The sequence below is a fragment of the Lathyrus oleraceus genome, chromosome 4 (genome assembly GCF_024323335.1).
Source record: "Lathyrus oleraceus cultivar Zhongwan6 chromosome 4, CAAS_Psat_ZW6_1.0, whole genome shotgun sequence".
Lineage (NCBI taxonomy): Eukaryota > Viridiplantae > Streptophyta > Magnoliopsida > Fabales > Fabaceae > Lathyrus > Lathyrus oleraceus.
Window position 1 is genome coordinate 485,460,678 of NC_066582.1, and position 144,179 is coordinate 485,604,856.

At 33.5% G+C, this 144,179-nt stretch overlaps 7 protein-coding genes across 8 annotated transcripts; 4 read left to right on the forward strand and 3 right to left on the reverse strand.

Moving 5' to 3' along the window:
- The first annotated feature begins 11,452 nt into the window (after positions 1-11,452).
- Positions 11,453-19,785, forward strand: LOC127076458 (probable LRR receptor-like serine/threonine-protein kinase At1g05700). The gene is made up of 13 exons (XM_051018120.1): positions 11,453-11,566; positions 11,655-12,198; positions 12,285-12,757; positions 13,053-13,194; positions 13,285-13,356; positions 17,512-17,583; positions 17,670-17,750; positions 17,895-18,049; positions 18,130-18,347; positions 18,436-18,559; positions 18,679-18,741; positions 18,827-19,016; positions 19,152-19,785. Exons 1-13 carry the CDS (start codon positions 11,470-11,472, stop codon positions 19,555-19,557), a joined length of 2,637 nt encoding a protein of 878 aa, XP_050874077.1. The 5' UTR covers positions 11,453-11,469; the 3' UTR covers positions 19,558-19,785.
- Positions 19,786-27,235: 7,450 nt separating this feature from the next.
- Positions 27,236-29,564, forward strand: LOC127076460 (GDSL esterase/lipase APG). The gene is made up of 5 exons (XM_051018123.1): positions 27,236-27,539; positions 28,206-28,336; positions 28,488-28,721; positions 28,814-29,069; positions 29,152-29,564. The coding sequence occupies exons 1-5, from the start codon at positions 27,290-27,292 to the stop codon at positions 29,346-29,348; spliced, it is 1,068 nt and encodes a 355-aa protein (XP_050874080.1). The 5' UTR covers positions 27,236-27,289; the 3' UTR covers positions 29,349-29,564.
- Positions 29,565-30,837: 1,273 nt separating this feature from the next.
- On the reverse strand, positions 30,838-34,135 carry LOC127076459 (protein CHUP1, chloroplastic). Of its 2 annotated transcripts, none has more exons than XM_051018122.1 (5): positions 34,055-34,135; positions 33,463-33,733; positions 33,183-33,268; positions 32,353-33,051; positions 30,838-31,792 (listed from the first exon to the last, which is right to left on the reverse strand). In XM_051018122.1, exons 2-5 carry the CDS (start codon positions 33,644-33,646, stop codon positions 30,974-30,976), a joined length of 1,788 nt encoding a protein of 595 aa, XP_050874079.1. In that variant the 5' UTR covers positions 33,647-33,733; positions 34,055-34,135; the 3' UTR covers positions 30,838-30,973. The 2 variants fall into 2 exon arrangements, with proteins under 2 accessions (XP_050874079.1, XP_050874078.1); XM_051018121.1 differs by lacking the exon at positions 34,055-34,135 and adding an exon at positions 33,923-34,054.
- A 23,593-nt stretch (positions 34,136-57,728) lies between these two features.
- Positions 57,729-63,968, forward strand: LOC127076461 (uncharacterized). Its single transcript, XM_051018124.1, has 15 exons — positions 57,729-58,305; positions 58,751-58,806; positions 59,152-59,210; positions 59,327-59,398; positions 59,541-59,621; positions 59,771-59,878; positions 60,157-60,219; positions 60,500-60,580; positions 61,778-61,843; positions 61,932-62,087; positions 62,449-62,526; positions 62,732-62,770; positions 63,026-63,108; positions 63,333-63,405; positions 63,514-63,968. The coding sequence occupies exons 1-15, from the start codon at positions 57,803-57,805 to the stop codon at positions 63,697-63,699; spliced, it is 1,704 nt and encodes a 567-aa protein (XP_050874081.1). The 5' UTR covers positions 57,729-57,802; the 3' UTR covers positions 63,700-63,968.
- An 8,379-nt stretch (positions 63,969-72,347) lies between these two features.
- LOC127076463 (mitochondrial-processing peptidase subunit alpha) lies at positions 72,348-76,618 on the forward strand. Its single transcript, XM_051018125.1, has 13 exons — positions 72,348-72,537; positions 73,006-73,245; positions 73,330-73,626; positions 74,348-74,515; positions 74,654-74,821; positions 74,937-75,017; positions 75,135-75,201; positions 75,280-75,377; positions 75,462-75,534; positions 75,617-75,687; positions 75,801-75,850; positions 75,967-76,079; positions 76,178-76,618. Exons 1-13 carry the CDS (start codon positions 72,496-72,498, stop codon positions 76,228-76,230), a joined length of 1,521 nt encoding a protein of 506 aa, XP_050874082.1. The 5' UTR covers positions 72,348-72,495; the 3' UTR covers positions 76,231-76,618.
- Positions 76,619-101,723: 25,105 nt separating this feature from the next.
- Positions 101,724-103,358, reverse strand: LOC127138124 (uncharacterized). Its single transcript, XM_051064523.1, has 5 exons — positions 103,244-103,358; positions 103,043-103,129; positions 102,865-102,930; positions 101,862-102,448; positions 101,724-101,777 (listed from the first exon to the last, which is right to left on the reverse strand). Exons 1-5 carry the CDS (start codon positions 103,356-103,358, stop codon positions 101,724-101,726), a joined length of 909 nt encoding a protein of 302 aa, XP_050920480.1.
- Positions 103,359-137,591: 34,233 nt separating this feature from the next.
- Positions 137,592-138,747, reverse strand: LOC127076464 (stem 28 kDa glycoprotein). The gene is made up of 3 exons (XM_051018126.1): positions 138,296-138,747; positions 138,006-138,215; positions 137,592-137,933 (listed from the first exon to the last, which is right to left on the reverse strand). Exons 1-3 carry the CDS (start codon positions 138,691-138,693, stop codon positions 137,753-137,755), a joined length of 789 nt encoding a protein of 262 aa, XP_050874083.1. The 5' UTR covers positions 138,694-138,747; the 3' UTR covers positions 137,592-137,752.
- Positions 138,748-144,179: the final 5,432 nt, after the last annotated feature.

A 144,179-nucleotide genomic window follows, 5' to 3' on the forward strand; every position in this document is an offset into this window, starting at 1 on the left:
ATTTTCTCCACTTAAGAATTGTTTGTTTGTGCTCGAAGTTAAACCAATAAAAATCTTTGGTTTGAGATTTATGTGATCAAGTCTTCTGTTTAGGTTTGAGATTAGCTTGTGGTAAAATATCATAGGTTATTGGTTAGACTATTATAAAACCAAGACTAGGTTAAGTCTAAACCCAGTATTAAAAGCTTGTTATGGTTCGAGATCAACCTCGTGGTAAAATCTCACAGGTTATTGGTTAGTCTAGTATAAAACCAAGGTTTAGGCTCGAGAGCTCATCCGAGTGTTAAAAGGTCTCAAAGTTTGTTTGAATCTTAAAGAGTAATCGCTCTAATATTCTTGTGGAAAGGAGACTAACCATTTTGATCCCCCGTATGGAAGGCAGACTCACCGCTTATCTCTCGTGTTTGATGTTTAGTTCGAAGTTAGCTATAAAATTCATTTTTCCTTATATAAGGGGGGGTTCAAGAGTTTAACCTAATAAAAGCTCTAAAGTTTATTAGATACTCTCAAGATCAATTCTTGGGAAGAAGAATATATCTTTTTCTTTGTTTGACCAATCCTCTATAACTTCTTGTGTCTTCTCTTTTCCCTTAACTCTTTAATTTCTGCACTTTAGATTTTGCAATTTTATTTCTCTGCTACTTAATCTTAACCATGTTTCAAAAATATTTTCAAACTATGATTTTATCTATACATAATCAAACAAAATATTTTGAAAAAAAAACTCACAAGTGGATAATGGAGCCAAGATGTATCAAACATTTACATGACTTCTTGCTTAAAATTTTGTCGATAAAATAAGCAAATACATATGTAATAACAAGTCACATGGGTGATTGAATTATCTGATTATGATATAACTTTTGTGGAAAGAAATAAAATTAAATCCCAAGCTATTGATCTTTCTTGTGGAGTTAAGCTCAGCTCTAAAGGAAGAAGATCCTTACACATAGATATTGTATGTGGATGGATCTTCCAATTAGAAGGAAATAAGAGTAGTGTTTGAGGAACTATGCAGCATCTTGATCAAGTTGTCTATACAATTAGAATTCAAAACTAACAACAACTAGAGAGAATATAAGGCCTTAATGTTGGAATGAGTTTAGCAAAAGAAATGGGGGTCATAAACCTTTGTGCTCAGAATGACTCTCAATTGGTCAAGAAACCTAGTGTTAGGTGAGTATTTGACCAAAGAAGTACATTTTTAAGATATTTAGAGAAGGACTAAGACATGGCCAAATGTTTCAAACAATTTGAAATGATCTATATTCCAAGAGAGGAAAAATCTAGGGCAGACTTTCTCTCAAAGCTGGCCAACACCGAAAGACAAGTCATAACAAGACGGTGAATAAATATACATTGTTGGCTCCTAGCACAATAATTGAAACCATACTTTTCATGGAGATAAGACAGACATAAGAGTGGAGGTCACCCATAATCAAATATTTGAAAAATGAGAAATTACTCAAGGATGAATCATAGGCAAATGGTTGAGAAGATTGCCAACCAAATACATTATAATGGTGGACGATATATATAAAGTTGGAAGATCTACGTGTATGCTAAGATGCTTGGCTGAAGATGAGGTTGATTCGGTCATGCTAGAGGTGTATAAATGTGTGTGTGGTAGCACATAAAGGAAGAGCATTAGAAAATAAACTATTGCAAGCAAGTTACAATTGACCAAACATGTTGAAGGATAAAAACTCATATGTCGGAAAGTACGATAAAGGCCAATTTTTATCAAGCTTACATCATGCCTCATATGAGATATTGCAATCAATCACCTCACCTTGACCATTTTTTCAATAAGGGGTTTATATCTTTAATCTTTTTCCTTTTTCTTCCACGTGACTAATATTTTCAATTGTAGGAGTAGATTACTTCACAATATGGATAAAGGTTGGGACAATACCCTTGATTGTATTAGAAATGGTTAAGCATTTTTATTGGAGACAGATGATAAGTAGGTTTGGGGATCAAGATATATTGTCTCTAATAAAGGACTCAATTCACCGGCTCAATAGGATTAGAGTTCTATTAGCACCTTGGTATACTTATAGAGTTCATCTCATTAGAAGACTCGTTGGCTAACGAACATGTTGGGTCTATTAACAAGGTCATCCTACAGATGACCAAGAGGAAGTTAGATGAACCAATGGGTCTTTGGATAGAACAGTTACATGAGGTATTCGATTTTAAGCCATCCAGTTTTTCAATACTTATATTTGTCATATTCTTGCCACATATGTTAACGTGAACATTAAGGATTCCTTCAAGAATCATAGGTGTTATGGTCGTACCAAACAACTCAACATTCAAATACAAATGAGACTCTCTTAAATATGGTGTATGGAGTTAATGTTATGCTTCCCATTGAAATCAAGACATCAATATGGATGAGATAACATTTCAATGACGAATAAAACAAGAAAGGACTTGATTGTGCAACTGGTCTTGTTGATGAATTCATAAAAATAACCCATATTCAAGAATTCACTACAAAGAAACAGGCAGCAAGTCATTACAAAACTCGAGTAGTTCCCAAAGATTTAAGGGAGGGAAACTTAGTACTAAAGCAGATAGAGAGACCCACTAAGCTTAACAAGTTGCTTCCTAGTTGGGGGGAGAATACTCAATATGCCAAAAACGATCACGAGGAGTTTACAAGTTGGAGAGCTTAAGTGGTGAGGAAGTTTCCAAATGTTGCAACGTTGTGAAGTTAAGACATTATTATAGTTTAAAAATGTGATAGGGTTATAAAGTGCCATCACAAAGTAACACGTCAAAAAATACATTAATAAAACGTATATGCTCCCTTAGGGGTTTGTGCCCTTCGGGCTCACCATGTTCCCTATGTGGTTTGCACCTTTTGAGGTCACAATATGCTTTATGGTGTCACCGTGACCCTTAGGGGTTTACGCCCTTCAGGTTCACCATGTTTCCTATGCAGTTTGCACCTTTTAAGGTCACAATATGCTCTCTGGTGTTTGTGTCCTTCGGGTTCACCATGTCCCCTCTAGGGTTCTCCCATCTAGATTCACCATGTGCCCTTCGGGGTTCGCATCCTCTGGGATCACCATGTGCCATTTGGAGTGTGATATTTCCAAATTTAAATTTATGTATTTTTCCAATGAAGAATGTTCATATTAAAATATTTGATGAAGTCAATTATTTCAAAAGACATAACAAAATACTTAAAATTTTAGAGCTAGGAAATAAAATACAAAAAACTTGTAACAAAAAGAAGTACACGTAAAATTTCAGCATTTAGAGCAAATTCGCCTGGCTGAAAGTATACATCTGAATTTGTCACCACCACCAAGTCAGGGTTGTCTACATACAGATTGGTTCAAAAAAGGGAGGGAAATATCCTTATCTCCTTTTTCAGTATCATTGACCACTTCAGTTTCATCCTCAGGATCCATCTCATCCAACAGTTGATAATTTACAATTGTTTTAAAATAACCTAACTCTCCCAAATATAGGTTTGGATATACAAAACTAACTTTTTGTTTAGCCTTCTCAAAGCATTGGTCAGCGATATAAGGGAATCCATGCAAGTTTCCTCCATCTCAATTTTAAACTTTTGCACATAGAGTTTTCATTGTTGATCACCGTCTTCAAACCATTGAGTCTAGTCTCAACCTGAGTAATATTTTCACTTTGGTTTCGAAAGGTGTCCTCCAAGAGTTTTTTATCCTCCAACAATTTATTTTATCTATTTACATGCTTCTTCCATAACGGTTCGGGCATCTTTTTAACCCTTCTCAAAAGTTTTCAATCTCTCATTAGCAAAGACAAGAAATGCATTATCCATGTAATTTTTCTCTTTTATCTTCTTCATGTCAGATTTTAAATGTCTCCCTTTGTTTTGAGAAGCTTGTGACTTCAAACACCTCTCTTTCCATTGCATCACTTCTCATTAAATATATCCCTATTAGTTGGATGATTTTCTAGAGACATGTATTATTTTCATTTCTGACATCACTAGACACATTCAGCTAGTCATAGAGAAAACCATCCCACTAAAGTAGTTTTCCCAAAAATGGAACTCAAAGGAACCTCTTTATGAAGAACCATTACTTCCACAACCTTGGAATGGTCCCTTTTATGATTTAAGGGAATAGAAAGTCTCTAAAGTAGTGCAAAATATTACAAGATCCACCTTCTGCTTCTTGGGCAGGGAAGATAACTTCACATCAAGATTAGTTAGGGGTTGTTGAATGATTAGAGGAATATCCTGAACGATTTTCCATTCGACTACCGTCTTCCTTTTCTTAAAAGAGGTGACTTAAATTAAAAAATAGAGTTAAAAAAGGCATCACTTACCCAAAAAAAAAACCATGAGTGAAGGAAATTCTCCCTCATACCTCAACAAATGCTTTACACTTACATGTCATAATTGCTCTAAGTAGTAAACCTGCATCTTTCTCGATCTCGCTAAGTGTTATGAAAAACTGATAAAATAATTCAAAGCAATTGGTAGAATTATCAGAGTTCAAACACATCAAGAAATTTTATGTGTGAGGACCAAGTCAACATTTGACCAAATCAAACATTGACCGTTGACCGATTATTGATTTTTTAATTAAAAGTCAACCCTACCAGAAAATGTATTTTTCCTCTCTTCATCATTTGAGATTTTAAGACATACTTCAATAATCTCCACCTTGACTTAAAATTGTGATGATGTAAAACCCATCAATCACCTTGATATTCTCTACCATGTTGAATCATTATTCAACAACCTGGATTAAGTTCAAGCCGCCCTATAACCTTGAACTTACACTTGCTTCCAACCACTTTTTCATGTTTCTGTAGTCTAACAAGACCACAACCATGGTTCTTCAATAATCTTTGACTTTTATTGCTTTCAAATGCCTCTCTAAAGGTCCATATTTCTGAGTTTTACAACCCTTCATTCATATTCAAAGCAAAACACTCAAGGCCAACACAATCCTCCCTCTGAGATGATATAATCTCTTTCCTTACCTTATCACGGGTCAATTGATGATTAAAGGCTTCTGTAATCATTTCCTCACTACTCACTATTACAAATGATACATGTCATATCCGATGAGAAATGGATTCACCTCGGTTACAATACCGAGGCAAAGAAGGGTGACATGAAAAGTGGGAACTTTACCCCTCGATGTTTATAAAGCCGAGGTTTAAATACAAAAGATCAAGAGTTCGATCCTTAGCAACAACATATTTTTATTTTCAAAACTAACTAGTGTGCGCAATATATCTCTCGGTTTTATTAAATAATTGAGATAATAAGATATGTTTGTACGTGGATTTTTTACTTCAACGGAGGGGCTTAATCAATTTTAATGCTACATAAATATGTTTTGATTCTTATTTTACTGGAAGGCCTGTATCATTTTGTACAGATGCATAAACTATTAAATTGTTACAGAATACCAAATTAACACATAATACCAAATCAAAAACAAATAACAAAGTTAGTATTCCTTTTTATACATAATTATAAATTTACACGGTGGAAAAACCAAATCTACAAATTTAAATTGTTGTCATCAACACATGAAAATATCAAAACCTTTATATGTACAAATTCAGCTTATAACAAAATAAAAACTATTGTTGTTGAATTTCATGACAAGATGATAAGAAGACATCAACCCAAATTGATCTGATATCATCTATCTCTTCTTATGAGAATGGTGTATTATCGTTAAACTCCTATAATTAGAACAAAGTTTAAATTATAGTAAGCTAACAACAACAATATTAACTTAAGAAATATACATAAATTACATGTATATGGATTAAGCTAATACCTTACGCTTGCTCCATCTATTTGTAATGTCTTCGGTGACAATATCATGCATATGTTTGATAACATAGTATCCATAAAAATAGTTGTCAGATTGTCTTCTCGACTACAAATAATATTCATAGAGTTAATATGTAATACACAAAAATAAAAAAATATCAAAAATCACAAAGAATACTTACTTTTGGGGTAAGGATCCTTGGTCTTTTACAAATTAAATTATACTTCATTGCATTGTATACCTCCATCGTTCTATGTACATATGTCAGCAAAAATTAACCACGCATAAAAACTATTCAAAACTAAAGGTCAAATTTGAATAAAAACTAATACCACTTACCCACATATAGCGTTTAACATAACTTCATTAAGGAGATTGTTCATAGAGCAAAGCATAACTATAGTATTTTTCCTCGGGCATATAATAATTAGTTGTCAATGATTACTGCATAAACTTTCAGAATAATTAATAATATGTGTACAATTTATTTATAAATGAAAACATAAATTAATATATACTTACGCATGAAAAACGAGGTCAAATAACATTCTTTGTTCTTTTCTATCAACGTGTCTTGTAAGTAAACTTTGATATTGTTTGCCACCATACCACCATGAAGGCTAATGGAATTTGGATTTATGATAAAATACTTTCTTAAACCTCTTTCAAACACATATCATGCAAGTACCTGCAAGAGTCAAATATTTATTGTTAAAGTACGAGAACACATGAATATAAATAGAAACGATCAACGTGAAAATTATACTTACGAGCACTACAATTGTAATATGTTAACATCTATCCATTCATCCCCCTTTAAAAAATACTTAATAGTAGACTTAAGAAGTATGTAATATTGATCTGGAACATGACTTAATTGAATATTCTCGCAGATATCTGGAAGACTCTCTACTATCATTTTTAATCTTTGAGTTTTATCTACTTATTATGGTGTGGTTTCAATATTGTCCTGGTAGGCATATCAACTTTCTTTTTTGCTTGTACCATCCATTACTTTCTCTTGAATGTCCAACTGGTCTGAATTCGTTTGGTTGAGTAAACCCAATGAACTCATTCTGTGCATCATAAAAACAACATAAATATAATACGAAAATCAAAACGCATACAATAATAACAACAACATACAACACAATTTTTTTAACTTATACTTATACCTCAAGCACATCACGGATACATTTCACGAATAACCTCCCATACTCCTCATCATTCGCATTCTTTTGCTCCATCTCAACCAACCTCTCTCGCTCCTCTTGCTCCTTCTGGACCTGCTCCCGCACCTTCTGCAACAACCTCTCTTCCACCTCCTGCAACATCCTATCCCGCTCCTTTTCCTGCAGCTTCCAAAGTTCCTCCTGATTCCACTTCTCTCTTTCATCCACCAACATATCAGTAACTATCTCTTCAATCTCTTCCTTACTATGTACTATTATAGTTGATTGAGAACATCCAGAAAAATCTTGAAGTCAATGCCTCTTCCAAGACCACAAACACGCCTAGGATGCTCCTCGGTTCTAATCACTTCAACCAAGATGTCATGACGATCTTCTGGAACGAAAAGGTCGGCTTTGGATTGTTCGACCAATAAATCCTAAACACATATAAAATTTCATCTTTACCAAGTTGATTTAACCAAAATAAATAATATTGTTGAAAAAAATCTACTTACAATCTTTTCAGCCATTTTACGTGTAGCCTCTGATGTGAACTCACCGTCTTTTCTTTAACGTGCCCTCTTCTATTTCTCATGGCGTAATGGTGGAGATGGAGTGTGATCAAGGATTATAGAATCACCCATCTCTTGTGCCCTTTGTTTTCTTTTTTCTTAAATCACCGTCTTTTCAAGTTTGTCATATCCTCCACGAGACAATCTATGTGGATAGACATTTCTAGATCTATAAACTTTCCTTTTTTGCTCTTAGCCAAGAATTCGGGAGTGGTAAGGGACTTTACAAATTTCTCCAAACAATCCTAATTAATAAATGAATACATTGTGTATGGAGACTTTTCTATACTTTTAGCTGTTAGATGAGTGATACAATCATAGGTGAGTTGTGTTTTAAAGCCTTTCCAACGCTCACCAGCATATGTAAGCACCTTCTTTTTCACCTTACTATCATATGGACTAACATCAAACACCTCCTATGTTTACACAATATAGTTTTTATTAGTATTAAATAAAAAATTAAATGATCATACATACTTGTAAAAAAATCATAAAACTCGATATAAATACCGTAATATCAGTCCATAAGCTATCTTTTAAATCATTATCAACATCGTGTCAATTATCCAACAAAATACTCACTTTACTTCTACCTTTTAATGCAACGTAACCCGTAAAATCCTCAGCATGTTTACCATAAGCCTTGTCAGTTACAACATCAACTCCAATCAGGTAGCAAATACCTTTTTTGTGGGATTTTTTTACCTTGGTATACATCGTGGCACCTCTAGTTTTTATTTTATGTTTTGTATTTGTAGAGGTAGTTGTATGAGTCGTGGAGGTTTCATTCAGCGAGACACCAACATCTTTCGGGTGAGTCGTTGATGTTGTATGGGAGTTATTTGTCGTATTGGCTATTTCAGTGATACTAACAATAATGCAAGTGAAAAACTAATGAAGTTAGGCCATGACTGGTGAGATATAAACAAAATGAAAAAATTATGATCAAGAGAAACCATTTTAGTGATACTAAACCATTTCAATGATACTAAAGCATTTCGGTGATATGAACTAAAACCATTTCAGTGATATAAACAAAAATGTGATAAATAAGTACCTCAAACGTGATTATGAAGATTCAGTTAAGGTTGGAAATAGAGATGATGTTCGTGTTTTGATGAGAGAGACGGTGAAAATCGCCAAAAGTTGGAAGAGTTTTGATGAGAGAGTGACGATGAAAATCGCCTAGGATTTCTGCGCGAAGAATGATGATGAAGTTAGAGTGTTGTTAAACGAAAAAGTTAGAGACTAGTTATTTGAAGTATTTCATGCAAAACAATCTCATGTCGTTTTTTTAGAGAAAATCGGCGTGTATTAATTAATTAAAAATAAAATAAAAAGTAAAAGTGATATAGCGTCATATTCTGGGAACTCAATTAAAAGATCTTTCACATCGGTTTTAAAAAAAATGAGATATATGAGTTCATAAAATAAAAAATAAAAGAAGCTTTTGAAAAAAAATAATTAATTAATATTTACACAATATATTACCTGGTACATGTAACCGAGGTTAATAAAAATATAAAAAATAAAAAATTAACAATGAAAAAAAGAGTAGCTGAAAATGCCTCAAGTAAGAAATACTAAAAAAATCATAGAAAATAAAAATAACATAAAAGTCAGTACCTGGGATTTTAAGCGATGTATATATATATATATATATATATATATATATATATATATATATATATATATATATATATATATATATATATATATATATATATATATATATATATATATATATATATATATATATATATATATATATATATATATATATATTACCGCGGTGTTTAAGTAAAACTGAGAGAAAATGTTTTTAGTAAAATAAAACATAGTGCTCTCAGGATATATTCCCTCGATTTTTGAATGTTCGAGTTGAAAGTTTCGTCATAAAAATATCTTATTTGTAGTAGTGACTACTAGTACCCATAATAGGAAAATCCACCTCAAACCATGTTTTCTCTGTTATAGTTTCTAAAAGCTTCATCCCTAATTCTTTACTCTTGTTCTTTTTACAAAACCCATTGATAGTATTACATCTATGATTGATGAACTTTGATCCTCCAAGTTAAGAAAAATATGGCCGACATGGTGTTGCATTTAATTTAAGGCTTTAAATACTAAAGATTAAAACCCTAGTCGTATAGGTCGTAAGTTCCAAAGGTCATAATCATTATGCTAGTTTAAAAATGAAGATATGAAGTTCATAAAGAGTATGAGAAGGATTGAAACCAATTAGAAGAAAAGGCAAAACATTTGTCCCCTATATATCTCGTGTTTGGGGGACTATGTGTCGATATGTCTATAATGACCTTTGTATGTCTGGTTTCCTTATAAATCAAAGCACTTCGCAATATACGCACTGTACTTGGAAAATGTGTATTGTTGTGCCTATAGAAACCTATGTATGATTGGTTTCCTTATATGTCAAAGAATTGTGTCCCTACATGCCTCGTGCTTGGGGGACTTTGTACCGATATGGGCCTATACAAACCTTTGCACTCTCAACACTAAACCCATAGAAGAAATATAGGAAAATAGTCGAGAGAACCACAAGAGCTCTCTTTTTGGAATAGGTGGAAATCTCTCCCGGTCTCGTGATCAGCTTAAGTTAGGGGTCAGATGCCAATTAAGCATCAAGGAGTCATACCCATAAATAAGCTCACACAATCTCGTGGTCAATTTAAGTTAACGGCGAGATGCATGCTCAATATCATATGCAGTCGTACATAATCATTTGGTATATATATATATAGGCAACAATATTAATAACCTTTTGTGGCGTTAAGTTTAGACAAGAAAACGTCCATTAATGGTCGTTATGCATAGAAGAGGGAGGCACTAGCATTAACTAACATAAATATTGTAACAACCATAATCGCCAAAGGAAAAGGGGAAGTTGAGGTATAACAAGGCTAGGCATGGCAATATAACTCGTACTCGCTGGTACCCACCCGAACCCGTCTCGAAGTTGACAGGAAAAACCCGCTTTGACTGGGTTTGGGTTTGGGTTTTCCCCGATTATAAAATATTGGAACGGGTCGGATAATGAGGATACTAGTACCCACCCCGAACCCGCCCCGTTTATTTCATTATGTACATTATTATTTATTTTTGATAATTTAGAATATTAAATATGTGGTCAATATTTTGATATTTTAATTTTAATTTATTATTTAAAATATTTGAAATGTATGTATGAAATTTTTTTAGATTGTTTTATTTTATTATTTGTAATGTAATTTTATTTTGGAAAAAATAAATATTTCTATTATAAAAATTGATTTCATTAAATGAATGGTGGCGAGGCGGGGATACCCGAACCAAACCCGAACCCGTTTGGGACGGGTTTGGATTTTGATTCTCCATCCCCGTTTGGGTTTGGGACTGGAAGCGGTGATTGTTTGGGGATTCGGGTTTGGGTTTGGGGAGGTAAAAACTGTCCCCGCCCCGCCCCATTGTCATGCGTAAACAAGGCATAGGTGTAGAAAACTGGAGCTTTGTTAACTATATATATATATATATATATATATATTATATATATATATATATATATATATATATATATATATATATATATATATATATATATATATATATCTATATATATATATATATATATATATATATATATAATATGGGATTAGCTATCTCTTTAATAAATTATTCCAAGAATTTAATTCAAATTATTTTTTTTTAGAGTAGGACATGTTATGAACTCCTACACATGTTGATAATATTGCTTGGAAACCTAAAGACAATAAAAGCGACCATATACATTCATTCATATATCATTATAAAATAGATAATATACTACAAGATGACACCATTAAAATTGACAGCGGAAGACGACTCTCTTGCAGTATAAATAAATCTCTATATAGCACTCATCATTCATTAGTTGTATGCCTAATGAAGCAAACAATGGTGGGAATGTTGATGCATTTTCTTTCACTACTCCTTGGTGTCCTTCCTATTTTGGTTTTGATACAAGCTCAGGATCAATCAGGTTTATTTTCTTCATCACATATCTCTTACTACTAGTCACTATTATAGTTAAAGTTATCGTAATTTATTCATTTATATATATATCTCAGGATTCATAAGCATAGACTGTGGTCTACCTGAACATTCGAGCTATGCTTCGACAAGCACAGGCATAAATTACATTTCAGATGCTAAATTCATAGATACAGGTGTAACTAAAATAATACCACCCCCTCTAGGCAACACTATTCTACAGCAACTACAATATGTGAGAAGTTTTCCTAGTGGAGTGAGAAATTGTTACAGAATAAATGTAACAAATGGTACTAAGTATTTAATCAGAGCTTCTTTTTATTATGGAAACTATGATAATCTAAATGAGCCACCAGAATTTGATATTCATTTTGGACCTAATGCGTGGGATACAGTGAAGTTCATCAACTTATCACGCATCACATCCAGTGAGATCATTTACACTCCATCACTAGATTACATACAACCATGTCTTGTTAACACAGGCAAAGGAACTCCTTTCATTTCAGTTATAGAATTGAGAACTTTGAACAATAAAGCTTATGTCATATATTCCCCTAAATCAGTACTATCAGTCCTTTTTCGATATGATATGGCTTCCATCACAAATTTAGAATACAGGTAAGATTTTATATAACTTATCTGACATGGCTTCACAGATACGAACAAATAACTCAGTTTTTTTTGGTCATGGGTACAACGGACAGATACAAGGATGATGTTTATGACCGGGTCTGGTTTCCTTTTAAATGGGATGCGATGAAAAAACTAAGCACCGATGAGGATGTTTTAAATTCGGATAGTTTTGAGCCACCATCAATTGTTATGAGCACTGCCGTTACACCATTTAATGCCAGTGCCCCAATACAATTGTTTTGGGATTCAGATGATGTAAATGACCAATACTACTTCTACATGTACTTTAATGAGGTTGAGAAGCTGGCTGAAAATGAAACTAGAGAATTCAATATCATGATGAATGGAGAACTTATGTATGGACCTGAGATACCTCCATACCGATCAGTTGATCCCATAATTAGTACATCAGCTTTGACTGGAGCCAAAAGGTATACATTTTCCCTTGAGAAGACAGAAAATTCAACCCTTCCACCCATCCTCAATGCCATGGAGTTTTATAAACTAATAGACTTCTCACTATCAGAAACTCAACAGGATGATGGTATGTTTGTTCTGCACTAAAAATATATTTATTAATATACTCATGATTATCTTACATATTTTTTCTATAATAAATATAAACCATTTCATTCTTTTAAAGAATAAATTTGTAAAACAATAGAATTAGTCAACAAAATTTAATATATCAACCTTGTTCAATTTCATGTGATTTATTTAACACTGACTTATATTTAAAGACAAAAATAATATTTGATTTTTAGTGTAATTTGTGTTGTAAACTTTGTGCAAATTGGCTTGAAATCTCTTTAAATATTATTTTGAATACCTTGCACTAGTTGATGCTATCACAAACATCAAGAAGACTTATGGGGTGACTAGAAATTGGGAAGGAGATCCATGTGGTCCTGTGAAGTATATGTGGGAAGGTCTAAACTGCACTATGAATGATGGCCTTGACCCTCCAAGAATCACATCTTTGTAAGTTTGCAATCCCTTAAATAAAATATATGCATAAATAATTCAAAAACATTAATTGTCCTCTGAAATTATATTTGAAATTGTGATTAGGAATTTGTCTTCAAGTGGATTGACAGGGCAGATAGCATCTTCTATATCAAAGCTCACCATGTTGCAGTATTTGTGAGTTCTTAATCTCATTTGATTAAATAAACTACTAACTGCATAGTATTTGTGGATGAATTCTTTTAGAATTGAAGGAAGACTTCAAATTTAAGTTATAAGGTAATGCTAACTTGTGCCCCAAGGGCATAAGTTAAGAGATAAATATAGAAACAAATTCTTGGAAATTGTGTATTGAATTTGTTAAAAATTTATAATTAATAATTTTATTTATTTTTTCAAAACAAATTTTCTATACCGGTCAAAATTGAAAATTTGGTTTGATTTGATTTGGTTTGAAAATTTGTTTGGTTATTAGAAAGTATCAGAAAGTATTGAATTTAGTTTGATTTGATTTGGTCTGATTCAATTTTGTACCGGATATGAGTACAGACCAAAGGAAGATACTTTCTGATAGAAGAACCAAACAAGATTGAATCACACCGGTCAAAATTGAATCAAATCAAATCAAATCAAACTAAATGAGACCAATCCAAACCAAATTAAACATAACCAAACCAATAAGATATCCATAATACAACAGAAGAAACTAAAGGATATACATGACCAAAATCAGAATCAACACTAAGAGAATACATTGAAATCGTATACAATCCAATCTCCATCTTTGAGCATACACAGTAAGAGACGATATGCCGATATAAATTAATGATTAAACAAACATATATTTTCCTTGGATAACACCAATCATCAAAATAAAATAGTTCAAGGACAAGTGACAAATAGTTCAAGGAAGATCAAAACATTAATCTTCAGACTTGACGAACTATGTGGTTATTTCTCTGGACAGTATCTTGTCTCTAACATAGTGACAGTCTATTTCTATGTGTTTGGTCCGTTCATGAAAAATTGGATTGGATGCAATGTGAAGTGTCGCTTGATTGCCGCATATGAGTTGTGTGGCTTGAAGGTCTCCCAACCCAAGCTCTGAGAGAAAATTATTAAGCCATGCATGTTCCTTTGAGGTTGTTGTCATAACATATTCAGCTTCAACACTGGATAGTGCAAACGTGTTTTGTTTCTTGCTCCTTCATGAGATCATATTTCCTTAAATAAAAACACAATATCCAAAAGTGGATCTCATATCTGACGGTGATCAGGCCTAGTCTGCATCTGAGTAACAAGTGATTTTAGCATCACCATTTTCTTCATATAATAGCCCTCTTCCTAGTCCATTCTTTATATATATGAGAATCCGATTAACTGCGTCCCAATGACTATCACAAGGAGCATTCAGAATTTGGCTCACAATGCCCACTGCAAATGTAATATCTGATTTGGTGACAGTAAGATAATTGAGTCTACCCACTAGACGTCTATATCTTCTCGGGTCTTTCAATAGCTCTCCCTGACCCTGAAGAAGCTTGGAGGACAAAACGGTGTTGCTGAACGGGAACTTATTCACCAATCATCATATGCTCATACACCACAACAAAACGGTGTTGCTGAACGGAAGAATCGTCATTTAGTTAAAACCACACATACTCTTTTATTTCATCACTGTGTACCTTATCATTTTTGGGTGATGATCTCCTCACATCCTGTCACCTTACAATCAAATGGTTTTATAAGTCCTTCGATTATCTTAAAGGACTTATGATATCGACGTCTTGAAGGACTTATGAAGCCATTCGGTTGGTAAGGTGACAGGGTATGAGGAGAGCATCACCCAAAAATGAGAAGGTATACATTGTGATGAAGTAAAAGAGTATGTGTGGTTTTAAGTAAATGACGATTCTTCCGTTCAGCGACACCGTTTTGTTGTGGTGTATGAGCATATGATGATTGGTGAATAATTTCTAGTGGTGTTAAAAAAAGATTGAAACGGGGATAACATATATTCACGAGCATTATCAGTGCACAAAATTTTAATGGAAGTGTCAAACTGATTTTTAATTTTAGCATAAAACTCTTGGAATATATGAAAAACATTTGAACAATCTTTTATTAGAAACAACCAAGTATATCATGAGAAATCATCGACGAAAGTTACAAAGTAATAATATCATAAAGTTGAATTGACATGACTATGACCCCAAATATAATAATGAACTAAAGCAAAAGGTGATGCAACACTTTTATGTACGCGTTGACAATAAGTGTTACGAGTATGTTTGCCGAATTGACACGATTGACACTCAAATGATGAAAGCTTAGAAAAAATAGGAACTAAAATATGCATTTTATTAAGGCTAAGGTGACTCAAATGTTAATGTGTAAGGTCTTGATAAGCAATAGAAGCACATGCCGCCTGTGGAGATAGATGATATAATCCTCCAAACTCAGTCTCTGCTTCAATCTTCCGTCTTATACGTCGATCATGGACATAAACATAATTATTATTAAAAAGGACCGAACCATAAAGAGTACGAGTGAGCTTGTTAACAAATATTAAATTAAAAGGACAATAAATAATATAAAGGACAAAGTCTAAAGAAAAGTTTGGAAGTGGGTGTGCCGGACCAATGCCTTGAACTTTGATTTTAGAGTCATCTGCCACAGTGATAGAAGGCAAAAAATTAGAATAAGGCAATTGAGATAAAAGATATTTATTATCAAATATGATCAGAGGCACCAAAGTCAATGATTCAATGATCAAGAGAGGATGTAGAGACAAAGGCTACAAGATTATCAGACTGAGCAACAGTGGCAAATGATGATGGTTGATGGGCTACTTTAACTTGAATGAACTCATTATAATCAACGGTAAGAATAATATTGTCTTTGATGATAGTTGGTTGAGTAAATTCAGCAACTCGTGGTTATCGTTGTTTTTCTCTTGTCTTTATACGACATCCAACTTCAATAGTTGCAGCTAATATTATGGTATTGACCACCGCATCCTCCGGTTCATCCATCACGACCATGATAATGGGAAGCAGGAGTAAATGATTAAGTGGGAGATGAAGTAGGAACTGGTATAAAAGCATGAGGTGTACCCAAGCGCAACAGTTGTTCACTAACGGCTTCAGAGTTAGGAACAGTGGATCCTGCTAAAATTTGGTTACGAACGAAATCAAGTTCTAGCGGTAGTCCGACAAGTGTCATGATCATGAAAAACTATTGTGTTGTTCAACATGAGTTATTGCATCTTTTTTAAAAGGCATTAGGATTGTGAAATTTTCCTTCAACGCATCAAGCTTACTCATATATGCTTGGATATCCATATTCTCCAATTTCAAAGAGTTGAGTTAGAGGATGACACTTTAAAGATAATGGACATCGTTTGAGAAGACTTTCTTAGCCTTTTTCCAAACCTCATAGTAAGTAGTAAAGGCTTGGTATTTTGCTTGGAGATTAGTTGTTATGCAAAAACCATAACATGGTGCATAGAAAAGCATCAGTGTGTTTCTACTTATCGCATTTGGTGGCGAGAATATTATTTGATTGTGTGGTTAGACGATCTTCATATGCTTGACCATGAAACCATATTTTGACAGCACCGGTCCATATATTGTAGTTGGATGTCCTGGTTAGTTTCTCACACGGAATAAATGAAACCTTAGTAAACGTGATAGAATCGATGTCTTTCATAAAAGTTGATGGCTTGAAATAAAAAGTGAGAATATATCTAGAGGGCATGATGGCTTGAAATAATATGAATAACAAAGTAAAGAATAAGAAATAGGACATGATTTTAATAATGTGAATAACAAAGAAGAGACGAAGGAAGAGGACAATGTAAATATTATAGTTTATAAAAATAGTGGTTACAAAGTGAAAATATAATCAAAATAAATTCACTAAACTACATTTATTCCAATTATAAAAGAAAAGTTACATAACATATTATCTAACACCACCAAAGAGCAGGTAGCATGTTTTTTAGGATATATATACACACACGTCTTTTAACTTTAAAAAAAGACTAACTATGTAATATACAACTTTTTGTCACCCATTTTTCATCTTCTTTGCCAAATCCAGAAAAACCAAAAAACAATATCAAACCAGAATAAAAAAATCCACTGTCTTCATCACTTTCCATCTCCCAATAAAATCAGAAAAACTATCTTCGGTTCAGCTTTGTGATAATAAAAACAAAAAACCAGAAAAAATTAAAATAAAATCTCAATCAATAGATATTCTCTAACTAACTTAAATTTATAAAGTATCTATTTAAATTGAATTGCATGTTCTATCGTTTCCTTTCAGGGATTTATCCAATAATAGCTTAAATGGTTCCTTACCTTATTTCTTGGTGGAACTAAGGTCACTAAAAGTACTGTAAGTCTCATGAAAATTAATTTCATTGATTATTATTTTAAAATAAAAAACAATTGTGTCATATTTACTTTGTCACGTGTTTGCAGAAATGTGAGATATAACAATTTTACAGGATTAATTCCAAGTGAACTCCTTGAAAGATCAAAAACAGGTTCTTTGTCACTAAGGTATATATGTCACATACTCCAAACTATATTAATTCACATTATATTTAAGAAAGGCACATATTTGCAATAAATATTTTCTCTATAATAGTTATATTCAATAATAGCATGTTTTTATCTAACACATTTTACTTTTACTTCTTTCAGTGTAGATGGTGATAGTAATAGTGATAGTGATAGTATTCCCCCAACAAAATCAGGCAAAAACAAGAATTTGTCTGTACCGCTTACTGCATCATTTTCGGCATTAGGTGTAATCCTTTTGATTTTGCTTGGATTTTGGATATTCAGAAGACATAAAGGTATTTCTTGGAGGTCTTTTTTATTCTATAAATGGTGTAGTAATAATACATTTCTAAACTTTTTTCCACATCCCAAGTAGTTACGTCTTCAAATTCTAAGAAAGAAGATTCAAAGAATTCAAAACAACAAGTATTCAGCTATGGAGACATTATAAATATTACTGAAAACTTCAAAACTATTATTGGAGAAGGAGGATTTGGAAAAGTGTACATTGGCATTCTACAAGATCAAACTCATGTCGCTGTTAAAATGCTTTCAAGATCATCGATACAAGGTTATAAGGAATTTCAATCCGAGGTTAGAAATTATGTTCAAGTTTAAAATAACCGTATCAAGTTTTGATTTTAGTTAGGTTACATTGATTGAGATAAAATTTTCAATGCAGGCACAACTTCTAACGATTGTTCATCATAAAAATTTGGTCTCTCTCATTGGATATTGTGATGAAGGTGATATGAAAGCATTGATTTATGAGTACATGGCCAATGGAAATCTACAACACTTGTTAGGTAATTTGTATTATATCAGCAATATCTTAAAGGCTAACAAGTGAAGAATATTTTTTCCTACATGCCTTCGTTTTAAAGGATTGCTTAAAGTTTCAAGACAAATGTTTATTTGATTTCAGGGGGAAATTCAAATATCTTAAAATGGAATGATAGACTTAACATTGCAATTGATGCGGCATACGGTAGCGTGCTATTTATAACAACGTCTTTCTTTTTTGTGTTATATATATAGCTTTAAACTGTATTTAATTGGTGATGGTTATTTAGGAATTGATTATATGCATAATGGAATTAAACCCCCTATTGTGCATAGAGATTTGAAGCCTTCCAACATATTATTGGATGATAAAATGCATGCCAAGATTGCAGATTTTGGTCTAAGTAGAGTTTTTTTTAATGACATTGATTCACATATATCAACGCGTCCGGCTGGTACATTTGGTTATCTTGATCCTGAGTAAGTATCTACGTGAAAATTAAATTAGAATAACCATATTCAACCATTTATTTAATCCAAGAATAGATTGAAAAGAATGAAAAAAATATAAGTTTAAGGATCAGTCATGCAATTTATTTGTTTGTGTTTTAATAGATGTCAGAGAACGGGAAACATAAGTAAACGAAATGATGTGTATAGCTTTGGGATAATTTTATTTGTGTTGATTACGGGTCGTCAAGCGATAGAAAGAGTCGCTGGAAAAAGCATTCACATACTTGAATGGGTTACTCATATAATCGATAGAGGAGATATTAAAAATATCGTTGATCCAAGATTGGAGGGGAAATTCAACATGAATTCGGCATGGAAAGTGGTAGAGATTGCAATGTCATGCATTTTGGAAGCTGCAAATGAAAGGCCAGACATAAGCCAAATATTGGCAGGGCTAAATGAATGTTTATCTATGGAAATGGTTCAAATAAATAAAGGAAGAGAAAGAGGTATAGTTGAATTTCCTTCTGTAAATATGGGACTTCAATCTTCTCCTTTAGCTAGGTAACCACTCTATGATGATGTGTTTATTCTATATTCAGTGTGAGTTTGGATTTTCTAGTATGATAGTTTTTATTTTGAAAGTTTGATAAGAGAGAACAAAGAGGTTGTTTACCAACTACTATTGTGTGACTGATGCTTAATTAAAAGCAATATTTTCCTCCTAATATATAAGGAAGAATAATGTGTATGAAACATAAATAAATTGTTAGTTTCTTACATTTATTTTACTAAATTATGTGTCCGATTCAAAATATTCTGAAGTCAGATTGATATTCGTTTATATCATGAACCAAAGCTTTTTGTTCTATCATGCAATTGTGTTTATTAATTAGTTTCTCAATTCTTTGTTTTCTATCATCAATGGCGTCAAGAACTAATCCAATCTAACATGTTCACCATAGATAGATTCAGTGTTTTATGTTCATCTAAATGTTGGTCCGAATTCAGTAACTATCACACAAAAATTAAATGTCAATAAGTATGTAGCTTGGAGCAGTTCCATGCGGAGAGCACTTGGACCGCAGAACAATCAACCTATCATTGAAGGATTCATGCAAATTCTAAAGTTTGAAGATCTCCATTGAGAAACATGGGAAAGATATAATCATTTGAAACACTTTTGGTTCATTAATTTTGTTTCTGACTCAATTTCTCAAACTATAATTTTTCATAAAAATTCAATTGATGTGTGGGACGATCTTAAAGAGATATTTTCTAAAATTAATCATGTTTGTGTTGCAACACTTAGATTCCTTAGATTCCAACTCAATAGTCTTAAACAAAGATCTAAAATAATTCTTGAGTACTTCATTAAAATTATTACTCTTTCGGATTAAGTAAATGCATATAGACCAATTACATCTTGTATTTGTCTTCACTCTTGCAGATGTGAAGCAATGGGATCTACAAGAAATTATATTCTTAAGGATGAAATAATTCAGTTTCTAACTAGTTTGAATGAGTCATTTTCTGTTCTAAAGACACAAGCTCTGTTGATGGAAGCCTTACCATCAATCAATAAGGTATATTATCTAGTGGATCAAGATTAAAGAAACAATACTCCTACGAATCCAATATTTTATGTGGTTTAGGGCTTTTTTACGGTGGTGAGAAATCATGTTCAATGGCATTTGTGGTGATGGAAAAGTAAGCTCACGTGAGGTGAGAAACTTTGTAGCTTTTGGAGTATATCGTGTATGTTATCATTTGTCCTTCTCAACCCTAGGGTTGGGGTTTTTATAGAGGCTCGTGATGCTGGAGTTATGGTTTTTTAGGAATGATAATCGCCCACTTAGTCATAGTAGTATACTATTGAATCCCTACTTCTTAGGGAGACATAGATTAACCTATTGACCCTGAACTCTCTCTAACCGAGACGCGTCTTTTTCCATGTTTCCCATGACGGAGAGAGTAGGGAGAAGTTAAGGCGAGGTTGCCCACAAATGTGGGCTATATAAGGGTGTCTTCCTTAATGGAGGTATAATTCTCCCCGATCTTAACAGGTCTTTACAAATATATCATTGTACAGTCCCTCAAGTACAAGAGCTTTAATAAAGGGTAAAATGATTTAATTGTTTATTGTCTCTCATGGGTGGTAACATGTTGAGCATGTATGATGACATTATAAATCCTTCAAACGTGATAACACACTGAGCATATCTGATGAGACTCTAAGTCCTTGAAACGAAGTATTGAGTCTCTCGGGTAAGACTTCGGTCAAGACCCTCAGGAAAGACTTTTAAGTTAAATCTCTTGGGGCAGAATTTGGTCAAGTCCCTTAGGAAATACCTTTGGCTGAACCTTGTCTGGGGAGATTCTAAGTCCCTCAGGCGAGGTGTTTAGATGAGTTTGTTCGATAGGAATCTCAATACCTCAAGCGAGATAACACATTGAGCGTGTCTGATGAAACTCTTAGTCCCTTATACGAAATACCACATTGAGCTTATATAATGAGAATCTAAGTCCCTCATGCGAGACATTGAGTCTCTTAGGAAATACTTTTAAATTAAGTGTCTCGGGCCAGACTTTGGTCAAGTCCCTTAGGCGAGACCTTAGGTTGAACCTTGTTTGAGGAGATTTTAAGTCCTTCGTGTGTGATAACACATTAAGTATGTCTGGTTAGACTCTAAGTCCCTCAGGAGAGGCGTTGAGTCTCTCGGGAAAGACTTCGGTCGAGACCCTCAGGCAAGACATCGATCGTTAAGTCTCTCATGTAAGACTTTGGTCAAGTCCCTTAGGAAAAAGTTTATTGGTTACGTTTTATATAACCATTAAAACTCTAAGTCCTTATGCAAGATAATACATTGAGTAAGAGTGTAATCGGTTCGGTTTGTACTGGGTTTTGGTCACAAAAATGTTTGAAACGATGATATCTCTATCGGTTTTGTTTGGTTCGGTTTTTAGTGTTTTTCAAAAATGGAACATAACCAAACTAATCAGTTTGGTTTGTTTTGGTTAGGTTTGATTCAAGTGCTTGGTTTACAATGCTTTTTTCAATCATTATATCCATCTGTGTATTCTCCTCTATCATATTTTTCGGTGTATTTTCTACTATTATTTTTTCTAATAACATATTTCGTATAATTTATTTCATGCTCTAATTTTCAAACAACTTACAAGTTGTAGTTAATCCATATATACCAGTAACAAATAAAATACAATAACAACAACAAAGGGTTGCAATACACGGAATTAAAATGTTTCACACATCAAAATCATTTGCAACAAGACTAGAAAGAATTTCATTGAAGAATAAGAGGCAAAAAAAGGTTTAAATAAATTAATAAAAAGGTGAAGATTAACCAAGAGAACTTGAAACAAAAAGAAGACGACTGTAACATATCACATCGACGGTTGTGAGAGAATCAAGTTTGATGAGAACAAGTTTTCTTGACTTAAGGTTTCTACTTTTTATGTTTGAACTTTGATTGTTAGCTGCATGTTTTTCTGAAAGAAAGTGTAAACATAAATAGAAAAGGGTTGGGCCGGTGCAAAATTTGGACTAAAGAAAAGATTAAGTAGCTAATTGTATTCATCAATTCGGTTCATCGGTTTGGTGGTTCCTAAAAACTAAAATTGAGAACCGAACAAAACCATATCGGTTTGGTTCGGTTTTTGAACTGAACCAACAAAAATCATTTTTTTCTGTTTTTTTGTTTGGATTGTTGGTTTAATCGTTTTTTATGATCCGCTTACACCCCTAACATTGAGTCTGTCTAATGAGACTTTAAGTCCCTTAGGCGAGGCATTAAGTCTCTCGGGAAATACTTTGGTCGAGACCCTTAAGCAAGATTTTTAAGTTAGGCCTCTTGGGCCATAATTTGGTCAAGTCCCTTAGGCAAGACCTTAGGATGAACCTTGTCTGAGGAGGTGAAGCTAAGGTAAGCTACTCTCTGGCTCTCTATCTTATCACATGACTTAAGAAAGAGTAACTCCCTTACTCACTCACATTCTTGGTAATGATCTAGTTTCATGGTCATGTAAAAAGAAAGCTTGTATTGCTCTTAGTATTCCATAAGCAAAATACATTACAGTTGGAAGTTTTTGTGCTCATATATTATGGTTAAAGAAACAACTATATGATTATTACTTGAATCTAGGATGCATTCCCTTAAAATGTGATAACACAAGTGCTATCAATTTGACAAAAAAATCCAATCATGCATTCTCAAACTAAATACGTAGAAATCCGACATCATTTCCTAACGAATAGTCGTTTACAAAAGAGTCATAAACAACAAGATCCATAAACACATATCATTTTCAATACAGAGATGTTATATGTTTAAAGCTCTCATTTCTTCTTCAAAGATCCAAATCATTTTCTTTTACTTCTTCATCAGAGATTTGGTACGTCAAACATCATCATTCATATTGTTGTTGTTGTTGAGTTGTTGAGATCTGAAGCCCTAGAGGTTTTCTCTTGTTGTTTTTGCTATTTAAACAAATTTATTGATATTGTTATTCTTGTTATTGAGACTCGTTGTTGTGACTCTAAATCCCGGAGGCTTACTCTTGTTGTTGTTGTTATTGTTGCTAATTAAACACATTCATGTTATAGGTTTATTGATGTTGGTTTTGTTGATGTTGTTGTTCTTGTTGTTGAGACCTTAAATCCTATAGGTTGTTTATTGATGTTTTTGTTCTTGATGTTATTGAAATTTTTTTTGTTGTTAAATGTAAGTTGTTATTTTTTAGTTTAATTAATTAAATTTATATGTTGTAGTTTAGTTTTTGTTATTGTGTTTGAGATTGAGATTGATATTGATATCGAGATTATGTTTTTTGTGATTTTTTGTGCAACTCTCATCTTGTTTCGTCGAGTTGAGTTTATTATATCTAATGTCGATTGTTTTTTTCCCTAACCCCTCTTTAAACATATAACCTTTTAAATTGATTTTGGAAATAATCATATGAAAATTTATGTTGTATTAGAAACATATCTTACACTAATTAATATTTTTCTAACATTCTGCAACTCATCGTTTATCTCATACTCTTTTATGGTTAAAATATTTTCAATACTTCTAATTTTTGTTCAACTTTCTTCCATATTTGTTCATTTTTCAAATCATCAAATTTTATGCTTTCAAGAATGAATTAGTAGAAAAGTAAGTGTTGAATAAAAAACTTGAAATATTAAAGAGATTTTAACCATGAAAGAACGTGAGATGGGTGATGAGTTATAAGATGCTTCGATATCATTAATCAATATAAATTATTCTTCAAATATAACAAAATTGTTCATATAATTACTTTCCTAACCAATTTTGAAAAGTTATATGTTCATTATATGGTTTAGTGAAATAAGCAATTCACATTAGATTTAATAAACTCAAAATTGTTTTATCCATCAGTTTTATATGAGAAAATCGAAGTGAAAAGTGGTATACCTATATGTGAAATGTCAAAACCGATTGGATATGTATTTTCGTCATTTCAGAATTCCAAAAAGGTCTCCACGGGGATCGAATTCATGACCTTTACGCAATACCCTTCGATTAGTGTGCACTTTTCATAACGCTCTTCATTATCTCGCCTATAAAATCGAGATAAAATCTCTTTTTCAACCGAGGTAAAAGGAGTTTTTTGTTGTAGTGTAAATACTTGTCTTATGTGATTTTGACTACTTTATTTAGTAAATTGGAGGAAAATGGGATTGAGCTAAAAAAGATTTGTTGAAAATGAAGAAGGAGATAAGAAAATAAAAGTCTTGCAATCAAGTTTGAAGAAACCAATGAATCAGAAAGTGATGAAGATCTGAATTTCTTAGCCTGCAAGTTCAAAAATTTCATAAGGCATGAAAAGCAATCTCAAAATTTCCAATATAAAAATGAAGAAAGATCATATTTGTGCCTACATGCTTTCAATGCGGAAAGAAATGTCGCATAAAACCAAATTGAACTCAAAACCAAAAGATATAGAAGACCTCAAATAGAATCAAAATAGAATTACATAGCATGAGACGAAACGATACGAAATCCTCTGAAGATACCGACATATATCTCATGACTAATCACGAAGAAGACAAGATAAATGAACTTCTCAATTTATAAATTTTGAAATCTTCCTCATCCATAAAAGTTTAAACTGTGAGTCAAGTAAATTAAAAAATTTCATATCTAAAACAATTACATTCTTTCTCAAAAATAGAAAATGAAATATTAATTTTAGAAAATACACCATCTTAGAAATAAACAATCTATTTTAATTCAAAATTTTCTTCAAAATTTTCTTTCTACTTCTTCTAATACTTTTGATACATCTATAGAGTGTGTAAAGTGTGAAATTTAAATAAATAAAAAACAAAATGGAAAATAAATAATATTGTGTTATTAATTTAGAAATGAAATCAAATAAAATTTATTTCTAATTATTTTTATATTAAAAATTCCAGCTAATTTTTACTTTCGCGAATGTGTGATAAAAAATTTACTCCATCCATCACAAAATAATTGTCATGGTTTATCATTTCATATCGATTAAAAAATATAAAAGATGAAGGAGGGAGAATAGTATTTTTACCAAAGTATTGATATATATGAATTATCATAAATATATAGTAAAAAAATAATAAATTAAAAATATTAATTATAAAATGAAGATAAATATTAGAATTGTATTGAGAATTAAAATATGACATTTATTTTAAGACAAATAATTTTATAAAATGCGACTCAATTTAACTGCTCAAAGACATTCAATACTATAACTCAATCTTCAACACTTAATATCTTTCCCGAATATTACTTTCAATTATTCATTACATTTATCCAAGTTAAATTAATTTTTTTTTTTTCACAGTTGTCTAGAGCTGTCAAATTACAATTGATTTAATTATAAAATTATTTGATTGAAATTAAAATTTTCTTGAAACATGCATTTCAGACTTAAAGAAGATTACTCATTTATCAAAATAAAACCAAAATTCAAACTTTAATATGAAAATCCATAAATCTCAAATATAAATGGTCCGTTTGTTTTGGCTTTTTTTTTAAATGATTTTTATAGTATTACATATTTTTGTGTAAAAATAATTTACAAAAAACTTTTTCATAAAAGTTTCAAATAAAAATTCTGTTTGAATAGTTATTTTAGGTATTTCATCGTTTCATTGAAACTTCTTTTTGGATATCAAATTTTCAAAAAATCACTTAATTTTAAAGCTATTTTAAATAGTTTTTCATAAAAATCATTTTTAGGATATAATTTTTTTAAAAAATTGTGATTTTAACTATGTTTTGATCTTCAATAATGTATATTTATGTTATAGAATTTATGTTATAGAATGAATAATTCAATCTTTTAATTTATAAAAAACAAATTTAAAAAAATTTATAATATTTTAAAAAATATTTTTATAGAATCCATTTTCAAAAATACAAACAAAAAATATTTTTTTAAAGCTAAAACAAACTGGCCCAAAACCATCCATTCAAAAATTTGATGTAAGCATTCGACACATCTATATCAAAATCAGATATGTCTAAATTTTAATACATTTTTATATTTAAAATAGAAAATTCCAAACTTAAAATTTAGACATTTATATCATCAATCAAACTATAACAAAATATGTCGAATGCGTGAATCCGGCAAATTTTGAACACTATCTCCTTATCTTAACTAATTCCATCTCGCAAACATGAACTAGTACGTTACAGGACTTTTCTCTGCAACAACCGCAATAACTCATGCACATGCTCCTCCATCGCTACTCACTAGTACTCATATAACAATCCAATTGCTAACACCTATATGCCACCCCTCCACACACATTTTCAACCACCTATCTTCACCATAATAAATGAAAGAAAAAGTCATAACCTACACTACTATTACATGAGGATAATTCACTAACTAATATACAAACCTTTTTTGAATTCGTTTAAGACAAGAGTTTGTTGTGTCACTGTTATGTACATTTTTTCATACTGATGCGACTTTGTCGCAAGGTGTTAGTTCGGTGATAAGAATATAACATGCAATATCAACTATCGTAGTTTAAATTTTCTCGAGAACAGTTGTAAAATGAGTACTGATGATAATAATGTCATTTAAAGGAGACAACTACCAAAAAAATTTAGGAGTGTTACAAGCGTATGTAACCACTCAGCACGTTCTCATTTAATGGCATGCCTAACTTGAGTAACTTCTACCATCCTTCTTCAATACGGTACCATTTTCGGTTTCCATATATAAACAGAAGAAAGTTTTGAGTCTCCAAAAGCAGAAAAATGGTGAAAATGAATACCAAAGAAACACTTGTTTTACTCTTTGCATCTTTCTTGTTCCTATCTTGTGGCTATGCACAAGATACTATTGTACCAGCTATCATCACATTTGGTGATTCTGCTGTGGATGTAGGGAATAATGACTACCTTCCTACTATTTATAAGGCTAACTATCCTCCTTATGGGAGAGATTTTGTTAACAAACAGGCTACTGGAAGGTTTTGTAATGGCAAATTAGCTACTGATATTACAGGTAACTTTTGCATCAAACTTAGATTATGTGTAGTTTTAGGTTTTGTTTTGTGCTTTATGTTTTCTAGGGTAAGTTCTGCTGAAAATAGTTTTCTGCTAATGTTTTTCCGACTGTTCCATGTTTGTTGGAAATGCTATGTTTCCGAGGGATTTAGCCGTTTCTGAGGGCTTTTATCCCTCGGAAACCAGCTTGTTTTTGTACAGATGAAATCTCAATGTTAGATTAATCTAACGGTTAATAGATCGATACTTGCACCTGTTAGATTAATCTAATGATTGAGATTGTTTGAAGGGATGGAAAAGCTCAATCTTGCAGAACTGTATTATAGATTTTCTTATATGAAACTAATGGATTCTAAACTGTCGGATAAATCTAAAGGCTTGAGACCTAAGATTTCATAATTGAGTCTCGCTGGTGCTAACAACTCTTGTGTTCAGTCAATCCATACAAAAGCTTTGTCTTTAGATTTCAATATATTACTAATTCGGGATTGATCTCCCGAATTAGTTAGTCCTAGGAACGGATAACAAATTTCTAAAAAAATAATCTAAAGACTAAGATTTGGTTGGAGGAGTTTATGATTATTTATTTCGAAAACTTGGATTGAAGTGTTGCACGTGTACTCATGCATTTAAGTTTCATTGATGTTTGAGTGTTTTTTTGCAGCTGAAACACTTGGTTTTAAGAATTTTGCACCTGCATATCTCAGTCCACAGGCATCAGGAAATAACCTCCTTACTGGTGTAAACTTTGCTTCAGCTGCATCTGGTTATGACGAAAAGGCTGCTACCTTGAATGTAAGTTTATAATAGTATCATCTATTATCGGTACAAGTTAAAAAAACTCAAAAGTATTAAAAAATAGAGGGAGTATATGCTTGAACTTATTTCTGTTTAGAATAAAGATGTTTTGTTTTGAACTTGTTTCTTCTTTTCTTCCTATTGGCAGCATGCACTTACATTATCCCAACAGTTAAGTTATTTCAAGGAATATCAAGGCAAGTTGGCACAGGTTGCTGGCAGCAGAAAAGCTGCATCAATTATCAAAGGTTCATTGTACTTATTGAGTGCTGGAAGCAGTGATTTTGTGCAAAATTATTATGTTAATCCTTGGATCAACAAAGCAATCACTGTTGATCAGTATTCTTCTTACCTACTAGACTCATTCAACACCTTCATTAAGGTACCTTATCATATAAGTGCTTATCACTCGTAATTTGGACTTAGATTTTCCGGTTAATAGACCTTAATAGTGGTTTTTTTGTTGGCATGCAGGGCTTGTATGGATTAGGGGCAAGGAAAATTGGAGTGACTTCACTTCCACCATTGGGGTGCCTACCAGCTGCAAGGACTTTATTTGGTCACCATGAGAACGGTTGTGTCTCAAGAATCAACACTGACGCACAAGGATTTAACAAGAAAATTAACTCAGCTGCATCAAATCTTCAAAAGCAACTTCCTGGTCTTAAGGTTGTGATTTTTGATATTTACAAGCCTCTCTATGACCTTGTTCAGAGCCCTTCAAATTTCGGTACGCAACACTTTTCACCAAAACACATTCAACATATAGAATCTTCAAATTTCTCTAACCTTTCTTATGATGTTCTATATAGGTTTCGCTGAGGCGGGGAGAGGATGCTGTGGTACAGGAACGATCGAATTAACATCACTATTGTGCAATACAAAATCACCAGGAACTTGTTCTAATGCAACTCAGTATGTGTTCTGGGACAGTGTTCATCCTTCAGAAGCTGCTAATCAAGTTTTGGCCGATTCTTTACTCGTACAAGGCATATCTCTCATCACATAAGGAAGGACTCGTGACATGATTGTTCATCTAAGCTAAATATTATTGTGTACAACAAGTACAACTACACACTTCTATTAAAGTCATTCAAAAGTTTCCTGTTTTTCAGGATTATGCTACAAGAATCTCTATTCTATGTATCTTATATGTTGCGAATTTCAGATTAAGTTGTTTGTAAAACATATTATAATACACAAGTTTCTGCTTATTATTTATAAATGCATTGTAACATCTTTCGTATATTGAACAACAAATACCTCTGGGACTGCACAGCCGAATTTCTATTCTCCCTCCCGCAATATTTGTCCCATATTGTGGCAAACCACGTACCTGCCATGTCAGTAACATAACCGAATGTGTGAAAATAGGTTACTTTGTTCGCATAATGTAACTTAAATGACCTACATGGGACTAAAATAAACCATGAACTTATCGAATACAATTATATAACTTAAAGACCACGTGATGCATTCTGCATCTGATTAAGTATTACAAAACTCAGAACCGAATTATATTGACGAATGCTTACAACTGATTTCAATACATCCTTATTTATTACACGCTGCTATATGGTATATCAGAATTGCCCACTGCATACATAGAACAATGAGTTTTGTAATACTTAATATCCGTTTAAGTATTACTAAACTCATTATTCTACGTTGCTAGATATTAAGTTAAAATGAACTATATGATGCCGATCTTCTACGTGTATCATGTTTCGGAGTTTCGCTAGTACTAGAATCTTTCAAAGCTTCCGCATATTTGATCAAATTAGATTTCACTGTACTAAAAGATTCTGAGAAAGAGTGACTGGTAATTTTCAACTCTCCTGAACCACTTTTCCTTGGACAGAAACTCTTCGACCGTTCAACAAATGAGTTTCTCCTAGTCTCGTCCTTCAAGCTCGACGTTCGTTCTAAATAAATAGAATTTTGAGACGTACCATTAAGAGATTTGTACTCAGTGTTACGGCTACATCCTATAGATCTCGTAGTTTAAGTTTTTTTCCAAGAATAGTTGTAAGATAATAATGTCACTTAAAGGAGACGTACCATTAAACTTTGCTTCAGTCAGATCTGGTTATGATGAAAAGGCTACTAAATTGAATGTAACTTCACGATTTTGTCAACTCGTCAAAGGATTCATAAATTTGACTAGTAAGAGTCTAGATTCTATAGTTTTAAAAGAATCGTTATTCTATGTATCTTATGTCGCAAATTTCAGATTAAACTGTTTGTAGAACATATTATAATACACAAGTGTCTGCTTATTATTTATGAATGCATCGTAATATCTTTCGTATATTCAGCGACAAATACCTCTGGAATTGCACATCCTATTTCTCTTCTCCACCGCGTAATATTTGTACCAGATTATCGCAAACCATGTACCTGCCACGTCAGTAACATAACAGAATGTGTGAAAACAGGTCATTATGTTCACGTAATGTAACTTAAGAACCACGTGATGCATTTTGCATCCGATTAAGTATTACAAAACTCAGAACTTAATTTTATTGATGAATGCTTACAACTGATTTCAATACATCCTTATTTATTATACACTGCAATATTCGTAGTGGATAAAGATAGTATACTCATTGTTCTATGTTGCTAGATATTAAGTTAAAATGAACTATATGATGCTGATCTTCTACATATTTCATGTTTCGGAGTTTCGCTAGTACTAGAATCTTTTAAAGCTTCAGCATATTTGATCAAATTAGATCTCACTGTGCTATAAGATTCTGAGAAAGAGTCACTGGTAATTTTCAAATCTCCCGAACCGCTTTTCCTTGGATAGAAACTCTTTGATCTTTCAACAGATGAATTTCTCCTAGTCTCTTCCTTCAAACTCAATGTTTGTTCTAAATCCATAGAATTTCGAGACGTCCCGATAAGAGATTCGTACTCGCTCTTAAGACCATCAGCTCCAATATCAAGGCCACATCCTAACGATCTAGATTTTTCTAAAGACGTACTTCTACTACTGAGATTGCTGCTACTATCCTTTCCTCTCATTAGCTTCATAAGTTTTCCAAAGATCTTCGACTTGTTTGTGGCGTTGCTGACTCGTGGATTGAATGAATTATCGTGAGAAGAAAACTCTTCATACTCACTGTAAGAAGCTTGTGAAGAGGACCATTGATCAGAATCCAAATCAGAAATGCTAACTCTTCCTTCGGCATTTGCATATTCGAGTATAAGCTGTTTAGCTTTCTTCTCAGAAGCTGGACTTAAGCTTTTACTTAAGTCCCTTGCAACTGTTTTACCAGGTGGAGGTTGATAGTTTCTTAATTCATGTCTTAAGCAAGCATTTAGCCACCTTAAATAAACTAATTCTTCAACATCGGTGCATCTATCAGCTTTTAGTTGCACAACTTCTTTCGTTAATCCCTCGTTCTCTCGCCTCAGACGGTCGCTTTCTTCCCTTAGAGCATCTGCCTGCATCCAGGAAAAGAAGATGAAAAGTGATTAGACTGATTTCTTGCAGGTTCAAATTCACTTTTGGGAGACTCAAAAGTGATTCTGAAGACTTAAAATTGAGTGGTATATTTGGATATTACTGATTCGAATCTATTTACTTCGCGTTTTATTTTTCACTTTTGGGATACTCGGAAGTGATTCTGAAGACTTAAAATTGATTTTGATATATTTGAAGATTATAGATTAGGCCTGTGTTTTGATACAATTCTACACTGCTTCTCCCGATGCAAGTTTTCGTGGTTTATTAGAAGCTACAAACTGTAGTTTCGCATTTCACGTGCGTTTGAATGATCACCCGCCGCAAAAACAAAACGTGCTATAGAATTAATTTTGCATCTACAATTGATTTTAACTTTAAGCTAAGATTTGTAACGTTTTACTTCAAACATGAATTTTTCACTCAAATTTATCGTTCAACTCACTTTCTTGGGAGTGTATCCAAACATAAATCATTTCATCTTAAGCTCATATTTAACTAGAAACAATTTTCTTCACTGTAAAACCAAACACAAACTTACTTCTGGATCTTCAAGAACGGAATTCGCAAGGATTTGAGTAGACTCCAATCTTTGAGCTAAGTCAGAATTTTCCTTCTGCAATCTCAAACAAGATTTCCTCCACTTTTCTGCCTCAACCTCAAGACCATTTAGCTTTTCCAGCTTCATTTGAATTTCTTGATCATTCGCAACAGCTTTGGATTCAAGCTCCTGCAACTTTGTAACTTTTTGTTTAAGATTTACGATATGCTCCTTATTCTGTTCAGCTTCATTCCTAATTTTCTTCTTCAAAAATTTCAGTTTTGTTTTTGAAGCCTCGAGTTCAGCAAGCAGTTTCGCATGACCTGCAACCTGTAGCTCTAATCTCTTATTCTCGGACTGTAACGTCTCGACTTTTAGATTAAACATTTTCGACTCCATGTTACTTAATTTCAATCGGTTTTGAAGCTCCATTACTGCTGTTTCTTGCTCCCTTAGACCGCAGTAATCAAGAAGTTGAACCTCGAGAGTTCTCTCCCTCTCTTGAAGCATTATGATATTGTTCCTCAGTTTTCTGATTTCTTGCTCATAAGCATCTTTCTCGTTACTTGAATGTGCCGACGCAGAAGAATCGTTGAGTTCGGGGACGAGAAACTCGTCTTTCTCTCCATTATGTTTAGTTCTTGGAGAGACACCAGTTGAAGAACTTCTACATACAACCTTGTTGATGCATTTTTCTTCCTGTTAAATAAAATAACCAATAAATACTATAACTATATAAGCTGTTTTAAGCTTATTTCTTAAGCCCTTCAAGATAGCTTATACAAAATCAGTCAGAATTCAGAAAGATACTTTTTTCTCAAGTAACTTACTGCATCGAAATTGCTTCCTTCTGAATGAATATTGCAAGAACTCGACGATGCTCTAATACCTCCTAAACTAACTTCACTCCTATGACCTGAGAAAAACATCATACATACAAAATATCACGCAAGATTCATTCAAATTTGGCTCAACCGAGCTTATCTAGCAGCATAAATAATTACGAAACCATTTGGAAGAACTTATAAAAACAGCTTATGATAACGTTCATAAGTTGTTTTCAGCTTATTTTCATAAACTCTCCAAGATAACTTACGAAAAGAAACAAACCTGAAGGGTGGTGGTCTTTGGGGGAAGACTTGATCCGTCTAGTTCTAAAATTCGAATAGATAAAACCCGCAAAGGTAAGAGCAAAAGCCAAACCACATTTAAGTAGAATAGGCTTCATACTTTTCTCCTCTCTCACCAAAATCAAACTAAAAAACTTTCTAAATATACTTTTCTCCATTATCATACTCCGAAATCGCAATCAAAATCTTTTCATTAGCATCATCTTCCATCATCTCTACAACAAAACACAAGACCAATTTCTAGTCCATACCTATAAACACATCACAACAAATCCCTAAAGTTCATCAGAAACCATTAAACCTACATACATGCACCATGTTAGATCATATCACACAAGACAACATAAATCAGGTATTCTCTGCACCCAACGTCAGAAAACTATGAAGAATCAAACAAATCAAATTATGCATAATCAAAAAATGATAAAGAAGTAAAATACCTTAAAATCCAACACAGATTAACATATGCAAAAAATGAAGCAAATTAAAAAAAATCACTCTATTTCATGATGATGAAGATAAAAAAAAATAATACTTTCTCAAAAAGATATATATATAATATGAAACTTTACATTTATAGGGACATGATCAAATAAATGTTCATTGTACCGTAATTTCAAAGAACTGAAAAGGACCATTGTGTTATGGTGTTGTTTTTGGCAACGGTTTCAATGAGCGTTTATGAATGTCGCTTTCATGGAACAAAATGAACAATTGTGTTTAAACGCAACTTAAGAGATTAAAAAACGTAATTATGTGGTTAACAACAAATTAAAATCTGTTAATAATATTTTGTGTTAGGTAAATGGTGAGATTATGATGTTGAAAATGGATCATGTTAAAAGGAAAACATATCAAAGGTGAAATTGAGAAGGAAGAAAACTAAAAATGGGTAAGTTACAAAAAGTAATAACAGGAAAGAAGATTTTAGTTTATGTAAATAATTTGTAAAATTGGACATAGCCTGCAATTCTTATTTATTCATCTTAGGTGTTGATTCAAAATAAATAGTATATGTTAGGTGTTTAAATATGGAGCTAAATTAAGTTAGTAATTTTTTTTAATCAAAACAAAGATTTAACTATTTTTGAATAATATCCATACAATTTTTATTAGATTGATTTTACATCCTTGTTCTTATAATGAAATAGCTTGTTGGACTCATTTACGAGGTTTTAATTTGTCTTCGATGTATTTGAAAATTTTAGCTGTAGTTATAGTTATATTTATATTCTTATATTTGGTTTAAAATCTTGTTTTTAATCAATTTATCATTTTATTTTTTACCATTCATTTGAGATTTTTGAAATTATACTCTTTCAAATTTGTATCGGAACACTTTAAAAAAAGACTTCTGATATGTATTTTTTCTTTAATGGAACATTTTGTTAAAGATATTTGGTTTATTGTAAAACGTGTTCTGGAACATTGTCTAGAAGAATTCATGTTGAGTGTAAAAAATGTATCTTTCTAAAACACTTAACAAATGTGTTTCAGTTAACACTCTCATATATACCGGAACTTTTTCTTAAAGATTTCTGATTTGTTAATTTTGTGTACCAGAACTCTTTTATGAAGACTTTCGGTTTGTGATGTTAATTTATTTATTTTTGACAATTTTTTATTGTGTAGGTATGAAATTTTTTCTCCAAATATGTGTAGATACTTCTGATACTTTTTCAACTACTCCAAGATTTGGTACACAAGAAGAGGTGACAAGGTGGATTAAAGAGGTTGAAATACGAAATAAAGTAATTGTTATTATCACTCGTTCAGAAACTGAAACTGACAAGAGAGGGAGAAGTAACAAATTAATATTTGGTTGTGATAGATAGAGATCTTGCTTTGATGAAAGCAACTAAAGTTGTGTTTCCTGTGTCGATTAATTTGCTATATAGATTTCACATTAACAAAAATGTTGGTGCAAAATGCAAGTAACATGTGGTGAATGACATGCAAAAAACGATCGACACATTATGGGTGGAAGTTGTTTGGACTAGTGATGAGGTTGAGTATGATCAATGGTTGCAACAACTTGAGCAGACATGTGTTGATTTTAGTGGGTTTATTTATTATGTGAAAGAGACATGGTTGACTCCACATACACAGAGATTTGTTGGAGCATGGATTAATCGCGTTCTACATTTGGTAACACGACGACTAATCGATATGTTTTTTTAATAGTTTTTACTATGTATTTTTTTAATATGTATTATTTTTAGGTTTGAATATGCTCATTGGAAGTTAAAGTAGATGTTGGGGAACAGTATATGTGACATGGTCAAATATTGGGAAGCTATGAATAACAACTTGAGGTTAAAATTGGACAACATTAGATCTTCTTTTCAAAAAGGTTTTTATGAAGTTGAGCATGTGCATATAAGTTCATTTTATGGTAATTTGTGTGGTTCAGTGTCTCGAGCTGCTTTGAGACGTATTGTTGAAGAGTTATTGAGAGTTGATTATATTGGAACTAACTGGCAAATATGTGGTTGTACTCTTAGAATATCCTATAGGTTAACTTGTGCTTGTGAGTTAGGAAGATACACACTTGGTGGTATACCGATACCAATAGATGTTGTTCATGTTCATTGGAGGAAACTAAGTATGGAAGTTTAGTTGGAGGTAGATGTAGATGATGGATCAGAGGTGGATATGAGTTGTACAATAGATGAATTATGGAAACGGTTTAGTTTATTAGATGTTGTTGGAAAAAGGGCAATAAAAAGTAGGGTTTGTGAACTTGCCTACCCCATAGTGACTTCATTGTGTCCATCATGTGAGAAATTAAAAACCAAATGAGGAGTGAAGAAGAAAGGGAAAAAACTAGTAGGATGTGATGTTTATCTCATGAGTATATTGATTCAGCATCTCAATCTTCACATAGGCAATATCAATCATCACAGACTTCGAAGAAGTTGAAATTATCAAAGAAGCATCCACAATCAAATAAGCATTTCACTCTTCAATTTCCTAATCATATTAGATTATATATTGAAGATGTAGTTAATGTTGTATCAAATGGTAATTATGGAGTAATTGCATCATTGCATGGATATGATGAGGATGGTAAGTCAATGGTTCGCCGAGACTTGGAGTTGGAAATAATAGACAAGGAAAGATTAAGTTTGTATGATAGGTTATTTTGTAATCGATTAGCAGAAGTAAGAGAATCTTTGATGATAGAATCATTTGGTCTGTAGTCACCACATAAATGGTTGACTCTACCAGATATGGGTTACTTGATAGCGAATCGTTATAATGTTGTACTTGTCTGTTTAGGAAATTTGTGCATGACTTTCTTTCCTATGACAAGTTCACATTCACCAAATGTCTTCATTTATTGCATTGGTTTTGTAAACCAAAATCATTGGGTTCAGGTACTTAGTTTATTTTATTTAATATATAACTTACTTTACTTAGATTTCTTTATTAAATATATGACTTAATGTTTTAATTATTTTTATAATCAGGTAAACATGAAATAGGGATTTTCGTTACTGTCGCGCCGCGAAAAATACAGAGTCACCACCGGATTTTATTTATTCTAAAGGAAAGGGAAAATAGTGATAAAACCCCAAATGAAGAATGAACTCGCAACCAAGAGCGGATTCGGAAGTCGGTTATGCAAGGGGAAGGTATTAGCACCCCTCACATCCATGGTATTCCATGGGAACCACTTGCTTGTATCAATGTGTATGGATGTTGTTTATCTGTATGTTGCTTGCTATCGAGAATGACATGGGGAGAGAATAAGTTTTAAATTAGTGTGTTCGCCAAAGATTTGGGCCCTTGTGCCTACGTATCCTCATACGTGCAATGAGGAAGTCAAAGCTCTGTAGTTCGACTCACAAATGGAATATTTGTTTGGTTGTTTTTACCGAATAGTATTGGCGTTCGCGTGCTACTATTCACTTTCTTGTATACTTTATCATGGGAGCGGGAAGTATTTACTTGTTTCTAGTAAAGTGGATGCGTTTGGATCACACTCTAGTAGTTAAACATTACTTGCTCACACATGGAGACTTAAGCGTTGTTCACGGTAGAACGGAAGTAACACGTCATTTTTTAAAGGGTTTTGAAGAGTGCACTAAGGCAAAAGATGATTTGATGTGTTGGGGTTGATTTTATGTACGGAGACAAGCATCAAACCCTTGACTAGATACAGTCAACAGTCCAAAAACTCGAGAGTTAAGAGGACAATATTATCCTAACCACTCTTTTTCATCCAAAAAAAGAGATTTTAATTGTGAAAAGAGTTTGGCAAGTCTAATCATTGGAACTTATAGGGAGACAAGTATCTGACCCTTGACTAAGTACGACCAACAATCAGAATACTTGGGAGTCGAGAGGACAATGGAGTCCTAACTACCCTTTTTCTCCCCTATAGCACCTAGATCTAACTTGTTTGAATCATTAGATATTTTAAGGGGGAAGTCAAGTGTTGGGTCCTTAAGCTAGGTACGGTCGACAACCCAAGTACTTGAATGTTGTGTACAAGCATGTACATCCCCATTTTTGCATTCCAATTTGTTATGAAAATGATTTTGAAAAATACATTTGGCGTTGGATCAAGTGTTTGGATTTATTATGAAAGAGTGTCTGAAGAATGAAGGTGAGATATAGCTTGAGATTGAGAAGAGAATGGAGAAGAGATGATAGAATGAGATTGAGAAGTGAATGGAGAAGAGATGATAGGATCATGGATCATGGAATGGATGGGAAATACTTGATGTTTGATCAAGTAGTTGGGTTGCATTGGTGTGAGTTTTATTCGTAAAACAACTTGACGTTGGATCAAGTACCTTTTGTTTCTTTTGAAATGTTTTATTTATCGTTTTATTTTTATCTTTTTAATTGGCATGCATGATGAACTAATAATAAAAAAAATAAACCTAAGATATTACATGTTCATGGGGTGGAGGGACATATGACCCATAGTAGGGGGATGGATCCATACAATGTAACATAAATGGAAATGAAAATGAATTATACAAATTACAAACCATATATCATGCCTAAAACATACAAGTGGCATGGTACTTCAATCAATACAAGACTAAGATAGGTATGAGTTGGTTAGAAGCATGGTTAGCTAGAGGTATGCTTGAATCTCAATGCACATGTGGAAACACAAAGCAACAAACGAGGTTAGCATGAGATCAAGTCAAATGAATGAGAATGATGCAACAAATGTAAGCATATTCAATGGTTTAAATCAATTCAAATGGAAATGGATTAATCAATGACAAGTAATCAAAGATCTATCATGTGATCACACAAAGCATTCATCATCTAAATTGAAATGGGATTTTCAATTTATCAATATGATCACAAACCAAATGAATCAATTAAGAGTCAATTAAAAAATGAATATTACCTCTAAAGATGAAAATCTACCTAAACATGAATTAGGATCCAACTAACATGGAAAATTCACAATCCAAATTACAACTTGAAACATAATTAATATGATCGTGGAAATCATCATACAAAAGTCAAATTGAGTGGAAAATTAACCTAATGTCTAATCATGGTAAAATCAAACATTAACCATATTAATCCAAACAAAATCCACAAAACGAAATAACCAAACTCTAAAGGCTAAAATTCTAATCATGGCAAGGTTAACCAAATGAATTAATTCTGAAAAATTAAGAGAAAAAAAACCTAATTAACAATATTTGATTAAAACATAATCTCTAACTAACCACCTAATTAAATCTAATTAACTAATCAATCAAAGAAAAGAATTAATCCTAATATCTAAAATCTAAAATCAAAGAAAAATATACCTAAATCTAACAAGATTAAACTAATCAGCATCAAGATTTATCAATGAAATTAAATGAAATCAAAATAAATTAAGAACCTAATCATGGATTAAGGAAGAATTAAGAAGAAAAAAAATAATGGGCCAGCACCTGGGAGTGGCATGGATTGGATGGGGTGAAACACGCTAGGTCCCAAAAAAATCTACCTGAGATTTTGTTACTGTTTTAATATGCATTGCTAGTAATGTGAATAAGCTATTATAATGAATGCTTGGGAATGCTATGTTGATATGTGAATTGTGAAGTGAATGCATGATGAATCTTGACTGTTAATGTTTAGCATGAGTTGGCTATGGTTGCTAGTTATGTATGGTCATTGATGAATGCTTGGTTGTTAATGGTAATGCTTGAAGTATGTTTGCGTTGTTGTTTGTATGTCTAATATGTCTTGCAATGTTATGTCATTTCTAAGATGTGATTTTGGAGTTATGGGCCATTGAATTGGAGCTATGAAGCTTGAACCGTTTTGGAATTATTTTGAGCTGACTCGGGTTTGCTATGGGCTTATTGGATTTGTTTCGATGCTTTGGATATGGCATGGTGATCTTGGACATGAGATATGCTTGATGGAATGCTTTGTAATTGGTTTAGTTTTGGAATGTATTGAATGTTGAAATGTATTGTAATGTAATGTAATTGCTAGTTAAATAAATGTATGAAAGTGTTGAATTTGAATGGAAAATGTTACATATTTGGAAATTGAATGAAATTTGGAAATTAGCATTGGAATTGCATATGGAATGTAGGATTATTTATGGTTGTATTAAAAATGAATTTGGAAATTGAATCTTGAATCAAGGTTTTACAAATGAATGTGGACCACGATGCCCCTGAATCAAATGACTTATGCCATGTTATGAATCAAACCAGATGAACACTAATCAAATAAAAAGTCAAGAACATGTGAAGTTTTGAATGAACCCTAATCAATGAATCAGGATCATGAATCTTTATCAAGAAAATGAGTCATCCATAATGGGCCAAATGAATCAGATGAAATGGCACTAGGTAAGACATGATCTTGGAATGGGCATGAGGATGACCAGATGAAAAAGCAAGGCATGTATTTGGGCTCAAACCAATGGACAAAAGCACAAGATGAAAGGAATTAACACCAAGAAATCGACATAAATGGTCATGAACAAAGGAATGTTGGGTGAAGCTTGACCAAGCAAGTGCGTCAAGCACAATGGATGAGAATCAGATGAAGTTAGGGTTAGGAGGCCACACAAAGGGCATGAGACTTAATTAGGGTTTGTGGAAACTAGGGGTGGCAAACGGGCATGCTCGCCCCGTTTAGCCCCGCCCCGCAAAAGTCCGCAAAAAAACGGGGCGGGGCGGGGCGGTCATAGTTGAGGATGTGGGCCTAAAACTTAGACCCGCCCCGCAAAAAAGTGAGGGCGGGGCGGGGAAAGCCCGCGGGCACTGCACTCTTTAAGCCTAAAAATACAAAAATTTATGTAAATACACGTGCCCGCAAAAGCCCGCGAAAAAAACGGGGCGGGGCGGGGCGGACACATTTGAGGGTGAGGGCCTAAATCCTTGGCCCGGTCCGCCAAAAATGACGGGTAAAACGGGCATGGCCCGCGGGCCGGGCCCGTTTTGCCACCCCTAGTGGAAACCATGATCAAATGAGGACCCCAAATTAGGGTTTTGCTTCATCAAGAAGTCACAAATGAATCACCAATGATGGGCACATACACAAGCGTCAAAAGATACCCTCAGATTAGTGTTTGATTGTTGAGCCACCTTTGGTTGCAGAGAAACCTTAGCTTCCACTAAGTGCAAGCACAAAGCTTGGAATCCATGATACTTGTCCTCTTGTATTGGATCATGGCTATGCAGATGAAATGAATGATCACAAGGATATGCATATGATTAGGGTTAGTGGCCTAGAAGAACTTTGTGAAAGGTAGGGTGAATTTTGGGGTATGACAGTGGCCCCTATTTAATCTTCTCAAACCTGGATGTATGGATAGTAACAGCTTCCGGACATTCAAGGTAGGATGGAATTAAATACTAAAATATCGAAAAATTATTCCACCAAGAATAAATGAAATGTGAAGATATGTCACCAAGAAATTATTCACTGAGATATAGGATGAACAAACTAGCTTTTGTGCATGGCAGCTGATGGAGATTTAAAGGTTATTTGTGAAAATGAGTAATTATGGGAAGGTTAGATATGCATGACGTATGCAAGCTGTTAATGCAAAATGATTGAACTTTTTTTTTCAACAAGCTCTCTGTCTTTTATTAACAGACTTTTTCTTTTTCTTTTTCTTTTTCAAAACTCTCTGGAAAGCACTGAGAAAAAAAAAATCGTTGGGGAGAAAGTGTGGAAGATATGTGAAAAATGGTTTGCCAAGTGGAACATAGACTTTGAGGTGATAGCTGGGGAAAAAAGGTGTGGACTGACCCATCGGGCACTGGATTCTCATAGGGGATTTATATTTTATTTATTTATTTATAACTGGAAAGAAAAAGGGGAAGGAGGCCAAACACAAATTAGCTTTGTTGAGGGATGGGTTCCGAAGTTAACCTTATCGAAGAGAGAAGAAAATGATAAAGGGCAGGGCTCCGAAGTTAACCTTATCGGAAAGAGAGGGAAATGATCTCAAAGTTAACCTTATCGGGAAGAGAAGAGATGACGAACTCACTGAGGATAGGGCTCTGAAGTTAACCTTATCGGAAAGAGAAGAAAATGGTCTCAAAGTTAACCTCATCGAGAAGATAAGAGATGGATATCTCACTGAGAATGGGGCTCCAAAGTTAACCTTATCGGAAAGAGAAGAAAAGGGTCCCGACGTTAACCTTATCGGGAAGAGAAGAGATGGAAAAGGGTCTCGAAGTTAACCTTATCGGGAAGAGAAAAGACGAAAAAAGGGGTTTTGAAGTTAAACTTATCAGAGAAGAAACGAAAAAGGGTCCCGAAGTTAACCTTATCTGAAAAAGAAGAGATGGAAAGGGATCTCGAAGCTAATCTTATTGAGAAGAGAAAAGACGAAAAAGGGGTTCCGAAGTTAACCTTATCAGAAAGAGAAAAGGAAAAGGGTCCCGAAGTTAACCTTCTCGGAAAGAGAAGAGATGGAAAAAAATCATGAAGTCAATCTCATCGACTTAAGATACAATTATGCTATGAAAAGATATGGAAAAAATGAAGTCATGACTTTATCGAATCAACAACCGATCTAATTTTTAACACATTGCTTATAATATTTAAAATTAACTTATATTCATCATCAATTCACTATATTATTATTTTTTATATCACTTAACCAAAAGTTTCTCATTAAACTAACGTTGCCACTCTTGCCACCTCTTGCACAAACATACCAGAATTTCCATTCAAGTCAGGCCGGCAGCCAAAGTGACAATACACGAATATGTTAGGGACACGATAGCAGAAGTAATGTCAATGAACCAATGGACACAAATCATAATGTCTATAAGAGTTAGATGAATGTATTAAATGTAGCATTAAAGTGCCTTTCTTTTCTCTTTTGTAAAGATGACGAAGCTTTCATTGCTCCACTCGTTTTGCTTTTACTTTCTAGGTAAATCCAACTTCAACTCTACCTAATCAATCAATATCGAATTAATAAGTATTAATAGAGATTTTTTTTTTAAATAATTGATTTTTTTTTAAATAATCAATTTTTTTAAATCATAACATAATAAAATTTTCAATTTATTTATCAAATTATTTTAAGAGAATATTTTTTTATCACTAGTTAGTTTATTAGTCATTCACTCTAAAGTTATTTGCTATAATTTGATTTAAGTTTTAGTTTATTTTTAGTCTTTCTATTTAATATATTGTTTTAATCATGAAAACTCATTCTTTTCTCTTTCTGATAACTGAAAACTCATTCTTTTCTCTTTCTGATAACTGAAAACTCATTCTTTTCTTTTTCTGATAACTGAAAACTCATTCTTTGGTTGTTTAAAAAAAGGAAAATGCTATTATTTATGAACAATTTTTTAACGAAAGCCAAGAATAGTTTCCATTGCTTATTTAACTCACTACCTCACATAAATTTCTTTTTTTAACAAATTCAACTTAAAATTTATTAATTTTTATTATAAAAATAACACGTATGTGTTCTTGTGTTTCGTTGGCATGTGCTTTGTAATATATAGCAATGTCTCATTATTTTGTTCCCCTTATTCAACAATTTATAAAATATTTCTACTGTCATTTAATATTACTGATTTGGCCACCTCATTTATTATATCTTTATATTCTAACTTTAAAAATACTTAAATGGCATGTTGACTGAGTGTTTATTTGTCTTATTTTTTTAAGATCAGTTAAGTTGGCGCGACTTTTTTCAACTATTCTAAATTTAACATATTATTTTATTTAAATTTTTAATTCATATAAATATTAAAAGAATTAATAGATAAAATAAAATTATGATCTTAGACAAAACTTTAGACACGGAATATAGGAGAATATGACATATGATTCTTTTTAAGCAAGAGATATATAAACATCAAGAAATATGCATACATCTCAACTATATCAACATTTCTGAAAACCATCATTTTAATTCACACACTTAAAATACTATTAAAAAAGAAAAAAAGAAAGAAAAAAAAAAATATATATTATATATATATATATATATATATATATATATATATATTATATATATATATATATATATATATATATATATATATAAACAAAAGTACCGTAGTTCAATTGTTGAAGTCCTGTGTCATATCCACCACTGATCTACAGTTTAAATTTTGTTAAGACCATAATTTTACATAATCTATTAACTATTTTAGGTTTAATATTTTAAATAATGAAAAAATGAAAAAAAAATAAAATATGAACTTTAAAATAATTTTTAAAAAATAAATAAGTACCTAGTCAGTACGCTATGTAGGCGTTTTAGGTGACTGAGATTTCTAGAAAGTCTAAAACACTAACCTTTTGTGTTTTAAAGTTAGAATTTTAACTTTTTGTATACGGAGTAAAACACTCGTAGGAGACAATTGTTAATAGCTATTAACCTTATTTTTATTAATAATTAATTTATTAATCATTCATTATAAATTTATTTTTGGTCTTTCAATTTAGTTATTTTTGTAATGTTTTGGTCCTTGATTTTAAAACTCAATATTTCATTCTCTTTATTTAACAATTTATGAGACTCTTTTAGTCTAATTTAATTTCACTAATGTGGCAATCTTGCTTATGATATGACACATAAAGTGGTATATATGAGTTTGTTCTGGTATAATTTTATGGGGACTAAAAAAATGCTGATCCACAAGAAAGTAAGACAAGTCACGCATGTTGGTGATGGTCGAGCGCCCTAAAAACCAAAGGATTGTCCAAAGGGTTAAGAGGTCGCTCAAACGCACAATTCAGGTCGCTCGGACTAACTCCAATACCCATTTGTTACAAAAATGTGGGTGACGACGTGTCCAAATCATAACTGACTAAAGAGGTCAGTCAACAAAGAAATCATGTTCCCACAACTTAACGGATAATGATTCTTTCACTACTCTCATGATTCTGATCATGGAATGAGGGAGACGACATATTGACTTTCTAGCCCAGGTCCAATGGATCTTCTAAAAATATATCAATTCCATTATTGAGGGAGGACATTCACTTATTCCACACAAAATATGTACACAAAGTCTTTTGTAACCCTAAGAAAACATGCTCTCACCCTCATTATACTTTTAACAATTACAATTGGCACTCACAATGGGCCCTACTAAAACTCACATGAGCCTCAAGTTAAATCCACTACTACGAATAACACATTTCACTATGAATGAGAAAGATATATAATCATGATTGATGAACATAAATTAGCGTGTGGTTATAAGTGGTCTAGTGGCTATGGTAAAAATACAATAGCGCGTAATATACCACAACAGTTATTTAAACCAACCATAGTAAAAGGTTGATGTCAGGGGTTTGATATCCAACACCTGAATTTTTGCATATTTTAATATATTTCACCACGTTTATAGAGTCTAACCGTAGTGAAAGACTTAGCGCATAACTTTTCACCATAGTTCTTGATTCCAGTTGCGGTGATATGCTTACCCGAGTTTATTATAACTTATGTAGAATGTTTATTATACTAACTACTCACTAAACATATAAGTTTTCAATCTGATTTAAAAATCAATAATATGACAAATTAAGTTAAATTAGACAATAACTTACATTATCATTATTCTACGAGCTTTCTGCAACTCATTATCCACATTTTGATCGTTAACAGTTAGAACTTATTTCAATGCTTATAGTTCTTTAACTACCATTTCATTCGCCTCTAGTTAATTTTGCAAAATATTATTTAATTTGGAGACAAAATTAGAGTTGGTGAAGGGGTAGTGGAAAAATTAGAAACATTGAACCAAGTTTTAACCGTCAAATAGCAAGATGCGTATAATGGACTGCAAAAAACTTGTAAAATAATGATAAGTATAAGTTGTTTTTTAATTTAACTTAATTTCTCGTATTATATTTTCTAATTCAATTCGAAAGGTTATATATTATGTAAGGGGTTGGAAAAATACTCAAACCACATACGATATAATAAAATCATCTTATATGACATGTTGAACGAACAATGTGATAAGTGCAATGTCCAAGTAATAACATTATCAATATCATAAACAATAACATACATTAAACAACATACAACTTTTATAAAAAAAAACATAGAACTTTTATCAATAACAACATACAAAATAACTCAACAAAAACAAAATCATCAACAACATAGATCTTTTATCAACAACAACATACTTTAAGCATCATACAACATAACTCAACAAAAACAAAATCATCAACAACATAGATCTTTTATCAACAACAACATACTTTAAACAGCATACAACATATCTCAACAAAAACAAAATCATTAACACCATGCAACTTTTATCAACAACAACATACTTTAAACAACATACAACATAGCTCAACAAAAATAAAATCATCAACAACATAGAAAATTTATCAACAATAACGTACTTTAAACAACATACAACATAGTTCAACAAAAACAAAATCACTAATAACATAGAAATTTTATCAACAAAAATATACTTTAAACAACATACAATATAGCTCAACAAAAACAAAATCATCAACAACATAAAACTTTTATCAACAATAACATACTTTAAACAACATATAACATAGCTCAACAAAAATAAAATCATTAACAACATAGAAATTTTATCAACAACGACATACTTTAAACAACATACAACATAGCTCAACAAAAACAAAATCATCAACAACATAGAACTTTTATCAACAACAACATACAACATAGCTCAACAAAAATAAAATCATCAACAACATACAACTTTTATCAACAACAAAATACTATAAATAATATACAACATAGCTCAACAAAAACAAAATCATCAACATATAACTTTTATCATCAACAAAATACCCTAAACAAAATAGAACTTTTATCATCAATAACTTAACTTAAACAACTTACAACTTTTATCAACAAAAACGTGAATAGAAAGTGAAAGGTGAAAATGTCCACGTACCTGAAATTTGAAGAGGAAGTGAAAGAAACATGTTTTGTTTAACACCTTTCCTTGGTACGCAACCGTTCATGGAGTAAGGTGTGAGATAATGTTAGGGTTTGATAAGAGAGATATGACTATCTGGCTTGAAAGAGCAAAATTTTGCTTAAATATAAGTTATATTTTTCACCGCAGTTGAATAAAATGACAGTCATTAAATGTAAATACATTTCACAATGGTTGCTACTACAGACCGTGGTGAAAGGTATTTTAAATTTAATATAAATATTAAGATTATAAGTGACACACCTATTTTGTAAGAAAAAAAGAAAAACTACTAGTGTTGGGATTCGAAACCCGTAACACTTAACATATCACTACGGTTGTTATTACAGACCATAGTCAAATATATTTTAATGAATAAAAATTTAAAGGCACCTAATTATGAGCTATTACTTAGGTAGGTATAATATTTGAGATAATAGCATGTTACGTTAGATGCTTTTTGTAGTAGTGATCCATGCAAAACTATCATTGATGGTGACAACGTTGCATGTCTATTATCCGTGAATATGATGGTGGAGAAGACGAAGATTGAGGACCTTGTGCTATCATGGTGGAAACCAAACATGACATAGTCCTCTTTGAATATTTAAGCGGCACATTATTTGGTTCATATTCATTGATTCTTCTAGTAACAAAGAAGGAAAAATAGAATTGTATTTAAGAGTAAGGGTTCTGAAAACGACGATGATAAATGCCAAAAATATGCAAAATACATATCTGTTTATTGACTTATTTTAAAAGCAAACAATGAAAAAAAATTCAATTTATCAAGAAAATATGATAAAACATCTGTATGAACTTTTCAACTATGAATTTATTAAGAACATACAAAATGAATCAATAAACACCAAAATGCATCATTAAATCAACTAAGATGGCACAAGACTAGCTAAGCCAAAAATGAGTAGAAAATATGGCTTAAGCCAGAAACAGGCACAAAGTGTGCAGAGGGAGAAATTCATGAGGATTTAGGGCTAAGCGAGAAACAAGCACAAAGTTCTTCAGCGATAAATCCTTATGTATTTTGCATCTAGCGAGCACAGACAACCAAGAAGACTTAAAGGCTAAATTACTTAAAGGTGAGATTAGGGTTTGCGCGATAGATGAGGATGGCAGTGCATTCAACGAGCTAAGGTGACCAAAGTGCACTTGGATGGCTGACATTTCTTAACATATAATAAAGTAGACACGCTAAGCGATGGGCCAGTGCGCCCAACGAGCTAAGGCGACCAAAATCTACTTGGATGAGCCGGTATTACTTAACTTAGAAGAAATTTGGCTCGTTGGTCGAAGAAACGGTGCGCCCTGTGAAGGTCATGATCTAAACTATAAATAGGGATCTCTATTTCATTGCAAAAATAGGTTTTGGTGGAGTGATATAGTATAGAATTTGAGTAGGTTCACCTGCGTATTCAACATAAGAATAAGAGATGAATCTTGAAGGCGGGAGCGCTACTTAAGTGGCATGGCAGATAAAGTGTCAAGCTCAACTTCACGGAATCATCGGTACAACTACGATGAGTAAGTGAAATCTATTTGTTGGGGGATAAATACAAGCATTATAATCATGTATTAAATAGGTCATGATGCTTTATGTAAGTCTATTCAAGCTTTAATATTGATGACTATTTAATCTTAATGCCTATTTTAGATTTTCTACATAAAACTTATTTTCATGGTGTGAATTGACATTCGAAAGGTGTTTGTCTCGACTATATCCAAAATTATCATCTTTTAGATATTAATGCCTAAACATATGATTAGACTCAATATCCACACATATTGTATTAGGATCGGTATGAAGTCTTGTTGCTTTATAACTATTGGAACTTAATGCTTTGTGTTGTTTAAAAGACCGAGATATCAACTATTAGGTAATGCACTAATCTCATGACGTTGAGACCGATAAAAGATGCGAATGAGAAAACCACATGATGATATTAAAAGAATTCAGTCTTGAGTGAAGTGAATATAATGTTTTTCTTTATGAATCAAAATAGAATTCAGTCTTGAGAAGCGGGAGGAAAACATTATCGAATATTCGTGAGAAGTCGCCTTATGGCAGAGAATTGTTATCCATATACACTAGTACCGTCGTTGACATTTTTCAACGGGGCACCTCCTACGAAAATTTTGGTACTTACTTTGGGGTTTTTCTTTAAGAGAAACACGTATTTGTGAGAGACACACCACATACTCACCCAAGATCTTAAGGTGATAGGTGTGTGGGTTATCTCAGTTATAAATGCTTAACTCTCCATATTCCTAATCAATGTGGTACTCCCACATACTCCTCACACTTATTATTCTAACATTCCCCTAATGGCGGGGAAGCGGAAAAGCGACAAAGTGAACAATGTCAAACATTTGAGAGAAGTCGTCGCACAACGACAAAGCGGCAAAGAGAACAATGCTTTGCTTAGGCGAAACATATAGGATTTAGCCGACAAACGCATCTGCAATAAAAGGGCAGGCGATTTTAGTGATGACCTGATGAAACTGCAGGTTTTTAAAACACTCTTATCCACCGTAACTTCGATTTCACTAGAATGTGGTAAGATGTAACTCTTCTCTCGGTAACTAAATTTTGAATTTTCTATCATCTTACCCTATTTTAAACTACAATACACGGTTTGATTCTTTGATAAAATAATTGAATGTTGCATACATATCCTTTATTTTTCTGCGGGTATCGTCTTGAACAAACTTTAAGTAATGAAATATTTGCATGCATTAGGATTCCAAAATTATGAACATGGACTTACAGTATGACTAGTATGTTTGCATGCATTAATATCTATTGACATGGATAAAGGATACTAAATAGATTGTTCACCTGAATTTTGAGGTTCATTTGCATAGTTGCCATTTGTAATGGAGAATCATTTACATTTTAGAGTAGTTCATGTTTAAAGTGATTAGTTGAATGAGGTATGCTCTTAGAGTATCCAAATGTATTAACATCGATTTGCAAATGATTCTTCCTATTTGAAGCCAAAGAAAGCTTGGTATGCTTGAAGCTGACGACACATTTGTCAATGTATTGGTATTCATGCTTCAATTTTTAGGCCTGCTCTTGGTAGATTCAGAATTTTTTAATATTACTCTTAAATTGTTGTTACTGTCATAATACTAATACCTAAAAGGGTTAAATTAGGGATATAATAGAAAAATAAACCAGGTTTTGAATGTTTTTTTTACCAATATTGTTTACTGTTTTTTATTGTGACTATAAATATGTCTTATTGGTAGCATAATCACAATGTAGAAGTCCCAAGTAATACTTGGAAGGAATTCAAAGTTTTAGTATTTGGAAATTTAGGAATATGTTGAAAATCTTTTTTTCAATGATATTCTTAGCTTTGTAAAGTTTGAACTCTAACTCTTTAAATCAATTTATGCATTAGATTAGTGTGACTGAAAGTGAGTTAACCTTTTAAATTGCTTTCTCGATCCATTATGATTGTATAGTTTGCCCAACAATCGGTCATTGTAAAAAAAACTATTTGCGACGTAATTTTCACAACACAAATATAAAAATCACGTCTCAAACCTAAATTAACATTGTAGTTATTAACAAGACTTTTTCTCACGTGAAAATCATGTCATTAATTTGTGGCATGATATTCATGTCGCTACATATAAAATTAATTGTGACATGTTCCCATGTGAAAAACATATCGCTAATATGTGACATGAAATTCACGTATGCACGATCATAGTAGGCCAGGTTGCCACATAAAATTCACGTATACACGATCATAGTAGACCAGATTACCACTAATATTATATATATATATATATATATATATATATAATATATATATATATATATTATATATATATATATATATATATATATATATATGAAAATATTAAAAAATAAATTATAAATTATGTTTTGAAAATATATTATGTTTTTAATACATATTATATTTTTGTATTGTGTTTTAATTATAAAAAAATTATAAAAATAATATTTTGTTTTCAAATTGTATGTTTTTATATATTTTGTTTTTAAATATATAAATTATATATATTCTGCTTTTAACTATACAAATAATAAAAAATAATATATATATTGTTTAACTATATAAATAAAAACTATTATTTCCAGACTTTAACTATAAAAATAATAAAAAAATAATATATATTCTACTTTTAACTATATAAATAATATATCTATGTTTTCGGATTTTAAATATATATAAAAATTAATATAAACAAATAGTATATATTATTTATTCTGATTTTAAATTGTATATATATAAATAAATATTTTTGAATTTTTAAAAATAAAGAATTATTAGATCTATTATAGTATATATTATTTATTTTGATTTTAAATATATATAAAAAATAATACATATCTTTTAGTGAAGAAATAAAAAAAAAATAGAGAAGCTTTAATCAATCAATAAAGCTTAAGTCTTGATCAATTTTTTGAGTCTTTGTCAACAAATAAATGAAAAATCAAATAATAGAAAAACATAAAAGTAGAGTTTAACCTAAACAAAATTAAAAAATAATACATTTGAGTGAAATTTATATAAGATTAAGTTTTGCAACAAATGGTGGAATGAAGGAAAATGAGAATGAAGACACTGATTTTTAATGGAGGAAAATGGTGGAGAAGAGAAAAAAGTAAGAGGAAGAAGAAAATGGGGAGGAAAAGGAGTGTAAGGAAGAGATGAGAGGATTGGGAAAATAGGGAGAAGAAATGACATCGGAAACATGTGTGGGGAAGCGTTGAAGCCTAATAAATAGAGCTTATTGCGTCATGAAACTCACGTCACTAATTTTTTAATCATTAGGGATTGTGACATGAATTTCATGTGGCTATTAGTGACGTAGAAACTATGAGACTACCTTACAAATGTCACTCAAATGCATTCTACCGGATAAATTTTCCCACTCAATTTTTTTTTAAATTTGAATAGCAACGTGATATTTACGTCACGACGAATTTTTTGAAAATTTCAAAATTTCCCCATGTGAAAAGCTGACGTTTATGATTTTATTATTTTAAATAGTTAGTGGCGTATTTTTCACATCGCAACGCTGCTTTTTAACCACGTGGATTTCACGTCACTAAATCACGTCGCTCGAGAGCATTTTTCTATAGTGGGTGACATATTTTATCTAAGTCAAAGAAAGATCAAAGAATGGTGTCCAAACTCTTATGTTATGAGAATTATAACACCTACCTTGGTAAGCCTCAATAATATCTACCTTGTTACATGTAAATGCTCTAGTCAGAATCATCTCGCTCTCATAGTTTATTATCTTCTTTGGAAATGGTTTTCCTTAGTCGAGTTAGGTATATTGAGTTTAGTTATATATTATACAATTTTGATATAGCACTCACAGTATGCATTATGGTTATGTAAACTTCGAATTTGAACCTTTAGCGCATACCATTGATGGTGACTGTTGTAGTACTTTGCATCCACTCCTAACATTGAACGCCCTTTATATTGGATCTATTTCAAATTTTTCTAATAGTTAGTTCTCCAATAATTCAATAACCCATGTTGGATTTGGTTAGTGTTGAATGATGTTATATTTTGGATTTGAAGGTTAGTTTGATGGCATGGGAGATGCTTGATAAGCATGAGCTGGTTATAGTCTTCATTTATGATTTCTAAAGATTGTTGAATAAAGTGAAACTAATGTCAAGGTGTTGATAGTCTAACCAAATTGCAAGTCCTTATTCTTCTTGCTTTGCCAACATATGAGGGGTGCAAAATATATCTCATGCGTCCAAAGCAAACACATCCTAATTTTAAATTATCCTGTCAAGGGAACAAGTGTCCATAACATTTTTCATTGTTTTAGATTATGTTGATTCCACTATGCTAGCAATTTGAGGCATCTTATGGTGCACCCACCATGTTGCAAGCACATGTCCCATTAATTTCCAATACCCTTGGTGGAACTCTTTTTGCTCACATGTTATGGTGCACCCCACCAATTTGAGGCATCCTATGTTGCACCCCACCATTTTGCTAATTATAATTTGTGTTGCCAGTGTTCTAAAGGAAACACACATTATGCATTTGATTTTATTCTTTTCTTCAATGAAAAATATTTTGAAAATGACAACAAGTATGAGCAAGAAGGAATACTCTATGATCTTAAGGGTTGTCGAGTTGATTGAAGTCGTCACTATAAAATTGGTGATATTCAATACCTCCCTAAAGTGGCGAGATACGCCACACAACATTATGCATACAGGCTAATCTTTGAAGCATAGATTTATCAAGCGAGATCGCCAACAAAATTGGGAGGATGGACAGATAGACAGATGTAAGTTTATGCTCTAATTAAATTTTTTTATTGAATAAGGTGAGTTAATGTCTTTGTCATTTGTAATTTCTTTAAGAACTCTGTAAACTCGCTCTGAATAATGTGCTAGCACATTGTTCCCCTACATGGATATGGGTTCTAAATGAGGAGCTTCTCTCTTTTTAAGTTGTATAGATTTTGCAGGATGCACGTTAAAGGTTAGAGGAACCCTTATGCTATTGAAGATGTTCGACTTTCACAGGAAGATCCTTGTCTCCCTCTGTGTAATACAATGTTGGACTTTCATTGAAAGATCTTTGACATCCTATAGAGTAATACAATATTATACTTCCACTGAAAGGTCCTTTTCCGCCCTACGTGGTAATACATCATTGGACCTTCACTGAAAGATCCTTGTCGCCTTGATATGCTACTTATTTGACGTAAAACAAGGAATCATTTCCATTTTGGTAGGTGATCTCACATAAGCCCTAAATAACAGAAAAATCACAACACTAAGAAATTCATATACAAATCTCTAAAAGGCACTAACACATTCATTAAAGAAAACCCCTTAAGGGTGTGGTTACAAACCGACCTTTTATAAACCTTGTATGGGGGAATCAACTCAAGCTCTCTCCTAAGGGATTTAACTTTAAATATTGCCTGAGAAACTCAACTTTAAGTGTATTCTAAAGGACTCAACTTTAAGTCTTGCCTAATGGACTCAACTTTAAGTCTCGCCTAAGAAACTCAACTTTAAGTCTCACCTGAGGGACTCAAATTAAAGTCTCGTCTAAGGGACTCAACTTAAAATCTTTTCTGAAAGACTAAACTTTAAGTCTCTCTTAAGGGACTCGTATTAAGCTATGCTTGAGAGGCTCACTCCAAGCTAGGCTTGAGGGACACACTGCAAACCCTCATCTGAAAAATCCATTTGGGTTAGATCCAGACAAAGGACTCTCAAGGCTATGAGCGCTCTAATTAATCACTTTTTAGGGGACCTAAGAAAGGTTGATCCATTAGAAAGTAAGACAAGTTAAGTGCATCAGTAATGGGTGAGCCCCCCAAGAACCAAAGGGTCGTCCGAAATGCTCATGCAAGTCACCCGAACAAACTCTAATACTTAACTATTACAAATGTAGGAGATGACATGTCCAAACAATAACTGACTAAATAGTTTAGTAAACAAAGTAACGTCTCCACGCAAATTAAGGGAGAATGAGTCTTCTACTTGTTATCCTGGAATATCTATTTGGAAAAGAGTCAGTTGAATGTTGCATTGAGAAAAAGTTAAGTGTTAGCATTAATTGACACAAGTCGACCTTAACGAATATGTCAACTGGAACGTTTCGACTTACATCTTGAACTATGGTTTGTAAGAATCTCAAGAGTAGATATTCAAACATGGTTTGGAAGAATCTAAAAAGTGGATCTTGAAACATGGTTTGGAGGAGTCTCAAGAATAAATCTAATTGATCTCTCGACACCGTGTCAAAGTTGAAGCGTTCGACTGACTGCAAAGACTTAGAATATTTTGGAAACCAAATACTTAACATGGGTCTTAGCGCTTCCAGCAATCACCTTTGATGAGCAGGCGATTACTAGTCGCTAAGAGGAGTTGCGAACGTGGGGTAATGGTTATCAACAGTTTGCAAGTACTGACAATGTGGCAGTGCATCAGAAGACCAAGTTGCATGTTCTTGAAGATGTGTCTATTTTATAGGAATAGACTGCCAGAGACGGTTATCTTTAGTTTAGTATATATAGCATATTCATATGTTGTAATTAAGGTCTCAAAGTTCATATACTTTTTCTATAGAACTAGAATATCCAAGTCAAAGTGCAAAACAGTTTGTGAGTAACGTGTGAGCATGCGTCCCTTTTCTTTAGTCTCTTTATGTTTCCTGAATCGAAACATTTTACTATTTTTGTCATCTATTGTGTTTATATTAATGCCATTAATTGAAATTATCTTTTACTTCAATTCAAGCTTTTTCGTCGTTAGAGTTTGTCTTTATTCTGTCTACATACAACCATTCATAGTCACTTCACATACGTATTTTTTTGTACACATGTTTGCACAAAATTACTTCTGATATTTTTTGAGTTAATCTCACAGACTATTTAAACTCATGACTGTTTGCTAAAAACACCTACGAACAAATTGGCACGCCCAGTAGGACATTTTATGCAAAAAAAATCTTTTCTTTTATAAGAAATTATTGTATTATTTATTCATCTTTGTTTCACATGAAATATTCTCAATGTCCAGAGTCATATGCGTCTGAGAAATGGTATGGCTTTAGCAAAAATGGTTAATCCAAAAAATACATCTCGTGTTCGAAATTATGCTCTAGACCTTTAACCAACAACCACTTTGACGATTGGTACAACATGGACATCAAACTTTGTCGGACTCACATACCTAATCTTAACTCTAATAGCGACTTGGACATCAATACCAGGAGTAATGGTTTCTTTACCGTTAGTAACAAGCATCTCAACTAAACCCATGCCTACTTTGATTGTTGCAAGGGACCATAACCCCCCTTATGTCCAAAGTTTTACCATACCCTTAGTTATTAGGGATTACTCGTATGACATGCTAACTGCCATGATGGCAGGGTTACAAAGTCACACTTCGACGTTTGATAATGATAATGTCACCCTTAAATCCATAATTGGCAGGGTTACAAAGTCATGCTCCTGTCGTGCATCACTGGATTCCTCGCCAACTTAATTCTTGAATTATTGTCACAAAAGATGACAGTACTCTCAATGCCCATGTAGCCAATCTTCTTTAGCATCCGTTGCATCCATATTGCTTGACAACTACTTCCCGCAACTGCAACGAATTCAACTTCGGTTGTGCTTAGTGTTATGATTGGTTGCTTTCGAGAAGACCAAGTCACAGCTGCTCCACTTAGCATAAAAACATAACCTGAGGTGCTTCTTCTATCTTCCACTGATCCGGCATAATCCCTGTCAGTAAAACCAATCAACTCATGACTTCCTCCCCTTCTGTAAAGAATGCCAAACGTTGTTGTACCTTGCAAGTAACGTAGAATTCTCTTGACTGCCGAATGATGAACTTTTGTAGGCCTTGACATATACCTGCTTAATAAGCTTACTGCATACATTATATCCAGTCTCGTAGCGATCAAGTACATCATGCTCCCAATCAGCTGCTTGAAGAATGAACCATCCATCTCAATACCATTTTCATCTTTGGAGATTTTATATCCTGGAACCATTGGATTTTCAACGGAATTGCTATGCTCCATTCCAAAACGCCTCAACACTTCCATCACGTACTTCGCCTGACTGATGAATATACCACCATCAAACTGAACTACCTCAATACCAAGAAAATACTTCATCTTACCCAAATCCGTCATATCAAATTCCTTCATCATAGACTCTTTGAATTCAACCATCATATTCTCATAATCTCCGGTATAAATTAAATCATCAACATACAAGCTAATGATTAAATGTTTACCTTGTTTGTTGACTTTGGTAAACAAAGTTTGCTCGCTGTCCTCCTTCCCCAAACCTTCCTTTCTAAAATATGATTCAATCCGGCTGAACTATGCTCGTGGTGCCTGCTTGAGTCCGTACAGAGCTTTGTTGAGCTTGTACACCTTATGTTCCTCATTCTTTATTTCATAACCTCTCGGTTGCTCCACGTACACATTCTCAGTTAACTTCCCGTGAAGGAAAGTTGATTTCATGTCCAGCTGAAACACACACCATCTTCTTTGTGCTGCAAGTGCTAAAATCATTCGAACTGTGTCCATGCGAGCTACAGAAGCATATACTTCTTCATAATCAACTCCATATTTCTGAGGATACCCTTTTGCGACCAAGCGAGCCTTGTGTTTATCCACTTCTCCGAGTTCATTCAATTTTGTTTTGTACACCCATTTGACTCCTATCCTTTTAGCTCATTTAGGCAGCTCAATAAGATCATATGTTTCATTCTTCCCAATTGATCTCATTTCGGCATCCATGGTTGTTCTCCATTTCTCTTCCTTTAATGCTTCGTCAAACGAAATTGGATCAGAATGAACAACACTAGCAAACAAGGCTAAGTGAGTTTGTACCTCTTCCCCTTCATCTGAAAGACCATCACCAGAGACAAAATCATTCAAATATGCTGGTGCTCTTCTAACTTGAGGGGGAGTGTTGAGAATATATCAAATGTGAGTAATGTGGATAATAGTCTCACATTGATCGGTAATATGGAGACTTGAGTATTTATAAGTGAGAGAACCCACTCACCTATCACCTTAAGGTTTTGGATGAATATGTGACGTGTCTCTCACAAATGTATTGCTCTAGAAAAGGAAGTCCCACAAAGTTTAATGCTCCATAGTGAAAAACTCTCACAAATATTAAAATTAAACTAAAAATATATTTTGAGAGATTTTGATGGTATCTCCTCCATTTTCTTCCTAAAATTTGAAATTTAATTACTAGAAATTTTCATAAATAACTGATGCATTTGCCTATACCTATTCAATATAAGTTCCAATTTGTAAAACCCTTGAGTTATGTGTTCATAGTCATTCATGCAAACACTAACTACAAATGCTCTCGTTTTCACTCTCTCGTTTCCCTTCATCACCAACTACAAATCCAACTCTTTGCTTTAACCCACCCCAACACCCCAACACTAATCACCGATTCAATTTCCAACAGAGCGCTTCTTCTAGTTCTAGGGACAATGATAAAGCTGAAGATTTTCCAAGACAAAATGCTAATAGTAGAGTAAACCCAATTGAGGGCAGTGATGAAAGAGTTCTATTTGGAAGAAAGAAGAAAAAGGGTAAGGAGAAAGTTTACTGGGTTTGTAGTGATTGTGGGTACACTACTGGACAATGGTGGGGTGTGTGTCGATCATGCAGTGTTTCTGGTACTATGAAAGAGTTTCATGAAGCGAAAACTAGTGAGAGTAATGGTAAGGTTAGTGGGTTTTCGGTTATGGAGGATGGTTTGGGGTCTTGGCTTCCACAGCAGAATGGTGAGCTGCGTCCTTTGAGATTGTCTGAGGTTAATAGAGGACTTGATCATCTGCATTGGAGAATTCCTTTGTAAGTGGTCTTTGTTATATATTTCTGCCATGTCTTTTTCTAGCCTTGTTTGGTAGTTTAACTGAATGGTTGCTTAGAATTGCTTACTAATATTGAAGTTTTGTTGAGTGTGACTTGGTTTCACGCTTGGAGCACACAAAATTGATTTTGACACGTTTGGTTGCTCTTGAGTAGAATTGATTATGCTTTTCAGAATTGATTCTACTTGAAGTTAGAATTTGTAGCTTTTGAGTTTAGACGTGATATCTACACTGAGATTTACTGTTCAACTCATTTTTGCAAGCATTTATCCAAACTTAAATCATTTTATCTTCAACTCACTTTTAGTCGGAATCAACTTTACAGAATCAATTTACTCAAAATGAATTGTCCTCCCCTCTGAACTAAACACACGCTGAGTTTGGTGCCTTTCTATTTATGCTGTGTACTTTTTGCTTCAACTCAGGTCTGGTCTTTTTGGAAATGAAGTTTCTAGAGTGCTTGGTGGTGGCCTTGTACCAGGTTTAATCCAGTTTCTTATCTATATTAATATGCCAGAAACCATTTACTTTGAGGTTGTTTTTGCTTTTTGTTTGTATATGATTGATTTCACAACTCAAGTTTATCAGATGCATGATGCAGTTAGGTGTCTTAGTCTAACAACATTTCATGTTTGATTTTTATATTATTTCTAGTGCTCCTATATATTATTTCTGGTGCTTCTAGTTTAGCCCAATTTTTCCCATGATCCTACATATAAATGCTTCCATCTACTAATTATCATGTCTTAATTCAAGTTCACTAAAAGCCTTACGACAAAGTGTATCGAGTATCAATGGCAACTTAATTTATAATTTGGGTTTGAAGGCTCATTGACTTTAGTTGGCGGGGATCCTGGTGTTGGGAAGAGTACTCTGTTGTTGCAGGTATGAAATATTTTTTATTGTAAAACTGGATAAAAGTTACACGATTAACTTTCTCTTGTGGACTTGGTCAACTACCCATTCATACTTGCTTTAATTTTATACATATGAATTGGAAGATTGCTGCATTAATTGCGGAAGGGCAAAGAGATGGTGAAGCATCTCCAGTTGTGTATGTCTCTGGCGAAGAGGTTTGCTTTTATTGAGTTGGTTTTCATATATGATATTGAGTTGCTTTTATTTGATTTATACTTATTATTTAGGCCTATTATTTTATATGTTTTCATGTAGCTTTCATTTATGTCAATTTTTTTTATCTCTTTCATGTGACAGAGCATTGAGCAAATTGGTAACAGAGCTGACCGCCTAACAATTGGATCAGATATTTATTTATATTCAAGTAATGATATTGAGGTTCTGGCATTTTCCTACGTTATTACTTCATTTACATGAATTTCATTGATTTATACTACCAAGAAGTTGGGTTGACTTAAATTCTTGATTGGCTTGAATAGACAATCTTAATGAAGTCTAAATAGTTGCAGTTTTTTTTATGGTATCAGGACATATTGAAGAAAGTTCATCATCTCTCTCCTCGGGCACTAGTTGTTGATTCTGTACAAACTGTTTATTTGAAAGGAATAATGGGGAGTCCTGGAGGGATTATGCAGGTGGGAGGGAATCTATCATGCTCAGTTTCCATATTGATTTGCACCATCCTAATAATGATCATAGCCATTACAAAAAGTCCTTGGTCTTTATTTAATTTGTTATTTTAGTCACTATCTTATGTCACAACTTCGCGTTCATATTTTAAGCCATGAATTAGTTAGGTTTTGTTGCCTCCTCTACCTAATCTATAAAAAATGCCTATGCTTTACCTTTTTTTTTTTATGGTGAAAAGAACTGTTGGTTTCATGGTTTATGACATGTAATAGGTGTGAAACAGGTGAAGGAGTGCACTTCGGCTTTACTGCGATTTGCAAAGACAACAAACATACCGGTTCTATTGGTGAGCAATAATATGTCTATCAATTTTGTGAATATACCTTTTTTAAAACCATAATTAATGAGTTGTAGCAGTGGATCACAACAACTATTTTACCTTCACTGTTATTGTAAACCTTTCTATTCTCTATATGGGCTTTATACAGCACCGCCCATGTGTATTATTTAATACATTATTGGTGTTACCTGTATGCATTTGATTTATGGACAATTTATGTACATTTTTGTTAAAATGGCTTTTCACATTCTTGACCATAATTTGTTTTTTTCCTTCTTTATTTCAGATTGGACATGTGACAAAATCTGGAGACATAGCAGGACCACGTGTCTTGGAGCATATAGTTGATGTTGTTTTGTATATGGAAGTTCGTACCTTCTTACATCTTTCTTTCTAGTTGGTAAAGCTGATTTGTGCTTATCGTTGCATTTTCTACCATCTACTATTTAGCATGTTTTTTGGTATCCTTTACCCCTTTTATATATAATACAAGTGCTCTTACATCAAGCGCATTTCTGAATGTACGTAGGTTCTATATCTTGAATGCATTATAGCATGGCATAGCACAACATACAATTGAGTGTTTGCTAGAGGAAAGGAAATATTACCGATTTCTGGAAGAAAATAGATGTCCTTGTGGCATTTGGTGGATTAGGTGTTGTAAATCCTACTTGCTGTCACGAAGCTTAATAGTATTCCTAGTATTGCCCAAAAGTTATTTTCATAGTAAACCTTGTTTATTCTTCATGCTTTTGCATGCATTTGGAGAATGAGAACAAAACGTCAAAAAACACCGTAAAGAAATGTTCTATAATAACTCAGCCTTATCCCACTAAGTGGGGTTAGGTACATTGATCAAACTACTCCATAATGTTCTATAAAAATACATGCTTCTATTTCTATCCAACTCAGTAGTCTTGAGATTTTTCTTAATAGTTTCTCTTATAGTTTTTCTAGGTCTTTCTCTACATCTAGTGGTTTGATACCCTCCATCTGAACTACTCTCGTTACTACACAATCCGCATGTCTTCTCTCTACGTTACATGCCCAAACCACTTGAGCCTAGTTTCCACCATTTTTTCTTCCATAGCCAATAGGTGCACCTCAACTCTCTCTCTAATGTTTTCATTTCTAATCCTATCTTGTCTAGTCTTTACCACATCCAACATAATACCCTCATCTCTGCCACACTTAATTTATTTTCGTGTTGGTTCTTCACAACCCAATATTCAGTCGTGTACAATATTGCCAGTCTTACACCTGTCCGATAAAAACTGGAACGACAATGACATTAAATTACATGAGTGCTCAATTCTTCTTAGTGATCAAAACAAGTATTAAAGAGATCGTTTTTCACTATAACTTCATTTATTATATTAAACTATTTGGTTTGATTTCACGACATGATTCTCCCCATCCCATTTTAAAAATCAGTGTTACCATTTCCTTTTAAATTTAAATCTGGAAGTTTTGTTTGTAACTCCTTGCATTTATTTCTCACTTATAGCTGCCTTTTTGAAATCACCACATTTTCTCTCTGCTGATTCTTCACATTAATGCTCAGGGCGAGAAGTACACTTCTCATCGTATGCTTAGAGCTGTGAAAAATCGTTTTGGATCCACCGATGAGGTATGCCACAATAATCATACCTTGTGTCTACTATTGTGATCTAGGGAAATTTAATGTTTGATATGTATTTTTTTCCTCATGCATCCAGCTTGGAGTTTTTGAGATGTCACATTCAGGACTTGAGGCTGTTTCAAATGCCAGCGAAATGTTTCTTAGTGAGCAAGACCTAGATTCAGATATTTTAGCTGGATTAGCTGTAGCTGTAATAATGGATGGGTCCAGAACATTTCTTATTGAAATTCAGGTGATTTTTCTTCTGTACTTTTATTGAATTTGAATATTTTTCTTTTGCTTCAATTATCATCTCAGTTAGTACTGTTTGAACTTATATTGGGTTGGATCTCTAATCTCAGTACGACATGAGTATATATCTATGTTGGAAATCTCCAACTACACTTTCACTGTTGCCATCTTTTCAGTGTCCTGCAGTCGTTTCACTTTTCTTTTTAAGTTCTTCAATTATCAAATAAAGAAATGCAACTATGCTTCAGTCTTGCAGCCGTTTTACTTTCTTAAAAAATTTGTATTAATTTTACTTGCTAACAAGGAGATAAGAGACTCTTGAACTGAACAATTGTCTATATTTTTGGGACTGTATGTGGTAGGCGCTTTGTCTTTCTGGTTCGACAGGATCGAGGCAATTTAATGGTATCCAAGCAAATAGAGCTGATATGATCATATCTGTGAGTTATTATCAAAGATTTTCATTAATATTCTTATCCATGCTCTAATACCATATGCTCATATTTTTATAGTTTCTTCTTAATGGAAAAATGAAAAGGGATCTTAAGTGGGTGTAAAACTTTTTTATTGAAAAAATACTTCATCACATTGAAATGAAACATGTGAAGTTGTTACTTGATCATCTTTCTGTCCCTTGAACTGTAGGTTCTTATCAAGCAAGCAGGACTCCGTCTCCAAGAACATGTAATACGATTATAAATTCTTTTTATCCTTTTTAGTTTGTTGCTTTAGACTCTCTACTTAAAGTTTGTGACTGAATTAACTTCATCTGAATTAACTTGTCAATTTAAAACACTATTCTTCTAACGCATCAACTTATTGTTTAAATAGTCATGATGTCTATTGCATGTTCGGTGCTCATAATGTAACCAGCAAATTTTTGTTCATGCTGATATTTATACTGATTGTATTCTATTTTCTTGTGCCTTTGTTGAACAGGCTGTGTTTTTAAATGTTGTTAGTGGATTGACACTGAGCGAGACTGCAGGAGATCTTGCAATAGCAGCTGCAATTTGCAGCAGGTTTGTGTTAAAAGTGTTTTTCAATTGATGTAAAATATTGCTGATCTGACTTGATCAATTTCTTGCGATGATTGGGAAGAGGGTGGAAGTAGGTTAGACCGTTAGCATTTTCTAAAATCTCAAATCCGAAGTCTAGCCTTTTATCTGACAAAGACTTGTTTAGGTATGGTTTGTCCTTTTTAAAAGTCCGATATGATCATATTGTCTTTCCCCCTTTTTTCTAGTTGCCTGGAGCTCCCTATTCCAAATGACATTGCATTCATTGGTGAAATAGGTCTTGGTGGTGAGCTTCGCATGGTGAGGATATTCTACATAATGTCAATGTTTCTACTATGATATTCATAGTTTAGCTTACTATTTTTTTTGTTTAGTATTAATGTTGCATTGTTATTGATGATGATACAGGTTACTAGAATGGAAAAAAGGGTACACACAGTGGCGAAATTGGGTTACAGAATGTGTATAGTACCAAAGGCAGCTGAAAAGGTTTTGGGAAGTGAAGGTTTAGAAAATATCAAAGTTGTTGGTTGCAGGAATCTCAAAGATGTTATCAACACTATATTTCCCAATCTCATGAGAAGAAACAACTGAATTGTCACACTGGGTGTGTATAATGTGATCCCTATATATATAGGTTAGTTGCTACTAGGAAGCTTGTAATTCAAATCAGCTGAAATATTTGATTCAAATCACATACACTTAAATTTATCTGTTTTATCTGTTCTGCTTGATTCGAATCATGGATTGTGAGTGATTTGAATCACACACAAGAAATCTGAATTTTTCAAGTGTTTCAAAATAGTTTGAGATTTCAGTTACCACATGACTTAGAATTGATATCACCTATGGTTCTTCTTTCACTAACTCACGCATTTGACTTAAACCATCACGATCAAAACTCAAATATAACAATTGATTTATGCATGTTAAAACGAATCATTTCAAAGACTTGATTCAGAGAGGATGTGCAATTATAAAAGAGACTCAATAAACGAAAGTAAATGCAAATGAAAACGATAAGACCAACAATAAAACCACTGGATTGGGATACTCTCCTCGAATGTATTACGAACATGCAACTATATATTTTATAACATAAATTCAAAGACAAAAATTTGTATTCAAAGTTGGTCGGTAATAAAGGGGTTTGTCCGGACATTGAAGATATGACACTTTTTTATGTACAATTACATTGACCAAATTGTACATGTTAAAGGTGGGTAACTGCGCTTATCACACTATTTTAACTTTGTTGGGCAAGGGAGAGGAGAATCATACACTTGTTCGTAAACATCTTATCAAAGAGTTGAAGACCCATAAGAAAAGTTACAAAAGGTTATACAGGAAAAAAGAACAATACGATGCAATTCACGTTGCTCTGATTCCTTGTGTTAACGATCTAACACTGGAGGAAAAATGAATGCGTTTCCCTAAAATTGGTCATCTTATAGCAAGTTCATATAATAGAGTGTGTATCAATATGACAAATTACGGTTTCTTAGAAACATTTTTCCACTTCAAAGTGGTCTAACACAAAATCTAGTCTGACCCATTATGTGTATTGAGTGACTTTTAGAATCACAATATTTTGTTCAAATTTATTTGAAACTGGGATGTTCTATATCACAAACATCCTCTTAGTGAACGTCTCATTCCATAGAAGAAACTAAAACCTAACATAATAATTTTTTGGATATGATATAAGAGTTTATCAAGTTGAGCGATATTGAAAGATAATCAAATCAAGAAAAATCAAATGCAAAACCACCCATAGATATAGATTTAGATGGTGACATCTTTTTTTGATGCATTTTAGTTTTTATCTTACAATGAATTTAGGTGGTGACATATTTTTTGAATGTAACGTTAGTTTGTTATTTTCATGTAAATTTTAATGTATATTTGACATTAGAAAACTTTACCCCGTACCCCTATAATTGTACCCACACCCCTACATTTAATTTTTTTTGACCAAAATACCCTCATATAAATAGGGTATATTTTTCATTTCTAAATTTTTTTACCATTTTCGTCTGAAGACTTCCGGAAATCAAAATTTTCACTTTTTGACATTGTAAACCGGAACACTCAGAGTAAGTCTTCCGGTTCACGTAATGTATACCGGAACACATGTCTAAAGAGTTCCGGTTTATTGCCTTTTGGGAGCACTGAACCGGATGTCTTTTAGAAAGTCTTCCGGTTTGGTTTGTTGTATACCGGAAGTCTTTCTTAAAGACTTCCGGTTTGGATGGTCTAAATCGGAACTCTTTTAAAAAGTGTTCCGGTAGTCATCCTTTTTTTTTAATTCACCGGAACTCTTCTTTAAAGTGTTCCGGTGCGTATTTTTTTTTTTTTTATAATTTTTAATAATTTTTTTAAAATGCCAAAAAGGATAGAATGAGAATTTTTAAAAAATTGTAGGGGTATGAGGCTAACTGTAGGGGTACAAGGTAAAATTTTCTTGACATTACTTGTATAAATATTGGAATTGATGTTTTGATGTGTTTGCATGTCATAAAAAAAGTTATGTCTTTTGGTTAAAACAAGTTTGTAAGGATGAATTTCGATTTCAATATCCAGACAAATCCCTTATGTATTCTTAAAAAAAGGGTGCATCTGAATTTAAATATCTGGGACAAATCCTTATTGTGTTCTTTTATACATAATAGGGTGAATTTCGATTTCAACATCCAGAAAAACCTCTTATGTATTCTTAAAAAAAAGGGTGCATCCGAATTTAAATATCTAGACAAATCCCTAGTGTGTTGTTTCATACATAATAGGGTGAATCCGACTATAAATCTCCGGACAAACCCTTGTCTGTACATGATAAAAAAAAAAGGGTTCAAATCGAATTTCAATTTCCAAACACACCCTTGTCTATCAGTGAGAAAAAGGGGTTGAATTCAGATTTTAGTCTCTAGGCTAACTATAACACCCTAAACCCCGTACATAATTTATCGCTTAAATTAAATATAAAATAAAACCACGTAAGGTGTTACACCTTCATAACACACATGACCTGCTCTGTAACATGGATTTCAACAGTAAATTTCAATACAGACATTTGTAATAAGGATGTTTACACGACATCCCACTTATCTGAATCATACCTGGGATGTTTACACGACATTCATCTCATCTGATCGGTATTACATATTCACATAATAAGACATTCATAACTTATCATCGCATGCTCACTTCCATTTTAAAGTATCATCGCAGCGGAATTATCATCACAATTATGGAAGATAAAACAAGTAATAACATCTAGTCTCAGCTTCAATTGTAATAACAAAATAAGAGAGTTGTAATCAATCAACTCAACATCTTAAGAATTCTCAACAAAAATTAGTCTTATGACTTCAACATAATCAAACATAAGGAATAAAATAAGCGTTTAACCCAACCCGATGTTACATGATCAAAGCAAGGTACCACTAGTAAAATCGACAAAATAAAGAAGTAATCCAAGAGTTACCTTTCACTTGCTCAGCAATACTACTCTTGAGTATCTGCACGATGCACATGTAAAGGCAACATTTAAACAGAAGGGGTGAGAATTCATTTCAATAATAACGATATAGAATGAAGAATATAGTACAACATCTACACAATCATGCACAACAATATATCACATTCTTACATCCAAATAATAATCAACATCATACACGACAACATCTCAATTGTCATCAACATCATATAAAACCGCATCTCAATTATCATTAACATCATATACAACAACATCTCATCCAACAACACATCAATAACAACCAATACAAATGCAACACTTATGCAATATACTCAACACCGACTCGACATGCACATGGTACCAAATATGAACACTCAAGTTCATCTCACTCCATGATCTCCACCATAGGATCGATTCCCTCTTGGAATCGGAGCACACCAAAATCGCTACCATCACCATAGGTAACGCTTCACTAATCCCCCATAATAGGAATTAGCTACTCGCACCCGATCCATAACAATGAGGTCGAGGCTCACCAAAACTCGTTATCATCAACATAGATAATGATTCACTAATCCCTCATAATAAGAATTAGCTACTCACACCCGATCCATCACCATAGAATCGAGGCTCACCAAAATTGGATCGAAGCCCGTACACAAGATGCATGACTCTCAAATAACATGCATTAACACAACAAGGTTCACCTAAAGGATCCCCACACATACATCTCATCATTTATTCATCACATCATTCATCATGCAACAACCAATTCATATTTCCACATGATTAATATCAACAAAAAAACAACAACTCGTCAACATTTTAACATCATCGACATAACAACATAATCATCACACCACGATATTACAACAATGCAACGGTTCATCAACCAAACGTATAAACCAATATATTTATTAACATACTAGGCATGTTAATATTATTAAAACATATCAACAATCACTACTATGTTATAGGTCTGAGTGTTATCTTATTAACACTTCAAACGACATCAAAATCGGACTTACGGAATAAAAGTTATGACCAAAATCGTCGTGATATGTCAACAATTTATTAACCGAACGTATGAATAAAAGTTCACCAATACAATAGGCATAAGAATAATACTCAAACAATTCACTTATCACCATCACATTATATCTCTTAGAGTCATCTTTCTAATACTTCAAGAACGTGCACGAAGGCGTTACTAAAAAGTTGTTGTTTTCTAAAATTTCCAACACAATTTTCATCTTCTTCAACCCCTAAAACGTCCATTAAATAATCACCAAAATTATTGTATCCCTGAAACAAAGTTATAACCCTTTATTTCAAATATTCAACGCTTCAAACGACACTCAATTTGGACTTACGAATCAAAAGTTATGACCAAAACGATTTCGACCGAAAAACATAAAAAAGGCTCGCGATTGTGACGGACAGAATGCATAATTTTCTGCGTTTTTCATCGTTGGAGGCATTCCGGACCTTCGATTTAGATTCCGTAAAAAGCCAAACGCTCAGAAAATTACATCTCATGCAATACTCTAGTTATCTAAAGTTAATTTACAATTTTAACACAATTAAATCATTTAATCACAGTTTTAAGATTATGCCTAAAACTTTCGAAATTGTAACAATTATGAATATAAGTTCAATCATCAAAACAGAAAACTACACACAAATAAGGCACACGAAATTCATCATATAATAATCATCATAACATCCAAATTCAAAATTATGAATCAAAACACTCAACCCTAAGGAGGTTAAGGGTTCCTCCATTCTATCATTCTATCATACCATTTACTATTGGAACAAGTTCTCACCCTTACCTTAGATTTTCCAATAAGATGCACACTTCAAGCTCTAACAATTGAGTTTTCCTTTAACCTTAACCCTTACCTCTTCTCACCACAAAATTCCATTTTAAGTAAAACCCTACAAACTCTCTTACTAACCTTTTTATCATTAATCTAATCCCCTCAATTAGGAACTTCCACCATTGCCCTCACTTATCATCTTATTTACCACCATATCCCTCTTGGCTCTAATTTTCTTTTAATAAAATAATACTAATAATATTCTTATTTTTCTCCCTACTATTTCTACTCTTCTATTTTATTCCAACCAATTAAATAAAATAGTTATAGGCTAATTATTAAAAATTCTCATTATCCCCATTAAATAAGTAAAATAACTAAATTTCATTATTTAATTAAGATGTTCATATTCTAGTTATTTTATTATTTATTTAATTAATTCGAATAAAATACTATTTATTTCAACCATTAATTGAAATTCTAATTAATTATCAACAACTATACCAAACTCTTACTCCCTCCATACTTCTATTTCAAGGATACCTACCCCGACAATCATACATAATTAATTTAAAACACCTATTAATCATATAAAAATCTAACTAATTCAAATTAATTAATTAATTAAATTCGGGGTGTTACACTAACCCTTGAGACATGATTGTTTTTGTATGATCCATATTGTTCTAAAAGTTATATAAATATGCTTCATATGCTGTTAGCAAAAATACACAAAAAATTATTAATATTGGTATATCGCATTTGTTTACTTTAACAACATGCAACCTTTTTTTGAATTTAGGGTAACATATGACACTCCTCTTGTAGATCTGAAATTCTAATTAGAGAATCTCTTGTATTACCTAGTTAGTGGAAGGGTGTTTAATATAGAGTATCGTTCACTCTCGGTTGATGATCAATGAAATATGAAACTAAATAAGTTTAAGCTAAAGGCGGGTGCAGAACGTCATGTGGATTACATTTCACTATTACACAACTAAAGGTCTAATCAAAAGGGGATGCAACACTTGTAAGATCGACCAATGATATTCTAAATATGTTGAAACATCCCTAATCATATGTTGATGATGAAATATCATGTTAGACTTAGGTTAACAAAGATATATGTTATGTTATATATTTTGTGCATGTGATAACAAAGATTTATGTTAAGTAATGTTATTTTTTATTCTTTCTTTAAAATTTCTTTTGTGTTTGTGGTAATAGGGTAGAATATGAATTTCAAAATCCGGTTAAATCCTTGAACATTATTGATTATGTGTTATGTGTTTGTGGTAATAGGGTAGAATATGAATTTCAAAATCCGGTTAAATCCTTGAACATTATTGATTATGTGTTATGTATTTGTGATAACATGGTAGAATCCGAATTTAAATATTTAAACAAACCCTTGAATAATATTGATTGTGTTTTATGTGTAAGTGATAACATGAGTGAATAAGAACTTAAATATCCAGACAAATTTTTGAACAATATTGTTTGTGCATTCTGTGTATGTGTCCACGCCACTTAAATGGTGCGTTCAGATTTTAAAAATCAGACATGTTTTTTACTTGTATTTGGCGTGTATTTTAATGCATTTGGATCCCACTTCTGAAATTTCACTACGGTGGATGAGTAAGACATGTGGTGTAATTGAACAATGCTCCAATTTTATTTTTCTTTACCGATTCCTCAAGATACGATATCTTGTTCAAATCATGGGTCGTGTTCAGCGCAACTTAAATATACACATTGAGGATTTAACTTGTCACCTCCAGTTATACCTAGCACCCCACACATTGAGTGAAATTACCATATTATCCTTGACACAACTTTAAAATCATATTATCAAATTCACTAATTTTTTTTGCGTAGATCTTGAAACCTCCCAAGCCATGTCGGATATCACGAGAAGTGTATTAGAAATTTCTAAAAATTGAGTTTTCATTATCGTTTTTCATGCGTTTTTAACGACAATGTTGAAATTTCTAGTAAAAAATCATAAATTGTATGAGTTTTTACAAGGAATTCTAAAATTTATGGTATATTTATACAATGGATTTCATAATTCATGGTATATTTATACAATTTATATTGGGAATTCTAACATTTTCGGTACATATGTACCGAGAATTTTGGAATTCCCGATAGTTGAATTTTTTTTTACATATATTACCAGAAATGTTGAAATTCCTGGAAGAAATCCATTTGTTTTTTGAAATTTTGAGTTTTTCGGTAGTTAGTTCAATTTATGATATTTTTCCCAATCTTTTAGCGCAGACCAGAGGAATGGACAACACCATCTTAGGCAGGGCCACTGATAGAGACACAACTATGGCCAGTGTTAGGGCAGCCGAGGAGGAGGCAAAGCGGGCAGGGAGGCCAGCTCGACCAGTTTTCGTCGAAAATAGATGGATGAACAGTTCCATGCACTACATACCATCATACGCCAAGTAGTTGTTGTTGAGCAGCCCACAGATGTGCAAGTTGCTGAGCAACCTGCAAATGTGTCTGTTGTTGAGCGAGTTCATGCTAAGGATATTCAGGTTGCTAAGGAGGTGTAGGCTATTACTGACCCATATGTGGTGTTTGAGACAAATGCAACCCCATTACTGAGGCTGAGCCTACTACTATTGATGTAGAGGTTACAAAGCCTACTGCTATTACTACTGCTACTACTTCGACTTAGCCATCTGTGCACATGGAGCCAGAGTTCCTTGAAGGACCCAAAGACCGATCAATGCTTACATAGTATGTCGACCATGTGACATATCGATTATGGCATGGAGAGGTATATATATATATATATATATATATATATATATATATATATATATATATATATATATATATATAATATATATATATATATATATATATATATATATTATATAGTTTAACTTTAATTTATTTATTATTGACACTTGATGCGATGGAATTAACTGATCATTTTTTTAAACTTTATTTATTACAAAACCATCATGTGCTAAATGTTACATCACATAGGTCCAGAATGAAGGACTTCGCCAAGCTTTTGACGCCTGTGCAAGCTAGGCAAATTGTTGATGATTTCGGGCTCCTACTGTTGATCGACTGCTTGGTCACGATGCTTGATGTTGCACTCCTGACTGCTTTTGTTAAGCGATGACACAAGGAGACATCTTCCTTTCATCTTTCATTTGGGGAGATGACCATCACTCTTGATGATGTCTCCTCATTGTTCCATCTCCTCATTGGCGGTAGACTCTTCACCGCTCCTATTATTAACCAGGATCTTGCGTGTATACAGGCTACACGAGACTTATGAGTTACTCAAAAGTGTGTGTTTCAGGAGTTTGACTTTAACAGGAAGCTCACCTTCAGATGTCCTGGATACGAGAGAGGTATGTTGAGCTGGTGGGTGACACATGTATGAGGCATCCGCAAGGATGTATATGCTATATCTTGTAGCATGTACTATCTTTGTGGATAAGTCTCATGTATCTAAAACTATACAAAAGGTTTCTTCCTGTTGTAGCACACTTCTACCTTGAACAGAAATTGAGGAAGAGACATTGTATGCTGTTATACAAGTTAAGAACATATGACCTACTATTTATACAACTTTGTAATTATTATCAATCACACAAAATGGTCGATGCAATCACAATCGACAAATTTCCAGTATGACTTAACAAATTACAAAAATACAAGTAACATATCACATATCAAACATATTAAAATTTCCGGTACATAATACCTACCAAAAATTTAAATTACACTACCAAAAATTTAATTAAGAGATTTTCATAAAATTTTAACTAAGAATAATTTTGAAAATTTAAAAAATATGTGGGTTGCCAAATATAAGTGGGGTGGCAAGTTAAAGTCTAGTAACATTATACTCAAACCGGCCCAAGTTTCTGGTTATTTTTTTAATTAAAAAATAAATATAAAATTGACCATTTCCAAAGGAAAGGTGCTTCTCTCTCGGTTGTGTTGTCCTGCTTCACAGAATCATAGGTTTCTCGCCACACACAGATTAAACTTCAATCAAATCCAACAACTACCTCATTTTGATTTAGGGTTTCATTTTCTTCTTCACTCGTCATGTATAGAGCCACAGCTTCATCTCTCAAAAGGCATCTCAAGGTATCATCTTTTTCATCCTAACCCTTTTCTTCATGTTTAGGACCAGTAAATAATTTATTATTATTTTGGAACCTACCCAGATAGCAGATTTCAATTTCAATACGGAAAAATTGTTTCTTTTTTGGTTTTCTGGGGAATCAGTTTAGTGGATGGATTAAGAATTAGAACACTGAACCTATTATTTCTGCATCATTTATTGTTCATTATATGAAATTAATTCCCAATTAACGTTTCTCAAATTATTGTTATTCCTATTGGCTTTTGTTTTATTCATGTTGTGGTGAATTCTGCTGCTGCTTGATATGTAGAAACCGCATTTCAGATTGAAATGTGTCTGGCATTGATTACATAACTGTCTTGTATTATTGCAAGTGTTGATGTGTCAATGTCGTATCGTGTGTTTTTGTATGTATCAAGGCTTTGTAGGCTGTTTGTATTAATGTTGTGTAATGAATCTGTGTTATTTAGGGCCGTGGTGGCAACTTGGGAGCTACTAGGTTTAATACTTCAAGTGCTGTAGCTGCAAAGGTTTCCTCTGGTGGTTTGTTTAGCTGGCTTACCGGGGAGCGTTCGAGTTCACTTCCCCCTCTTGATACGCCGCTTAGTTCTGTTGTTCTTCCTGATACTTTACCTGATTATGTTGAACCAAGCACGACCAAGATCACAACTCTTTCTAATGGACTGAAAATCGCGTCAGAGACCTCGTCGGTATGTGTGTTTTTCTAGCATTCTTCGTTTTGATTTGGTTGGGTAGCATTTATTGATTTTTCTTTTGTTGTGGTTGTTTATTAGAACCCTGCAGCCTCAATTGGGTTATATCTCGATTGTGGTTCCATCTATGAGACACCGTTGTCAAGTGGGGCTTCGCACTTGCTAGAGAGAATGGCGTTCAAGAGCACGGTTAACCGTAGTCATTTTCGTATTGTAAGGGAAGTAGAAGCAATTGGTGGTAATATAGGAGCCTCGGCCTCTCGAGAACAAATGGGCTACACATTTGATGCTTTAAAGACTTACGTTCCACAAATGGTTGAGTTACTGGTTGACTGTGTAAGGAACCCAGCCTTCTTGGATTGGGAGGTGAATGAAGAGGTATTTATAACTATTATTCTCTTATGTTCTAAAGCTCATGCATCATTTTCTGCTCTAAATGAACATTTATTTTCTTTGTAGTACGGGGAACTTTAATAGAAAAATAATACTATGGGCCCCAAAATGCTTTGTTGCTGTAAAAACTTATGGAAAATGAAACATCGAAAGTGTTTCATTACATAGGATATTCCTTTCTGACATGTATAGCAATATAGTTAAATAATCTGTCTGTAAATGAAAAGAAAAAGCTATTATTTATTTTATTAAATGCATAATGCAGCCTTCTAAGTTCAGACACCAACTCATGCTGAGTGCAAGATTAAATATTACGTAATGTTGATTTTAAACACTGTATTGAGGAGCCGATATGAACCTAGGGATCACAATAACAGAAAAACCAGCCATTCTGATGTGAGGGCTCAAGGCCATATAAAATGCACATTAAATCCTATACTTCTGATTTTCCGACATGGGACTCTTGTCCCCTACCTCCACATCCCTGATGCTCACTCAGGGTTTGAAAGCCTTGATAGCAATTGACATGACGAACCTCGGGAAATCTGCTAATGAACTGTGAACTCTAGCTGTTGTGGTGATATAGTCCAAGTTCATGTTAAGTGTAAACCCCGAGAGCATCCTACCTTTTCCATCGCTAGACTCGAGTCCTATATATTGCTATTTGGCGATCCTTCTGAACCTGTTAAATCCTCTGTTGTTACAGCTTCGAAAGGTGAAAGCAGAGCTTGGAGAACTCTCAAACAATCCCCAGGGCTTGCTTTTGGAAGCAATTCATTCTGCAGGTTATTCTGGTGCATTGGCTTATCCTCTTTTGGCTCCTGAAGAAGCATTGAACAGATTGGATGGCCCCAGTTTAGAGGAATTTGTTGCTGTAAGATCCGTTATCCTTTCTGATACTGCATGAATACTACTGGTATCATTTTATGCCAAGCTTGCAGTCCTTCTTTCGGCTTTTTTTTTATACTTACAATCTATTTGAGAATCTAATTTTCTAGGTATGAAAAATCAGGAAAATTACACAGCTCCTAGAATGGTACTAGCTGCATCTGGGGTTGAGCATGAAGAGCTTCTATCAGTTGCTGAGCCACTTCTTACTGACCTACCAAGTGTTCCCCGCCCGGAAGAACCAAAGTCTACCTATGTTGGAGGTGATTTCCGCCGTCACGGTGAAGAAGGGGTGTGTATTACTTTTTTACATAATACCGATAAGATATTTCTCGCATCACATTATTTTAATTTTGTTCCCTTGAAAATTGCTATTATTTACCTGCTAAGTTATATTGCAAGAGCAGGCCGCACATGTTGCTATTGCTTTTGAAGTGCCCGGTGGCTGGCAACAGGAGAGAGATGCTATCGTTTTGACTGTTCTACAGGTATTCATCTTGTGTTTCATTTTCTCATTACAAGTAAAACTTTGCTCTTGGTTTTTGCATCCTTTCTGAAGGAAGAAATGAATGTTTGAAAATAATTAATAATTTTGAGTCATGTAGATGCTTATGGGAGGAGGTGGTTCATTCTCCGCTGGGGGCCCCGGTAAAGGGATGCACTCAAGGCTATGTAAGTTTTGCCTATGCCTTCTTTTGTCCTTTTAAGTTTGGTCCTGATCTCTAACAATTTTGACTTTTTTGAACCCAGATCTTCGCGTGTTGAATGAATATCAACAGATTCAATCTTTTTCTGCATTCAACAGTATCTTCAACAACACAGGATTATTCGGCATTTATGCGAGCACTGTAAGAATAACCTTTTGCAGTTGAGGCATTCAGTTACATGGATAATTTAATATAGTTGACACGTTTTCTAATTTGTGGATGTAGGGCCCTGAGTTTGTAGCAAAAGCTGTAGACTTAGCAGCCAAAGAACTCATAGCAATTGCATCGCCTGGACAAGGTTTTATTTCCACCCCTCTTTTGTTTCGACAGTATTAATTTTAATTTCTGTGACATTAAACTAACTCTTATTTCATCAACAGTTTCACAGGTACAGCTCGACCGTGCCAAAAAATCCACAAAATCTGCCGTTCTTATGAATCTGGAATCTAGAGTAAGCACTCACCTTCTTTATGGCATATATACTCGTTTAAATTACTGTGGAAGAAGGGTAAAATATGTTTCAGTTGTGGTTCTTATGTACTAACATTCTTCATTCTTTTTCAGATGATTGCGTCAGAAGATATTGGAAGGCAGATTTTGACATACGGCGAAAGGTAAAATTATCTGTTCACAGCTCAAAAGTGATTAATTGTTTCAAATAATGTTACTTCAAAATGTTGAATGGAAGTATAATTTTATGTTAATGCAAGAATCTGTGATCCATTTTCAGAAAGTCTGTGGAACAGTTCCTGAAGGCTGTAGATGAAATCACTTTGAATGATATCACTAAAATATCTCAAAAGATTATTTCCTCACCTTTGACTATGGCATCATATGGAGATGGTAATTTTTACCTTTTAACTAAATATTTCTTTACTTATAATCAATGCTTAATCTTGAACGCTGATTAACGAGACATCGTTTGGCTTTTTTTGCGACAGTTATTAACGTGCCAAGTTACGAAACTGTGAATCGCATGTTCCATGCAAAATGAACAACATGACGAGTTTTCTGAATCATATACATGCATACTTCCATTTTTCAAGAGCAGTGCAGAAAATAAATCCAGAAATTTTTTGTGCGGATTATAGGACCCATTATTAAGGTTCTGTGTTTGTCTTAGGTGAATGGTCTCATCTCTTGTTCGATTATTCCAAATTTTGTTTGTTTATGAGTGAATTTTTCTCTCATTTCTTTGCTTAGAAGATCACAAAAGCAGTTAAATATAATTTTTATCTGTTTTTGATAATCTCTCATTTACTAATCAGTATCTCGGCTAATACTCGGGATTTAATTTTTGAAAATTGTTCATGTGTTCTAATTCATATTAAATATGTTGAAATAAATACACAATGCAATTCAACTATTATATTCGGTTAAAATATTGTTTTTTTTGTTTCAGTTTAGAGAAAAAAGAGTATATACTGACAATGTAAAATATTTTTATACTGTCAATCAATTAGAGACGTGTATCCCGTCTAATCACACGTTTAATTTTAAAATATTGATATGACATGGTTGAACGTTATAATTCTATTAGATGATGGGTTGACCGCTTACTATTTTTAATCTTATTAATCAATAATCAAACACATCAATATAGAAATGAAATATTAACTTTTTCTTTTTTCAATATATTAATTGCAATATATTCTTCCCTTTTAAATTATAGGACTTATATTTTATATTTATATTTAAAATCATTATATATGATGAGTGATTGAATTAACCAAGAGTTACACTCATTTTAAACCTTTATATTATTTTAATCTAATGGATAGAAATTTAGTGATTCATGATTGTTATTTAAAATGGTTCCTTCCTAATTTTGGTAATAAATGATTTTTCTTTTATCAAATCATACTTTATTCTTCTCATACAATTAAATAGACCTCTTCTACTTTTTCTAACAATTAAATAAATCTTCATTTAAAAAAACTTAATTCTAAATATTTCAAAATCAAGATTCTTAGTGAATTTTTTACAAAAATAACCCACTTTTTCATTGAATTTTTCAAAATACTCTTGGTTTCAAAAAAAATCCCAAACTATCCCATTTTTAGGAAGAGTCGCCAATTGAATTGGCGACTCCTCTTAAAAATTGAATGGAGGCGCCAATTGAATTGGTTAGGACATGTGCCATAGCCAATCCAATTGACGTCCATGTGTATTACTTGATAGGAGGCGTCAATTGGATTGACACCTCAGTGTAAAATGCATTTTTTTTAGTAAATGATCTACGTGATACATAAATTTGAAATAGGACAAATTGATATTAATAAAATTTTCCGTTTACATAAAAAGGCCTAATGGTGATGACCGAGATCACCTAACCGACCTCCGGTCCCACATCCCCTAGCTACCCTAACCTGTGATCCTAACCCACGTTGATGATTCACCACTGGTGTTTGAGCATCTGAGGGTCCAGGAGCGTCACTACCAACTACAAGAGATGGTCTATTGAGGTAGTCAGACAAGTCGGCATAGTCTTCAGTATGCATCGAGGGTGTACCGCCGTAGCTGAGTTCATGACCCATGCCAGAGTAGTTGGGTTGTGGTTGACTCATTGGTGGGCGACCGAGACGGTTGAAGGGAGACATGGGTGTGAATGATGCGTCGAGGAAAAGTTGGAAAGGTTGTTGGGGTGTTTGGTAGAGACAGGGTTGTTGGATGTTTTGGTTTTGTGAGGTTTAAGCTTCTTGGCTATGGTAGGAGGAGGGGCGGTTGGTGTTGAATGATCGTTGGGTGCTCTGGCTAAGGCAACTTTGGTAGGGTGATGGGGTGGGTGCGAAGCGATGTTGGGTCTCAGGTTGATGGTCAATTTGTTGGTGGTGGTATGGGGTATGCTCTTGGTATTGGGGTTAGGTGTATGACATGTTTTGGTTGTATGTTTGTGTGTTGGTTGAACGAAACGTTTGACGGGCGGGGGGTTGTGTGTATCCGGTTTGACCCTGTTGTTGGGGGTTTGATATTGAGGTGTCAGGTGTGTAAGTCACCTGGCATGGGTCGTAGAGGTACATATCCTCGACGATGAACTGAAAACCAACTGATCTGTACCAAGCCATATAAGTACGACTTGGTTTTTCTTCATATGGCATGATTGTGTCAGTTAAGAATGGTCATGGAGGTGCTTCCATTTGCGACACTCCGATCTTGCGAAGCTTTGCCATGGATTGAAGTTCCATTGGTCGTTAACTTTGCGCAGATGCCACTCTCTTAGGCTTGCTGGGGGATCTGGGATATTTTGGGGCATACCGAACTGCAACTTCACACGATCACTGTTGTGCATCTCCACAGTTGTGAATCGTATTATCGGTGTGCATGCAGTCCATACGGCCGCGTCTTCAGCGTTGACCTCATGGTCATGATCCAAATTAAGGTATGGACGCCAAATGAACTGAAATGTGAAAGAAGATATGATTATAATCTAGGTAGAAGAAGTTAACAAATTATAACGAAATGAATGAAGCTATTATCCTTACGTCTGTCGGTCGAAGGTGATCCAACAGATTGCGATACTGAGTAATACAATGTCTAGGACATCTGTTATAACTTATACCACATGCAGACCATCTACACCAAAAAGGTAGGAATATTAGTTAGAGATAATGATCTTTAAAGAAGTAAGTAAAGATATAACAATTTAAACAACTTACTTTTGTGCATAAGGGAATGTGAAAGGATTGTTGTTGACGGGTGCTAGGGATGGTAGTCTTGACCAACCCCATGCTTGTAGCAAAACAACACATCCCGAAAATGTAGATGTGTCTTTGTGTGAGTTTTTGCACAAGGAGCTATAGAGATAGGCTAGACAAGCAGATCCCTAACTGTAACTCCCTATTCTATCTACATGTCTAAGTAAAGGTAAATACATAATATGCATGCTAGAACCACTACCTTCGGGAAATAAAAACGAACCAATTAACAGCAAAATGTAACATCTAGTTTTTATTATTCGAGCATCTTCGATAGAATGCTCATCTAAATATAAACTATTATAGTATGACTTAAGGCGTGAAAGTAGTATACCTTGACCTCTTGCGTTATCATCTAACAAATCAGCCTCTAAGAGGTCCATGCAAATTGAATTTGCATAGTTGGTTTTACCATTAACAACCTTACCTTCAATGGGTAGTCCCAAAAGCATATAGACGTCTTCTAACGTCACGGTACACTCACCGATTGGGAACCAAAATGTGTGTGTCTCTGGACGCCATCTTTCGCATAAAGCAAGAATGAATTTGTTATCTACGGACCAAGACAAAATCTTGCTTATGTGACCAAAACCGGCGAGTTCAACATAAGGTTGAATCATCGGGTCAATATGGACATGTTCGTGGACCCGAGTCTGGAACCTTGAAACATCCTATAAAAGAAAGAACAAAAAACTTGACTAAGTTGGTATGTTAAAATAAAAGGGACCTCTATTAAAACAAATAACAAAAGAAAAAAACTTACATAAGTTGCTATGTTCGCAACCGTTCCTCTATGAGTTTCGCCCATTGTGAGGATATACATTTTGTCGGGGAAGAAAGTGGTTGGTGCAGATGAAACCACAAGAAGTTATTGCAGATGAAATTGTAGAAGAAGTATTGTAGAAGAAGTAGTAAGAGTGATGGTGTGGAAGAAGTGTTGATGGTGTGGATGTATTTATAGGCAAATGAATGAGAGCATGAAAAATTGTGCTTGCATGGTGTCGCCATTCAAATTGGCACCTCCATAGGGACATGCATGCAAGATCTAGGTCTGATTGCTTAGTTTCGAGGTCTGCATGCATGCTTTGACAAGGTGTCACCAAATGGATTGGCGCCCATGTGCAAGGAATGAATGGGGGCACCAATTCAATTAGAGTGTGTGTCTGCATGTCTGACACATGGCTGTCCTCTCTCTTGCATGCTGAACATGTCACTTCTTAGTAGCTTGCATGATTGACACATCATTTCAGACTAACTTACATGTGCGACACATCACTTCGAACTAGCTAGCATGTGAGACACATCATTTCCCTATTTGAGTGTCTTACTATCAACATCCAAGACACATCACTCACATTCATATGCAGCAAGAAAATAGTTTTCATCTGCACAATGTCATCTGCACCAAAATACATTGTTAACGTTCACTGCAACGGTGAAACATACGAGTCTGAGTTATATGATTTTTGTTTTCGAAACACTGATACCATTAGACTTACGATCAAGAGAAATGCAACATTCTTGCATTTGAAAAAAAGAATACAATCTTGTATAGGATCGGGTATTGTGTCAAAGGTCACGTATCAAAATCCAATATTTTTTTAGAATAGTCAATGCAACTTTTTCCCGCTTAAGGTACGAGACGATGAAGATGTTGAATACATGTTTATTAGTCATGATCATTCAGGCTGCAACTGTATTGAGTTGTACATTACTCTTCAACCATGTATACCGTCTCAGCAGTCTCAAATAACCAGTCAGGATGGATCTGGTGAATTTCATCCACAATGGTCAGATGACGTCAACCCAGAAGCAGAAGCAGAAGTTGACGTCGTTGATGAAGAAGAAGAGGAGACCGAGATACAGGTTGATCAGATACTGAACAACGACATTGAAGATGATGATCAACCACCACCAATACCTCATAGTCATGTCTACAATCCGCCTAAACATATGACAAATTTGGATCTGCACGACGATGATACATCCAACAATGTTTTCTATAACTCGTATCCACGATCAGAAGGCGAATTAAAGGTGGGAGACATGTTTCGTACCAAAGAAGAATGTGTGCGAGCTATCAAAAAATTCCACATGAAAAACTCTGCTGATTTTACAGTGAAACACACTGATTCAAGAAGGTATGTTATTGAATGTCGTAACATCCTTTGTAAGTTTCGGTTGACTGCGTCTTACAAAAAGAAAAACGAATCTTGGGAGATCGCTTCAGTAGACCCACCTCACAGTTGCATTGCAACTAACGTTGAACAAGATCACCGTAAACTAAGCGTTGCATTGATATGTCAAGACATTCTGCCATTGGTTAATAAAGACCCATCAGTGAAGGTGAGTATAATTATATTCCATATCAGAACAACATATAATTATACTCCATCTTACAAGAAAGCCTGGATTACGAGGACAAAGGATGTTGAACAGGTATTCGACAACTGGGAGGATTCATACAAAGAATTGCCACAATTTTTATGGGCCTTAAAACATATGTCCCAAGAACTGTGGCAATTACGGAGACATTGCCAACAATGATGCCAGACGGAACCTGTGTTATAGGTAATAGAATCTTTCACCGTCTCTTTTCGGCGTTTGACCCATGCATCAAAGGTTTCACATTCTGCAAACCTATTATTCAAATTGATGGCACTTGGTTATATGGCAAATACAAGGGTACTTTGCTTATGGTGGTTGCACAAGACGATAACAACAATGTCTTTCCCATTGCCTTTGCTCTGGTTGAAGGTGAAACAGATGGTGGATGGGGATTCTTTCTTCGACATCTCAGAACGCATGTGGCTCCACAAGCCAATCTCTGTTTGATTTCTGATAGACATGCTGCCGTTGAGAGTGCCTACAACAACCATGACAACGGATGGCATGATCCTCTTTCTACCCATGTCTATTGCATCAAAAATATTGCACAAAACTTCATGCGTGCAATAAAAGATAAGAATCTTCGCAAGAAGGTGGTGAATGTTGGGTATGCTCTAACTCAGTCGTCATTTCAATATTATCGTGATGAAATTAGACTGTCTAATGAAGACACATTGAGATGGATAAATAACATACCAGTAGAGCAATGGACAAGGGAATTTGACAGAGGTTGTCGATGGGGACACATGACAACAAACCTTGTGGAATGCATGAACGAGGTATTCAAAGGAATTAGAAATCTGTCAATATCCGCCTTGGTAAGATCGACCTATTATAGGTTGACTTCTACGTTCGCAACCAGAGGTGAAAGATGGAGTGCGGTGTTAATGTCCGAGCAAGTATTCAGTGAGTGTTGCATGAAAGTCATAAAAGAGGAGAACATCAAAGCTAGCACACACGTTGTAACAGTCTTTGACCGTCATAGGCAAAATTTCAGCGTCCAGGAAACAATGGACCACAACGAGGGGATACCAAATTTAGCCTATGCTGTTAGACTAAAGAGAAGTTGGTGCGATTGTGGAAAATTCCAGGCCTTCCGCATTCCTTGCTCCCATGTCATCGCAGCATGCGCTTATACTCATCAAGACGCTTACATCCATTTATCTAATGTGTACAAGGCCGTCACCGTCATAAATGTATATAATTAAAGCTTCTTGGCACAACGATGAGATACGTAGAAAGAAAAAGGAAGGCCAAACAACACACGTATCAGGACATAAATGGATTCCATAGATAAAATGATAAGATTATGTAGTATCTGTCGTCAACCAGGACACAACAAGAACAACTGTCCCAATCGAGGAGCATCATCTAGATCTTAAGCTTTTTGTAACATTGTATTTCTGTAACTTTCAATCATTATATATCATTAAGTTTTTGTTACAACGAGGTTCACAACAAACATTAGTACAAAATAAGCTATCTGAAAACAGAAATATTTCTAATTGATTACAACAATCAAATTGATGTCATCTCGACCGAACATCATTTCCCTAGCATCCTTATCAGTCTTCATTCGCACCCAACCAAAGATACTATCGAGTCTTTCAATATTTCTAATTTTTTTCCCTTCTGATATTTTCCCATCTAACCAACGAACCAACTCCCTCTTCAGTTGATCGAACATAGTGATGTTCCAGAACAACATCAACATCTGAGGTTTGTCTCTCGCATAAATCACCTTTCCGTATCGGCGACGAACACCAAACATGATTGCCAAATGATTAAATGAGATGTGAAACAATGACTCACATAACACATCTATTTATAACAAAAAATGCATTTTACACTGAGGCGTCAATCCAATTGGCGTCTCCTCTCAAGTTATACACAGGGGCACCAATTGGATTGGCTATGACACATGCCCTAGTCAATCCAATTGGCGTCTGCATTCAATTTTTAAGAGGAGTCGCCAATTGAATTGGTGCCTCCTCCTAAATGTGGGATAGTTTGAGATTTTTTTTGAAACCAGGGGTATTTTGGGAATTTCCTTGAAAAATGGATTATTTTTGTAAAAAATTCATTCTTAGTTAAAAAAACTTCTTATTTTAAAACAAATTTCACTTATTTATTTTCTTTAAATGAAGTCATATTCTATTATTTAAAATAAATAATGAAATTGTTTCAATTTTAAATAGAATACAAAATAATGTTCAAAATGTGTATAAAAAAATTAAATATTGAATAATGAGAACATAAATATGTAGTTGAGAGTAAAAATTAAATATCTCAAAATCAAGATTCTTAGTTAAAAAAACTTCTTATTTTAAAACAAATTTCACTTATTTATTTTCTTTAAATAAAGTCATATTCTATTATTTAAAATGAATAATGAAATTGTTTCAATTTTAAGTAGAATACAAAATAATGTTCAAAATGTGTATAAAATAAATAAATATTGAATAATGAGAACATAAAAATGTAGGTGAGAATAAAAAAAAATTGAAATTTGTTTTAAAATGTTTAAAATGATAGTAAACTTATCAATTTCATTATTCAATATATATATATATATATAATATATTATATATATATATATATATATATATAAAATAAGAGAAAAAGAACAAATAAAAAAAATGAGTGAAATGGGCTATATCAAGAGGAAGGCCCAACTCTGGACGCTACTGAACCAAACAGGGGGTTTAAATAAAAAAAGTCTTTGGGCCCAACCTGAGTTGGCCCAAAACGGAATCACCAAGGCCCTGAATGGCTTGGTTAAATGTTGACCTCCTATGGAGGTGTCTAGGCCATTGGAATGGAATACCTCGACCTTGTCAACAAATCCAAAGGGAGGCTTGTGAGGGTGCACCATCATATGGTGGGGGGATCTATACAGGATCCCCTGATTGACTCAGGAGTCAACCAACCATGTGGCGCTAGCTGAAAGGGCCATGTGGCGCCCATGCAGCCACTCTCATTTGTATATAAAAACAAAAAATTGAGAGAGAGAGAGAGAGAGAGAAGAGAAGAGAGAGAGAGAGAGAGAGAGCCATTTGCTCCTCTCGGTCTCTCTCTTCACTCTTGAGAATGAATTCTGACATTTGGAATTGTTTGTCCTTGTGATTTATTTATAGTGATTGCAAAACTTAGTTTGATAGGAAACTGTTTTCTAATAAACACAAAAGGAAGTCCCGCACCATCAGTGGTTTTGAGCTTAATTCTTGGCAAGAAAGCTCTTTTTCCAGCGTTGTGGCCTGTAAGTATCTCAACATTAAGCAAATTCATAAAAAAAAACCATGACATAACAATCTTGTCCCATTACACAACCAAATTTAGGGTCTATGTTTCGCAACAACATCAACGGAGCCCCTATTTTTATCTTTAAAATATTTGGTGGTAAAGTACCAGGAGCAACTGTGTGTAAGTATTCCTGTTGATATAGATTATGAGTATCACCCTCAACCTCATCAAAAGATAAAAAAATATGTCCGTCTCCAGCGAACTTATTAATAATCATGTCATTCAACATATATATATATATATATATATATATATATATATTATATATATATATATTATATATATATATATATATATATATATATATAATATATATATATATATATATATATATATATATATATATATTATATATATATATATATATATATATATATATATATATATATCACAATTTTTGGGAGTAAGTATGGCTCTCTCCACCATATATGAAGCATCCCATCCATGGTTTTCTAATTGGGGAAATGTATGTTGTATAAGATTTTTTATGAAGCTTTCTCCTTCCCATGGTATTACAATTTCAACAGACATCCTGACCATGTCATCCTCTTTAGCAGGTTCATTGCCATCTCTAATCCTCATCAGAAACTATGCAAAGTTGTGGTCATGAATTGATCGCATATTTTGGCGCAAATGTAGGATCTTTGTGGTGGCCCATAATTGAGACCTAACAATACACGCTGAAATCATTTGTCCTCCACTTCCTTTTTCAATAACAGGAAGCACCTGGCGAAAATTTCCTTCCATGATCATTATTTTTCCACCAAATTGAGCATTGATATTCATAATATCTTGTAGTGATCAATCTAATGCTTCCACACAATATCTATTTATCATGGGTGCTTCATCCCAAATGATTGCATAGGTTATTCTAATGAGTTTTGCAAGGTCACAATTCTTTGTTATTTTGCAAATAGGAAGGGGCTCTATATCAATGGGGATTCCAAATCGAGAGTGTGCAGTTCTACCACCAGGTAGTAATGTAGCAGCTATGTCTGAGGAAGCAGTTGCTAAGACAATTTCACTATTACGTCTTAAATTTTCCATTATAGTTCGATAAAGGAAAGTTTTACCTGTCCCTCCAAGACCATCAACAACAAAAATTTGACTTTGTTTTTGGTGGACGGTGTTCATAATTGTATTTTAAGCACTCATCTGATCATTATTTAACTTCTCAATAGATTGGATGTCTTCATTTGGAATTTGGACCGACAACTCTTCTTGAATAATTGTTGGCACTCCCCCGACTTCATTTGTTTCCATTGTCAACATGGAAGATCATAGTTTTTGATTAGTTTTCCATGTAGCAACAAAAGATCTCTCAATTCTCTCAATAACATATTTTCAAAGTTATCTCCCATAATAATATTTTTCATTTGATAATCCTCCACCATGCAGAGATAAAACTCATTAAATAGGCCTCTAACATCAGTTGGTTCACAAAAAATTAATATAGTCACAAACAACCTTCGTAAAGCATATGGCGTACACATTTTTGATGCTTTAAGCATACATTGACGGATACTATTGTCACTCTCTAATAACCCCCAATCCTCGGCTGCTTTTTTGAACGCAAAAAAACATGCACCATTATGTGTAATAAGGTATTCCCAACTTGTTGGACCTCTTAAATGAGACAACAAAACACGTAAATAAATTTTCTCACCTTTTGAAGGAGATACTGTATAGATTCGACCAATAACTTTTCGTTTTGTCCGTCTTCGCTTCCATTTTTTGACCCCTTTTAGCCAACAATAATGCTCTGGAATCTCTATGAACAAATAATTCCTAGCATGTGGATCCATTTGGTTTAGTGCAAAGAATTCAGTGAGCATGATTACTGCATTTTGGTTATCATTTAGTACATCTGTGATTCTTTGATGCTTATAGAACCATACTTGATGACGATTTGGCAAGTGGATTTGTAGTCTTTCAACAGAGGGATATAACTTGTAAAATGTGAATTTAAATATTTTCCACAATGCCTCTGGAGCACAAATCCATCTTGCATCAACATATTGTTGAATCTCATCCATACCTGTACCTCTGTGAACCTCTATTGCAACTCGATTAGCACCTTTGTAAACATATTTATACAAATATTTAATACTTTTGATGCTGCTGCAAATCTCAACATTAATGTGACAACCGTACTTCAACAACAACCATGGATTATAAGGAACCACCCATCTATTATCAACAAACTTATTTCTATTTAAAAAAACGAGATCACTAAACCTTCTCCTGTACTCGGGATATGAGTCATTTCCCTGACGCGTCTCTTCACAAAAGTCTTTTGGGAATCTTTTTTTACAATGACCATTTTTCATACATGGAGAGCTTTGATTCAATATTCCACATGGACCGTGGATCATGTGTGTCATACGGTGAACTGGACTTTTTGTGTTTTTTATCGCAATGTCGCGGTTAGCAAGAGTCGCCACCGACTTTTCTTTTATCCAATAAGGAAAGGTGGAAAAGAACAGGAAAGACCTTAATTTAGATTTTGGGTTCGGGAGGTACATTATACAAAGGGAAGGTGTTAGCACCCTTTGTATCCATGGTTATCCATGGGCTCTTAATTGCTCGATCACTTATATTATTTTTGTCTGAAAAAAAAGTGTTTGTGAATTGTTTAGAAAAATTGTTTTGAAAAGAGAATTTAACTTTGTAATGATTCTTGTATGAATGTATACAAAGTGATTATCTCGTTTAGTTTTGAAAATTGTTTAGAAAAATATAACTCGGTAATGATTCTAGTATGAATGTATACCAAGTGGTGATTTTCTGAAGGTATTTTGAAAGGTGTGAGGTGTGAAAAAATGTTTTAGGTTGTGAGCCAGCAATTAAGAGTTATACCGACCCAAGGTCTTTATGAGTATTTCCTATCCTTATGAGGGTAAAACTGTCCTTATTATTGAGAAATAAGTAGTTTTATCCTTTGGATGTAAAAGGGTCATCGTAGGGTCATCGATTGGTCATTGAAGGCAACAGTTACGAGGATACCTTAGCATTCGAAGGGACTATCATCTTTTAACCGTAGGCAACATCGGAGGGTCATCGAGGGACAAAGTTGTATATTCGAAGGCAACATCCGAGGGACTATAATTTATTTTATGATGATTTAACCGAAGGGTCTTTGCTAAGGGTATCCCCACGTTCGCGGGACATGACCGTAATATCGTAATCGTAAGGCAACAAAGAGAGGTCCAAGATCACTTATTCAAAGGCAAAGTTTTACAATTAATTATATAATTAGGATGAAACTCCACATTAAAATTATTAAAAATAATATATTAAAAAATTAATACATTAGAAATTAATACATTAAAAATTAATTTAGGGTGAAACTCCACAAGGGTATCCCACAAATAAAGTGGAATACCTAGCCAATAACCTTTTCCTGGGATATGTGAACCTTTACGAAACTCAAAAAAAAAAAAAGAAACATGTCAGAACACCAAATCAGGGTGCAATCGAAGATTACACCGGAGAAATATCACAACAATAAATAGGATAGGATGAATAATGCATGGCTATGATAAAACATAAAAAAAAAGAATAGAAAAGTCAGCTACTATCTCGTTCGCCTCTGCCTCGCCTAGCGAAGGCCAGGCGAATACTCGCCCCAGGCTCGCCTAGCGAGGTGCTAGCGAGCGGCCACGGATTTTGAATTTGAAAACAGCCCCACGTTAGGAACTTTGAATTTTATGGCATTTTATCACAGGAATAACATGATCAAACATTCAGGGTATTCAGGCATATTTAAATTCCCATACGAAAGCAAATTATTTATCAACATTTAATCATGATGCATTATATATGTAGCTATGGCCAATTGAAAGTATAAACAATAGAGATACGCAAACCTGTTTGCCAATTCAAGGTTGAAGGGATTGACCACTTGTAGTATCGGAATAAGTTAGGCAGCGGGAATTGGACGGCGATGGCTTCGGTGCAGATGGGCTGCCTTCAGGGTTTCTTTACTCTGAATTCTCCGGGTAGGCAGGGTTCCTATGCCAAAACTTCTATTCGTTCTTCTCTGTTCTCCTCCTCTTTTTTTTTTCCAGTGAATCTCCCAGTGTAACTCCAAGTGTAACTCCCCTACTGAAACTTCAGTATTTATAGACTAATTTCGTGGGTAATGGGCTTGGAATGAGGGAGACCCAAGTCCAAAATAATTTGTTATATTTTATTTATTTATTTATTTTAATTATTTAATTAATTAATTATTAATTATTAATTATTAATTAATTAATTAATTAAAAAAATTTCTCTCTTTTTTTTTTTTTTTTTTTTTTTTTTTTTTTTTTTTTGGGCTCAGAATGAAGCCCGAAATTTTGTTGTCTGTCAGCTTCGCTAGGCGAGCGCGTAGCGAACAGGCCAGTTTGGGCCATTTTCTGGATTGGGCCATCCGTGAGCTGGGCCTTTGTTTCTTCAAGATCAGTGTTATATATGAGTCGGAATGCCTTGCAAAATGTCTTGAAATATTAATGGGCAAATTTTGGGGTATGACAGCTGCCCCTGTTCAATATTCTTGGACCGAGAGAGTTAGAATGGTGTATACGCCATTCGTGGTCTGGAGGTGGAAGATTATTGAACACTAGAATGCCCAAAAATTTGCACTTGAGAATCGACAGTTGGTCTTGATGGAGATGGGCTTAAAGATGCCATCCGGGAGGTTTGATGACGAAAGCTTCAGATCGCGCCGTATATTAGGCCAATTTGAAGACATGGGTGCCACACTGGGTCGTACGTTAGACCGTATAATGAGTCATCCATTAGGCTGCCGACTTCGCTGGGGAGTCGGAGTGTGTCATATGCTGTTGGGGATAAAGGATCAGAATGGACCATACGCTAGATCGTATCTGAGTTGCAGAATGAGCCGTACGTTAGGCTGAATCTGATGACGAAAGGGGTAGTCGTACGTTAGACTACACTTCAGAAATGTACCGTATGTTAGGTAGCATCTGAGGGGATGGACATCCGAACGGGTCGTACGTTAGACCGTCGCAGAATGAGTCGTCTGTTAGGCCGCATCTGATGATGAAAGCGGTAGTCGTACGCCAGACTACACTTCAGAAATGTACCGTACGTTAGGTAGCATCTGAGGGTTGTAAGATCCAAACGGGTCGTACGTTAGACCGCGTTGGAGTTGCTGGAGTTCAGAATGGATCGTACGCTAGATCGTATCTGAGTTGCAGAATGAGCCGTACGTTAGGCTGTATCTGAAGAAGAAAGTAGTCGTACGCTAGACTACACCCCTGAATGTACCGTACGCTAGGCAGCATCTGAGGATTTGAAGGTCCAAATGGGTCGTACGTTAGACCGCATTGGGGTTGCTGAAGAAGTCATATGTTGGGCTGAATCAGAATGAACCGTACGTTAGGCTGTATCTGATAACCTGTATATGTTGTACTTGCAATAAATGTCTGGGATGGGCTTAGAGATGCCATCGTTAGGAGGATATCGAAGTGTTGTCAGAATGAATGTTCCCATGAACTGTATTTGAAATATGTATCTGAATCTTGAATGTGATTGATAAAGGTGTCTGTCTGAATGAACCTTCTACTTTGACTATATCAGGAGGATAATTAACCTGCAAAGAAAAAGTTAGCTTCATGCTATGTCATGATGCATGAGATGTTTCGTGTTATGCTAAAATAAATGTGAATGTTGTATGCATGCGTATGCTGTGAAAGGATGTAATGAATGAGTTATGCGTATGAGAAGTTCTGCTTGGGGACTCTACTGGGGAAAATAAATCCCCATCTACTGATTTGAGACATTTGTGTCGATGACCCTTTCTCGGCTGGGGATGCTTGATTTCTGTCTGACGGTGGAAATATTCAACAGAGCCTGGCTGGGGATGGATGAGATGATCAATCTGTCTGGTGACGCCGACCTCTGTTGGGGAGTAACTGGCTGTGCCTGGGGATACTGCCATTTTCTGAGGAAAAAAACAGGCTTGCTGGGGAAGAGAATTGGTAGCGGATTCATTGGAAGCATGATTAGACCTTTTCCTTGATCCTGAAGTCGGGTAGTAATTGCTATTGCTATTCTATGCATGTATTTTTGGTAAACATCAGTCATATTCAAATGCACATATTAATTCAAATTAAATCAATGGACATTTACGCAACCAAAACAGAAAAGTAAAAACCAAAGCATCTTTTTTTGAAAGAGGGTTGTATTGATTTGAAAGGAGGCCTATAAACAGGCAATTTGTGTACAAGGAGACAGAAATCCTAGTAAGAGGAAATTGTCGAAAACAAAGAGAAAGCTATGTGGAAGAAGTCCTATTGATTTTAAGCCTACTACTGTCGTTATGTCTTCGAGCATCTCATCCCTTGCTGTCGGATAGAAGTGATTGGCTTGGTCAGTCCCTCGAACTTGGATGAAAGTTGACTGAGAACGGGACATAGTCATAACGCTTTAATCCCTAATTTTTGCCTGGACCGCCTTTTCAGGTTTTCAGTCCACCAGGATACCCTTTTTTGCCCAAGCCGCCTTTTCAGGTTTTCGACTTGCCGGGTGTACATTTTTTTTTATATATCCCTAATTTTTGCCCGAACCCTTTTGGTTCGCCGGGATGCCCTTACTTTTGCCTAGATACGTCGATCTAGCGGGTCTCTTTTATGCGTAGTATTTTTTAACTATGTCCGCGTTCACGGGATGTGGGAAGTCTTCACCATCCATTGTAGCGAGTATCATGGCTCCACCTGAGAATACCTTCTTAACTACAAATGGCCCTTCGTATGTGGGAGTCCATTTGCCTCTGGGGTCAGTTTGTGGTAGGATGATGCGTTTGATTACCAAGTCGCCAATTTGATACACTTGTCTCTTGACCTTTTTGTTGAATGCCCTGGTCATGCGCTTCTGATATATCTGCCCGTGACATACAGCCGCAAGTCTCTTCTCATCCATCAAATTTATCTGATCGAGTCGAGTCTGAATCCATTCGTCCTCGTCTAAGCCCGCCTCTTTCATGATCCTTAGAGAGGGAATCTGAACTTCCACTGGTAAAACGGCTTCCATTCCGTAGACTAAAGAGAAAGGAGTTGCCCCTGTCGAAGTTCGCACGGAAGTACGATAACCATGAAGAGCAAATGGTAACATCTCATGCCAGTCTTTGTATGTTACCGTCATCTTTTGTATAATCTTCTTAATATTCTTATTAGCCGCTTCTACAGCGCCGTTCATCTTTGGCCGGTACGGAGAAGAGTTATGGTGTTTTATTTTGAACTGCGTGCAGAGTTCAGTAATCATCTTGTTGTTCAAATTAGTGCCATTGTCAGTGATAATTCTCTCAGGGACGCCGTATCGGCAGATGAGGCTGTTCTTGATGAATCGTGCCACCACATTCTTAGTAACAGAAGCAAATGAGGCTGCCTCCACCCACTTTGTGAAGTAATCAATAGCAACAAGGATGAAACGATGTCCATTAGAGGCGGTAGGTTTAATCTCGCCAATCATATCAATGCCCCACATTGCAAAGGGCCACGGCGCGGTCAACACGTTTAATGGAGCAGGAGGCACATGTACTTTATCCGCATAGATCTGGCACTTATGACAAGTTCTGGAGTGATGGTGGCAATCAGTTTCCATGGTAGACCAATAATACCCTGACCTCAGAATCTTCTTGGCCATTGTATGTCCACTAGAATGAGTCCCAAAGATACCGTCGTGCATGTCTTCCATAATCTTCTCTGATTCCTTTCTATCCACACAGCGAAGCAAAGTCGAATCATGGTTACGTTTGTACAATATTCCATTACTCAAAAAGAATTTAGCGGAGAACTTCCTCAGAAATTTCCTGTCATTGATGGATGTCCCTTCAGGGTATTCCTGAGCTTCTAAATATCTTTTTATCTCGTGGAACCAAGGCTTCTCTTCTACTTCATCAGCGTTAAGTTCATAACAATATGCTGGTTCGTCTAGTCGTTCAATGGTAATCCGGGGAGCTTCATTGTCCCATCTGACTCTGAACATAGATGACATGGTAGCCAATGCGTCTGCCAACTGGTTCTCCTCTCGGGGAATATGTTCGAATGTGATCTCTTCAAAGTATGGGATTAATGTCAACACCTGCTCTCGATAGGGGATGAGGTTCGGATGTTTAGTGTCCCATTCTCCTTTGACCTGACTGATTACTAAGGCTGAGTCTCCATACACCCTCAAAAACTTGATTCTCAGGTCTATAGCAGCTCTGAGTCCCAAAATACATGCTTCATACTCAGCCATATTGTTGGTACACTCAAAACATAGTCTAGCGGTGAAAGGCGTATGGCCACCCTTGGGGGAAATGATCACGACGCCAATACCGTTGCCCAATGCGTTAGACGATCCATCAAAAACCATAGTCCATCGGGATCCCACTTCGGGTCCTTCATTCGGTCCAGGTTCTTCATAATCAGTAACAAGCATGACATCCTCATCTGGGAACTCAAAATTCATAGACTGATAATCATTCACGGCCTGATGAGCCAAATGATCAGCTAGCACGCTTCCTTTGATTGCTTTTTGGGTGGTATACTGGATATCATACTCTGTTAAAATCATCTGCCATCTTGCTATTCTTCCGGAGAGGGCGGGTTTCTCAAATATGTATTTGATAGGATCCATCTTAGAAATCAACAAAGTGGTGTGATTCAACATATACTGTCTTAGTCGGCGAGCAGCCCAGGCCAAAGCACAGCAAGTTTTCTCGAGCAGTGAGTATCTTGTTTCACAGTCGGTAAACTTTTTGCTAAGGTAGTATATGGCATACTCTTTTCGACCGGACTCGTCATGTTGTCCCAACACGCACCCCATTGAGTTTTCTAAAACGGTTAAATACATGATTAGAGGTCTTCCCTCAACTGGTGGCACCAGAATTGGAGGTTCTTGGAGGTACTTCTTGATTTTGTCGAAAGCTTCTTGACATTCATCATTCCATATCATCTCTTGATTTTTTCTCAGTAACTTGAAGATGGGTTTGCAAGTAGCGGTCAAATGGGAAATAAATCGGGCAATGTAATTCAAACGTCCCAAGAAACCTCTGACTTCTTTATCCGTACGGGGAACTGGCATCTCTTGAATAGCTCTCACCTTGGCTGGGTCGACCTCAATACCTTTACCACTGACAATAAAGCCCAAGAGTTTACCAGATCTTACTCCAAAGGTGCATTTGTTCGGGTTCAATCTCAACTTGTATTTCTTCAGCCTCTCAAACAGTTTGTATAAATGATCGAGATGTTCTTCTTCAGTATGAGACCTGGCTATCATATCGTCCACATATACTTCTATTTCATGATGGATCATGTCATGGAACAAAACCACCATAGCACGCTGGTACGTTGCTCCTGCGTTCTTTAAACCAAACGGCATTACTTTATAACAGAAGGTGCCCCATTGCGTCACAAACGTAGTCTTCTCCATGTCCTCAGGTGCCATTTTGATCTGGTTATAACCCGAGAATCCATCCATGAAGGAGAATACCTTGTGTTGAGCGGTGTTGTCTACCAGAACATCAATGTGTGGCAGTGGGAAATCATCCTTGGGACTCGCTCTATTCAAATCTCTGTAATCCACACACATTCGCACCTTACCATCCTTCTTTGGCACTGGTACCACATTAGCAACCCATTGAGGATAAGAAGTAACCGCCAGAAAACCAGCATCGAATTGTTTCATGACTTCGGCCTTGATTTTCTCGGACATTTCAGGACGCATGCGACGAACCTTTTGCTTAACAGGACGACAATCTTCCTTCGTCGGCAAACGATGCACTACTATATCGGTATCCAGCCCTGGCATGTCTTCGTAAGACCAAGCAAAAATCTCCACATAGTCATGTAGCATTTGAATCAATCTTCTTTTGACACTGATTTCCAAGCCTGCTCCTATTTTGACTTCTCTCTTGTCCACCTCGGTACCCAGATTTACAGTCTCAACTGACTCCTCATGCGGCTGTATAGTCCTTTCTTCTTGTAGTAACATTCTGGCAAGTTCTTCAGGTACTTCACAATCTTCCTCACTTCCATCTTCGGCTCGGTAGATCGGATTTTCAAAGTCATAATGAACAGTAGTAGAACTATTATCAACAGGATCCAGAGTGGATAGGGATCTGCAATTCGTTACGTGCGTGTGTGTAAGAAACATAGCTCGTTTGAAAGATAATAGGAAAGACAAAGAGCGCAATATTTGAATGCAAAACGTCCATTGATTTATTGAATATAAATATGCTTATGAAAATGACAAAACCCTTAACAAATTAGCTATTGTGCCTCGGGCATAGACACAATGCTTTAAGAAGTTTGATTGTAAAAGAAAATTAAAATTTGCAATTCTAGAATAAACAATAACAATTACTCCTGACTAAAGGAAATCGGGATAATGTCTTCAGTCTTCCAATTGTTGAGTCCGTCACCAATTGTTGGGAAAATCCAGCTATCCAAGTCGCAATCACTATCAGCATCTTCCATAGCATTAATCTGATTTTTGACTATCTTTCCAGAGTTAAACCCCAGGCCAGCTTTATCAGACTTGTACGGTACATTGATCAGTTGACCCCAACCAGCACGATCACCATTTTCAATCGCGGCTTGAGCATCTTTCAGAGAGATCATGACAGGGGGAGCACGAACAACCTTGGGCACAAGGGGAGTTGGCTTAAGGACAGGACTGGGTGGAGGAACCACTTCAAATGACTGAGAAGGAGTCTCAAAGAATTCACCATCCATCTCGACGTATTTGAAGGCTTGCACACTACTGACAATATACTCTTCTTCTCCACATACAGTGACAACCATGCCTGCTATTGGATACTTCAGCTTTTGATGAAGCGACGAAGCTACCGCACCTGCCCCATGGATCCAAGGGCGCCCCAACAAGCAGGAGTAGGCGGGACGAATGTCCATCACGTGAAAGGTAGTGTTGAAGACTTGAGGTCCTATCTTGATAGGGAGAACCACTTCACCATAGACAACACTCTTCGCACCATCGTAAGCACGCACCACAACATCACTAGGTTTCAGTTCAATGCCTTTGTAGTCAAATTTATCGAGTACAGCTTTCGGGAGCACATTCAAGGAAGAGCCGTTGTCGATCAACACGTGAGCCAGGGTGATCCCCTCACACTCGATGGAGATATGCAGAGCTTTATTGTGATTCTTTCCTGCTGGCGTCAGGTCAGCATCGGAAAAGCCTAGGCCATTGTCAACAGTCAAATTAGCAACATAATGTTCGAATTGATCGACGGATGTTTCTTGAGGCACATGAGCGGTCTTCAAGAATTTCATCAATGCATTGGCATGGGATTCAGAGGATAATAACAAGGACAACATTGAGATTTTAGACGGAGTATGCCCCAATTGTTCCACTACATCAAAATCGCTCTTACGGATGATTTTCAGCATCTCTTCCATTTCCTGTTTGGCAACATCTTCAGAAGTAACTTCGACCGATGTCTCTGACTGAGGAGGATTGACTGGTCTTTTTCCTCGAATTTCGGGAGCGGGAGGTGAGATTTCTGGGGAGTAGATCCTTCCACTTCGAGTAACTTTACTAGTCCCCACAATATCATTAGGATTAGCAGAACTACCAACTTGCTTTATGCCATGGATGTAAACGTCGCCTCCATAGTTCCACGGAATAGCTTTGCTGGAGGAATATGGCACGGGGCCAGGTGCGGTAATAATCAGGGGAGCCACTTTGGGCTCAGCGGTAATCTTCACAGGCACTCTAGTAGCGGTAATCTTCACTGGAGCTTTGGACCTAGCAATCACAGATACCTCTTCAATAGAGTTGTCCACCTTAGGAACCCTTTCAAATAGAATTGTACGATCATCCATCAGCCGTTGAATGCCGTTCTTCAACTTCAAACAATCATTGGGTCGGAGTACACAGAGATCGCAATCTTCAGCACAACCTGGAAATAAACCAGCTTGCAATAAATTCTTCTTAACGATCAGGAGAGGAGATGCTAAATCAGCAACGTCAGTAACGTGAGAATTGTCGTCCACAACATTAACATTCTGGTCATGATTAGGCATAGGTGCTGTGATGACATTGGGGGTCGCCGGAGGATCAAATTCAATTTCTCCAGCGTCGATCATATCCTGAATCTTGTTCTTCAACAACCAGCAATCATTCGTATCATGCCCGGGGCTATCGGAGTGATAGGCACACCTGGCGTTGGGATTATAACGAGGAGAAGTAGTGTTGGGATTTGCAGGAGGGCCTCTGAGGGTAATCAAATTGGCCTTTAACATACTCTGCAGTGCTTGGGTTAAAGTCATATTGATCTTGGTAAACTGTCTTCTCGACCTGTCTTGTCTGTGTTGGAAGTTCTGAGATGGCGGTGCGGCAATTGTAACTGCCCCAACAGTATGGTCACGATTCTTCTTGTTATGCTTCCTCTCACTGTACACAGCATTTGATTCATTCTTTCCCTGATAGGACTTTTTGGTGCTTGCAGAAGTAGCTGCCTGTATCTTTCCACTTCGAATGCCGCTTTCAACCCGTTCACCTGTCAAGATAAGTTCAGTGAAACCTGACGAGGAACTTCCCAGTAGATGGCTGTAGAATGGGCCAGTCAGTGTACCCATGAACATGTCCACTAACTCTCGATCAGTCATAGGGGTTTGACTCTGCCAGCCAAATCTCTCCACTTTTGAGCATATTCTTTGAAACTTTCTTTAGAGCCCATAGTCATATTTTGTAGCTGTAGCCGAGTAGGCGCTAACTCAGAATTATACTGGTAGTGCTTGTAGAAAGCTGTTGCTAAATCAGTCCATGTGCGGATGTTAGAGCTCTCAAGCTGATAATACCACTCTAACTGTGTGCCAGACAGACTCTCTTGGAAGAAATGGATCCACAGTTTCTTATCAGTAGTGTGCGGCTGAATCTTTCTCACATAAGCCCTTAGATGCATCTGAGGACAAGAGGCACCATCATACTTAGTGAAAATGGGAACCTTGAATTTGCGGGGAATGACCACATCAGAGACCAGACCCAAGTTTTCGAAATCCAGACCGGGCACTTTCTGCCCCTCCATAGCTAGCATACGTTCTTCCAGCAACTTGTACTTATCATCCTTCGGAGAGTACTGTTCATGTTCATAATCTTCATCGTCGTCCTCAGAATTGACGAGATTAGGATTCTCATCTTCCGAATCATTCTCGGTCTCTTCTTCTGAATCCTTCGGAATTCTAATCTTGACTCCTGTAACCTGTCCCTTAAGCCTTCTCCCCGGGTTGATGTAACCCACAGGTTTCTGGTCCTTCTTCTTCTCCATCAAAAGAGCTTTCAGTTCTTCCTGCCCCTTAGATAAGCTCAGCATCATTTCCTGGAATTGAGCATTCTGGGCCTGGAGATCTTTGACAGTTTGTTCGAGAGCCATTGTTCAATCTGTTTGAATCTGCTGGAATCTGTTTGATAGGAAAATCGTGAGAACACTGATCCTTTAGAATACCTGTTATGCGATGCAATGCAATGTATGAAATGTTTTCAAGGACTTTCGGGATTTAACTTTGCATAAACTAACAAAAAGAGCTTTTTTTTTTCTTTTCTCTTTTGTTTTTGCTTTTGTTTTTGTTTTTTCTGTTTTTTTTTTTTAGCAGAGTTAAATCCCTAAATCCTTGAAATGGTTAGTACAATGCCATGATGTTATGATGTTATGTTGTTATGATGTCATGTTGTTATGATGTCATGATAAATAACAAGCACAAGCAAGTCACACAACAATCATTCCTAGGTTTTAAGGCTTGCGTGAGTTCCATAGGTAAATACCCTCCCCACTGAAGTTTGGTTGGTTCAACCTGTCTTAGAATAGTAACCGGGTTCTAGAAGGATCTCAAATCATTGACCTTTCCTTAAGTCCACTTCAGTGCAACACCAAGTGGTTGACCGAAGCTTCCCTAAAGTCCAATCTCAAAGAGTGTAGTATCGAGTCTCAACCAACTCCAGTCGGAACCGAAGCCAGTTATCTCACTACTTTCTAATGGCCAGGATGAGTCAATTAGGGTTCTAAAGGTCTGGTTAATGCTTTTATGACACCACGCGAATGCCAAATATTTCCTCAACTAACATGAGGAACATCAGGACATCCAAAGTGCCACATTAACCGTAGCCATCATTTTGACCATTCCAGTATACGCCGGACAGTCGCGATGATCTCTTGCTACTTACCTAAGGTACACTAGATCCGGGTGTAGGATCTTTCACTCAAGCATAACATACCCAAGCAATCCCTTAAAAATAAATCAGACAAATTGAATAAGTGATCTTGTTTTTAAGGTAACCTCTCTTTTTAAATATTTAGGGTCCCCAGCAGAGTCGCCAGTTCTGTCATACGGTGAACTGGACTTTTTGTGTTTTTTATCGCAATGTCGCGGTTAGCAAGAGTCGCCACCGACTTTTCTTTTATCCAATAAGGAAAGGTGGAAAAGAACAGGAAAGACCTTAATTTAGATTTTGGGTTCGGGAGGTACATTATACAAAGGGAAGGTGTTAGCACCCTTTGTATCCATGGTTATCCATGGGCTCTTAATTGCTCGATCACTTATATTATTTTTGTCTGAAAAAAAAGTGTTTGTGAATTGTTTAGAAAAATTGTTTTGAAAAGAGAATTTAACTTTGTAATGATTCTTGTATGAATGTATACAAAGTGATTATCTCGTTTAGTTTTGAAAATTGTTTAGAAAAATATAACTCGGTAATGATTCTAGTATGAATGTATACCAAGTGGTGATTTTCTGAAGGTATTTTGAAAGGTGTGAGGTGTGAAAAAATGTTTTAGGTTGTGAGCCAGCAATTAAGAGTTATACCGACCCAAGGTCTTTATGAGTATTTCCTATCCTTATGAGGGTAAAACTGTCCCTATTATTGAGAAATAAGTAGTTTTATCCTTTGGATGTAAAAGGGTCATCGTAGGGTCATCGATTGGTCATTGAAGGCAACAGTTACGAGGATACCTTAGCATTCGAAGGGACTATCATCTTTTAACCGTAGGCAACATCGGAGGGTCATCGAGGGACAAAGTTGTATATTCGAAGGCAACATCCGAGGGACTATAATTTATTTTATGATGATTTAACCGAAGGGTCTTTGCTAAGGGTATCCCCACGTTCGCGGGACATGACCGTAATATCGTAATCGTAAGGCAACAAAGAGAGGTCCAAGATCACTTATTCAAAGGCAAAGTTTTACAATTAATTATATAATTAGGATGAAACTCCACATTAAAATTATTAAAAATAATATATTAAAAAATTAATACATTAGAAATTAATACATTGAAAAATTAATTTAGGGTGAAACTCCACAAGGGTATCCCACAAATAAAGTGGAATACCTAGCCAATAACCTTTTCCTGGGATATGTGAACCTTTACGAAACTCAAAAAAAAAAAAAACATGTCAGAACACCAAATCAGGGTGCAATCGAAGATTACACCGGAGAAATATCACAACAATAAATAGGATAGGATGAATAATGCATGGCTATGATAAAACATAAAAAAAAAGAATAGAAAAGTCAGCTACTGTCTCGTTCGCCTCTGCCTCGCCTAGCGAAGGCCAGGCGAATACTCGCCCCAGGCTCGCCTAGCGAGGTGCTAGCGAGCGGCCACGGATTTTGAATTTGAAAACAGCCCCACGTTAGGAACTTTGAATTTTATGGCATTTTATCACAGGAATAACATGATCAAACATTCAGGGTATTCAGGCATATTTAAATTCCCATACGAAAGCAAATTATTTATCAACATTTAATCATGATGCATTATATATGTAGATATGGCCAATTGAAAGTATAAACAATAGAGATACGCAAACCTGTTTGCCAATTCAAGGTTGAAGGGATTGACCACTTGTAGTATCGGAATAAGTTAGGCAGCGGGAATTGGACGGCGATGGCTTCGGTGCAGATGGGCTGCCTTCAGGGTTTCTTTACTCTGAATTCTCCGGGTAGGCAGGGTTCCTATGCCAAAACTTCTATTCGTTCTTCTCTGTTCTCCTCCTCTTTTTTTTCTTCCAGTGAATCTCCCAGTGTAACTCCAAGTGTAACTCCCCTACTGAAACTTCAGTATTTATAGACTAATTTCGTGGGTAATGGGCTTGGAATGAGGGAGACCCAAGTCCAAAATAATTTGTTATATTTTATTTATTTATTTATTTTAATTATTTAATTAATTAATTAATTAATTAATTAATTAATTAATTATTAATTAATTATTAAAAAAAAAATTTCTCTCTTTTTTTTTTTTTTTTTTTTTTTTTTTTTTTTTTTTTGGGCTCAGAATGAAGCCCGAAATTTTTGTTGTCTGTCAGCTTCGCTAGGCGAGCGCGTAGCGAACAGGCCAGTTTGGGCCATTTTCTGGATTGGGCCATCCGTGAGCTGGGCCTTTGTTTCTTCAAGATCAGTATGACAATGTGTTTTAACACAACTTCATACAATTCTGGTTCAGATTCATGTCGTAGTATTTCTGCTTTCACCACACTATCATACTCTTCAGGTTCTCGTAATTTGTCACCAGTATCCAAGATGAGTAGTATATGCACATGTGATAGTCAACGTTTATGAAATTTTGTTACATACATATAACTTTTAACCCTCCCTAAGAATCTTTTGTTAATGACATCATTCTTCAACTGCTCAAATTTTGATCGAAAAATTCTTGTTAGCAAATCAGGTCGATCTTGTGGGGTTTGATGGAGGCCTAGTTCGAAAGTTATCTCAATCCAAGAAGGATTGCATGTAATTGTAAGGAATATATCTGGTTTACCATTGTTAAGAATAATGGCCATACCATCTTGGTACCTCTGTGTCATATCTCGCTTACTGTCAATAAATGATGATGACAATATTGTTCTTTATCCGACATTATCTATAGAAATATATGAAAAGTATAAAAATTAAATGTGTCGATATTGGTAAACATAAAGTAGACGCTCTTCATGTAGAAATATAACATGTTATATTAAATACCTACATTATTCTCCCCATCGTGCAATGCATCTTGTAACCCCTGATATACCTCAGACCGAATATTATTTTGATTTCTTCGGATCCATCTCAACCTTCCTGTTTCAACCTTTACATAATTGTCTATAACATACTATTCTAAAAGTCGACCCGATTTTAACAATACAAATTGATCATTACGACGAATCTACATTGAATAAAATAATCAGTCTTGAATTATTTTTTCACACAATTAGAAGTATATTTCTTAGAAAAATAGTTTAGCATGTACCTGAAGCACATAACCGTAGTACTCTCGGCATGTAACATTTTTTCCAACATTAGTTTTTGTTTCTATGTCCCAACCGTATGTTCCGAACGGTAACAATATAGGATATTGTAAAGGATCATAATACCCCATTGTTTCTTGAACTTTTGTTAGCTTTCCATCATAGTTGATGCCATTTATATCTTTTCCACGTTCTATTGTATCTTCATCACCACCGCCTATAACAATTGTTGCAACTTGGGAAGCTGAAGGGAAACTATATTGTGGTTGATTCGACAAACGTTCTTTAATGAGTAACCTACATTCTTCAATATTTGGCTCTAGTGCAAGCTGCCTAAACACAATGACAAAGAAGTTGCGTTGGTGGAGTATTTTTTGCAATTCATACACTATGACTTGGTTAAGTATTGAGTTTTCCCTCATCCTATTTTGAAGTTCATGATCGGTATCATAAATGTATAACTGCAAGTAACGTGACGTTGAACCTTGATTCAGATGAAAACCTCCTATTTTGTGAAAAATTGCGCCTTGAGCATGAAATGTGTAAATACCACGACCAGTTGCAACCAAACTTTTGTCGACATGAACACCTAGTAAAGTAAACTACATTACATGGTTGTAACTTCTAATATGTTGTCTAAAATGTATGTCTTCAGTAGAACTGTCTAAAAATAATTGTAACAACTTGTCAGGAGCAGACACTTGTGAAATTGTCACCTTTCCACCTTTGCAACACATATCTTGAGATTCTCTATAGAACAATTTTGCATTGCATCGTCTACACTCACTCGAAGTAGGTAGTAGGGATTTGATTGTCATAACATTATTTCAAAAATTTCTAGCAATGTTATGTCTTGTTTGAAAAATATATCGTGATTCTGTGTTTTATTACATACAAAACATGTATTAAAAAAATATACTTAGTATATACATGGTAACTAACATGAAATAATATTTAAATACAAACATACAATATATGTTATGGATTAAAAATACATAATTGTACCTCGATCAAAAACTGTTTGTGTTTCGTGAGTTTCAACATGTGAATTCATATTTTGCGAATGTGATTCTATAAAAGAAAGTATTGACTTCAATATAGAGTTATAGTTGAAAAATAGCAACAATATATAAATTTAAATATGTGTTACTATCAATTTGAGTATAGACATAATTATACTTACCACAATTATTGTCATCAATATTTTTTATAAATGGTCTTGCTTCGTGGTTATCATTTTGTTGGAAAATCGGGTATGTAAAATTTCGATCTGTAAATTAGTATTGAATTAACATATTAGCCAATTATTTTTGCATAATTAATTGATATTTTGTAAACATAAAGTATTAAAGTATAATCTATACAATAATTTAAAGTTTCTAACCCGCGGATGGAACGTGACTGACATATGTGGTACTCAGTTCAACTTCACTGTCATGTGCTCTTTGATAAAATCGAGAAGTAAGATTGACATTTGTCAAGTATTGGAATGACATCATGGTTTTCATATCAGAAAGATCATATGCTTGAACTTGTTTTCCTTTGTCTTTATTTTGTCTGTAATTCAAACGCCTTTTAGTCAATTCTTGTTGTCTTTACTCAACACTCATCCGTTGTCTTCGATGTCGTGCATTTTGTGTTTGTCTTTCTCTTTGATGTTCTCTTGTATCTTGACTTCAGATATTTTCCATTATATCATTTTATCTGTAAAATTAATTGTAGTATTTAAAAATATCAAAACTTTGAAAATATATGGGTCTTTATGCTTCATTTTATATTATATTTTCCATTATATTATTGTATTATATTTTTTAATTTATATTATCTTCAATATCAATGACTTATATGATCATTAGGTTGCTAGAAATCACACTGCTTTGAATTTACATATAAACAAATAAGATAATAATACTCTATTAAATATAGTAAAATGATTGAGTATGTGACCATAATATGATAAAATAGATGTACATAGAATGAAAAACCAGGCAAAAAAAAAAATCTGAAATGAAAATTGTCACCTATTTTTCGCTGCCGTCACAAGTATTCTCTTATATACATGTTATTTTCTCTTCTCCAATTTTCATGGATATATCTCACCTTTATCCTTTCTTGCCCCAACTTTGATTTTTTTCTCTGATTATGCATTGGTTCTCAATTTTTAGTTTGTAGTTTTATTGAAGCATCAATTATTAATAACTTCCTTCAATTGTAACTCCTATATATATTATTTATGTCTCATAATCATTAATTTAAAACAAAAGTAAACTAAAAAATTGAAATAGTAGACAGTAGAAAAATGGTAGATGAGAAAATAAATGAAATGACACACATACACATATATTTCAGTCACTCACTATTAACTTGGTCTTTATTTTTAGTCTCTATCATTACTATTAAAAGAATAATCTAAGAAAGTTTTTATAAACTAAAAAACTTTTTAAAATTAATTATAATTATAAATCTATTTAAAAGCCCACTGCACAATTAGAGAAGTAATTATAAATCTATTTGATCATGGTAAAATAATTGTCATTCTAGTATGCAACCTTCTCATTTTCAGTTGCATGTAATAAAACCAGATAAGCAATGAAGAACCATAACATATCAAAGAAAACTACATGACAATTTTCCAAAATAATAAATTCTATTGATGTAACATACAACGTACAAATGCGATGCAATATTCTTTTCAAGCACTGTTCAAATTATAAGAAGAATTGAAATATATACAAAGTATTGAAACAAAATCTATAATGTCAGAAAAACATCAAAGAATTATGTAAAGAGAAAAACAAAATGTACATACCCGTAATCTTCAAGCCGAATATATCGAAATAACGCAAATTGAAAACTATACCGAATTCTCTACAAAAAAATTAGATTGAAAACCGATATATCACCGGACGATGATTTGACATAAATTAATTTGTTCTTCAATCACTTCCAACTGAAAACTATACCAAATCCTCTGCAGAAATAATTAATTGAAAACCTATATATCATCAGAAGATGATTTAACATATTTTAAGTAGAAAATTAATCATTAATTACAAAGAAAATAAAAATATAAAATCAAAAGAAAATAGTAAAAAAGAATATAGTAAGGAGAAATAGGATGTAAATAGAATAATAAGTAAAAAAAGAAAACTGAAATAAATATAAATGTATTGGCAAGATAAACTTATCTAGTATCTTTCAATTATTTTTACCATTATTTAATGTGAAATATTGTTTTTCTTTTTTCTAAAACAAATATTTATGACCACATCACAGGAAGTAACTGCATGTTTATAATGTATAGATTATAATGTTTATAATGTATAGAATCTATGTACTGAAAAGACCAAATTTATTGTAGAATATGATCTAACCACTCAACTTTTGAAATACCAAAAAAAATATTTTGCCTTTATATATTGTTATAGATATATATTTAGGGTTAGTTATTACTCATTATTTTCTTTATATACTGTTTTATATGATTTTGTATGCTATTTAAAAATATATCAATTTTATAGTGTATTTTAAGTAAATATAATATAATTTTATTTAAATAAAAAATAGTAAATTTGTTTAGAGGTCAGACTTTTTTTTTATTTAAACATAATTTTTGTTATTTATAAAAATTAAAAATCACATATTTTAAAGAAATATTAATAAGAAAAAGTGAATTGATATAATTTTATTTTATGAAAAAATGTAATTTGTTTAAAATTGAGAGTAAATATCATTTTATGAAAAATAAAATTTGTTACTAACAAATATTAAAAATCACGTATTCACATTAAATGAATAAAATATGTTTTAATTTAAAGAAAAAAAAGGTGAAATTTGTTTAAAAATAAGAAGAGATTATTTTAAACTTTAAATCATAATTTTTTAAATAAATATTTAGAATCATGTTTATCTATGAAGAATTATTTAATTGTTACAAAAGTGTGAAAAATTTATTTTATTTTATGATTTGATCCCTCCTTTTATATATATATATATATATATATAATATATATATATATATATATATATATATATATATATATATATATATATATATATATATATATATATATAATGTTTTTCATCTCCACTGAACATTAAGAGTAAGGTTCTTCAATAGAATACATAATTAGTAAAAAAAAATTCATCTCCAATAAATATATCCCGTATTTAACGCGAAGAATTATGACAATGAGGCAGATAGATGAAAGTGTTGTTTGGCTATTAAGATATGTTTGAAGGGATCAAGAATGATGTTAATCCATTTGTAGAAGATGCAACAGTTGCACAAAAGATTGGCACAAAGAAGAGAAGATGAAAGACTTCAAAACTTCAAAACTCTGTATCTCATTCATCAATATGTTGATGTTGACAACTTTGAGAATGTTGGTGATTGTACATCCTCAAGGAAATTTAGGAAATTTTGGAGAAAAGTTATACATGATCTGATAAGGTAAAGGTGGTGAAGTAACAAACTCACAAAAGACAACTGAAATTAATTCAAATGGAGGACAATGAAACCATTAACGAATTTACAACAAGAATCACACGATCATTGACGTCAAAATTTGATAATATAGTGGTTGCTATTGAAGAGTCCAAGAATAAAGACCAAAGACACACATATTTCATCTCCAATAGAAGAATGCAAAATTACTTTTGAAGGTGTTTACATGTTATTGGGGTTATGTATGGATGGTAAGATGTAGAATGGCCAAACAAATCAATAATATCACCTCTCCCAAGAGCTATTGGGAGAAACATTGAAATCCACTAATAGGAGGGGTCACTTAAATCACTACACAACAATCTTCAATTAGGAGAGTAATTTTGGAAGAGGAAAAATCATAAAAGGAAGGAGATACATCTTTGTAGGTAATTTTTTATTTTCAGGTAGTTATGGTAACAGTATTAATATAAATTGATTAATACTATTAAGGGATAAAGATAAAATAGATAGGTATAGATGGAGATATATGTTTGTTTGTTGCGATAACACTATTGAATGTGCTGGGTGACGATTGACTCTTGTAGTACCATTAAATTCAAATCTACATGTTTATCTATTTTGCTACCCAGTAATTATATCAGTTATTACATTTTATAAATTTCTTAATTTTTTTTTAATAATGTTTCACAACAACTTACTTATATTTTAAATTGTATATATCAGGTGACACACGGGATGCAATATGATAAAACACAGTCACATAAGGTTTCAGCGTATCGACCACTTATTGATCAAATAGAGAAAAAATAATGCTTCTCATATTTATTTGATTTATAATTTCATAAAATAACAAGGTAATTTATATATCTTTAGAGGATGATTGTCCAAATGCTGTAATTCTCCTTTTTATCCTATCAATTTCATTGTTAAGGTTCTTTGATATCTGTTCTTTCTCTTTGAATAGGTAATTTGTCTGATTTTGTGACTGATTGAAAAAACATAATGTGTTGATGCTTGTTAGAACAATTGACTGCTGTTATTGTGTTGTATATTTTTTCAGTGTTTTTGTTAGAATAATTGTGGGATTTCTTATTTTAGAGCAACATCTTTTTGAAAGACACACTATATATTCACCTAAAACATTAAGGTGATAAGTGAGTGGGTTCTTTCACTTATAAATGCTCAAGTCTCCACATTACCAACCAATGTGAGACTATTATTCACACTACTCACACTTGATACATTATCAACACTGCCCCTCAAGTGTGAGTCCACAATGCTCCCCCTCAAGTGAAAGTTTTTCTTACTTCCACAAATCCTTGTACCGCACAAAACGTTTCTTATTCACCACACTGGCACCGTTAACACTCTTCAATAGAACGTTTCTTATTCACCACAGTGACATCGTTGACTTACGATATAAGTAAGTCGGTCCCTTCTCGAACAAAAGGCTCATGATACCATTTGTTGGGAGAGTTTTTTATTAGGGAGCATTGAACATTGTGAGACTTCTTTTAGAGCAACACTTTTGTGAGAGACACACCACATATTCATCCATAGGTGAGTGAATTCTCTCACTTATAAATGCTCAAATCTCTACATTTTCAACTAATGTGAGATTATTATCAACACTACTAAGACTTGATACATTCTCAACATTGATGATATTTAATAATTTATGTTATGTTCATGAAAATGGAAGATCAAAGGTTTAATAATTGCAAAGTTCTGATTTAATTTTGGTTCTTTACAATATTTAAGATAAAGCTTGACGGGAACTTTTTCCCATGAAAGTGGAAGATCAAAGGTTTAATAATTCAAAGTTCTATTTTTATATCCATATCACATATGGAAATTGTACTATAACATTTATGCTGAAGTTGTTCCTTAATTAGTTGAGTGTGAATGAAATCTGCTTTCCCATTGTACTCATTATCGTTTGACTGTTCATATATTTAATTTGTAAATTAAAATTAAAAAAAAGTGAAGTGAGTTAGTGGTCAAGTTTTTTCCCATCAACTAACTTGACTAGGGTTTGATTCAATGGTAAAGGCAAAAATTTGGAATTTCTTTTGGAGTTTTGGTGACCTTGGTGATCTTGATAAATCAATTCAGATTGGACAACAAATTAACTATGAAACAATAACAAATAGATCCCAAAAACAAACTTCTAATACCCAACCATTGAAACACTTAACCCGCCAACAACACAATCACAAAATCAATTCAGATTGGACAATAAATTAGATTTTTAAAGTGAAGAGTTTACACCGTTTATGCTAAAATCTTCACTATATGTAAATTACACACTTAATGCATTTAATGAAGGATGCAGTTCTTCTCTACAACCACAAACAGAAGACGACCAATGAGTATTTTGTATGGGAGTGCGACGAAGAGTACCTCGTCTATGTGGAATCATCGATCACCTGCAAGGATCAACCAACGATAATAATAAATTCCCCCTTAATTTTATAATCAATTTCTTTGAAATTTTTTATCTAATAATTATTTAAGATTATTAAATTAATAAATAATTGTTAAATAATTAACATATATTTTAATTATTAAAATAATTATTTCATAATTAATATACTATTTTATTAATAATTTAAATAATAAAATGATTTAATACACACTAAGACACATACACACATGCCAGGGAAAGCTCGCCAATGTAGTTGTCGTTTGCGTTATGCAACCTAACGGGACCCCAATTGGATTGACGAAATCATATATATTAAATAAGGGGATTGCTTAACTCATCTTAAGGATTATTTCACACCTTCGTGAAAAACCAAAACTATCCATAGAATTCAGAAATGCATCTCCGGACGCATCCCAAATACACACAAACGATCCATTTTTGAGTCACACCCAAATTATTTGACTAAATTGAATTCGGATATGCATCTCAGTAAATTAACATTTATAACAAATGCAAAAGCGAAATAGATGCAGAAACAAAGATAAATTAACATTGATAACATAAAAAATGAAACATTACATATATAATCGTCAACATAAATCAAACATTCATTTCAACATCCAGATGGACGTTTCAACATCTTTATAATATCTTCGATCGATCTCGCAATTGTTGCATATAACTCAGTCAGACATTTTATTTCACAACAGGTAGATGTATTCCACATAACACTTAAATGTGCATCAATCTTTAGCTCAAAGTTGTTGAACTGAATCTTCCATTTGTTGTCAATCTAGGGTGAACGGTATTCAAACTTCACAATTCTTTGATTGTCTGAGTATTGCAGGAGATTCTCTAGTATGAGTTTTAGATATACAAGAGAGGTGTACTATGTGAGCTTAAATGCAATTGAGGACTCCATGTCATTAAAGTGGACATATACGACATGCTAAATTATATTCATTTTGGTGTAATGTGATTTTGTAAAAAATATGAGAAGAAAGACTCACATTTATACTTCTAAGGAAATATGAACCTTAGAAATTCTATTATGTACTAGGGGAAATTTCGGATATTCATTTCGGGATAAACCCTATTTTGTTGTGTGAAATTAGGGTGCATCCGAAAATGCATTTCCAAAGAAACTTTTGTTTGTTTTCTAAATATTTGGGGTGCATTTAGAAATGCATTTTCGGAACAATCCAACACGTAATCAATTTCAGAAACATAACCTATTTTTGAATGAAAAATGGAGAAATATTTTGGAAACTTAAACATATATTAAAGTATTTGAAAATGTATATATTTGACATCATTATTCTTAAGACACGATTACACACAAAACATGTCTAACCACACAAATACACCTTTGAATAAAAACTAAAATGAATTGAAACATGTTTCACCATTTAAATCGGTATCTATGGGTGATTGTGCCTTTGACTTTTGTTTATTTGTTTCTCTTTCAATCTTGCTAAATTTGGTGAATTCTTGCATCCTATTCAAATAAGGATCTGATCAAGTTTCAACTTCCCTTGTTGAATAACCTGTCAACTTGAGTGATGTTAGTAGTATAGGGCACCCGGATTTAAAATAAACTTGAACAAAGTGCCACGTTTTTGAAAGCCATCCAATACACATAATACAATCATTTAGATTTTGAGGTTGGACAATGCGTAATGGAAGCACATCCATTTTCCCTTGGTGTTGGTCCACTAATGTAAGGAACAAGAGATTCATAAATTTCATCAATATTTTCTTTTTTCCCGTATAGTCGTGTGTATGATTCTTTACGGGCCTTCAAATCTTTGATAATTTGAATGCAGACAAATGAATGATCCTCCTTTCCTTTATCGAGCAAAGCAAAAACATCTCGAAAACGACAGTTTCTGTCACCTTTTTTGGTAAAGGCGGTGAAATAGGTGGTTTGGTAATTCAAGCTCCTTTGAAATGACCTTTTTTTGTTGATATTTTGAAGTTCCTTTGAAAGTTTGTCAACATGTTCAAAATACGAAGGAGACCACATCGTTGAATTGTCACTCGGTGTTGATTTGACATTCTTAGAAGCACCATTTATTTTTACTAGTGTGATGATGGTTTCAAATATGTGGTTTCTGGATAAGTAATCTTCCTCATTTTCTCTTTGATGTGGAATTTAATATTGTCATTGACTTTCAAAAATCTCTCTTGTATCACTTCCCATTAAGTCAAGATAGAGATATTCGATTTACCGTCCTTCATCATACCAGAACCTTTTCCAGTGAGTGGAAACACCATCCATTCATATTGAGCTATAAAGTTTCACCTTATTCGAAATTAGATAAACACATGTGAGACCATACGTTTTTCTAAATGTGCAACCATACTTTAAGCTATCAGAACCTACATTCTCTGCTTGTTTGGCTTCGTGAAAAATAAAATTCAGTCCTGCTCGAGATATGTTATCGACCAACTGAGAATAAAGACCATAGTCTTTGAATCCGTGTTCCAACATTGTGATGCTGCAACCAAATGATGTATGTATCTCATTATGCTGATTTTGGATCATTTGATTCACAGAGTCCCAATCTCTACACAAATCACCCTTACTATTTCCCAACCCATTCTTCGGTGTAGCACAGGAAAACTTAACTCAGTTAGTTGTTGTATTTCCAAGGTGTCGAACCTGATCGGTCCAAGCACAATCAATATTCTCCTTCACCTGGTCCAAAATTGTACTCTCAACATATTTCAGTAAATCTGGATATTTCTCTCACACCTTCCTGAAATGTATAACAATATCGACATATAATTCTTTCGTAGAAGAATTTATTATAGCATTCCGTACATATATTATTCTTTTCAGTATCACACTAGCTTTGACAATTATTCAATCTTCTCCCTTAATTTGTTTGGTCCTTACCATAAGTTTAACTCGACTTAACAGATTGTTTGTGATGTGATACCTACAAAGTAATGTGTATGAAGTTGGAAACACATTTGCAACCGAATTCATCAAGACGGTATCGCGGTCGGTAACAATGACTTTTGGCGTGTCTTCTCTGTCATTCAACATTGTCCGACACACTTATAAAGCCCAAATAACTTTTCCCTATTTTCCGCTCTCCAGAAATGCAAACCCAACATAATAAGTCTTCTCGTTAGAGGTAACACCAATAATTTCCAATAGTGGAAGCCTACACTTGTTGGTCTTATATGTTGAATCAATGATGAGTACAATAGAAAACGTGTTGAACAACTTTATCAAATCAAGATGAGTCCAAACTATATCTCGAAAAGTTACTTCATCCTCGCATGTTCGGTACCTAGATACATCATTTTTATCATCCAAAAGTTTCAACAGTTGTTGCATTTAAGTTTTACAACACCAAACCCATAATTGTTATAATTGTTATCTGAACCATTATCGGACCTTCCGATTACAACATCAAACCCAAATTTGAATGCCTCAATGCGATTCCATTGAAGCATATGATGATGAAACTCAAACTCTTGTTCATTTGTAAATTGGCTGCCAACCTGTACCTCTTTCATATCAACACGTTTGACATCCGTAAACACAATATGTTTGAGGAAAATATCTAGGTGCACCATATCTAATGCAAACAATAACATAAAATATTCAAAAATAGATTGAAATGAATATGCAAATGTGACCGACTTTCAAATTCATGCTTCACAATTCCGGAAATGCACTTCTACATTTGTCATTGAGTTCTTATATTAGAATTAAATTGTATCTCCGGACAAAATTTAAAAATAAAATTGGCGGGACTCAATTGGAAGCGTGTTTTAGTGAGACCCATGATGCTTTTCGAAAATACATTTTCGAAAATACATTTTTGAATTTTTATATGATACTTTTTCACCATTTAAGTTTTTTTATGAGACTGATTTAATAAGCAATTCCCTTAAATTTAATATTAAATGGCATTTTAAGATTTCTTTTTTGGAATGTAGAATATTTTGAGATTTTTTTTAGGGGGAGGGAGTTATTGACGAAAAATATTCATATGCGTTTCAAATTTACATATGCAAGACAATATACAAACCAGCTTGAAATTAAATATGATTCTTAAGTCACTCTCATGAATCAACGATTCTATTTTAATATTTTAATAATATCATATCAAATCTAAATTAGGATTGGAAATGAAGTCAATAATGTTTTACTCAATTTTTCTTTAGACAACTCAAACAAGATCGGGATTGGGGAAACTCCTAAGCCCATAAGAACAATTATAGCTATAATTATTAGGTTTTGTAAAAAATAATACAAATCATAACTATTAAATCATTTTCAACGACCAACATGTCATTAAATTATCCTTCTAGCTATAATTAAATTATCCGTCAAAGTTCCTCACTCAATGACAAGGGGGTTAGGTTACATTCAAGGACAAATTTATGAGGGGACAAACATGGGCTACGGTCCCCCTCTCCATCCATTACTTAATTTTCATGTCACTATATACGTAACTATTTATGTGCACAACACCCTTAATTGAACCACATATCGCGTACTAATTCGTAATGTATATATACAAACTAGTAAAAATTAATAAATTTGTTATATATTTCAAAAATTAATTTGTTTTATGAGTTTAATAGATATGGATCTACGAAATAACATAGTTTTACATATAACCACTTTTAATATTATATGCATTTTCAAAATAACATGGTTTGTTGCGTCTTGTAAGAAGGTGGCAGAGACGGTATAAAAATCAAGTTCCGGCATGATGTCTGGGTCGGGTCATCCCTGGTTTGTGTTTCTTTTGAGAGGTTTTTCCTTATCAATGAGTACAAGTCTTTGAAAATGGGTTTGATGGGGAGTTGGGTAGGAGGAAATTGGGTTTGGGATTTTTGTTGGAGACGTCCTTTTCTTGTTTGGGAGGCAGAGTTGTTGGAAGAGTTCCTTAGTTTAATTGCAGGGTGGTTCAACAGGGTGTGGGGATGCATGTGAGTGGGTCACAAATCTTTTGAGGGGTTCTCGATGAGGTCTTCCTATGTTAGACATTTTTGGTTTGGTTGTGGGTGAGGAAGTGAGATCTTCTCGGATGATCCAAGGGTTGGCTCAGGTCTGAAAGTCCTGGGGGCATTTAAAAATGGTAGACTTTTCTTGGTAGTTGTTATAGGATAGATTGTCGATCAGGAAAAATCTATCCATGCCTCACATAATGTCAAATGTTACTAAAGTGGGTTGTGAGGTGTGTCTATGCCATTTGAAAGTGATGACATTTTTCAATTTGATTTTTTCTTGGTCCATTTTAAACAATATGGACGGTTTAATATTGAATATTCTAGTAGATGTTCTTTCAGTAAAGGAAATAGTTAGTTGAGAAGGACATTTCATAGTGTGATAGTTTTGAATTTTGATTTGGGAAGGTAATGGTTGACCTCCGGGAGTCTGATTGTTTAAATTTTTTTAGCTTCTATGTTTGTTAGTCCGTTTTACACATTGTGGATTGTCCGATGTTGAAAATATGAGTAGGTGTTCATCCAAGGTTTGAAAGAGACGGTTAAGAAGGACCTTTTCTAGTGTGACACTTATGAATTGTGATTTGGGAAGGTGATGGTGGACCTCCAAGTCCGATTTTTTTTTTAATTTCTATGTAAGCTAGTAAGTTTAACATGTTGTTGACGGTCCATTGTTTAAAATTTGAGTCAGTGTTCATGTAGGTTGGAAATAGTCAATTGAGAAGTATCTTTTATAGTGTGATAATTATGAATTGTGACCTAGGAAGGTGATGGTAGACTTTCAGGAGTTCGATTGTTTAAAATTTTGAATTTTGATGTGAACAAACAGTAAGTTAAAAGGACATTTTCTAGTGGAAGACTTGTGAATTTTGATATGGTAAGGTGATGGAGGACCTCTGGGAGTTTGATTGATGAAATTTTGGAATTTGATTGTTAGTCTATTCTACACGATTTAGATGGACCAACATTGAAAATTCTAGTTGGTGTTTTTTTAGTGAAGAAAAAAGTCAGTTGAGAAGCACACTTATATTGGAAGACTTGTTAATTACGATCTATAATGGTGATGGTGGACCTCCTAGAGTCATATTGATGAAAAATTTGAATTTATTTGTTTATTAGTCCATTTTACACAATGTGGATAGTCCAATATTGAAAATTTTAGTCGGTGTTCTTCTAGTGAAGGAAATATTTACTTGAGAAAGACCCATTTCTAATAGAAAACTTGTGAATTGTGATCACGAAAGGTGATAGTGGATCCCTAAAAGTCTGATTGATAAATTTTTTGAATTTGTGTCAGTGTTTTTTTAGTGAAGGAAAAAGTCAGTTGAGAAGGACCCTTCATAGTGGAAGACTTGTGAATTGTGATTAGGGAAGGTGATGACGAAACTCCAGGAATCCGATTGATGAAATTCTTAAATTTTTTGGTTTGTTAGTCCATTTTACACGATGTACACGGTCCAATAATGAAAATTATAGTCGTTGTTCTTTTAGTGAAAAAAAGAGTCAGTTAAGAAAGACAATTTCTAGTGGAAGACCTATGAATTGTGATCTGAGAAGTTTATGGTGGACCTCCGGTTGTCTGATCAATGGAAATTCTGAATATGTTTATTTTTTAGTCGGTGTTCTTCCAATGAAGGAAATAGTTAGTTGAGAATGACCATTATGGAAGAACTAGCGTTCAGACGGGCACTCCCGTGCCCGTCTGTCCGTTTTTTTAATCCGCACAGCAGAGACAAATAAATGTTTGTTTTTCTTTTTATCGGGTTTGTATTATACATCATATTAAAAATAATATTATTACACTTTGAAAATGGTAAATAAAGATATTCAAAATTATATTGAAGCATGCAAAGTACTATTGATATTGTGTAATCAATGACGTTCTTTAAAAGGAATGCCGAACGTGAAATCTTTATTTGAAGTATTTTCTTTTTCGTTGCAATTATTTTCCATAGTAAACAAAAAATGTAAGACTCTCAAATTAGAATTTTTTTTTAGAGAAAAAGATAATAAAATTAATAGTAAGTAGTGTAATGTAGCTTTTTTTACCTTATAAAGATTCAAATCAATTCTTCATACACCCTTTTATTAATGCGCTCTTGAGATTTAAAAAACTACAAATACATGAAGAAATATCATATCATCAAAGAATACATTCAAAATATATCTCAGCTAAGCAATGTGGGATCAAGAAAATCTAATTTGAGCTCGTGGTCATTTTCAAGTGTCCTTATTGCGCTACACTGAGTTTTTGTTTTTACTCCCGTGCCCGTCTGTCCGCTTTTTTTTTTATTATGCTTACGTGTGTATATCTTTTATGATGTTTTTCAAATATATCATGTTAAAAAGAATATTACTTGGACACATTTCATAAAAATAAAATTAAGATGATATATATTCCCTTTCAACATGTTTTAGTAAATTATGACTTAAATTTGAGAAATCAACATTAAAAAAGGCGGAAAACCTCTCTCTCTCTCTCTCTCTCTCTCTCTCTCTCTCTCTCTCTCTCTCTCTCTCTCTCTCTCTCTCTCTCCTCTCTCTCTCTCTCTCTCTCTCTCTCTCTCTCTCTCTCTCTCTCTCTCTCTCTCTCTCTCTCTCTCTCATATTTAAGTAATAATTTACTGAAATACATTGAAAGTGAATATTTATCACCTTAATTATATATAAATAAATATAAATAAATAAATAAATATTCCTATCTTTTCTAATCAATTTTATCTTTTGTATTATTAAAATCTATTTTTTTTTCTTATTTTTTTTCTAAATCTATTATTTTCATTTCATTTCACACTATTGACCAACATTATAAAGAACAACAGCAAAAACGTTGCAAATATAATCGGTATTTAATTCACTTGCAATAGAGTGTCGGATGCTACGGTGACCAATAAATCTATGAAATATCATTAAAAAAGAAAGTATTTGCATATAATATTTTGATAATCATGAAAATAATAAATAGTACATAATCAGCGCTATAAGAAAAACACCTGATAGTCAATAAATCCATAATCTATCATCTTCTGCACCACAATATCTCGAAAAACTCATCTTATGCACCACCATATCTCGAAAAGCATGTCGAAATAAGAAATGATCAAATAAACTTCTACGCCTCATGTCTTGCTCGATCCTACTTGTCTCAATTGGGAAGCCTCCATTCAAGTTTTGAAAGACGGTAATAAATTTCTAAATCACTAAATCCAATACTAAGAACATGCATTTTTTTCTTCTTTTTCCTTTTCATTCTCTCTCTAAATTTTTAATTTTTATTTTGTTTTTGATGAGTGTGTTGTGTATGGTACTCATGATAATACTATTTGTTTTTATTAAATTAAATGAGGAAGTTGAATATTTTGATTAGTAACAGTAATCCATGAATAATGGGTTGGTTGGAATAAAGATATAATTAGAATGAAAATAGGTCAATTCAAAATATCATATCCCCATCATAGATAGTTATAGATACACTAATTAGAATTTATTAGAATTTAAAATAAGATGTCATAGGTTCTCTGAAATACTTCATTGCTAAATTCAAGGAACCAATTTAATAATGCAAGTGGCATATTATAATAATTAAAAATCATATTATACTTCTAAGTTGTTAAATTCTAAATTGTTATAAATTGTTTCTTATTCTTTTTCTTAGCATCATATCTCTCATATTATTTATCTTAATTTATAATCTCTCTCCGCCTTTTTAGTATGCACACACGTAAAATAATTTTCTGCCCATAAATCTATTTCGATATTTAACTAAATAGAAAAGAAAGACGGAAAATTGTATGAATCAGAGTCAAATATAGATAAAAGGATTTGTAGTAGAATAAATATCTCAAGATAAATGTCATTAAAATGACAAATAATAATCATTAACCATCTATTATGTAATACTATATGCCTTAAAAATCAGAAATATAATAATGTAAAATAAATTGAATCCACAAACTTAATGAAATAATAGATTATATGTTTTAGCAAATTTGATAATTATAGGCATGTTATATTTGTTCTTTAAAACAATTAATGGTGGAACTTAAAGAAGAAAATTGTGAACATAGATTTAAAAACATCATATAATACAAACAAATAAATCATCAATGAGAATATGCAATAGTTGATCATTACACTGAATCTCAAATAAAAATAAAAAAGAAAACATGGGCATATTTGTTGCTATCATCATAATGAATTTGTTTCTTCTTGATCATCATACTAATGTTAAATTTGATCAATGTGAAAACATAGGCATCTTTGTGGTAACATTGTGAGAAAATAAGAAAAATATATGTCGTACGGTCATTAATGCCACCAACATGAAAGATCTCTCCTGGTAATATCAATGTGTTGGGGGTTGGCAGCCATATTCTACATTTCTCTTGATAATAGCCTCCATGTTGATGTCACTGAAAATCCAAAATCTTCCCTATTTTCCTTCTCTTTTTTCCATATCCTTCTCTTTTTTATCTCAAAAAGTTATTTATATGTTCATGTGCAATAAAACAACACATAAAGGGGAAAATCAGTTTCTCATATAACAACACAACTTTAGTATAAAACATAAAAATTAACTAACAATTCCATATATTTTAATAACAATTATAGTCAAGTAAAATGAAATATAATAATTAGAAAGACAGAAAGAAAAAAACATAAATGGTGAAAGTAAAAGTTCAGTGCTAAATCACTTATCAATTATAGATAAATCATTTCCCAAATTTCTCAACTTTCCTCCTTAAAATCAACTTTAAAGCAAGTACGATGGTTTAAGTAATACGAAGAACTCAAAGGAAGATAAAAATCAAAAGGAGAGTGAATTGGGATATAGGCAAACAATTTTAGATTTTACAGAATCAGTTAAAATCTGAATACAATACAAAAAAAAAATAAACTGAACAAATTTTACAAATAAATAGTAATTTTGTAGATTCAAGTGGTAACTAACAAGAAGTTATATTGATGCATTATTTGTAACTGCTAAATGGAAGAACATGGAGGTTATATTGTTGTAAATTCAAGTGGTAACTACCAAAAAGTTATTATCGCACAATTTTGTTTTATTATTTATTAAAAAATTAAAAGATTAAATAAGGGTAATTTTAGAAAAAATAAAAGTCACTCCAAAATATTGTTTCCCCTTTATATATAGGTATAGATATATTACTTGTAATAATGCATGAATCAAATAAAAAAGAAATCAGTATAGATTAATCAATGGAGTCCTCATGAAGCAATTTTTAGTTACATAATACCAAAAAAGAAAATTAAATGTACAATTTAAATGTATAATAGAAAGTAGAAAAAAGAACAGTTTATTGTGCTTGCTTTCTTCAACGTGAAAGAATCTCATCAATATGATTGCAAGTCTGTTGTAAAAAATCAACCATTCATTTCTACACTATTTTTAGACTACTTAGTTTTTCATAATGTAAAACAAAAACAATATTATAGAAATTGTTTAAAAAATGACTATAAAAAAATTTATGAATAGGAAGACAATAAAGGTGAGAACATTGACGGTTTCATCTCTGAAAAACACGATTATAAGTACAAAAGAGTCTATTCCATTTGAATCTTCATTGTGTATGATGAAAATAGAAAGTGGTTAAGATTTAAAAGCACATTGAAAAACTGCCAAGAGGATGAAGAGCGATTGAACAATTTCTGAAAGGATGAGAATTATTGAACGAGTTGAACAATTTCCAAAGGGAATGAGCGTGATGAATAACGACTGACAGTATGAAATCGTGAAGTATGGAGAGGCAAAATAATCATAATTGTAAAAAAAATTCTCGTGAAAAAAATTGGATGCAGAACAATGATCGATGAATTGAAAAATAAAAAAAACAGTTTCTTTCTATGATGAATTTGTAACATTGCAAAATTAAGATAGCAACTTCTTTTTTATAACAAAACTAGCGTTCAGACGGGCACTCCCGTGCCCGTCTGCCTGCTCTTTTTAATGCGCACAACAGAGAAAAACAAATGTTTATTTTTCTTTTTATGAGGTTTGTATTGTACGTCATATCAAAAATAATATTATTACACTTTGAAAATGGTAGACAAAGATATTCAAAATTATATTGAAGCATGTACTATTGATATTGTGTAATCAATGACGTTCTTTAAAATGAATGCCGAACATGAAATCTTTATTCGAAGTATTTTCTTTTTCATTGCAATTATTTTTCATAGTAAACAAAAAATGTAAGACTCTCAAATTAGATTTTTTTAGAGAAAAAGATAGTAAAATTAATAGTAAGTAGTGTAATATAGCTTTTTTACCTTATAAAGATTCAAATCAATTCTTCATACACTATTTTATTAATGCGTTGAGATTTAAAAAACTACAAATACATGAAGAAATGTCATATCATCAAATAATACATTCAAAATATATCTCAGCTAAGCAATGTGGGATCAAGAAAATCTAATTTGAGTCTGTGGCCATTTTCAAGTCTCCTTATTGCGCTACATCGAGTTTTTGTTTTTACTCCCGTGCCCGTCTGTCCATTTTTTTTATTGCGCTTACATGTGTATATCTTTTATGATGTTTTTCACATATGTCATGTTAAAAAAATATTACTTGAACGCATTTCATAAAAATAAAATTAAGATGATATATATTCACTTTTAACATGTTTTAGTAAATTATGACTTAAATTTGAGAAATCAACATTAAAAAAGGCGGAACACCCCCCCTCTCTCTCTCTCTCTCTCTCTCTCTCTCTCATATTTAAGTAATAATTTACCCCAACATATTGAAAGTGAATATTTATCATCTTAATTATATATAAATAAATAAATATTCCTATCTTTTTCAACCAATTTTATCTTTTGTATTATTAAATTTCTCCCTATTTTCATTTGAATATCTATTTTTATTTTCTTATTTTTTTCTAAATCTATTATTTTCCTTTCATTTCACACTATTGACCAACATTATAAAGAATAACAACAAAAATGTTGCAAATATAATCGGTATTTAATTCACTTGCAATAGAGTGTCGGATGCTAATAATGACCAATAAATCTATGAAACATCATTAAAAAAGAAAGTATTTGCATATAATGTGTTAGTACCTTAGGATTGACATTAATTTTATAAAATAAATAATGTAATCACCTTTGTTGTTTTAATATGTTGGGTTGAAGAAGTTCAACATCTGGACCAACATGTCATGTAGGATGTCATAACATCGTGACTGTGACATCGCGTCTGTGTATAAAACTGAATTAGTTAATTCTGTTATGTGTTAACTGATTCAATATTCTGGGATTAGTTAGAATCCTATGTGGCGTTATTTGTGGAGGTCTTGAAGACTCAATCAGAATATTTGGTGAATATACAATTTCTAAATATGGAGATATTTTAGGAACTAAAAGGTTGAAGACCTTGATTGTAGCAGAAGTTTTCTGTTGGATTTGTAACAGCAAAGGAGAAGTTTGCTGCGGTTTCTGAAGGCCCAAATCCAGTTGGATGTTTAGGTTATAAATAGCAGATTGTAACCTAGGTTTTATAAGCCTCAAACAATGAAAAATTAGGTGTGTGTGAGGTAAACCTCCCAACCTGTGGGAAGGATACCATGTGTTTCTCAGTGCTCAAAGCATGAGATTATTTGTAACTCAAAGCCTGTAGGTAAGAGTTGTTATGGTCTTGAACGAAGCTGTGAAGCAAGTTCAAGTTGTTTAGCATTACATTGTAATTGTAGTGATAGGAATGGAAACTGGTGGTTTCTATCTAGGAGTTCCTAGGTATAGATTGCATTAGGTAGGGATTAAGTGAAGAGTTGTAAACGGGGGAGTTTAACTCTGAATTAATACTGCTGATAGTGGATCTTCTTCCTGGCTTGGTATGCCCCCAGAGTAGGTGATGTTGTATCGAACTGGGTTAACAATTACTTGTGTTTTTACCTTCTGCACGTTATAATCCTGTCTGTTATAACTCAGTATGTATTTCAGTATGTTTATTAAGAGAATAATAGACCTGGTACATAGCCTACTGTCTGAATGTCTAACAGAATGTTATGACATTCATCATTGACAGCATATACTGAATAATAGACTGGTTGGTCTTTTACAGTACAACATTTGGTACAGTCTGTTTTCAGGAGAATAACAGACCTAGCATATGGTTTATAATCTGGACGTCAAACTGAATGTTGTGACATTCATTCCTGACAGCATATGCTAAATTGTAGGATGGTTAGTTTTTCTGTTTCATCATTTTTCTCAGGCTATTCTTTAGGAATCCAATAGCTGAGCTAAAATCCAGGAAACTAACAACTGAGCTACAATGAATGAAACTAAGAAATAGCCTGTTTGTTAGCACCCTAATATGTGGAAATTAGGTTAACTTGCTTAACCTTAATTTTAGGAAATACAAGTACAAGGCCCAAGTGCTGCAATGTAAAAGTTCAGTATTTATTTCAGTCTGTTTTTCAGGAGGATAACAGACCTGACATATGGCCCATTGTCTAAATGTCTAATTGAATGTTATGACAGTTATCTCTGTCAGCTGATACTGAAGTATAGCCTGGTTGATCTTTCACAGTACAACAAACTGTAATGCTGTAACAGGTGATGTTCAAATCAATGTTGAGATATCATGCTGAGAACTGTGCAGGCTCAACAGAAGTAAGTGCTATGATTGATCTCTGTTGTGACTTTGTACCAGAAGGACAGAACTGGGTGTTCTTCCATTCTATGGTGATATAGTAGCAGATGTCGTGACATCGGTGAATGTGTGCAGATTAGTACTGAGTTTTAATTTGTATAAATGTCTTGCTGTATTAGTAACAATGTTGGATCAGATGTCATGACTTGGAGTAGAACATCTGAACTCTGACTACGCCAGAATTTCAATTGGTATCAGAGCTGGCATCCTGTTCTGTTTCTCGATGAGATCCATGGGTGATACTTTCTGGTATCTTGCAAGGAGTTATGGTAGTACTGATGTTAGAACCTGTGGAAGGTTCTGTGATTTCCCTGAATGGTCCCTTGAAGTTGGTGGATGGACTATTCATGACAGGAACTGTGTGTACCTGTCTCTAGAGGTTGGCAATTGGCCTTTGTGTGGGACAGCTGTGCTAGTATTGAATCATATTCACACTAGGTATGTTCTTGGAGGCTGATCTGGTGAAGTGTGTGTTCATAGGTTGAGTCGTAGTATGACTTCCGCTGCATAATACCTGGCAAAACTCAAACTCTGATGTAGTTTCCCCTCATGTGGATGAAAGGCTGCTGTATTCAAGATTTTATCATAATCTACTGAAGATGTCAAAGATACTTGAGTCTCCTAAAGTCCACTCATCATGACGTTCTCACTTCAGGATGGTAAGAATCACCTGATCACTGATTATCTTACTCTCTTGGGTAATGCATATGAAGACCTTGAAGACTTTCAAGGGGGGTTTGTTCCAAGGAGGTGGAACTAATGTTCTATGTGATGTTAGAACATGTTGTTCAACAAGTATGTAGCTACTGGTTGAATAGCAGATGTCTTTGGGTGTCAAACAAAGGGATACTTGTGTTTGGAACCTACTCCTGACCTGGAAGAGGAGACATCTGTGTGTGCCAAGTTGACAAGGGTAGGGTCAACTGTGTGTGTGCTCAAGAAGGTCACTTTTAGACGTCTGATCTCTAGAAGTGGAGCTGGTTGAGATGTGACAGTGTGCAATTTCCCGCTGTTTGTCTTATTCCTGTAGATTGATCAGGGTTGGATAATTGTTCCCTGAAGTACTATGTTGTGTTGGAAGACAAGTCTCCTGGATGTTAGAAGTCAATAATGGGGTAACCTGATTGCTATTTCATTTAAGAGGATTGGGATCATGAATCTTGTTATTCAAACACCACGCTCAGAAGTGACAGTTCCTTCAAGGAGTGAGAATGTGAAGATTCAGAGGTATAACTCATAGAGTTAGTTGCCATTGGTAGGGATGGTGTATGTCATGTTGAGACCTTTGTGTACAATGCCTGGATATTGGTGTGGAGTTTCCATGAGTGTTAATTTGAGGGGGAGTTTTGGTTAACCTCCTCACGTTTGGTCAGCCTAGGTTCTGGTTGGGTGTTGACCTGTGTCACATGGGTTCTAGCTGTTGTGTAACACATTTGCAAGGAAGGATTCATCTCTCTCATTCCTAAGGGTGAATCTAATCTGGAAAGATTCCCAAAACGGTTGAGGTGCTTGCAAGCAGAAGATGTTGACACAAGAAGAGTATTTTCAAAGTATTCTTATGGTGGAAGTATCTGAAAGGATAATTGGGAAAGGATTTAAAATCAATGTCTACTTGTGCCAAGTACAAGTATTTAATTGACTATCCTTGGAGCTCAAGATAACTGATGTTCTTAAAGATGTTGGAACATCTCTTCTTCAAGACCCTGTGCAGAATCACAGGAAGGATAGTACATTGGTTCATGATCTATCCTTTTGGTGGCAGCAAAAGCATATGATCTCTGAAAAGGTTTCCTGGCAAGAAACATGTTCAGCCTTGGTGTGTACAAGAAGAAGAAGACATCATAGTCTTGATGGTGGTTACTTGGATCAGTTTATTTCTGATCTAGGTAAGGAAGTGCATTGGCTAATGCACACTGTGGAGTTAAGAACAAGTGGCAGCATTCTTGACATCATGGAAACAACCTTGCTTTAGGAAGTAGAATCCTTGGTATCGCTGAAGGGTTAGTCTCTAACTGGTCCTTCTGAAGACTCATGCATCAGAGTGTCTGATGTCCTTGGAGAAGAAGCAGGGATTTATCAAGGTGTGAGCCTGGATGACTTAACTGCAAACCTGCAGGATGAAGGTTGTTTACTCAAACTTGGTTCCACAATCAAGTCTATGAGAGCGTTGAACTCTTGTTCTGTGTAGGGAGGAAGTTCTTTCAAGTGGCAGAAGAAGGAGCTGAATTCAACAGCTAGATGTTAAAACACAATGTGTGACATTTGGTTCAACATCAGAATCTTAGTTGGTGAAGTGGCACATCAACTTAAGATAGAAGGATCTACAGAGTTGTAGATTGGGTACTTCAAAAAGATCGTTCTCATTGCAGTTCTTTGGAGTTACTGGATGGAGAAGATGTTACATGTTCATGTCGTGGAGAATCTAGGTTTTGTTTAACATGTAACTTGAAGGTCAAGTCTCACTTGGAAGGTCAGAATATCTTTGGGAGAAGTCTGATAAACTTGGAGAGGTCAAAAAGTGGCATTTGACTTTTTCATATGAGGATTCATAAAGGAGGTAATCAACCAGTGGCATTTGGTCTATCTCAGAAGTGAGTTCGAAGAATCAAGATAATCAACATATGGCAGCTGATTATTCTTGAGGAAAGTCTGAGACAAATTACTTTTGAGGTGAAAAGTAGTAAGTTGAAGACAAAAGGAGGTGTTTTCTATTCATTTCTTGGAGCTTGTGGTAGGAGTTCTGAGCTATCTATGGAAGATTATCTCTTGTAATGAGATGAGAATGTATATGTCCCAATTCGTGTCTGGGTTCTTTTAGATCAAGCTGGTGACTCAGTGATATCTGAAGGTTATCAGATGGGGTTCTTTGTTATACTGTGAAGGATGTCCTAACTTATGTTAGAACATTTTGTGATGTGGCTTTCTGTTCTGGTTAGAAGAGAGATTGACACAAAGTGTGGATGTGTTCAGCCAAGAAGGTTGAACAGAGGGAGTGCTCTTGAAGACATGAAGATGCATCTTATGTTTTCCATTCATCAAGTGGTCGGAGTTCTCTTTGAATCAGGAAGTATGTGAAGGTCCAACTTTGGGGTGTTGGATATGTTCATGTGTGATCTCCATGTCTCAAGAGGAGAATGGGTTGCTCATGTCAGGGGGAGTTCTGTCCTTGAGCTGCAAGTAATCATCAAGCTTGTGGTCTATGTGTTCTCAGATAACAAGGTATGGCACCCTGTTAGTTATTGGGATGATGTGGCGTGTGTCAAGGCTGAGTGAGCAGAAGAATGTCTGACCGGATGTCATGACATTGCCTTAGACAATACTGTTATTTCCTTATGAAACTTACAGTCAGGAGGAAATATGGATGTGGTGTGTCTCATTATAATAAGCCTGAGTGTTACAGTTGGGGGGGGGGGGGGTAACCATCTACTGAGTGTTATAGTTGTAGTGGTGCTAGGTGTCAAGCTACCACTGGAGGTACGAAAGCGGACTTAGGAAATGATGATAGGGAGAATACATGAAGAAAGCATGCAAAAGCCGCGTTGAATGTTAAGACATCGCGTGCAACGTGTCTGACTGCATATATGGAATAGTCTACATGCATTGGAACTGTTGTATCTGAAAAGAAATAGTCAAGAGCTATAAAAGGTATTCAAAGATAGTCTGAGATATTGTTGGTGATTCTCTGACTGATTCTCAGCCAATATTTATGAATCTTGACCAAGCATTTACTCCTACCGTTAATTCCTAAGCATGGTCTGGCCTATTTAAAGGATGCATCAGCACTCCTCTTCTCACAAGAGCGACATTACATTCCCTCTAAACCACGGGGTTTGTTAAGATTTGGGCATACTGCGCCTGGATCTGGTTTTGTGAAGGTTTCATTTATAAATGTTTAGCTAAAAAGGGGGAGAGAAACATTGTCCTGAGGATGTACCAGAAGCAAGCAAAATATGGTAGCGAGCAGAAGTTGGGTTCAGGCACAAAAGTCACTAACAGGGTATATCACTCGTGTCTTGTGATCTGAGTTAAGAGGATAGTTGTGTCCTGTGATCTGAGTTACATGATCTATGTACTCGGCATTACATATTCTTCAGGAAGCTCTAGGGTTGAGGGGAAGGGTTCTGATGCACCTGATTCCTGTACAGCTTCTTCTTCATGTACACCAAAGTTGGTGTTCATGATAGTGCTGATAATGACAAAGAGGAAGTGCAAACCCATATTGAGATGTGGTGTCTAGTGTAATGTTTATTTGTTTTAGCTAAAATTTATCAAAAGGGGAGATTGTTAGTACCTTAGGATTGGCATTAATTTTGTAAAACAAATAATGTAATCACCTCTGTTGTTTTAATATGTTGGGTTGAAGAAGTTCAACATCTGGACCAACATGTCATGTAGGATGTCATAACATCGTGACTGTGACATCGCGCCTGTGTATGAAACTGAATTAGTTAATTCTGTTATGTGTTAACTGATTCAATATTCTGGGATTAGTTAGAATCCTATGTGGCGTTATTTGTGGAGGTCTTGAAGACTCAATCAGAATATTTGGTGAATATACAGTTTCTAAATATGGAGATATTTTAGGAACTAAAAGGTTGAAGACCTTGATTGTAGCAGAAGTTTTCTGCTGGATTTGTAACAGCAAAGGAGAAGTTTGTTGCGGTTTCTGAAGGCCCAAATCTAGTTGGGTGTTTAGGTTATAAATAACAGATTGTAACCTAGGTTTTATAAGCCTCAAACAATGAAAAATTAGGTGTGTGTGTGTGAGGTAAACCTCCCAACCTGTGGGAAGGATACCATGTGTTTCTCAGTGCTCAAAGCATGAGATTATTTGTAACTCAAATCCTGTAGGTAAGAGTTGTTATGGTCTTGAACGAAGCTGTGAAGCAAGTTCAAGTTATTTAGCATTACATTGTAATTGTAGTGATAGGAATGGAAACTGGTGGTTTCTATCTAGGAGTTCCTAGGTATAGGTTGCATTAGGTAGGGATTAAGTGAAGAGTTGTAAACGGGGGAGTTTAACTCTGAATTAATACTGCTGATAATGGATCTTCTTCCTGGCTTGGTATGCCCCCAGAGTAGGTGATGTTGTACCGAACTGGGTTAACAATTACTTGTGTTTTTACCTTCTGCACGTTATAATCCTGTCTGTTATAACTCAGTATGTATTTCAGTCTGTTTATTAAGAGAATAATAGACCTGGTACATAGCCTACTGTCTGAATGTCTAACAGAATGTTATGACATTCATCATTGACAGCATATACTGAATAATAGACTGGTTGGTCTTTTACAGTACAACATTTGGTACAGTCTGTTTTCAGGAGAATAACAGACCTAGCATATGGTTTATAATCTGGACGTCAAACTGAATGTTGTGACATTCATTCCTGACAGCATATGCTAAATTGTAGGATGGTTAGTTTTTCTGTTTCATCATTTTTCTCAGGCTATTCTTTAGGAATCCAATAGCTGAGCTAAAATCCAGGAAACTAACAACTGAGCTACAATGAATGAAACTAAGAAATAGCCTGTTTGTTAGCACCCTAATATGTGGAAATTAGGTTAACTTGCTTAACCTTAATTTTAGGAAATACAAGTACAAGGCCCAAGTGCTGCAATGTAAAAGTTCAGTATTTATTTCAGTCTGTTTTTCAGGAGGATAACAGACCTGGCATATGGCCCATTGTCTAAATGTCTAATTGAATGTTATGACAGTTATCTCTGTCAGCTGATACTGAAGTATAGCATGGTTGATCTTTCACAGTACAGCAAACTGTTATGCTGTAACAGGTGATGTTCAAATCAATGTTGAGACATCATGCTGAGAACTGTGCAGGCTCAACAGAAGTAAGTGCTATGATTGATCTCTGCTGTGACTTTGTACCAGAAGGACAGAACTGGGTGTTCTTCCATTCTATGGTGATATAGTAGCAGATGTCGTGACATCGGTGAATGTGTGCAGATTAGTACGGAGTTTTAATTTGTATAACTGTCTTGCTGTATTAGTAACAATGTTGGATCAGATGTCATGACTTGGAGTAGAACATCTGAACTCTGACTACGCCAGAATTTCATAATGCTTTGATAATCATGAAAATAATAAATAGTACATAATCAACGCTATAAGAAAAACACATGATAGTCAACAAATCAATAATCTATCATCTTCTGCACCACCATATCTTGAAAAACTCATCTTATGCACCACCATATCTCGAAAAGCATGTCAAAATAAGAAATGATCAAATAAACTTCTACGCTCCACGTCTTGCTCGATCCTACTTGTCTCAATTGGGAAACCTGCACTAAATCCAATTCTAAGAACATGCATTTTTTCTTCTTTTTCCCTTTCATTCTCTCTCTAAATTTTTAATTTTTATTTTGTTTTCGATGAGTGTGTTGTGGATGGTACTCATGATATGAGGACGTTGAATATTTTGATTAGTAACAGTAATCCATGAATAATGGGTTGGTTGGAATAAAGATATAATTGGAATGAAAATAGGTCACTTCAAAATATCATATCCCCATTATAGATAGTTATAGATACACTAAATAGAATTTATTAGAATTTAAAGTAAGATGTCATAGGTTCTCTGAAATACTTCAGTGTAAAATTCTAGGAAACAATTTAATAATGCAAATGGCATATTATAATAATTAAAAATCATATTGTACTTCTAAGTTGTTAAATTCTAAATTGTTTTAAATTGTTTCCTATTCTTTTTCTTAGCATCATATCTCTCATATTATTTATCTTAATTTATAATCTCTCTCCGCCTTTTTAGTATGCACACACGCAAAACAATTTTCTGTCCATAAATCTATTTCGATTTTTAACTAAATAGAAAAGAAAGATGGGAAATTGTATGAGTCAGAGTCAAATATAGATAGAAGGATTTGTAGTAGAAAAAATATCTCAAGATACATGTCATTAAAATGACAAATAGTAATCATTAATCATCTCTTATGTAATACTATATGCTTTAAAAATCAGAAATATAATAATGTAAAATAAATTGGACCAACAAACTTAAGGAAATAATAGACTATATATTTTAGCAAATTTGGTAATTATAGGCATGTTATATTTGTTCTTTAAAACAATTAATGGTAGAACTTAAAGAAGAAAATTGTGAACATAGATTTAAAAATATCATATAATAAAAACAAATAAGTCATCAATGAGAATATGCAATAGTTGATCATTACACTGAATCTCAAATAAAAACAAAAAAGAAAACATGGGCATATCTGTCGCTATCATCATAATGAGTTTGTTTATTCTTGATCATCATACTAATGTTAAATTTGATCAATGTGAAAACATTAGCATCTTTGTGGTAACATTGTGAGAAATTGAGAAAAATATATGTCGTACGGTCATTAATGCCACAAACATGAAAGATCTCTCCTGATAATATCAATGTGTTGGGGGTTGACAGCCATATTCTCCATTTCTCTTGATAATGGCTTCCATGTTGATATCATTGAAAATCCAAAATCTTCTCTCTTTTCCTTCACTTTTTTCCATCTACTTCTCTTTTTATCTCAAAAAGTTATTTATATGTTCATGTGCAATAAAACAACACATAAAGGGAAAAATCAGTTTCTCATATAACAACACAACTTTAGTATAAAACATAAAAATTAACTAATAATTCCATATATTTTAATAACAATTACGGTCAAGTAAAATGAAATTTAATAATTAGAAAGACAGAAAGAAAAAAAACTTAAATGGTGAAAGTAAAAGTTCAGTGCTAAATCACTTATCAATTATAGATAAATCATTTTCCAAATTTCTCAACTTTCCTTCTTAAAATCACCTTTAAAGCAAGTACGATGATTTAAGTGATATGAAGAACTCAGAGGGAGATAAAAATCAAAAGGAGAGTGAATTGGGATATAGGCAAACCATTTTAGATTTTACCGAATCAGTTAAAATCTGAACACAATACAAAAAAATAAACTAAACAAATTTTGTAAATAAATAGCCACTCCAAAACATTGTATCCCCTTTATATATATATATATATATATATATATATATATATATATATATATATATATATATATAATCCTAGCGTTCAGACGGGCACTCCCGTGCTCGTCTACCTGCTTCTTTTAATGCGCACAACAGAGAAAAATAAGTGTCAGTTTTTCTTTTTATGAGGTTTCTATTGTAGGTCGCATTAAAAATAATATTATTACATTTTGAAAATGGTAAACAAAGATATTCAAAATTATATCGAAGCATGCAAAATACTATCGATACTATGTAATCAATGACGTTCTTTAAGAGGAATGTTGTACATGAAATCTTTATTCGAAGTATTTTCTTTTTCCCTGCAATTGTTTTCCGTAGTAAAGAAAAAATGTTAGATTCTCAAATTAGATTTTTTTTAGAGAAAAAGATAGTAAAATTAATAGTAAGTAGTGTAATATAGATTTTTTTTTACCTTATAAAGATTCGAATCAATTCTTCGTACATCCCTTTATCAATGCGCTATTGAGATTTAAAAAACTACAAATACATGACGGAATGTCATATCATCAAAGAAATACATTCAAAATATTTGACTCGCTTGAATATAATATGGGTTATTGTGACAAAAAAAATGTATACGTGGAGAATGAAGATACTTTGTTTTAGTCTAGATTTGGTAGAACAACAACTATGACTTGTTTATGAATTACTTGGATTTCTGGTAAAAAAGGAAAACAATGTACTTAGTAAATATATATGATTTTATTTACATAAACCACTAATAGAAGTTAAATTCATGCATTCAACAACTATGACTTGTCTCTTGATATTTTTTTATGTTATTTTGATTTTAATATAAATTGTTTTTGTAAAAAACTTTGTGATATGGTCTCTCTCTCTCTCTCTCTAAGGACTCAATCCACTATAATCAAAATTTGATTACAAACTCCACAAAGACAAATCATCTTTGTCTTCTTGAGTCTATCTGACTAAAGGATAAAAAAATTATGGCTGATCTCTCTCTCTCTCTCTCTCTCTCTCTCTCTCTCTCTCCCCTAAATTTTTGATATCATCATTTGGAGTAATTAAAAATGATGATATATCATACATATATAGGACCACTCAAGTTGATTAATAGTTTATAGGTCATTAATTGAATAACAAAACAATATTCAAAATTACAAATTAATTTATAAAACAAATATTTACATGAACTTTATAGATTCACCCAAATTGAATAACAAAACAATATTGCCTTTTTTTCCATGCTCTGTTGTCTTGTTCCTATAATATTTATTCATAAGCCTACAAATCATAATGATACTTTTGTTAGCATGAAATTGAAACATAAAATAAATTTTAAAAAACATTCGTAAGACCAATACAACAACACACAACAAAATTCATCTTCCTTTTTATTTTTTTTTATTTTTTTTTTAATTATTCATCCCCAAACTCTATACTAAACAAATACTAATTTCTTAGAATATTTTTTATTCCAATTTCCCATGATAAGACTTCCTATTTCACTCATAAATCCAAATAATTTTCAGAGGAATGCAAAAATACCTTCTGGCAATTCCCATTAAAGATTTCTTGCATCCCTTATGCAATGTTGATGGGAAGAAAATCCTTTCATCCTCAAGAATTCTCGTCGTATGCTCGGTTTTGCGGTTATATTTTCTTTTCTGACGTGTATTATTTTTATTGTTTTAAGTGTTCAATTGAGGAGTTTTATAGTAGTTTGTTAAGTGTGATAGTCGTTTAGTCATTAAATGGCAGGGATAAAAAGGAAAGAAAAAAAAAGCCATATCAAATTTGTGTATTCCTATTATATATTGTAATAAATTATCGATTATAGATATATATATCAGATCAAGAATCAATGAAAACTATGACATTCCATTACAAACTAATATTTATTAAAAAAAGATGAGGTATAAAAGTTAAAAAAGAATATACTGGTTCAATAAAACTCTTAATCTCAACAGAAAACACTTAATATGATAGTTATCTTTATCTTATAAAATTCAACAAAGAGTATTTAACCCAATAATACAAAACAACCTTGTTGCATACTCATGAAAAGAGTAAGTGGAGATGAAGATGGACATGAGATTGAGTTTGTTCTTAACCTTTAAGAGATCAACAATTGCTTCTCAAATTTAGCTTCTATGGTATAGAGAATTCCCAAATTTACTTTGACAAACTATATAAAAGCACATAAAGTGGATTAGTATAAAAGTTGTGCAAAATTAAAAGTTGTCAATTTCATAGAGCCTTGCCTTTTTATTCAAATTTTGAGATTTGTGGAAGAAAAAATTTGAGATCTGTGGAAGAATAAACATTACAGGTAACATAGAATTATGGATGAAAAAGTTGAAGAATAAATTAGAAAACTAAGCATGATAATTTAACTAAAATAATCATTGTTTCTTCTAAGAGACCAGGAAATATTTAATTTAGTTCAATTATCAAAAACTATATCATATGAAAATAGATACTTCGCTAAATACAAAATACTTACTGTAAATTTAAGGCATTCAGTTGTTTGGAATTTTTCACTATGAAAATTAATAATATCTTGATAATCAGTTTGCATGCCCTCACGAAGCCTCCATATCCCACTCACAACATAGTCACCAAGTAATGTCACCTTCCATATCTACATGGGCTTCCCATTTCTGTTTTCATTACACTGTGTCCATTTTTCCTATTCAAACATTAAAAAGAATATTTAATAGAAACATTTTTGAAAATAAAATATAAAGATAGGGCGAGAGTGAATTGCATTTTTAATGCAAAAGAAGTTATATTTCTTCCATTATGATTTTGGTAAAATAAAATATACATGAATAAATTATAAAGCAACAAAAACCTATCTTTCTTCCTAACAAACACAATTACCGTTTTAAATGTCCAAGTGAAGGATAGATGATGACTTCCATCTAGAGACCAAATTACTTGATACTATTCATTTATGTTGACAGATTAAAAAAACATTAGTCATATTCAGAATGTGTTTGAAAGTGACGGACATTAATGTTTCATCCATAATTCCATGTTACAGTAATGTTTCAATACTTATTTTCATATGATATATAAACGGCCACAAACTGAAGCTTTTAAAAAAATATAAACTGCCACAAACTAAAGCCTCTTATTTTATAAAAAAAGTGAATTGTGTCTTTGTTCCATTTTGAAATTAATGTTCTCAGTTAAATAAAATCTATTACAAAATACAGTTACTATTAATAGAAGTTGAGGGGTAATTAAGGAATAAATTAAGGTCATACCAAAATTCTATATCCCCTGTATATATAGTTATAGATTTAACGATGATTACAAAATATTTTAAAACTGCACGTGAAAAAAAAATTGTTTTTAAAATATTTTTCAAGTTGTTTCAAATTAAGGTTACTACGGAGACTTTTAAGGTTGCTAGAGAGTAAATTAATAAAATTATTGATTCTATAACTATACTTATTTAGATGATTAAAAAATATTTTAAAACTTCAGGTTAATTTTTTTTTTGTTTTTACAATACTTTTCAAGTTGTTTCAAATTAAGGTTGCTACATTGACTTTTAAGTTGATTCTAACTATACTTATTTAACGATGAGTACAAAATATTTTTAAACGTCAGGTGAAAAAAAATTATTGGTTAATTAATGTGCTTTTTTTTGACACAATTACTGCATTTATAAACTTTAGAATTTTAACATTGAATTCAATATTGTTTTTCTTTAATTATAAAGAAATAGTTTTCTTTAATTATATTTATCTTACAAAATATTTTGTTTGATCATCTTAGTTATCAAAGATTTAAACTTCTATAAAGAAGAACATATCAAACAATATGAAAAATCTATTGAGTTAGAGGTTGCTTATATCATAGAATTTCTTTTTATCTCAATGGATAATGTGGGAAAGTATAAGTCAACTTACTTTCATTAGAAGCACAAAAATTCTAAACATTAAATTTACACATTTATTGTATGATAGTCAAAACTCTAAAATTTTCAAACAACAAATTCAAAAACACAAATATAAAGATAAATACAAATTGATAAGGTGGTTGGATTTACCTTCTATGAATAAGCGTAAGTATTAAAATCCAACACAAATTCACTTGTAATCTAATCTTACTCCTGATGTCTCTCAAGACTTGCAAATTGATAAGGTGGTGGTTGTCTTTAATCATGCGGTATTTTTTGATATAAGATCTCTGAAAACAAATATAAAGATAAATACAAATTAAAAGTTAGTTATTTTGATATAATCATACAATAATTTTTGCTCTTCTAAATAATTTTTGCTCTTTGAAAGGAAACTGAAAGTGAAGTTATCATAAAAGTGGTTAAGAAGACGTTTACAAATGATAAATTTAGAAATGTTTGATTTGTAAAAATTTATCATCAAGTATCCCATCCAAAATAATATTAATACTCTTGTCATAAAAAAAAACAAAAATGATGAAACATAAGTTTGAATTAACCATCTATTAACATGAAGAACTGATCTTTCTTTTAATGTAGATGATCACAAATTTCAATTTGCTTTGTTTCATGTAGTTTAATTGACATTATCTATAAAAAAAACTTTTCATGTAAAGGAGAAGTGTGTATCCACTCTCGATTTAAGACATTAAGGGAATGTTACTTAACTATGACAAAGAAGAAAAGAAATGAAGAAAAGATGAATTTGAGAAAATGATTTGGTTATGGAAGAGAGATATAGTAAAAGAGGAAGGAGACAAAGGTGGGGTTGATATGGTTATGAATTTTTCTCCTAACTTTCGTGTGGAGAGAGAGAAAAAAAAGAGAGAAAGAAAGAAATGTTTTTATTTTTGAAATATATAGTTTCCTTCTATTTATATAAATATATGTATCATTTATGCAATTGTGTTTTGAAACCATTATTCTCTCTCTTTGATCCATTCTAAAACTGTATTTTCTTATCTTCTTATTACATATGCAGTTATCATATATAGTGGTGTTGGAGGAACTTATTTAGTATATTTGATGTGTTGGAGGAAGTTATTTGATGTGTTCATGGAGGTTACATATTTAATAAATGAGTTTTTTTTTGTATTTTTTTTAAATTTAATAATTGATAGTAATTGTAACAATGAATAAAGGATAAAATTGGAAGAAAAAAAAGGTCATACCATTTTTATGTATCCCCTTTATCTTATATATATATATATATATATATATATATATATATATATATATATATATATATATATATATATATATATATATATATATATATATATATATATAAAAGTAGAGATGATATCGAACCAGATTTGCAACACATGAAAGAAAATAGAGATAATAAAGAAGAGAGACAAATAAAATTATAGACAATTGCTTAACATTACTTCCATATAAAATTCTAAATTAATACGAATAAGAAAATAAAATAATGATGGTTTCTTTTACAATTTTGTTAAGCATAAATCATGGTTATAAAAATTTAATGTATTATCTATTACACAACAGTGAGGTACCAATTTTGTAAGTAGAATGAATAAATAAACCAATTTAAAGTGTAATTAGGAAAAGAAAATCATATCCAATATACACTTATATTTTTATGATAATGGAGAAAAGCAAAATAAACTTATCTTTATGTTTATGTTTTTCAATTATTTTAAATTTTTTGTGTGAAGTTTTAAAAAAAAATCCTTTTTTAAGAACAACAATATATGATCATATCTTACAACAATGAGGTGTTTAAGTTACGAAAAAAACGGTCATTATCGTTGGTAAAAGAAACTATTGTCAATTTTAAAAATGTGGTGAGAGGTTATTAAAATAAACTATATTGGAAGTAAAAAAACTGCATATTAGAAAGTTACAATAGAAAATCAAAAGTAAGATAGAAATATAATAAAATGAAATTAAAAATAGGCCACTCCAAAAAGATGAAATTAAAAAAGAAAAATAGAAGAAGATTTTTAACTTGTGTCATGCTTCAACAAATGATGGAAGTTATAGATATTATATATTATTTTGTCGGAGATGAAAGTTAGTTTATCAATTGGTAACCAACAAAAGATACTAATCATTCAAATTATTTATAAAAAAGATAAAGGGTAATGGGGAAAGGTGATCTCATTTATATATAATTATAGATTATGAATTCTGATGGAAAGGTGATGGGGAACCTTCGGGAGTCTGATAAATAAATTTTTTAAATTTGTTTGTTTCATACTCTATTTTACACGATGTAGACGGTCTGAATTTAAAATTTTAGTCGGTATTATTCTAGTGAAGACAAAAGTTTGTTGAGAAGGACCCTTTATATGGATGACCTTTGAATTATAATTTAGAAAAGTGATATCGGACTTCTGGAAGTTCAAAAAATTGTTTTTCTTATTCAATTTTACACAATGTTAAAAGATTCGATATTGAAAATTTTAGAAGTGTTCTTATAATGAAAGAAAGAGTCTATTGAAAATGACTTTTTCCGGTGGAAGACTTGACATCCAATGATCCAATATCTTGATCAGATTAATCATCAATTAAAATTTTAAAATATTGATTTAGTATGTAATTAAAATTCTAAGAAACATATTTTATTTTATTTTATTTTAAAATTTAAAATTTTAAAACAACAAAATAAATATGTCAAAACAATAGAAAAATACTAAATTATAATTATTCAAGAACATAGTACTTAAGAAAAAAAATAGTTATATATAGATTAACTTTGCTCAACTTATAATTTTTTTTTTACTAATTTATTACTAATATTGAAAAGAATGTTATTAGTATTTTGAAAAAAATAGTTAATTATAATACATAAATAAATAAAAATAATATTTTTGCTACATATACTATTAATTTTTATCGTTAAATGAAATACGTATGAATGATCAATGAGTACAATGTTGATTTTAATGATAGGGTGAATTGAATTCTTATGGGAACTTTCACATTCTTAATGATAGTGGTAGATTTATAAGTATTAAAAGTAGTGTTGTTTGAATGAGAGTTTTATAATTTTAATGATATCACATGTGTACATTTTTAGACCAATCTAATTGAGAAAAATTATAATTAAAACCATTATATTCAAGTTTAAGGGAATTTTATGGATTGTATTCCTTGTCCCCTTTCATTAATTCAAGTTTGTTTGGTTATAAAAAAAACAAAACATCATGAATTTATAATTAAAACCACAAAGTTAAGAGAAAGCTAGTATCTCTCATGTCACACTGTTAATTTTATTTGAGAAAAATACAGAAAGTTATAGCTAGCTCATAATGGATTACATCGATATAGAAATATAAAATCCAATTTTCAAGTAGCTACTTATTAAAGCATGGAAGGAAAGCTAGTAATTATTTAAGCGATGTAGTAGATAGGATCAGGGAGCTTGAAAGTCCTATCGCCGGTATTGGTTCCAAGTATATCACTCCATTGATCACCAATGTTTCCAATTATTCTGTATCCTTCCTTTTCCAGCTTCTTTCTCTCACTTGATTTGTATGTTACTGCTGTTTTACCATGATATATTGATAAATCCCTGCAACCATATAAACAGTGTTTCTTACACTTTATATTTTATCCTAATATAATATTTACAAATAAAGCTTACTTTAAAATAAGCTTTTCCCATGTTTGATATCCAGCAAGTTTCAAGTTCGTAGCAGTTATAGCAGTTTGTTTAAGTGGTCTTCCGGTTAAGAACACAATCTTCACACCAAGAGACAACAATTTTTTGTACAATTTCTGTGACTCTGGAAGTGCTGGTGCTTCTCCAAGGTCAACCCATTCATTAAACAATGTATCATTGTATGGATTCACCCTATATCAATAAACATATAAATGATCAATTGATATATAGTCAGAAAATACATGAAAAAAATAGATCATGAGTATACATACCCAAATCCATGTTTAGCATAATATGGAAGATTAGATAGTGAAGTTTCATCAATATCAAACACCCATATATCTTTTCCATCTCCACTTATATTAAGAGTTTTAGCATAGTAATAACCTTCACGGTTAACAGTTTTGGAGTCAGCTCTATATTGATCACCTAACATATAATTTCCAACATATGTTTCACATTCTAGTGGAACTGTTTTCCAGTTAATAACGTTGTGTGTTTCAACACCAAGTCTCCAACTAGAACATGACACTTCTGGAATGTAGTGTCCACCTGGACCAGTTTTTATCCGGAGTGGGAATATTTTGTTGGTTGAACCATGTTCATGGCTTACAACATCACCATGACATGTTGTTAAAAGTGTAACAAACAAGAAAAGAAAGATCTTCATTCTTACAAATGATTAATTTGCAACTTAACTGATGATTATTGTTGAGGACTTGTGTTCTTTAAATAGACAATATATGTAGCTGAGGGATAACATGATTGTGAGTATAATGATAAGACAATTAATGAAAAAGAAAACGTGTTTGTTGGATAATAACTTTTGTGGAGCCTATATGTTGTATATGGATGGTATTATAGGTATGAAATGAAGTTGAGTCTATTTTATTTAATTAGACATTCAAAGATAATGCCCCACTAATTGAATGTTTTTCTTATGGTTATTTTTTAAATCAACTAACAAAGTACAGTAACAATTCGAACTCGCTTTCGGTTGGAAATCCATCAAAATTTATGGAGAATTTCAATCAATCTTAAAGAAAAAAATTATTATCACCCCTATAATGACAATAAAAGAAAAGAATAATGGAGAAAGAAAATAAAGAACGATGAAGGAGAAGAAGAATATTCTGCGGAGTTTCTCTTTACCCATAATCTATGGAAAACTTGTTTATTCACTTTACAACTGCAAAATTCTATAAATATAATGTTATGAATACAACATTCACTTCATTAAAGGAATAATGGTCACTCCCTCTATTTATAGATTTAAGTTAACTTAGACCCCAAAACAAAAATCCAAAACTATAAAAGTCAAAAATAGCTAACACTATTAAAAATATGCCTAAGTCGAAATCTTGTGTGAAATAACATGCTTCGACACACTAACACAACTCAACACAGATGACTCGACACTTCCTTGTTTCTGTCGAACAACCTGCTTCGACACAAAAATTACAATTCAACACTTTCAACGTGAAGACGAATAATCCCTTTTCTTCATTCTTGATTACAGGATCGGCCAAACATACATAGACCTAACACAAATTTTAAATGGAGGCTTTCTTTTCATTAACAAATAATTACTTGAAATATTTTAAATATATTTTTAAAATATTTTTAAGCAAGGATTCTCATTCCAAAATTTTAAAAAATCACAGTTCCAATAAGGAATATCTTATATAATAGACCATTTAGCACCATTTTTATAGGCCAAATCAAATTCGGAACATTACAAACTAATCTATTAAATAAAATGCCGTTTCTAAGTTTCCAAATGCACGAGAGATCCGTCAACCACGCTACTCCATCCTTACCTTCTTTTGTTTTACTTCTAAGGCTTCTCCTCCAATCGAGATAATTACTCCAAACAGGGCCTGTGTTGCTCACTATTAACCCAAGCCAAGACTCCAATTCTAGCCAAATTCTTTTGATCACCTTGCACTGAAAGAATAGATGATCCAAATCTTCTTCTATTTGAAAACATAAAACACATGATTTTTGATTTGAATAATAGATGAGATCCGGCAGTAAATTATTAACTTCCTGCATTTTGGTTTGTAAAATTTCCAACAATTGCATGGGTATCCCGAAGTCACCCCACTTCCATTCTTCATTGCACTAAGACCCCATCTTTACCGCCGGATCTCCCTACTTCTTGTTGGCCACATACAGATTAGGAAATAAGAATTTCAAAGTAAATTCTCCACACATTTTACGGACCAAAATGGTATAATACTTCCCTCTCCAAGTTTGAATGAAGTTTTCCCTGCAAAATCAAAAACAGGTATGTCGGTTTTGTTTTCTACCTTTGATAAGTTGTCCCACCATATTGATTCAGACCTTCTATTATTGTTGTTGTTGTTTTCTCCTGTCAAAATTTGATGCTCATAATTCCCATATTTGACTCTTAACAAATCCATCCAAATAGTTATTTTTTCCTCTAAGATCCTCCAAAACATATAATCATCATCCGAAATACATGATTATATTTCTAAGTCAGCCACATAGCATCCTAAAAACAAAAACACCATCCAAAATACATGATTATATTTCAGCAAAATACAACAACCGACGTTCTAATGGTTTTTTCTTTTTATGGGAAACTTAGATGTGGTCCTTCTTGGTGGATGAAAAGTTGTTGTTGGTCTCTGAAATGCTGCAGTGCCTCTTCTTACTGGTACCCTTCTTTGGAGTGCATGAGTTGGTCCCTGAAATGCTGCAATGCCTCTTCTTGGTAATACCCTTGTTTGGAGTAGGGGTTGGTTGTGTTTGTCCTTGTGCAACATGGTTTTGATTTCTTCTTGGTGATAACTTTGTTTAAAGTCTTGTTATTGGTTCTGTTTAGGATTGTGTTAATTGAGTTTGGGTTCTTCTTGGTGATAGTCTAGTTTGAAGTCTTGGGGTTGGTATTGTGAATTTATGTGTTGGATTTTTCTTGGTTATAGTCTAGTTTGAAGTCTTGGAGTTCGTTGAGTTTAGGATTGTGTTGATTGAGTTGGTTGTGTTTGGACTTGTGTTGATTGAGTTTGTTGTGTTTGGGATTGTTCAAGTTGGGATGGTTGTGTTTGGGATTGTGCAGGTTGTCCTGGTGCAGTTCGACATGAGGATTTGTTGTGGCCAGACACACTGAGCATTTATTTGGCAGCCCATTCATGCTAACAGTTGTTGTATCTTTTCTCTTCTGATCAACATCTTTGTTCCTTCTTCTCTTAGGCCTCCCCAGTGCTCTTCTTGATGGTGGTGGCAGTATGTTGGAGGTATGGGGTGTCTTCCCATAAGTTTTCACCATTGGTTAGGTATATGATCGGTTTGTAGCAAGCTTGATAAGTCTATTTCCTATACATGATAGGATTGTAATATGCAAGGTCTTAAACTCTACTTTGGATGCATATAGTTGCATGGTAGCATAGAATTCCAATGAGCATTCAACTCTTACAAGAGAACTCCTTTTGTTTGAGATCAATTGTGAATTTGTCTCCTGTCACATTTATGTGCCTTACTTCATAAACCATATCACCAGCAAGCCTTGTTAACATAAAAAATGCACTGAGTTAGTTAACATTCTGAGATAAAATAAGTGCAATAATTGTGAGATTTTAATAAGTGCAATAATTACCTAGCCATAAAGAACCTTGAGATTTCAGTTTGTCTTTCCAAAACCTTTTTAATTCTTGGAAGCACAAAATCATTCATTATAAGCTCAATCTTGGTTCTATTTGTTGCCCATCTATCCATAAGGTACCCTCTTATATTCTTTAGCATTGTTACAATAGGCTTTTGTCTTGGCTCAATTATAACACTATTGAATGTTTCTGACATATTGTTAACCAAGACATCACATTTATTGTTATACTTGAACATAAACATACTCTAAAATCTAGAAGGAATCTTCAACAAGTATTTGTAGGCCTCTTCATTAACCTTTCTCATTTCCCTTTCCCATGCTTGAGGGTGTGTTGATTTGGAAATTTGTAACATAATTCAACACATCCACATCCTTTATTGCATCCCATTCTAACCCTTGTTTTATCATTCTTTATAAAGTGTAAATCTCAATCATTATTAACAACATAGTTTTCTATTGCATCTTCAAACTCCTCATTTGTTGAGAACATGGTACCCAAAACCAACTTATAATCCACAAACTTCTTAGACATTACAAATGATGGGTAATTTCCTTAGTACCTTCACTTGAATAGTCACTATTCATATCCTCATCAGTTTCCAACTCTTCAAATATATAATCTGAATATGAAAAACCCATATCTATCACTTTTCCTCTACTCCTTTCAACAAACCCAAAATCAAGTGTATCTTCATCATTTGATGTCATTATCAATAGAAATGGCATCATCTACCCTTTGTTTTTTAGGTATTCCCCTTTTCTTGTTGGAACTTCCTTTGACTATTTTTTTCTTTGGTCTACCACCCTTCCTTTTTTTCCTTAAGTTGAATCATCCACATCTAGCTCACCCACTTGTTGATCATTCTAACTAGCAACAAAGCCTCTTACTCCTGCCAAGACCTCATTAATTACATAACTTAATACCTCATCATCAAAGTCATCATAACTTCACCCTAATGCACTATCATCACTTTGTTCATTAAGGTCACTGTCGCACCTCGAAAAAAATGGGGATACGACTTCAAAGCGAAGCGCGATCGCACGCTCGCAATGATGGACTGAACAGAGTCGCCACCGAACTTTATTTATTCCTAAAAAGGAAAGGGGAAATATCGATAAAACCCAAGACAAATGAAAGGATAAGATATGGTCATCGCAACCAATATCAGGGTTCGGGAGTCGATTACGCAAGGGGAAGGTATTAGCACCCCTCACGTCCGTTGTACTCAACGGGAACCATTAGGTCAGTTGTGTGCGTTAATGTTAGTTAGAAATGTTAGGCTTTTCGAATTATTAGGTGGGAAAGAAAGGAAGGATGAGAAGAGATGTTTTTGGATTTTTTAACGAAGGACTAAACCTAAGTTTTTTATTAGTGGGCCTGACAAGATTTAAAAATCCTGCTCCTACGTATCTCAAAAGAGAAATCAAGGCTTACGTAGTTCTGGGTAGAAAAATGTTTGTTTGTTGGTCGATTTTAGCGAAAGCTATATTGTATTAATCGACGAAAACATCGTTTTACCCAAAACAGATGAGGAGTGAACGCATACCACACATCGAACGGATTTATAAATCTACATTCGGAAAAGCGTTATTTATCTCTACTCAACAATCGTGGCCGAAACATTGTTTTGTATCTCTTAAGACAATATATCTTTCATTTTAAAAGGTTTTTGATTAGTCGCACGACGGCGAGAAAAGAGTTTGATCGGTTGGATGTATTTTGAGTGATGGCGAGAACTTGGATGAGCGAGATATACATCTCGAATCCTAGCCTCAGGAGTGCACGGTATACACCATGTTCCATTTCCATCTTTATTGAAAAAGTATTAAGGTATGAATTAGGTATTTTGAAGTTTGAAAGACGAGTACTTGTGACCTACAAGCTCTTACAGCTTGGGTCTAATACTCGGGACTACGTCTGGACATTCCACCCAGGCAGTCTGTTTCTTTCCAATATTGCTAATGATTCGAATATTTATGAATGTTTTGGAGGGAAGACGAATATTTATGGCTTGCAAGCTCTTACAGCTTGAGCCTAATATTCGGGATTACGATTGGACATTCCATCCAGGTAATCTTTTTCTTCCAACTTTATTAAGAAAATGGTTTAGATATTCATAACTATTTTGGAGAGAAGACGAATATTTATGGCTTGCAAGCTCTTACAGCTTGAGCCTAATATTCGGGATTACGACTGGACATTCCATCCAGGTAACCTTCTTCTTCCAACTTTTATTTAGAAAATGATTTTGAATATTGGAATATGAAAGAGAAGACGAATATTAACGGCTTGCAAGCTCTTACAGCTTAAGCCTAATATTCGGGATTACGACTGGACATTCCATCCAGGTAATCTTTTTCTTCACGTTTTATTTGGAAAACGATTTGAATATTAAAGAGAAGACGAATATTAACGGCTTACAAGCTCTTACAGCTTGAGCCTAATATTCGGGATTACGACTGGACATTCCATCCAGGTAATCTTTTTCTTCACGTTTTATTTGGAAAACGATTTGAATATTAAA

Coding starts and splice junctions, on each gene's coding strand:
- LOC127076463 (XM_051018125.1), top strand. CDS start 72,496: ATGTATAGAGCCACAGCTTCATCTCTCAAAAGGCATCTCAAG. Junction 73,246..73,329: donor TCGCGTCAGAGACCTCGTCG/GTATGTGTGTTT, acceptor GTTGTTTATTAG/AACCCTGCAGCCTCAATTGG. Junction 73,627..74,347: donor ATTGGGAGGTGAATGAAGAG/GTATTTATAACT, acceptor CTGTTGTTACAG/CTTCGAAAGGTGAAAGCAGA.
- LOC127076461 (XM_051018124.1), top strand. CDS start 57,803: ATGCTCTCGTTTTCACTCTCTCGTTTCCCTTCATCACCAACTACAAAT. Junction 60,581..61,777: donor ATGTTGTTTTGTATATGGAA/GTTCGTACCTTC, acceptor ATTAATGCTCAG/GGCGAGAAGTACACTTCTCA. Junction 62,771..63,025: donor GACTCCGTCTCCAAGAACAT/GTAATACGATTA, acceptor TTTGTTGAACAG/GCTGTGTTTTTAAATGTTGT.
- LOC127076459 (XM_051018122.1), bottom strand. CDS start 33,646: ATGATAATGGAGAAAAGTATATTTAGAAAGTTTTTTAGTTTGATTTTG. Junction 33,269..33,462: donor CAAAGACCACCACCCTTCAG/GTTTGTTTCTTT, acceptor TGTTTTTCTCAG/GTCATAGGAGTGAAGTTAGT. Junction 31,793..32,352: donor CCGTTCTTGAAGATCCAGAA/GTAAGTTTGTGT, acceptor TCCTGGATGCAG/GCAGATGCTCTAAGGGAAGA.
- LOC127138124 (XM_051064523.1), bottom strand. CDS start 103,358: ATGATGTCATTCCAATACTTGACAAATGTCAATCTTACTTCTCGATTT. Junction 102,931..103,042: donor TATTGATGACAATAATTGTG/GTAAGTATAATT, acceptor TTTCTTTTATAG/AATCACATTCGCAAAATATG. Junction 102,449..102,864: donor ACAAACAGTTTTTGATCGAG/GTACAATTATGT, acceptor TTACTTTACTAG/GTGTTCATGTCGACAAAAGT.
- LOC127076464 (XM_051018126.1), bottom strand. CDS start 138,693: ATGAAGATCTTTCTTTTCTTGTTTGTTACACTTTTAACAACATGTCAT. Junction 138,216..138,295: donor TATGCTAAACATGGATTTGG/GTATGTATACTC, acceptor TTATTGATATAG/GGTGAATCCATACAATGATA. Junction 137,934..138,005: donor TGGGAAAAGCTTATTTTAAA/GTAAGCTTTATT, acceptor ATATGGTTGCAG/GGATTTATCAATATATCATG.
- LOC127076460 (XM_051018123.1), top strand. CDS start 27,290: ATGGTGAAAATGAATACCAAAGAAACACTTGTTTTACTCTTTGCATCT. Junction 28,337..28,487: donor AAAAGGCTGCTACCTTGAAT/GTAAGTTTATAA, acceptor TCCTATTGGCAG/CATGCACTTACATTATCCCA. Junction 29,070..29,151: donor TCAGAGCCCTTCAAATTTCG/GTACGCAACACT, acceptor TGTTCTATATAG/GTTTCGCTGAGGCGGGGAGA.
- LOC127076458 (XM_051018120.1), top strand. CDS start 11,470: ATGAAGCAAACAATGGTGGGAATGTTGATGCATTTTCTTTCACTACTC. Junction 12,199..12,284: donor ATCACAAATTTAGAATACAG/GTAAGATTTTAT, acceptor TACAACGGACAG/ATACAAGGATGATGTTTATG. Junction 18,742..18,826: donor TGCAATTGATGCGGCATACG/GTAGCGTGCTAT, acceptor ATGGTTATTTAG/GAATTGATTATATGCATAAT.